Source organism: Pristiophorus japonicus, chromosome 6 (genome assembly GCF_044704955.1).
Source record: "Pristiophorus japonicus isolate sPriJap1 chromosome 6, sPriJap1.hap1, whole genome shotgun sequence".
Classification (NCBI taxonomy): domain Eukaryota; kingdom Metazoa; phylum Chordata; class Chondrichthyes; family Pristiophoridae; genus Pristiophorus; species Pristiophorus japonicus.
In genome coordinates, this window is record NC_091982.1 from 233,473,465 (window position 1) to 233,617,643 (window position 144,179).

At 46.8% G+C, this 144,179-nt stretch overlaps 3 protein-coding genes across 4 annotated transcripts in view; 1 reads left to right on the top strand and 2 right to left on the bottom strand.

The window, feature by feature from the left end:
* The window catches only part of commd2 (COMM domain containing 2), a 15,500-nt gene extending 14,617 nt beyond the window's left edge, over positions 1-883 (bottom strand). Inside the window, exon 1 of the mRNA XM_070883719.1 lies at positions 778-883. Coding sequence (XP_070739820.1) covers positions 778-844 — 67 coding nt within the window. The 5' untranslated portion in view covers positions 845-883. The remainder of the gene's footprint in view (positions 1-777) is intronic.
* Positions 884-4,262: 3,379 nt separating this feature from the next.
* LOC139266268 (protein ANKUB1-like) lies at positions 4,263-65,077 on the bottom strand. The gene is made up of 6 exons (XM_070884098.1): positions 64,988-65,077; positions 64,703-64,846; positions 62,037-62,253; positions 46,031-46,145; positions 42,216-43,107; positions 4,263-4,511 (listed from the first exon to the last, which is right to left on the bottom strand). Exons 1-6 carry the CDS (start codon positions 65,075-65,077, stop codon positions 4,263-4,265), a joined length of 1,707 nt encoding a protein of 568 aa, XP_070740199.1.
* A 51,207-nt stretch (positions 65,078-116,284) lies between these two features.
* rnf13 (ring finger protein 13) overlaps positions 116,285-144,179 on the top strand; it is a 301,732-nt gene continuing 273,837 nt past the window's right edge. For both annotated transcript variants that reach the window (XM_070883720.1, XM_070883721.1), the window contains exon 1: positions 116,285-116,413. The gene's annotated coding sequence lies outside the window, so the exon portion shown is untranslated. The remainder of the gene's footprint in view (positions 116,414-144,179) is intronic.

Consider the following 144,179-nt stretch of genomic DNA (forward strand, 5'->3'; position numbering starts at 1 on the left):
ACTAACCTTTTTCTCTTTACATATCTATAGAAACTTTTGCAATCCGTCTTAATGTTCCCTGCAAGCTTCCTCTCATACTCCATTTTCCCTGCCCTAATCAAACCCTTTGTCCTCCTCTGCTGAGTTCTAAATTTCTCCCAGTCCCCAGGTTCGCTGCTATTTCTGGCCAATTTGTATGCCACTTCCTTGGCTTTAATACTATCCCTGATTTCCCTTGATAGCCACGGTTGAGCCACCTTCCCTTTTTTATTTTTATGCCATGTTTGGTTTATTTTCTCTTATACTACTCCTGTGAAGCCTGGAGGCTGGGTCACTAAATGTATTTGAGGTGGAGATACAGATTTTTGAACGATAGGGGACTCGAGGTTTATGTGGAGCGGGCAGGGAAGTAGACCTAAGGCCATGATCGGATCAGCCATGATCTTATTAAATGGCGGAGCAGGCTCGAGAGGACAAGTGGGCTAATCCTGCTCCTGTTTCTTATGTTATGAAGCGCCTTGGGACATTTTACTGCGTTTTAGGCGCTATAAAAATCCAAGTTGTTGTTGTAAAGGACATTGGGGAACCAGGTTTGAATCTGCAAATTGCACCAAATAATCCTGGACAGACTTTTCTCCAACAACAAGACCCGCTTCACCCCCAGAGACCCAGACTGAGACTGAGCCGAGCCCGGCCCCAGGGCTGGCTGTGTGTGTCTCCCTCTCCCTCTCCCTCTCCCTCTCCCTCTCCGCCTCCGCCTCAGCCTACGGCCTGTGCCGGGGTTTATTTCTCACTGACCCGCAGCGTCCTCCCGCCTCAGGAAGCCCAGGTGCTCCTTGTGCTCTTCCGATAAAACCAGCAGCATCTTGGCTCGGGGGAAGGGCAACACGCGACGGAACCACTTCCGGTCCGCCTCCCCCCAGAGCCCAGGTTAAACCCCGAGCCCGGACAAAGGTTCCGCCCCCGCCCCCAGCGAGGCCAGGCTCCACCGTGTGGCGGAACCCCAGACTGCAGCACCCTCTGGGGCCAGAGCCAATCCAGTGTCTCCCTCACACTGACAGTCAGTGCAAATGGGAACCACTACACTCACTCTTAGCAAAATAATTAAAAAAAACAGTCCTAATTCATCTGGGTTGTGGGTTCAAGTCCCTCTCCAGGGACAAACACATCATCATCGGCGGTCCCTCGAAGCGAGGATGACTTGCTTCCACGCCAAAAAAGGATGAGTTCATAGGTGTTTCAATGAATGACCTAATATTCCAGATCCCGAACTACATCCTGAAGGGTGGAAGATGCCCGTGCATGGATTTTTTTAACGTGTGGTGACCGTTGCACACCAGCCACCACACGGGCTTGACAGAGCTGGGTCTTGGTCCAAAACGGCTGGAGACCAGCTCTGCTGCATGGGCCCAGCGCGCACACATATCACAGTGTGGGCTGGCCCGTGCTGCCCCTGGGCCCTCGGCTCTTCTGGCACTTAAATCTACTCTGATACTCCAATACAGGGCTGAGGGAGTGCGGCACTGTCGGAGGTGCCGTCCTTCGGATGAGGCGCTAAACCGAGGCCCCATCTGCCCTCTCAGGTGGACCCAAAAGATCCCATGGCAGTACTTTGAAGAAGAGCAGGGGAGTTATCCCCGTATCCTGGCTAATAGTTATCCTTCAATCAATATAACAAAAAGAGATTTTCTGGTTATCTGATTATCACATTGTTGTTTGTGGGTGCTTGCTGTGCACAAATTGTCTGCCACGTTTCCCACAATACAACAGTGACTACACTCCGAAAGCAGTTCATTGGCTGTAAAGTGCTTTGAGATGTCTGGTGGTTGTGAAAGGCGCTACAGAAATGCAAGTCTTTCTTTCTTCTATCTGTTCAAATTGGTTTGCAATCAGAGCCACCCAGGGTTAGGGCTGTGACTTGTGACAATTTACTATGTTAAAGGCGCTATATAGATACAAAGGATGGGAAATTGAAGCTGTTTGCACCGACCGTTAAGGCTGGTTTGGAAGGAGAAATGGTGGTCCACTTCCAGCGTGGACGCAGTGGCCGCCATTTTGGGCAGGTCGGCAGCACTGCCATTGCCTGCGCTCACTTCACTTATTTAGAGGAGCCAGATCATGACATCAGCGTGCAACATTGAATTGACGCACAATCTGGTATTTTGGACATCGCCGCTCTAATTAACGCCCTCTCCAAAGCATGCACGGCAGAATGTGTGTGCAGCATTGAATCATAGAAATTTACAGCACGGAAGGAGGCCATTTCGGCCCATCGTGTCCGCGCCGCCCGACCAAGAGCTATCCAGCCAATCTCACTTTCCAGCTCATGGTCCGTAGCCCTGTAGGTTACGGCACTTCAAGTGCGCGTCCAAATGTGGTGAGGATTTCTGCCTCTCCTACCCTTTCAGGCAGTGAGTTCCAGACCCCCACCATCCTCTGGGTGAAGACATTTCCCCTCATATCTCCTCTAAACCTCCTACCAATTACCTTAAATCTATGCCCCCTGGTTGTTGATCCCTCCGCCAAGGGAAACAGGTCCATCCTATCCACACTATCCAGGCCCCTCATAATCTTATACACCTCAATCAGTAATACTTCTTAAAGGGAACATCCAACTTTCAGGTACGTTTAGATTTTTGTTTTTGTACTGATTTCTTTACATTTTATTGGAGTAGTGGCTTGGTGTAATACATTTAAGATGTTAACGAGTGCAAGGAGATCTGCAGGACGTTGGGTGTTCAAGGAAGTCCTGAGGATTCGAGTCGCAGTCTCCCTTGACATGGAGTTGGAGCAAAGGCAGCGAAGGGGACAAGCTGCTTGCAGAGGGAGGAGGAGGAGGAGGAAGTGGAAAAAGCAGAAGGCGAGGAAGCAGAAAGAAGAAAGCAACCCAGACAGGAAGGCACAAGGGTAGGGTTGTGGTGAGGGGAGGGCGGGAAAGCAAGAGTTGTCTGCTTACATGATATGCAATTTATAAATCAGAAGAGGTTGTGGGATGAGGAGGAAGTGAGATGTGAGAAACATAGAAACATAGAAAATAGGTGCAGGAGTAGGCCATTCGGCCCTTCGAACCTGCACCACCATTCAATATGATGATGGCTGATCATTCACCTCAGTACCCCTTTCCTGCTTTCTCTCCATACCCCTTGATCCCTTTAACCGTAAGGGCCATATCGAACTCCCTCTTGAATATATCCAATGAACTGGCATCAACAACTCTCAGCGGCAGGGAATTCCACAGGTTAAGAAGGAGGATAAAGTATGAGGATACCGGCATCTTTATTCTTTCAGCCCCGCCCACTAGCCAAGGGATCAGCCCCACCCCTGTCAGGGGAGTGTGGTGAAGCTAGGAATGTGAGGTGAGCCATCGGGGGCGGGGGTGTGGTGGTGTGCAATGAGCTGTGTATGAGGCTAATGGTGCAGTCGGTAGGAGACGGCTTTTGAAGATGCATTCACTGACCTTGACCACTGGGCTGAGGTCATGACGCTTCTTTGGACACTGGAGCCAGGTCGTGGGGGTGACACTGGTTCCACATCCCTTTCTCTGGAGGGCCTCCTGGTCCCCTGTGGGTAGAGGAACCCTCTTCCAGTGATCACCCCTGCACAAATGTTGATTGCTGCCTGCGAGACCCTGGATGCCCTTTCCCTGACCTGTTGAGCCAGTCACTTAAAAAAAAAGTCATCTGCAGAAGACAGCTCATCTTTAAAAGGTGCTGACTGCCTTTAAGAGGAGCAGGCTAACTTTAAGTAAAACCTGTCAGTAGCACATTCAGTGCTAGGCCATATGCTGCAATGATTACAATTAGCGGACAGCAGAAAGTTGACGTACTGCCTGCGCTTTTTGAACGGATGCGGGCATATATTTCGCATCGCGGTGCCCACGCCCTTATTTTGCGTTATCGAATTTCTAGGTCAAGTTGTTGTTGTTATTGTTGAATTCCTCTCTGGTTGCAAACTAACACATCTACAATGACCCTTTCCTCTCCCAAGGCCTTGAACCTATTGACACCCCCTAAATCTGTAGCAAAGGGGGCATGGCTTAAAATTATAATTTAAAATAGTTGTTGAGCTGTTGCATTGTGATTGGCTTAGCCAGTCACGTGATGTTCACAAGACCAAGGGCGGATTAACCCTGGGGCAGATTAACCACGGGGCGGATTAACCCTGGGGTGGATTAACCACGGGGCGGATTAACCCTGGGGCAGATTAACCACGGGGCGGATTAACCCTGGGGCGGATTAACCCTGGGGTGGATTAACCACGGGGTGGATTAACCACGGGGCGGATTAACCCTGGGGTGGATTAACCACGGGGCGGATTAACCCTGGGGCGGATTCACTGTTACCTCTGGAATCTCCCAAGTATCTAGCCTTGGACTTCTCCTCTTCCTGATCGACATGCTGTGGCTTGGCGACATCATCCGAAGATGTGAGCTCACCCTCCACAGGAATGCTGTCGACATCCAACTCTACCTCGCCATAACCTTCGAGCAGCGGGACTCCGGGGAGCAGCGTCGAGGAGGCCAGCTGGTGCAGCTGCAGCAAGGGCAGAAGGTAAACAAAGAAGTAGAAAGAAATCGAAAGGTGACGTCACAGCCAAGGGGGTAAGTGATTGGCTGGTGATTAGTGAGTAGTTTTTCTTTTTCTTTTCCTTTATAGGTAACCTTTATCATTGTTGTTGCCAAATTAAGTTAATCTAGGGGTTAAGTCATGGCAGGAGAGCTCGGACACGTGTCATGCTCCTCTTGTGCTATGTGGAAACTTAGGGACGCTTCCAGTGTCTCTGACGACTACATGTGCGGGAAGTGTGTCCTGCTCCAGTTCCTGACAGACCGCATTGCGGCACTGGAGCTGCAGGTGGATTCACTCTGGAGCATCCGCGATGCTGAGGATGCGTGAATAGCACGTTTAGTGAGTTGGTCTTACCGCAGGTAAAGGTTACACAGAGAGATAGGGAATGGGAGACCAACAGGAACAGCAGTGGAAGGAAGATAGTGTAATGGTCCCTTGCAGTCAACCACCTCCAAAACAGATACACCATTTTAAGTACTGCTCGAGAGGATGACTCATCAGGGGAGGGCAGCAGGAGCCAAGTCCATGGTACCGTGGGTGGCTCTGCTGCACAGGAGGGCAGGAAAAAGAGTGGGAGAGCTATAGTGATAGGAGATTCAATTGTAAGGGGAATGAATAGACGTTTCTGCGGCCGCAATCGAGACTCCAGGATGACATGTTGGCTCCCTGGTGCAAGGGTCAAGGATGTCTCGGAGCGGTTGCAGGACATTTTGAAGGGGGTGGGTGAACACCAGTTCTCCTGGTGCATATAGGCACCAACGATATAGGTAAAAAACGGGATGAGGTCCTCCAAGGTGAATTTAGGGAGCTAGGAGTTAAATTAAAAAGTAGGACCTCAAAGGTAGTAATCTCAAGATTGCTATCAGTGCCACGTGCTAGTCAGAGTAGGAATCGCAGGGTAGCTCAGTTGAATACGTGGCTTGAGGAGTGGTGCAGAAGGGAGGGATTCAAATTCCTGGGACATTGGAACCGGTTCTGGGGGAGATGGGACCAGTACAAACCGGATGGTCTGCACCTGGGCAGGACCGGAACCAATGTCATAGGGGGAGTGTTTGCTAGTGCTGTTGGGGAGGGGTTAAACTAATATGGCAGGGGGATGGGAATCTATGCAGGGAGACACAGGGAAGTAGAATGGGGTCAGAAGCAAAAGATAGAAAGAAGAAAAGTAAAAGTGGAGGGCAGAGAAATCTAAGGCAAAAATCAAAAACGGCCACATTACAGCAAAATTCTAAAGGGGCAAGGAGTGTTAAAAAGACAAGCCTGAAGGCTCTGTGCCCCAAGGCGAGGAGTATTTGTAATAAGGTGGATGAATTAACTGCACAGGCAGCAACTAATGAGTATGATATAATTGGCATCACAGAGACATGGCTCCAGGGTGACCAAGGCTGGGAACTCAACATCCAGGGGTATTCAACATTCAGGAAGGACAGACAGAAAGGAAAAGGAGGTGGGATAGCGTTGCTGGTTAAAGAGGAAATTAACGCAATAGTAAATAGACATTAGCTTGGATGATGTGGAATCCGTATGGGTGGAGTTGCAGAATACCAAAGGGCAGAAAACACGAGTGGGAGTTGTGTACAGACCACCAAACAGTAGTAGTGAGGTTGGGGACAGCATCAAACAAGAAATTAGGGATGCGTGCAATAAAGGTACAGCAGTTATCATGGGTAACTTTAATCTACATATAGATTGGGCTAACCAAACTGGTAGCAATACAGAGCAGGAGGATTTCCTGTAGTATATTAGGGATGGTTTTCTAGACCAATATGTCAAGGAACCATCTTGAGGGCTAGCCATCCTAGACTGGGTGATGTGTAATGAGAAAGGATTAATTAGCAATCTTGTTGTGCAAGGCCCCTTGGGGAACAGTGACCATAATATGGTAGAATTCTTTATTAAGATGGAGAGTGACACAGTTAATTCAGAGACTAGGGTCCTGAACTTCAAGAAAGGTAACTTCGATGGTATGAGACATGAATTGGCTAGAATGATACTTAAAGGGTTGATGGTGGATAGGCAATGGCAAACATTTAAAGATCACATGGATGAACTTCAACAATTGTACATCCCTGTCTGGCGTAAAAATAAAACATGTAAGGTGGCTCAACCGTGGCTAACAAGAGAAATTAAGGATAGTGTTAAATCCAAGGAAGAGGCATATAAATTGGCCAGAAAAAGCAGCAAACCTGCGGACTGGGAGAAATTTAGAATTCAGCAGAGGAGGACAAACGGTTTAATTAGGAGGGGGAAAATAGCGTATGAGAGGAAGATGCTGGGAACATAAAAACTGACTGCAAAAGCTTCTATAGATATGTGAAGAGAAAAAGATTAATGAAGACAAATGTAGGTCTCTTGCAGTCAGATTCAGGTGAATTTATAATGGGGAACAAAGAAATGGCAGACCAGTTGAACAAATACTTTGGTTCTGTCTTCACGAAAGAAGACACAAATAACCTTCCAGAAATACTAGGGGACTGAGGGTCTAGTGAGAAGGAGGAACTGAAGGAAACCCTTATTAGGCGGGAAATTGTGTTAGGGAAATTGATGGGATTGAAGACCGATAAATCCCCGGGGCCTGATAGTCTGCATCCCAGAGTACTTAAGGAAGTGGCCCTAGAAATAGTGGATGCATTGGCGATCATTTTCCAACAGTCTATCGACTCAGGATCAGTTCCTATGGACTGGAGGGTAGCTAATGTAACACCACTTTTTAAGAAAGGAGGAAGAGAGAAAACGGGTAATTATAGATCGGTTAGCCTGACATCAGTAGTAGGGAAAATGTTGGAATCAATTATTAAAGATGAAATAGCAGCACATTTGGAAAGCAGTGACAGGATCGGTCCAAGTCAACATGGATTTATGAAAGGGAAATCATGCTTGACAAATCTTCTGGAATTTTTTGAGGATGTAACTAATAGAGTGGACAAGGGAGAAGCAGTGGATGTGGTGTATTTGGATTTTCAAAAGGCTTTTGACAAGTCACAAGAGATTGGTGTGCAAAATTAAAGCACATGGTATTGGGGGTAATGTACTGACGTGGATAGAGAACTGGTTGGCAGACAGGAAGCAGAGAGTCGGGATAAATGGGTCCTTTTCAGAATGGTAGGCAGTGACTAGTGGGGTGCCTCAGGGCTCAGTGCTGGGACTCCAGCTCTTTACAATATACATTAATGATTTAGATGAAAGAATTGAGTGTAATATCTCCAAGTTTGCAGATGACACTAAGCTGGGAGGCGGTGTGAGCTATGAGGAGGACGCTAAGAGGCTGCAGGTTGACTTGGACAGGTTAGGTGAGTGGGCAAATGCATGGCAGATGCAGTATAATGTGGATAAATGTGAGGTTATCCACTTTGGGAGCAAAAACACGAAGGCAGAATATTATCTGAATGGCGGCAGATTAGGAAAAAGGGGAGATGCAATGAGACCTGGGTGTCATGGTACATCAGTCATTGAAAGTTGGCATGCAGGTACAGCAGGCGGTGAAGAAGGCAAATGGTATGTTGGCCTTCATAGCTTGGGGATTTGAGTATAAGAATAGGAAGGTCTTACTACAGTTGTACAGGGCCTTGATGAGGCCTCACCTGGAATATTGTGTTAGTTTTGGTCTCCTAATCTGAGGAAGGACGTTCTTGCTGTTGAGGGAGTGCAGCGAAGGTTCACCAGACTGATTCCCGGGTTTGGAGGACTGACATATGAGGAGAGACTGGATCGACTGGGCCTGTATTCACTGGAGTTTAGAAGGATGAGAGGGGATCTCAAAGAAATATATAAGATTCTGACGGGACTGGACAGGTTAGATGCAGGAAGAATGTTCCCGATGTTGGGGAGGTCCAGAACCAGAGGACCCAGTCTAAGGATAAGGGGTAGGCCATTTAGGACCGAGATGAGGAGAAACTTCTTCACTGAGAGAATTGTGAACCTGTGGAATTCTCTACCGCAGAGAGTTGTTGAGGTCAGTTCATTAGATATATTCAAAAGGGAGTTAGATGTGGCCCTTACAGCTAAAGGGATCAAGGCGTATGGAGAGAAAGCAGGAAAGGGGTACTGAGGTGAATGATCAGCCATGATCATATTGAATGGTGGTGCAGGCTCGAAGGGCCGAATGGCCTACTCCTGCACCTATTTTCTATGTTTCTATGTTAACACCTCTCTTGACTCCTCTGGAGCCTGTATCGTCAGACTGCAATTTTCTCCAATTAAACTGCCATCATCTTTGGTCCCTGCTACAAAATCCACACCCTTCCCACCAATTCCAGCCCTTTCCCCATCGTGCCTGTGCCGGCTCTTTGAAAGAGTTATCCGATTAGTCCCACTTGCCTGCTCCTTCCCCAGATCCCTGCAAATTTCTAATTTGCCAGTATATATCCAATTCCCTTTTGAAAATTACTATTGAATCTGCTTCCACCACCCTTTCAGGCAGCACGTTCCAGATCGTAACAACTCACTGTGTAAACAGATTTCTCCTCATCTCCTCTCTGGCTTTTTTGCCATTAGTTTAAAATCTGTGTCTCTGGTTACACACCCTCCTGTCTGCAGAAACTGTTTCTCCTTACTTACTGCATCAAAACCCTCCTCATTTTAAAAACCTCTGTTAAATCTCCTCGTGACCTTCTTTGCTCAAAGGTGAACAATGCCAACCTGTCTTGTCTCTCCACATATCTGAAGTCCCTCACCTGGGAATTCTGCTCAAACATTATCCTTGTCTTTAAGTTAACACCATCTTTCCTGGAAGTGTGTTCGCAGCCATTGTATTCTCTGTGTAATGTATCTAAATGGGCTTTTATACTTACCTGATGTCATAGTTGAGTTTAAGTAGAGTGGACTCTGTGCGTCGCTCTCCCGTTGTACACTTGGCACTAGGAACCAGGTCTTAGGAGGCGTCCGGGGGCTCCGTGTGTAATACTGAGATATGGGCCATCATTATCATAGGCAGTTCCTCGGAATCGAGTAAGACTTGCTTCTACTCTTAAAATGAGTTCTTGGGTAGCTGAACAGTCCAATGCGAGAACCACAGTCCCCGTCACAGGTGGGACAGATAGTCAATGAAGAAGGCGCTTGATTTCTGCATGCTCTTATAGGGGGTGGTCTCGGGGGTCAGGTTCACTTCTGACCTTCTGAGCGGTTCGAATCGCTCCCACTCCCTGGGTTCTAGACTTTGGATTTATTTGGGGATGTGACAAAGTGCAAGAAACAACTGGTTTTGGTGCAAGAAACTTAGATTTTATTAAGATAAAGAAAGTACAATGTCAAAACACACAATCACTAGAATAAGGACACTATCACACTTTCAAAAGGGGTTACAGTAAATAATACACCTCCCACTTCCCAATGCCTAACTCTGACTAGGTTGAACTCCAAAGTAAACAGGGATTATGCTCACCAATTCTTTTATTGTCAGTTAGCGGTGGTTCGCGGTTTCAGGGTTCGCTGGACTCTGTTGGTTCTGCTTGCCGTACCCCGAACGTTGTGGAAAACTTCTTACTACATAGTCTACAGTTGGGTGGTGTCCGCTGATGCGGTAGGGCGCGTATTGGATTTATGGGGTGAGTACCCACTTTCTTCCGTCAGCAGTAGGTTTTAAAGTTCCTTTAGGTAATATTTCATCTGTTGGTAGCTAGGAACAAACTGTTGAATGGAAACTTTCGAGTCTTTGGTACAGCAGGCGGTGAAGAAGGCAAATGGTATGTTGGCCTTCATAGCTAGGAGATTTGAGTATAGGAGCAGGGAGGTCTTACTACAGTTGTACAGGGCCTTAGTGAGGCCTCACCTGGAATATTGTGTTCAGTTTTGGTCTCCTAATCGGAGGAAGGACATTCTTGCTATTCAGGGAGTTCAGCGAAGGTTCACCAGACTGATTCCCAGGATAGCTGGACTGATATATTCTTTACTCAGAGAGTTGTTAACCTGTGGAATTCCCTACCACAGAGAGTTGTTGATGCAAGTTCATTGGATATATTCAAGGGGGAGTTAGATGTGGCCCTTACAGCTAAAGGGATCAAGGTGTATTGGAGAGAAAGCAGGAAAGGGGTACTGAGGGAATGATCAGCCATGATCTTATTGAATGGTGTTGCAGGCTCGAAGGGCCGAATGGTCTACTCCTGCACCTATTTTCTATGTTTCTTGAGGAATTTTATTCTTAGAATTTGTCGATCGCGGTGGTTTCGATGTTACCACGTTGACTGTGGTCAGTTGCTGCCACGATGGCGATGTCCGAAGTTACTGGGAACTGATTTTCTCTGCCTTGAAGATGTTCTTCCTTCATCTTTGTAGCAGAGCAATGTGGCCCAGGAGTGTCGTCGAGGCTGAAGATGTTGATGTTCAGAGGAGCTCCGTAGAAGGCTCTGTAGCCAACTCTCTGGAAGGCTCCTTAAAGCTGCGGTCTCTTTCAACCCATAGAAAAGGGCCCCAGTTATACTTTGGGAGCCGTACTAATCTGCGCACCAAATCGACCCCGATTCTTTGTCTTAATTTTGGTGGGATTAAGATTTCTTTGTCATATTTTGGCGGCTCGTTAATGATAACCTGTCTCAGCTGTGTCGATCTGTCGAATTCGTTTTTGATTTGGGAGATTGAGTTTTGGTATCTACGTTGTCTGCCCAGGCCTGGGTTTTCCATGCAGGCTGGGTGGGCTGCTAACATTATGTATGCGCTGGATGGGTTTCCTGCTAAGAGCGATGGCTGGCTACCTCTGGGTCGATTGTTGCTGTTTTAATGTCTCCTGGGGAGAAGGGTTTTTGAGTTTACACAATTCTCCAGACAATTTGTTTAGCTTCAATACCCCAGACGGTTTCAATACCCAAAGACTGGCTTCTATAGAGGCTAATTGTCCCTCAGTTTTGCAGTCTTTTTCCACACGGACCCAATATGCCTTTTAAAATCCCAAACTTCATTAAAACTCGTAGCTTCTTCCACATGCATTTTAGGATCCCAAGCTTTCTGGCTGATAGTCCCAAATCGAATGTCCTTTCCAATGAGTCCAAACACTGTGGGGGGGTGGGGTTCCACGAACTTTGCAACCTTACACTCTCGGCGATGAGACTCGAGGTGCTCAACTTCCTCCCGGATGTACTTCCTCCACTTAGGGCGGACTTTGGCCAGGGACTCCCAAGTGTCGATGGGGATGTTGCACTTTATCAAGGAGGCTTTGAGGGTGTCCTTGAAATGGTTCCTCTGCCCATCTGGGGCTCGCTTGCCACGTAGGAGTTCAGAGTAGAGCGCTTGCTTCGAGAGTCTTGTGTCGGGCATGCGGACAATGTAGCCCGACCAACTGAGCTGATCGAGTGAGGCCAGTGCTTCGATAATGGGGATGTTGGCCTGATCGAGAACACTGACATTGTTGCGCCTGTCCTCCCAGGAGATTTGCAGGATCTTGCGGAGACATCGTTGGTGGTATTTTTCCAGCAATTTGAGGTGTCTACTGTATATGGTCCACGTCTCTGAGCCATATAGGAGGGCGGGTATCACTACAGCCCTGCAGACCATAAGCTTGGTGCCAGATTTGAGGGTCTAGTCTTCGAACATTCTCTTCCTCAGGCGACCGAAGGTTGCGCTGGTGCACTGGAGGCAGTGTTGGACCTCGTCGTTGATGTCTGCCCTTGCTGATAGTAGGAAACCGAGGTATGGAAAGTGGTCCTCGTTGTCCAGAACTGTGTCATGGATCTTGATGACTGGGGGGCAGTGCTGTGTGGCGGGGTCAGGTTGGTTGAGGACCTTTGTCTTACGGATGTTTAGTGTCAGGCCCATGCTTTCGTACGTCTCGGTGAAGATGTTGACGATGACTTGGAGTTCAGCCTCTGAATGTGCGCAGACGCAAGTGTCGTCCACGTACTGTAGTTCGACATTGCCCCAAAACAGTGACAGCAACAGAAACAATGCCGCAGGAAAATCAACGCCGGAGTATTCGAAGATCCTACTAAGAAAGCCCTATTCAGCCAGCGCTTTGCTACCAACCTGGCGACTCCCAGTGATCCAAAGACGCAGAATATCCACAGTGCCTGGTCTGCCCTCAAGGCCTCCATAATTGGCACCTGTGAAGAGACACTCGGTCACTCGACCAGAAAACACCAAGATTGGTTCGATGAGAATGACCAAGAGATCCAGGAGCTAATATGCCGCAAACGCAAGGCATTCTTGGACTAGAAGCAGTAACACAACTTGAGAGCAAGAAAGCAGCTCTAGAGACGCCTTAAGGCCGAGGTCCAACAGAAAACCCTAGACCTAAAGAACAGAATGTGGGTGGAGAAAGCGCAGGAGATCCAGCAACTATCCGACAACCACAACGTGCAAGGATTCTTCAGCTACAGCCCAAGCACCCAACACCCTACTCCACTGCTTGCCAAGAGGTGCTCATCAAGGACAGAGAGGCAGTCAGTGCCCGCTGGAAGGAGCACTTTGAGGATCTCCTTAACCGAGACTCTTTCTTCGACATGAGTGTCCTCGACTCCATCCCACAGCATGCCACCCGCCACCATCTCAGCACAACCCCAGCCTGGCACGAGGTTGAAAAGGCCATATGACAACTGAAGACCAACAAGGTATCAGGAGCAGATGGAATCCCCGCTGAAGCATTAAACACGGCAGAGAAGCACTACTGGCACGGATCCATGACCTCATCTCTCTTATCGGGAAGGAGAAGATCATGCCAGGAGATCTCGGAGACGCTATAATCGTGACCATCTTCAAGAAAGGTGACAAGTCCGACTGCGTTAACTGCAGAGGAATCTCCCTGCTGTCGACCACCAGGAAAGTCATTCTCCTCAATTGTCTTCTCCCTGTAGCTGAAAAACTCCTCCCAGAGTCGCAATGCTGATTCCGTCCACTAAGGGGCACAATGGAGCAGATACAAGAGAAATGCAGGGAACAGCACCAACCCTTGTCCATGGCCTTCTTTGACCTCACAAAAGCCTTCGACACTGTCAACTGTGAGGGATTAGGGAGCATCCTCCTCCGATTCGATCAAAAGTTTGTCACCATCCTCCGCCTGCTCCAAGATGACATGCAAGCCATGATCCTGACCAACGGATCTATCATAGACCCATTCCACATTCAGACCGGGGTCAAGCAGGGCTGTGTAATTGCGCCAACGCTCTTCTCAATCCTCCTTGCTGCAATGCTCCATCTCACTCTCGGCAAGCTCCCCGTTGGAGTGGAGCTAAGTTACAGGACAAACGGGAATTTGTTCAACCTCCGCCGCCTCCAAGCCAGATCCAAGGTTGTCCCATCCTCCATCATCGAATTACAGTACGTAGACAATGCCTGCATCTGCGCACACTCGGATGCCGAACTCCAAGCCATCGTCAACACCTTCACCGAGGCGTACGAGAGCATGGACCTTACACTAAACATCTGTAAGACAAAGGTCCTCTACCAACATAACCTCACCACACAGCACTGCACCTTGGTTATCAAAATCCACTGCGTGGCCTTGGACAACATGGACCATTTTCCATACCTCAGGAACCTACTGTCAAAAAGTGCAGACATCGACGACGAGGTCCATCACCGCCTCCAGTGTGCCAATACAGCCTTCAGTCACCTGAGAAGAGAGTGTTTGAAGACCATGACCGGCACCAAGCTCATGGTCTACAAAGCATTAGTGATACCCACCCTCCTATATGGCTCAGAGACATGGACTATGTACAGCAGGCACCTCAAACACTGGAGAAGTACCACCAAAGTTGCATCCGCAAAATCGTGCCAATCCATTGGGAGGATAGGCGCACCAATGTCAGTGTTCTTGCTCAGGCCAACATCCCCGGCATCGAAGCACTGACCACGCTCGATCAGCTCTCCTGGATGGGCCACATCGTCCGCATGCCTGACACGAAACTCCCAAAACAAGCGCTCTATTCTGAGCTCCGACAAGCGAGCCCCAGGTGGGCAGAGGAAACGCTTCAAGGACACCCTCAAAGCCTTCATGAAAAAGTGCAACCGGCACCTGGGAATCCCTGCCCCAAGACCGCCCAAAGTGAAGGAAAAGCATTCGGAATGGCGCTGATCATCTCAAGCCTCTTCGCCGAGAGCAAGCCGAAGCCAAGCGTAAAGAGCAGAAGAAGCGTGTGGCAAACCAGACTCCCTACCCATCCGTTCCTCCAACCTACAGTCCTCTGCCCCACCTGTGACAGAGACTGTAGGTCCCGCATTGAACTCTTCAGTCACCAGAGAACTCGCTTTTAGTGTGGAAGCAAGTCATCCTCGACTCTGAGGGAATGCCTAAGAGAAGAGATTTGATTAACTGCCCAGTCCTTAAATTAATTAGCATCATTCGAAGACAAAATGAAATGTGAGAGGTCACCCACAGTACTTGTTAAACCATTGTATTTGCTTCACAATTATTGCAGAACCATTTGCCCTAAAGACAAAGAAAGGTGTTCGAAAGCTTAATTGTTTTGCTGCTTTTCTCCGGTCTTTATAGTTTCACAGATATATACGATAAACTAAACATTCACATTCGTCATCATAGGCAGTCCCTCGGAATCGAGGAAGACTTGCTTCCACTCTTAAAATGAGTCCTTAGGTGGCTGAACATTCCAATACGAGAGCCACAGTCCCTGTCACAGGTGGGACAGATGATCGTTGAGGGAAGGGGTCGGTGGGACAGATTTGCCGCACGCTCTTTCCGCTGCCTGCGCTTGATTTCTGCATGCTCTCGGCAACGAGACTCGAGGTGCTCAGCGCCCTCCCGGATGCACTTCCTCCAATTAGGGCGGTCTATGGCCAGGGACTCCCAGGTGATGGTGGGGATGTTGCACTTTATCAGGGAGGCTTTGAGGGTGTCCTTGTAACGTTTCCTCTGCCCACCTTTGGCTCGTTTGCCGTGAACGAGTTCTGAGTAGAGCGCTTGCTTTGGGAATCTCGTGTCCGGCATGCGGATAATGTGGCCTGCCCAGCGGAGCTGATCAAGCGTGGTCAGTGCTTCAATGCTGGGGATGTTGGTCTGGTCGAGGAAACTAATGTTGGTGCGTCTGTCCTCCCAGGGGATTTGTAGGATCTTGCGGAGACATCGTTGGTGGTATTTCTCCAGCGACTTAAGGTATCTACTGTAAATGATCTATGTCTCTGAGCTATACAGAAGGGCGGGTATTGCTACAGTCCAGTAGACCATGAGCTTGGTAGTAGATTTGGGGCCTGGTCTTCGAATACTCTTTTCCTCAGGCGACCAAATTAATGTCTGCTCTTGTTGATAAGAGGCTCCTGAGGTATGAGAAATGGTCCACGTTGTCCAGGGCCGCGCCGTGGATCTTGACGACTGGAGGGGGGGGGTGGGGGGCGGCAGTGCTGTGCGGCGAGGACAGGCTGGTGGAGGACCTTTGTCTTACAGATGTTTAGCGTAAGGCCTATGCTTTCATACGCCCCAGTAAATACATCGACTATGTCCTGGAGTTCAGCCTCTGTATGTGCACAGACGCAGGCGTCGTCCGCATACTGTAGCTCGACGACAGAGGTTGGGGTGGTCTTGGACCTGGCCTGGAGATGGCGATGGTTAAACTGCTTCCAACTGGTTCTGTAGTTTAGTTCCACTCCAGCGGGGAGCTTGTTGACTGTGAGGTGGAGCATGGCAGCGAGGAAGATTGAGAAGAGGGTTGGAGCGATGACGCAGCCCTGTTTGACCCCGGTCCTGACGTGGATTGGGTCAGTGATGGATCCATTGGTAAGGATCATGGCCTGCATGTCGTCATGGAGCAGGCGGAAGATGGTGATGAACTTTTGGGGGCATCCGAAGCGGAAGAGGATGCTCCATCGACCCTCGCGGTTGACAGTGTCAAAGGCCTTTGTAAGGTCGAAGAAGGCCATGTATAAGGGCTGGTGCTGTTCCCTGCATTTTTCCTGCAGCTGTCGTGCTGCAAAAACCAGCTATCAGTGCGCTATAGTGTGTTCTTTGTGTTGCATCACAAGGCCAGTCATGCTATTGTGCTTTTTATATTTTTGAGGTGAGACTTTTTCTGTAAATACTTCCTTTTTTCCCACCTTGTTCTTTCCATGACAGGCACTGTCATGTATCTTACATTATTATATATAACTGTATCCTAACATGCTATACATGACTGTAATAAGATATGACCTGTAACCACCAGCATACCTTACCACCAGGGGTGCACTTGCAAGAGACAGGTATATAAGGACAGGTCTCAGGCAAGTGCAGCATTCCAGAGCTGTGAAATAAAGGTGCAGGTCCAGACTGACCTTGACTTCACTACATGTCTCGTGTGAATCTGTACTGAGGGGACAGGACTTTACAGTGGCGACGAGTTATGGGATTACAGAATCCACAGAATGGCAAACAACGGATCAGATGAAAAGTACAATGCGGGAGACAATTGGGAGGACTTTATAGAAAGGCTCCAGCAAAGCTTTGTAACCAAAGACTGGTTAGGCGACGAAAAGGCAAACAAGAGAGGAGCCCATCTCTTGACCAGCTGTGGCTCAAAAACATACGCTTTAATGAAGGATCTGTTGGCACCCGAGAAACCAGCAAGCAAGTCGTTTGAAGAATTGAGCACACTGGTAAGAGACCACCTGAAGCTAGCGAGCAGCCTACACATGGCCAGACACAGGTTCTACAACTACAGACGCTGTGTGGGCCAGAGCATACCCGACTTCGTGGCGGAACTTCGGAGGTTGGCTAGTTTATGTGAGTTCTCCGATGAACTGAGGAGAGAAATGCTGAGAGACTTTTTCATTGAAGGAATAGGCCACGCAGGCATATTCCGAAAGCTCATAGAGATCAAGAACCTGACCTTAGAGGCAGCAGCACTGGTTGCACAGACATTCTTGGTAGGGGAAGAAGAAACGAGATTGATTTACAATGCAGGTACGACAACTAACAAAATATCGTAACAAGAAGATCACAGCACTAAACAAGCTGCTACCCCCACACACAGACAAAACCGGGAGAACAGGCTCTCGACAGCAGGCAGAAGCCATCAAGGGCCATTCACACCTCATCAACCCACAATGCGAGCAATCAACTACAAACTGAGAGAAGCTCAAGAGAGATCAGCCAGACACAGCTCATTCTTTGGGAACACTTTGAACAATGGAACAGGTCTATGCTGGAGGTGTGGGGGTGGGCACTTGTCAAGGGGATGTCGATTTCAGCAGGCTGTTTGCAGAAACTGTGAATATATCGGGCATTTGGCCCGCATGTGCAAAAAAACGGCAGCTCGGCTGATATACGAATCGGATGGGTCGGAAAGCGGACCAGAAGATGGTGGGGACAGTACCCGGGACACCGATGTACAGCGGGTCAATACGGTCAATGGCCGCTGCTCCTACAACAGGACACCTCCTATAATGATGAGGGTCCTACTCAACGGTATATCTGTCAACATGGAGCTGGATACGGGAGCGAGTCAATCTCTCATGGGCGCTCAACAATTTGAACAACTGTGGCCGCATAAAAGAGACAGACCAAAACTCACAAGGGTCGACATCAAACTAAGGACCTATACCAAAGAAATCGTACCAGTCCTCGGCAGCGCCACGCTCTCTGTCACATACAAAGGGACAGTGAACCGACTTCCCCTGTGGATTGTTCCCGGAGACCCCCCAGCATTGCTGGGGAGAAGCTGGCTGGCAAAACTAAACTGGAAATGGGATGATGTCCTTGCCATGTCATTAGAGGAATGGACCTCCTGCTCAACAGTTATAAAGCGATTTGAACATCTCTTTCAGCCAGGTGTGGGCACTTTCAAAGGGGCCAAAGTCAAAATCTACATCACACAGGATTCTAGCCCGGTCCATCACAAGGCCAGAGCTATACCCTATGTGATGAGGAAAAAGATTGAACATGAACTAGACAGGCTTCTGCGGGAAGGCATTATATCACCTGTGGAATTTAGCGACTGGACAAGTCCCATCGTCCCAGTCATGAAGCCTGATGGATCTGTACGAATCTGTGGGGACTACAAATCTACCAGAAACAGAGTCTCCCTACAGGACCAGTACCCGCTGCCCAGAGCGGAGGACTTATTTGCCACATTGGCTGGAGGTAAACTTTTCTCAAAATTAGACCTCATATCTGCGTATCTGACGCAAGAATTGACCGAGGAATCCAAGCTACTCACCACCATCAACACACATCGAGGCCTTTTCATGTACAATCGATGCCCATTCGGCATCAGGTCGGCAGCTGCCATATTCCAGCGCAACATGGAGAGTCTGCTCAAGTCCATGACAGGGACGGTTGTATTTCAAGACGACATACTTATCACGGGCAGGGACACCGACCCCCACCTCCGTAATTTGGAGGAAGTACTAAAGCGGTTGGATCGGGTAGGCCTACGAGTCAAGAAATCCAAGTGCCTGTTTCTCGCACCCGAGGTTGAATTTTTGGGCAGAAGGATTGCCGTTGATGGAATCCGCCCAACAGAGTCCAAAACAGAAGCAATTCGCCTGGCATCCAAGCCCCGGAATGTCTCAGAACTGCGCTCCTTTCTCGGGCTACTCAATTACTTTGGGAACTTTATGTAGAACTTAAGCACGCTGCTGGAGCCTCTCCACGTGCTACTCAGGAAGGGGCCCGATTAGTTTTGGGGGGATGCCCAGGAACGCGCCTTCAATAAGGCATGCAACCTTCTGTGTTCCAACAGTGTTTTGACTTTCTTTGACCCAGGTAAAAAGCTAGTTCTCACATGCGATGCGTCTGCGTATGAAGTCAGGTGCGTTTTGCAACATGTCAATAGTGCGGGCAAATTACAACCCATAGCTTATGCCTCCAGGTCACTTTCGCGGGCGGAGCGCAAGTACGGAATGGTAGAGAAGGAGCCCCTCACGCCCCTCCTATCCGAGAGCAAGGCAATAAACGCCAACGCCTCGGCGCGAATTCAACGGTGGGCACTCATGCTGGTGTCCTACGACTATACCATAAGAGACAGACCAGGCACAGACAACTGTGCCGACGCGCTCAGCAGGCTACCCCTGGCGACCACGGAAGGGTCTGACGAACAGGACTGTGAGATAGTCATGGCAATCAATGCCTTTGAGTCCACTGGTTCGCCCAAGACGGATCGCCAAATCAGAGCCTGGACGGCCAGCGACCCCACGTTATCCTTAGTAAAAAGATGTGTCCTAACCGGTGACTGGGCAGAGGCTCGCAATGCCTGCCCTGAGGAATTAAAACCCTTTCACAGGCACATGCATGAGCTATCACTACAAGCAGACTGCCTGATGTGGGGCAGCCGAGTAGTCATGCCTCTGCGAGGCAGAGAGGCATTTGTCCGGGAGCTCCACCGCGAGCACCCGGGGATCGTTCTCATGAAGGCCATAGCCAGATCCCTCGTCTGGTGGCCTGGTATTGACGCGGACTTGGAGCTCTGCATCCGAAGGTGCATCATTTGTGCCCAACTCAGCAATGCCCCCAGGGAGGCTCCAGTGAGCCCCTGGCCCTGGCCTACCAAACCGTGGTCGCAGGTGCACATAGACTATGCGGGCCCATTCATGGGCAAAATGTTCCTCGTAGTTGTAGATGCATTTTCAAAGTGGATCGAATGCACCATTTTAAACTTGAGCACAACCTCCACCACTGTGGAGAGCCTCGCAACCATGTTTGCAACGCATGGAATCCCTGACATAGTGGTCAGTGACAATGGTCCGGCTTCACCATCGCAGAATTCCAAGACTTTATAATTGACCAGGGCATAAATCACGTCAAGACGGCACCGTTCAAGCTGGCCTCCAATGGCCAGGAGGAGAGAGCAGTGCAAATCATTAAACAAGGCATGCTTAAAATCCAAGGTCCCACGCTGCAGGGTCGCCTGTCGCGACTGCTGCTGGCATACAGATCTCATCCACACTCACTGACTGGGATCCCCCCCACGCAACTGTTGATGAAAAGGACTTTAAAAACAAGGCTCTCATTAATCCTCCCAGACATGCACAAAATCATTGAGGCAAAGCTGACTGAGTACCATGACAGAAATTCGAGGGGGAGATGGAATGAGATAGGGGACAAAGTGTTTGTACTAAACTATGGCAGGGGTCCCAAATGGCTTGCAGGGACAGTAATGGGCAAGGAAGGAAAGAGGCTACTGGTAGTACAAATGGACAATGGCAAAACCTGCCGGAGGCATGTAGACCAAGTCAAAAGCAGATTTACCAACAACACTGCGGAACCAGAGGCAGACTACAATGTGGAACTCGCACCACACCTGGTGTACAGACAGAGGGAACAACCTGAGGAAAGGGCAATCCAAACAGACAGCCCAGGCGAGTGAACAACAATCACACCAATCGAAACAGGGAGCCCAGGCGAGATACCAGCAACCGCACCCAAAGAAAAACAGACACCAAAGCAAACAACTGAACCACAACTCAGACGCTCCACGCGAGAGCGTAGACCACCTGAGAGGCTGAACCTATAAAGACAATAAGACCTTGGGGGAGGGTGATGTCATGTATCTTACATTATTATATATAACTGTATCCTAACATGCTGTACATGACTGTAATAAGATATGACCTGTAACCACCAGCACACCTTACCACCAGGGGTACACTTGCAAGAGACAGGTATATAAGGACAGGTCTCAGGCAAGTGCAGCATTCCAGAGTTGTGAAATAAAGGTGCAGGTCCAGAGTGACCTTGACTTCACTACGTGCCTCGTGTGAATCTGTACTAAGGGGACAGGACTTTACAGGCACCATTTGCAGAATATGGGTCCAGTAGTCTGGTGAAGTATGATAGTGAGCTAGCAGCGTGAGATCTAAGGCTAGTTGTGAAATTAAATTCAATAAATCTGGTCATTTGTGGGCTGGAACAAGAAAAATGACCCTGAAATCTGCTGAATTGTCATAAAAATCAAAGTAGCTTCTCTCGTGTTCCTCAGCAAAGGGACCGCCATCAGGTCTGGCCTTCATGTAACTTCAGTCCCGCTCTATGTGGTTGACTCTTAACAGGGCAACTAGCGATGGGCAATAAATACTCATTTGCCAGTTTTGCCCACAAATAATAGAGAAACAAAAATTGACTGTCAGTGAAAACAGTTTGAGATCTCTGCGCTCCTCTAATTCTGGCCTCTTGAGCATCCCTGATTTTAGTCACTCCACCATTAGTAGCCATGTCTTCAGCTGCCAAGGCCCTAAGCTCTGGAATTCCCTCCTGTTGTGGAGTATTAAAAGTATAACACTCGGCACAAAGGTCCGTATATAGAGAAAAGAATTGTTTATTAAAACCTGATTAATCAAGGGAGAACTGGTTGCATCAGTACCCGTACTGAATGCTCTAATCGCCGGTCTTGTGGGACAGGCTGCGCAGTTACATTTAATACAGTCGAAGTACAGTCAAAACGGTGAAACTACACGGGGAAGTGTTCCATTGGTTATTTGCCACCAGTCCCCGCCCACCTGCTACTAATACATTGGTTACTACAGTTTACAGCAATTTCATTGGTTACTACAGTTTACAGCAATTTCATTGGTTACTACAGTACAGTAGTTTCTAATGATTTCATTGGTACATTCAGTTATGGCCAGTGTTACATTTCTGTGAATGTGTTCCCAGGCTAGCTCTCAGACTGTGTCCTTGACAGATCCATCTGGCTATACTCATTTCAAAGGGGCCTTGTTTCTGCTATCTCGAGTGACAGGAACATGGTGACCTCAAGCTCATTATTTCTGTGAGCTGTCTACATAAATCTTGTGTGTGCTCATAGAAGTGTTATCTCCTTAGATAATTTCTCTGGCCTTAGCCTTAACCCTTGTGAGCCCTGTTGTTCTGTGTTTCAGCCTAATTGCTGGAATGTGGGATTCAGCTATTCTACCATGAACGCATTAAACCTTTCTCTCAACATTCTTGCTTTATGTTTTAATTGTACCAAATTACTTATCCACTGATTAAGGTTTTCGCTCCTGCACCTCCTTAAACCTCTCCACCGCTCGTTCCTCCTTTAAGAAGTCCCTTAAAACCTACCTCTTTGACCAAGCTTTTGGTCATCTGCCCTAATGTCGCCTCGGTGTCAAACTGTGTTTGATATTGCACCTGTGAAGCGCCTTGGGAAGTTTTACTACGTTAAAGGCACTATATAAAAATGAGTTATTGTTATTGACTCTATGTAGGGGCAGGAGGTACTCCATGAAGTTTAATGTGGTATTAATACCTAACTACACTGTGCTGCACAATTGTATAACATTCAAATCCAGGCTGCACTTTCAGTGTACTTAAACAGATTCAATAATAAATCATTTAACATTACCCAGCTGTTTCTTCACAGTTTAAAAACAGATTCCACAATTTCATGAGCATGTTTAGACATTTAGGACAGAACTGTGGAGCTGGTGAATTCTAACTCCACCAAAATAAAATCACGGACTATTTCACAGCTCACAAGACGTGAACATTTTTCTTTAATTTTTAATATCTTAAACTGTACTCACCTTTTAAGATGTTGTAATAATTCTTTGCTGCATAAAAAAAATCTCACAAGGTATGAGCATTTTCCTTTATCATTCTAAGATGTTATACTGTATCACCCTTGTGGGCAAATAACGGTTTTATGCACCAGACCAGCCGAAATTTCTGTTGTGTTAGTTGCTCAGAGAATTGTGAACCTGTGGAAATTCACTCAGAGAATTGTGAATCTGTGGAATTCTCTACCACAGAGAGTTGTTGAGGCCAGTTCGTTAGATGTATTCAAAAGGGAGTTAGATGTGGCCTTTACGGCTAAAGGGATCAAGGGGTATGGAGTGAAAGCAGGAATGGGGTACTGAAGTTGCATTTTCAGCCATGATCTTATTGAATGGCGGTGCAGGCTCGAAGGGCCAAATGGCCTACTCCTGCACCTATTTTCTATGTTTCTATGTTTCCCGCTTCATGGTAATTCCCATTTAATCACAATTTGCAAGGTTATCCCAAGTACTTCCAATTAAGTGGATTTCCCCATAGAATTAACCTTTGCGTATAGAGCGGATAACATGCATTCATCCTATTTTTGAAACCACAATTATAAAAGTGGAAGTGTGACTGTTGTTGTTTCCTATGGTGGGAAAAGCCTATAATGGAATGCCTAGTTTGGCTGTCCATTCGATGTCCCAGCTGAGATGCTGAGTGTAGAAATGAGCTGCCACCCACCACAGAGCTCTGTGGGCGGGTCGATGTGACGTGTTCCATGGTCTGGGACTTGTGGTGTCCCTGCACCTTGCTACAAAATCACACGAGGTATGTACTGAAGACACAGTCACTACGTGACCTTAACCTTTATTCCCAGGACCAAGAAGTGATGACCCTGTGTGGGACCTCACTTTAAATACCTGAAAGCCCAGATGAGGAGTGTCTCCCACAAGTTCACCCCCTGTGGTCAAGGTGTGCATTTCTAGGATATGTGTACAGTATGTAGTGGTTACATGAAGGTTACAGTTACATGAAGGTTACAGTTGTGTGATGGTTACATACATGACATCACCTCCCCCCTCACGTCTTTTTGTGTCAAAGGTCAAGTCTTTAAGGTGGTCGACGCTCTCTCGTGGAGCGCCGCAGTTGGGGCTCTGGTGGCTGAGCCTTGGCATGCGTCTCTGTCACCTGAGGTGATTCCGGCCTGTCCGGGCTGGCCGCAGGGACTGTGCATGCTGGTGAATGTCCTTGTTGCTTGTCCACTGGCAGTGGTGTGGGTGACATCTCATGCACTTCCTCAGGTTCCTCAGTGTCTATGCTGAACCTTTTCTTTACTTGGTCCAAATGTTTGCAGCATATCTGCCCATTGTTGAGTCTGACCACTATGACCCTATTCCCCTCTTTGCCAATTACGGTGCCCTCAAGCCACTTGGGTCCCAAAGCATGGTTAAGAACAAATACCGGGTCATCCATTTCTATGCACCTCTCCCTTGAGTTTCGATCATGGCACTCGGTTTGGGACTGGCGCTTGCCTTCATCAATGTCTGCCAGGGTTGGATGAATGAGGGACAGCTGCATTTTAAGCGTGCGTTTCATGAGGAGTTCCGCTGGCGGGACTCCCGTGAGCGAGTGTAGGCGGGACCTATAGACCAGCAGGAGGCGCGATAGGCGGTACTGAAGGGAGGGTCCTTGGATACGGAGCATGCCTTGTTTTATGACTTGGACCACACGTTCCGCCTGGCCATTGGAAGCCGGCTTGAACGGCGCTGTCCGGATATGTTTGATACCATTACCCGACATAAACTCCTGGAATTCATGGCTGGTGAAGCACGGGCCATTGTCGCTGACCAGAATGTCCGGCAAGCTGTGGATCGCGAAACCGTGCGCAGACTCCACTGTCCAGGTCTGAGTCAATTCCCGGCCACCATACATGTGACCAGGCAATAGCCTTCATTAGCACGATGCCAGGGTGCTCGCTGTGGAGTTCCCTGATGGATGTCATGCTCGAGTTTAATATGATGCACTCAATCCATTTCGAGTATGCATCGACAACAATCAGGAACATTTTTCCCATGAACGGGCCTGCGTAGTCTACGTGAATACGTGACCATGGCCTGGTGGACCAGGGCCATGGGCTGAGTGGGGCCTCCCTGGGGGCATTGCCCAGCTGGGTGCACGTCGTGCACCTGCGAACCCAGTGTTCCAGGTCTGAGTCAATTCCCGGCCACCATACATGTGACCGGGCAATAGCCTTCATTAGCACGATGCCAGGGTGCTCGCTGTGGAGTTCCCTGATGAATGCTTCCCTTCCTTTCTGGGGCATGACTACCCGGCTGCCTCATAGCAGACAGTCAGCTTGGATGGAGAGCTCATCCATCCGTCTGTGAAACGGTCTGACCTCCTCGGGGCATGCCCCGTGTGCGGGCGCCCAATCCCCAGTCAGAACACATTTCTTTATCATGGACAGGAGAGGGTCTCTGTTGGTCCAGATTTTGATCTGGTGGGCTATGATAGGGGAGCCTGCAGTGCCAAAAGCCTCAATGGCCATGACTATCTCAGCGCTTTGCTCTGACGCCCCCTCCATGGTGGCCAGAGGGAGCCTGTTGAGCGCGTCAGCGCAATTTTCATTGCCTGGCCGGTGCCGTATGGTGTAGTCAAACGCAGCCAGCGTGAGAGCCCATCGCTGTATGCGAGCTGACGCATTAGCATTGACAGCCTTGCTGTCGGACAGCAAGGATGGTAACGGCTTGTGGTCCGTTTCTAACTCAAACTGTCTACCGAAAAGGCACTCTGGAGACCTGCAATAAAAGACTAAGGTCACACTTTACTTTGAGCTCACAGTGTTCAGTCTGACTCTTTCTCCATACACAACAATGTTAATCTTCATATTGATTGGACAAATCAAATTAGCAAAGGTAGCCTTGAGTAATCATAAAGTATATGCGGGATGGTTTCTTGGAACAATACATCGTGGAACAAACGAGAGAGAAAACTATTTTAGATCTGGTAATGTGTAATGAGTCTGGATTAATTAATGATCTTGTAGTGAAGGATCCTCTTGGAAAGAGTGATCCTAACATAGTAGAATTTCAAATTCAGTTTGAGGATGAGAAAACTAGGTCTCAAACTAGTTGGGGGTAATATATTAGCGTGGATAGAGGATTGGCTAACTAACAGAAAACAGAGAGTCGTGATAAATGGGTCATTTTCAGGTTGGCAAACAGTAACTAGTGGGGTGCCACAGGGATCAGTGCTGGGGCCTCAACTATTTACAATTTATATTAATGACATGGATGAAGGGCCCGAGTTTAATATAGCCAAATTTGCTGATGATACAAAGATAGGTAGAAAAGCAAGTTGTGAGGATGACACAACAAATCTACAAAGGGATATAGATAGGCTTAGTGAATGGGCAAAAAATTGGCAGATGGACTATAATGTGGGAAAATGTGAGGTTATCCACTTTGGTCAGAAAAATAAAAAAGCAAATTATTATTTAAATGGGGAGCGATTACAAAATGCTGTTGTACAGAGGGATCTGGGGGTTCTTGTACATGAAACGCAAAAAGTTAATATGCAGGTACAGCAAGTAATCAGGAAGGCAAATGGAATGCTGGCCTTTATTGCAAAGGGGATAGAGTATAAAAATAGGGAAGTCCTGCTCCAACTGTACAGGGTATTGGTGAGACCACACTTGGAGTACTGCGTACAGTTTTGGTCTCCATATTTAAGGAAGAATATACTTGCATTGGAGGCAGTTCAGAGAAGGTTCACTAGGTTGATTCGTGAGATGATGGGGTTGTCATATGAAGAAAGGTTGAGCAGGTTGGGTCTATACTCCTTGGAGAGGTGATCTTATTGAAACATATAAGATATTGAGGGGGCTCGACAAGGTAGATGCAGAGAGAATGTTTCCCCTCATGCAGGAATCTAGAACTAGGTGACATAGTTTCAGAATAAGGAGGTCGCCCATTTAGAACTGAGATGAGGAGGAATTTCTTCTCTCAGAGGGTCGTGAATCTTTAGAATTCTCTACCCTAGAGAGCTGTGGAGGCTGGGTCATTGAATATATTTAAGGTGGAAATAGACAGATTTTTGAATGATGAGGGAATCAAGGGTTATGGGGAACGGGCAGGGAAGTGGAGCTGAGTCCATGATCAGATCAGCCGTGATCTTATTGAATGGCGGAGCAGGCTCGAGGGGCCGCATGGCCCACTCCTGCTCTTATTTCTTATGTTCTTATGTAACTGTTTAGGGAATTGAGTGATTTAGTGGATTGAAAACTTCCACCTCCAGGATTCAGACTTGTTCCTCTGTAGAGTGAGCTTGGGGTAGTATCAATCCAAATCGTAGGTACATGTGCATAGTCCAAAACTGCCCATAACTGAGATTTCTATACCGCTTCACACTACAGAAAGACTCCTCAAACTACTTTAGGAGACAAGTGGACACAGAGCGAGAGGGAGAAAGAGAAAAACCAGGAAAAGAGAGCTGGGGTGTGGCTAAACAAGAAGGAAGGGGTAATGTGAAGGGATTTCGGGAGGTAATCCCAGAGGGCAGTGTGTAACAGCTAAAAGTGTGGTAGCTGATGGTGGAGTAGAGAGATGGGTTTGTAAGGAGCAGAGGAGTGGATGGTATGTGCAGTTATGTATAGATGGACGAGCTCAATGAGGTAGGAACATAGGAATTCCTGGACCAAAAAAAGACCATGGTCCACCTAATTCGCATTCTATCATCCTGATAGTCGCATGATACAACGATAAAGGAGTGGTTGATTAATTCTAGCAATTGATCTCTAATCAATGAGTCTGCAACAGATTCAAACATGAAGCGAGGAAAGCCCCAATGGTGGGGAGCTTTGGGAAACACATGTTCTCCCAAGCACGTTACATTTACCACATGTCCACATGTCAGGCCTTGAGTACCCATGGGGTAAGGTCCTGGAGGGTTTTGAAAGTGAAGACAAGAATATTAAAATCAATTGGCATGTCAATTTAATTCTCCAAGCCACTCCCTGATCCTACACAGTTCCAACAAAACTCAACATAACATAGAATTATAGAGTTCAATTTCCCCCAGGGATTTGTGCCGTTTTTTTTGAGCAGGCTGCTCTTTTTGGCCTAAATTGAAAAACCACAGCTTCCCCAATCAATTTGCACCAGCGTAACTCATGTTGGTTACGAATTTTTTAGGTCAGTTTTTTTTCAGCCAAAGGAGGCGTAACCAGGCACCGGCGCCAATTCTGGCCATTTAGGAAAGCTGAGAGTTACTCCAGTTCTGATTAGGCCGGCGTATGTGGCCTGTCCTGAAAAACCTTCCCTCGAGTTAAGGAAATTGGCGCAGGCAAGGAAAGCGGTGCAGCAGGTGCCCGGACACACTGAAAGAATTGAAAAACACATAGCAGCAACTTACCTCTAACCCCACCCGAAGACTGTCCGGTCCCATTCTCAGTCCCCGGTTCACAGAGAGAGAGAGAGACAGAATGAAAATCCAGGGACCGAGAATGGGACCAGACCGGCACGCCCTTCGGGCGGGTTGGAGGTAAGTTGGTGCTATGTGTTTTTCAATTCTTTTAATGTGTTGGGAGCTGACTGTATGTTTCACTTTGCAGCCTCAGCTCGCATTGTGTCCCTTATTACCATGGCAGCCCGATCTTCTTGGTGCAGATCAAGGCTCCACCCCCAAAACTAAAGGTCGGGTTACACCAGGCCAAAATGAAGAAATCCAACGGGGAAATTTAGAATATTTTTTTTTTGGCGTACTTAGGCCCCAAAAAATCAGGCGTAACTCTTTAAGTACGCCAAAAAAATGCTTTGGGGAAAATTAAGCCCATAGAAATTTACAGCATTTTCCCGTAACAAATCCACGCTGACTGTCCTTGATTAATCCGTGTAACCTCGAGAAACAGCAGCTCATCTTTCTATTAGGCACTTTACAGCCTTCTGGACTCAGCACTGGTGAATTCAACAATTTCAGGTCATAGTCCCTGTCCCGATTTTTCCAGGCGGCAGCTGTTGATAATTCTGATAAAGGGTGGGATTAAGGGCCTGGTGGGCCAGGGGCAAACCGATCCAAATGGGCCTGTAGTTATCTTTGTTCATGTTCACTACATTACGTATATGATTCTGATTCTGTATGAAAACATAGACCAGTATATTCAACAATGAAAGCGTATATTCTGTATCAAGTAGGTATATATTCTGGTTCTGGTAACATTGCAATACTAGATTCCTATACATATATGCAAATTTTTCTCAATAATATGGGAAATAAAACAGGCTAGTTCATATTCTGTTCTGTATATAGGTACATTAGTGTATATAGGTACTTCTGTATATAATTATAAACAAGTGAATCTAGCCTGTAAAGTATATATCCTGTAGATACTTTACAAGATAACATTGCGAGACTTCCTATATGCGAATTTCTCAATGATGTCTTCCATTTCAATAGTAGCCAACAAGTCATGTTCAGTACACAGAAGTGAAAGGGCATTGAGTCGGATTTGGCCCATCGTTGACCGAATTAGATTTTTCACTCTCTTGAGCACAGAAAACGATCGTTCTCCGCTACAGTTCGTAATCATCAGAGACAGGTACATCCGAAGAGCAATTATGACATTAGGAAATATTACACATAGTCCATTGTTACTGATCAGTCTGCATTTGAAGTTCCTCTTATTGTCTATTCTATTCAGCCTATTTTGGAGGCCTTATTTTTTCCTACATTTATTTGGTGGGCCGGTGTTCTTTGGTGGGCCTGGGGCTGCCGTCCCATCCACCCCAGGGTTAATCCGCCCCTGGGGGTAGGGGGTGTGTTGGCGGGGAAGTGCGACTGTTGAGTGCTGCTTCTGGGAGCTAATATGTTTTAAAAGTGCCTCATTGCCTAGCAGTGACATCCACCACACTCGTGACCACAAGTTTCAGTGAGAAAAAAATTGCAGTTGAAAAAGCATAGGGTCTCGTCCACTTTTACACACTCAATGTGTGGTGTATGTAGGCACATTTAGTAATGACTCCATGAGGCAGGGTATGGTGCTTTGACTGTGCAGACCTGCAGTCTTTTATTAGCAGCTCCTGAGTGCTGGCAACAAGCTGTGTGTTCCTTTTTATACTGGGTTACCTGCCGTGTGCAGGCAACTCCTGGGTCTCCAGCAACAGCACCCTCTAGTGTACCGGTAAGGTGTGTACAGTACAAGAGTACATTCAATGTTGCAAGATAGTGTTAGAGACATTACACAGTGAACAGGCATGCCTACACAACACAATGAATATGCTGAAAGTAAATCCTCTCTCGGCCCGCCCCGAAAGGATCCAGTCACATCTATTATCATTTGTGTTGTTAAAGGCTCAGGGTGGGGCTGCCTGCTTCAGTAGATGGAATTCTGGACGGTCCTTCTGGCCAGATTTCGTGCCATCCTCAGCTGTTGCAGCCAAGGCTTCTCGATAAAGGCGCTGCAAATGAAACACAAGCCTGTTCAGTTCTTCAAGCACATAAAGCAAGAACTTGCATTTATATAGCGCCTTTCATCACCTCAGGACACCCCAAAGCACTTTACAGCCAATGAAGTACTTTTAAGGTGCAGTCACTGTTGTAATGTGGGAAACGCGGCAGCCAATTTGTGCACAGCAAGCTCCCACAAACAGCAACATGGTTAGGGACCAGATCATCTGTTTTTGTGATGTTGATTGAGGGATAAATATTGGCCCCAGGACACCGGGGATAACTCCCCTGCTCTTCTTCAGAATAGTGCGGTGGGATCTTTTACTTCCACCTGAGAGGGCAGATGGGACCTCAGTTTAACGTCTCATCTGAAAGACGGCACCTCCGACACCGCGGCACTCCCTTAGTACTGCACCGGAGTGTCAGCCTGGATTGTGTGCTCAAGTCTCTGCAGTAGAACTTGAACCTTCTGACTCAGAGGCGAGAGTGTTACCACTGAGGCATGCCTGACACCATAAGGGAAATCTGGCTTGCTGTGTTGCTTAGACCATCATTTAGGAGCCACATATTCTATTTTAATGTTAACTTCCCTCCTGGGGGGAAATCAGTAAAGGCAAAATTCAGTCATTAATTTAATCAAGAGAGAAGTGGGTGTTCAATTAATCATAGCAGCCAGTGATGACAATGCGGAAATTTTGATCAGCACCTTGTCACAGGATCACAATATAAGACTGCTCATTATTATTTGAAACCAATTTCCTAAGACATCAGGACATTTTAAATTAATTACTTTTTCTTTTGTTTTAATCATCAGGGAATTCCTTTAAAAAAATTTGTTCCTGGTTGTAAAGTCCTGTCCCCTCAGTACAGATTCACACGAGGCATATAGTAAAGTCAAGGTCACTCTGGACCTGCACCTTTATTTCACAGCTCTGGAATGCTCCACTTGCCTGAGACCTGTCCTTATATACCTGTCTCTTGCAAGTGCACCCCTGGTGGTAAGGTATGCTGGTGGTTACAGGTCATATCTTATTACAGTCATGTATAGCATGTTAGGATACAGTTATATATAATAATGTAAGATACATGACATCATCCTCCCCCAAGGTCTTATTGTCTTTATAGGTTCAGTCTCTCAGGTGGTCTATGCTCTCGCGTGGAGTGTCTGAGTTGTGGTTCAGTTGTTTGCCTTGGTGTCTGTTTTTCTTTGGATGTGGTTGATGGTATCTCGCCTGGGCTGTCTGTTTCGATTGGTGTGATTGTTGTTGACTCGCCTGGGCTGTCTGTTGGGATTGCCCTTTCCTCAGGTTGTTCCCTCTGTCTGTCCACCAGATGTGGTGCGAGTTCCACATTGTAGTCTGCATCTGGTTCCGCAGTGTTGTTGGTAAGTCTGCTTTTGACTTGGTCCACATGCCACCGGCAGGTTTTGCCATTGTCCATTTGTACTACCAGTAGCCTGTTTCCTTCCTTGCCCGTTACTGTCCCTGCAAGCCATTTGGGACCCCTGACATAGTTTAGTACAAACACTTTGTCCCCTATCTCATTCCATCTCCCCTTCGAATTTCTGTCATCGTACTCAGTCAGCTTACGGCGCTTTGCCTCAACGATTTCGTGCATGTCTGGGAGGAATAATGAGAGCCTTGTTTTTAAAGTCCTTTTCATCCACAGTTGCGCAGGGGTGATCCCAGTCAGTGAGTGCAGACGAGATCTGTATGCCAGCAGCAGTCGCGACAGGCGACCCTGCAGCGTGGGACCTTGGATTTTAAGCATGCCTTGTTTAATGATTTGCAATACTCTCTCCGCCTGGCCATTGGAGGCCGGCTTGAACGGTGCCGTCTTGACGTGATTTATGCTGTGGTCAATTATAAAGTCTTGGAATTCTGCGCTGGTGAAGCACGGACCATTGTCACTGACCAATATGTCAGGGATTCCGTGCATTGCAAACATGGTTGCGAGGCTCTCCACAGTGGTGGAGGTTGTGCTCGAGTTTAAAATGGTGCATTCGATCCACTTTGAAAATGCATCTGCAACTACGAGGAACATTTTGCCCATGAATGGGCTCGCATAGTCTACGTGCACCCGCGGCCATGGTTTGGTAGGCCAGGGCCAGAGGCTCAGAGGAGTCTCCCTGGTGGCATTGCTGAGTTGGGCACAAATGGTGCACCTTCGGATGCAGAGCTCCAAGTCCGCGTCAATACCAGGCCACCAGACGTGGGATCTGGCTATGGCCTTCATGAGAACAATCCCCGGGTGCTCGCGGTGGAGCTCCCGGACAAATGACTGTCTGCCTCGCAGAGGCATGACTACTCGGCTGCCCCACATCAGGCAGTCTGCTTGTAGTGATAGCTCATGCATGCGCCTGTGAAAGGGTTTTAATTCCTCGGGGCAGGCATCGCGAGCCTCTGCCCAGTCACCGGTTAGGACACATCTTTTTACTTAGGATAACGCGGGGTCGCTGCCCGTCCAGGCTCTGATTTGGCGAGCCGTCATGGGCGAACCTGTGGACTCAAAGGCATTGATTTCCATGACTATCTCAAAGTCCTGTTCGTCAGACCCTTCCGTGGTCGCCAGGGATAGCCTGCTGAGCGCGTCAGCACAGTTGTCTGTGCCTGGTCTGTGCCTTATGGTATAGTCGTAGGACGCCAGCATGAGTGCCCACCGTTGAATTCGCGTCGAGGTGTTGGCGTTTATTGCCTTGCTCTCGGATAGGAGGGACGTGAGGTGCTTGTGGTCGGTTTCTAACATGAACATGGCCCCGAAATGTATTGGTGCATCTTTATGACACAGTACACGCACACGAGCGCCTCCTTCTCTACCATTCCGTACCCGCGTTCTGCCCGCGAAAGTGACCTGGAGGCATAAGCTATGGGTTGTAATTTGCCCGCACTATTGACATGTTGCAAAACGCACCCGACCCCATACGCTGACGCATCGCAAGTGAGAACTAGCTTTTTACCTGGGTCAAAGAAAGTCAAAACACTGTTGGAACACAGAAGGTTGCGTGCCTTATTGAAGGCGCGTTCCTGGGCGTCCCCCAAAACCAATCGCACCCCTTCCTGAGTAGCATGTGGAGAGGCTCCAGCAGCATGCTTAAATTCTGCATAAAGTTCCCAAAGTAATTGAGTAGCCCGAGAAAGGCGTGCAGTTCTGAGACATTCCGGGGCCTGGGTGCCAGGCAAATTGCTTCTGTTTTGGACTCTGTTGGGCGGATTCCAGCAGCGCCAATCCTTCTGCCCAAAAATTCAACCTCAGGTGCGAGAAACAGGCACTTGGATTTCTTGACTCGTAGGCCTACCCGATCCAACCGCTTTAGTACTTCCTCCAAATTACGGAGATGGGAGTCGGTGTCTCTGCCCGTGATAAGTATGTCGTCTTGAAATACAACCGTCCCCGGGATGGACTTGAGCAGACTCTCCATGTTGCGCTGGAATACGGCAGCTGCCGACCTGATGCCGAATGGGCATCGATTGTACATGAAAAGGCCTCGATGAGTGTTGATGGTGGTGAGTAGCTTGGATTCCTCGGTCATATACGCAGATGTGAGGTCTAATTTTGAGAAAAGTTTACCTCCAGCCAATGTGGCAAATAAGTCCTCCGCTCTGGGCAGCGGGTATAGGTCCTGTCGGGAGACTCTGTTTATGGTAGATTTGTAGTCCCCACAGATTCGTACCGATTCATAGAAACATAGAAACATAGAAAATAGGTGCAGGAGTAGGCCATTCGGCCCTTCTAGCCTGCACCGCCATTCAATGAGTTCATGGCTGAACATTCAACTTCAGTACCCCATTCCTGCTTTCTCGCCATACCCCTTGATCCCCCTAGTAGTAAGGACCTCATCTAACTCCTTTTTGAATATATTTAGTGAATTGGCCTCAACAACTTTCTGTGGTAGAGAATTCCACAGGTTCACCACTCTCTGGGTGAAGAAGTTCCTCCGCATCTCGGTCCTAAATGGCTTACCCCTTATCCTTAGACTGTGACCTCTGGTTCTGGACTTCTTCCTGCATCTAACCTGTCTAACCCCGTCAGAATTTTAAATGTTTCTATGAGGTCCCCTCTCATTCTTCTGAACTCCAGTGAATACAAGCCCAGTTGATCCAGTCTTTCTTGATAGGTCAGTCCAGCCATCCCGGGAATCAGTCTGGTGAACCTTCGCTGCACTTCCTCAATAGTAAGAATGTCCTTCCTCAGGTTAGGAGACCAAAACTGTACACAATCAGGCTTCATGACTGGGACGATGGGACTTGCCCGGTCGCTAAATTCCACAGGTGATATAATGCCTTCCTGCAGAAGCCTGTCTAGTTCATGTTCAATCTTTTCCCTCATCACATAGGGTACAGCTCTGGCCTTGTGATGGACTGGTCTAGCATCCTGTGTGGTGTAGACTTTGACTTTGGCCCCCTTGAAAGTGCCCACACCTGGCTGAAAGAGATGTTCAAATCGCTTTATAACTGTTGAGCAGGAGGTCCGTTCCTCTAATGACATGGCATGGACATCATCCCATTTCCAGCCAGCTTCTCCCCAGCAGTGCTGGGGGGTCTCCGGGGACAATCCACAGGGGAAGTCGGTTCACTGTCCCTTTGTGTGTGACAAAGAGCATGGCGCTGAGAAGGAATGGTATGGTTTCTTTGGTATAGGTCCTTAGTTTGGTGTCGACCCTTGTGAGTTTTGGTCTGTATCTTTTATGCGGCCACAGTTGTTCAAATTGTTGAGCGCCCATGAGAGATTGACTCGCTCCCGTATCCAGCTCCATGTTGACAGATATCCTGCTGAGTAAGACCCTCATCATTATAGGAGGTGTCCTGTTGTAGGCGCAGCGGCCATTGATCGTGTTGACCCGCTGTACATCAGTGTCCCAGGTACTGTCCCCACCATCTTCTGGTTCACTTTCCGACCCATCCGATTCGTATACCAGCCGAGCTGCCGTGTTTTTGCACAAGCGAGCCAAATGCCCTGTATATTCACAATTTCTGAAAACAGCCTGCTGAAATCGACATCTCCTTGACGAGTGCCCACCCCCACACCTCCAGCACAGACCTGTTCCATTGTTCAAAGTGTTCCCAAAGAATGAGCTGCGTCTGGCTGATCTCTCTTGAGCTTCTCTCAGTTTGTAATTGATTGCTCACATTGTGGGTTGATGAGGTGTGAACGGCCGTTTCTGTGGCCCTTGATGGCTTCTGCCTGCTGTCGAGAGCCTGTTCTCCCGGTTTTGTCTGTGTGTGGGGGTAGCAGCGTGTTTAGTGCTGTGAACTTCTTGTTACGATATTTCGTTAGTTGTCGTACCTGCATTGTAAATCAACCTCGTTTCTTCTTCCCCTACCAAGAATGTCTGTGCTACCAGTGCTGCTGCCTCTTAGGTCAGGTTCTTGGTCTCTATGAGCTTTCAGAATATGCCTGCGCGGCCTATTCCTTCAATGAAAAAGTCTCTCAGCATTTCTCTCCTCAGTTCATCGAAGAACTCACATAAACTAGCCAACCTCCGAAGTTCCGCCACGAAGTCGGGTATGCTCTGGCCCACACAGCGTCTGTAGTTGTAGAACCTGTGTCTGGCCATGTGTAAGCTGCTCGCTAGCTTCAGGTGGTCTCTTACCAGTGTGCTCAATTCTTCAAACGACTTGCTTGCTGGTTTCTCGGGTGCCAACAGATCCTTCATTAAAGCGTATGTTTTCGAGCCATAGCTGGTCAAGAAATGGGCTCTTCTCTTGTCTGCCTTATCGTTGCCTAACCAGTCTTTGGTTACAAAGCTTTGCTGGAGCCTTTCTATAAAGTCCTCCCAATTGTCTCCCGCATTGTACTTTTCATCTGATCCTTTGCTCGCCATTCTGTGGATTCTGTAATCCCGTAACTCGTCGCCACTGTAAAGTCCTGTCCCCTCAGTACAGATTCACACGAGGCATGTAGTGAAGTCAAGGTCACTCTGGACCTGCACCTTTATTTCACAGCTCTGGAATGCTGCACCTGCCTGAGACCTGTCCTTATATACCTGTCTCTTGCAAGTGCACCCCTGGTGGTAAGGTATGCTGGTGGTTACAGGTCATATCTTATTACAGTCATGTATAGCATGTTAGAATACAGTTATATATAATAATGTAAGATACATGACACTGGAATGTGGGCGTCACTGAAAAGACCGGCATTTATTGCCCATCCCTAATTGACCTTGAGAAGGTGGTGGTGAGCCGCCTTCTTAATCCACTGCAGTCCATGAGGTGAAGGTGCTCCCACAAGGGAGGGAGGGAGGGAGGGAGTTATAGGATTTTGACCCAGCGACAATGAAGGAACAGCGATATATTTCCAAGTCAGGTTGTGTATAACTTGGAGGTGGTGGTGTTCCCATGTGCCTGCTGCCCTTATTCTTCTAGGTGGTAGAGGTTGTGGATTTGGGAGGTGCTGTTGAACAAGCCTTGGCAAGTTGCTGCAGTGCACCTTGTAGATGGTACACACTGCAGCCACGGTGCGCCAGTGGTGGAGGGAGTGAATATTTAAGGTGGTGGATGGGGTGCCAATCAAGCAGGCTGCTCTGTCCTGGATGGTTTTAAGCATGTTGAGTGTTGTTGGGGCTGCACTTATCCAGGCAAGTGGAGAGTATTCCAACACACTCCTGACTTGTGCCTTGTAGATGGTGGAAAGGCTTTGGGAGTCAAGAAGTAGGTCCCTTGCAGTCAGAATCTGGTGAATTTATAATGGGGAACAAAGAAATGGCAGATCAATTCAACAAATACTTTGGTTCTGTCTTCACTAAGGAAGACACAAATAACCTTCCGGAAATACTAGGGGACCGAGGGTCAAGAGAGAAGGAGGAACTGAAGGAAATCCTTATTAGTCAGGAAATTGTGTTAGGGAAATTGAAACTGATAGTCTGCATCCCAGGAAGTGGCCCTAGAAATAGTGGATGCATTGGTGGTCATTTTCCAACATTCTATAGACTCTGGATCAGTTCCTATGGATTGGAGGGTAGCTAATGTAACACCACTTTTTAAAAAAGGAGGGAGAGAGAAAACAGGGAATTATAGACCGGTTAGCCTGACATCAGTAGTGGGGAAAATGTTGGAATCAATTATTAAAGATGTAATAGCAGCGCATTTGGAAAGCAGTGACAGGATCAGTCCAAGTCAGCATGGATTTATGAAAGGGAAATCATGCTTGACAAATCTTTTCGAATTTTTTGAGGATATAACTAGTAGAGTGGACAAGGGAGAACCAGTGGATGTGGTTTATTTGGACTTTCAAAAGGCTTTTGACAAGGTCCCACACAAGATTGGTGTGCAAAATTAAAGCACATGGTATTGGGGGTAATGTACTGATGTGGATAGAGAACTGGTTGGCAGACAGGAAGCAAAGAGTAGGAATAAATGGGTCCTTCTCAGAATGGCAGGCAGTGACTAGTTGGGTACCGCAAGGTTCAGTGCTGGGACCCCAGCTATTTACAATATACATTAATGATTTAGACAAAGGAATTGAATGTAATATCTCCAAGTTTGCAAATGACACTAAACTGGGTGGCAGTGTGAGCTGTGAGGAGGATGTTAAGAGGCTGCAGAGTGACTTGGATAGATTAGGTGAGTGGGAAAATGCATGGCAGATGCAGTATGATGTAGATAAATGTGAGGTGATCCACTTTGGTGGCAAAAACTGGAAGGCAGAATATTATCTGAATGGTGACAGATTAGGAAAAGGGGAGGTGCAACGAGACCTGGGTGTCATGGTACATCAGTCATTGAAAGTTGGCATGCAGATATAGCAGGTGGTGAAGAAGGCAAATTGCATGTTGGCCTTCATAGCGAGAGAATTTGAGTATAGGAGCAGGGAGGTCTTACTGCAGTTGTACAGGGCCTTGGTGAGGCTACACCTTGAATATTGTATATAGTTTTGGTCTCCTAATCTGAGGAAGGACATTCTTGCTATTGAGGGAGTGCAGCGAAGGTTCACCAGACTGATTCCCAGGATGGCAGGACTGACATATGGAGAAAGACTGGATCGACTAGGCTTATATTCACTGGAATTTAGAAGAATGAGAGGGGATCTCATAGAAACATATAAAATTCTGACAGGATTGGACAGATTAGATGCAGGAAGAATGTTCCCAATGTTGGGGAAGTCCAAAACCAGTGGTCACAGTTAAGCCATTTAGGACCGAGATGAGGAGAAACTTCTTCACTCAGAGAATTGTGAACCTGTGGAATTTTCTCCCACAGAAAGTTGTTGAGGCCAGTTCGTTAGATATATTCAAAAAGGAGTTAGATGTGGCCCTTATGGCTAAAGGGATCAAGGGGTATGGAGAGAAAGCAGGAATGGGGTACTGAAGTTGCATGATCAGTTGAATGGTAGTGCAGGCTCGAAGGGCCGAATGGCCTGCTCCTGCACCTATTTTCTATGTTTCTATGTGACACTCGCCGCAAAATACCCAGCCTCTGACCTGCTCATATTGCCACAGTATTTATGTGGTTGCTCCAGTGAAGTTTCTGGTCAATGTTGACCCCCAGGATGTTGATAGTGGGGAATTCGGTGATGGTAATGCTGCAGGACATACCCAGGGATGTTGATGGAGGCGTCAGGGACATTGATTCTGTGAGTATGGCTATGTCAGGCTGTTGCTTGACTAGTCTGTGGGACAGCTGTCCCAATTTTGGCACAATTCCCCAGATGTTAGTGAGGAAGACTTTGCAGGGTCGACTGGGCTGGGTGTGCCGTTGTTGTGTCCGAAGCCGGTGCCGAGGTCGATGCTGGGTGGTCCATCCGGTATTATTCTTATTATTGTTTTTGTAGCGGTTTGTTACAACTGAGCGGCTCGCTGGGCCATTTCAGAAGGCAGTTAAGAATCAACCACATTGCTGTCGGTCTGGAGTCACATATAGACCAGACCAGGTAAGGACGACAGATTTCCTTCCCTAAAGGGCATTAGTGAACCAGATGGGTTTTTACAACAACCTGGTAGTTTCATGGCCACCATTATGGATAGATTTTATTTCCAGATTTATTTAATTAACTCAATTTAAATTCCATAGCCAAATTTCTTGATTGGCAATCAGAGGAGAAGATCGGTGATCAGGGGCAGATCGGGAATCGGGGGAAGATCGGTAATCGGGGGAAAATCGGGGAAAGATCGGTAATCGGGGAAAGATTGGTCATCGGGGAAAGATCGGGGAAAGATCGGTAATCGGGGAAAGATCGGGAATCGGGGAACGATCAGTAATCGGGGGAAAATCGGGGAAAGATCGGTAATCAGGGGCAGATCGGGAATCGGGGAAAGATCGGTAATCGGGGGAAAATCGGGAATCAGGGGCAGATCGGGAATCGGGGGAAGATCGGTAATCGGGGAAAGATCGGGAATCGGGGGAAGATCGGGAATCGGGGGAAGATCGGCAGTGGGGAGTGGGGAGCAGAGACCTGCGATTGGGAGTGCTGAGGGGAGGCTGGTGATTGAGGCTGGTCGAGACTGAAGGCGTCGTTGAGGGGCCATGAGGAATGCTGAAACAGCCTCCAACCCCTGGGAAACCTTGCAGCAATAGTTAACCAAGTCGGGCACCTAATTGAACTGTAGGAGCCCGATTTACATATGTTAATAAGCGACCCTTCTCTGTACGGCGGAACACTCAGATCCTCCGATATCCGCCACCATTGGTGCGTGCCCATTGGGTCGGGGTCACGTTATATAAGAACATAAGAACTAGGAGCAGGAGTAGGCCATACGGCCCCTCGAGCCTGCTCCTCCATTCAATAAGAACACGGTTGATCTGATCATGGACTCAGCTCCATTTCCCCGCCCGTTCCCCATAACCCCTTATCCCCTTATCTCCTTATTGTTTAAGAAACTTCTATTTCTGTCTTAAATTTATTCAATGTCCCAGCTTCCACAGCTCTCTAAGGCAGCGAATTCCACAGATTTACAACCCTCTGAGAGAAGAAATTTCTCCTCATCTCTGTTTTAAATGGGCGGACCCTTATTCTAAGATCATACCCTCGAGTTCTAGTCTCCTCCATCAGTGGAAACATCCTCTCTGCATCCACCTTGTCAAGCCCTCTCATAATCTTATACGTTTCGATAAGATCACCTCTCATTCTTCTGAATTCCAATGAGTTGAGGCCCAACCTACTCAACCTTTCCTCATAAGTCAACCCCCTCATCCCCGGAATCAACCTAGTGAACCTTCTCTGAACTGCCTCCAAAGCAAGTATATCCTTTCATAAATATGGAAACCAAAACTGCACGCAGTATTCTGCACATTGCACTTTTAATTCCGCCACCAAGCCTCTCTCGCCCATTATGGCGGGAGTTAATATCGAGGCACTGCAGTCTGAAACTTCTTTCCCATTGCAAATGGTGAAACAATAAAAGTAAATGAGTGCCAAAGATAAGTTATTTTCACTGTGTTCTGTGCATTAAAGAGGCCAAAGTTGTTTGCAGCTTGAAGTTTCCTTTTAACTAGACATAAGCAGTGGAGCCCAGCTTCTAGCCATTCCACGAGTGACAGTGAAATACACACCTCCCATTAGGTTTAATGGTTAAGGTCTCTCCCAAATGACAGCCTTAATTTTATTGGTTTTGCATTTTAAAAGCTAATATGAAAGTGATGTGTGTCACATGCAAAATAAATGGAAATCAATAATAGTGCAAGCTTTGTCTCAGCTTGAATCAGTTGGTCGTGCTATCGCCTTGAAATCAAAAGGCCGTGAGCACATACTCCAGTGCAGTACTGAAGCAGTGCTGCAAAGTCAGAGGTAATGTCCATCAAGGCCCTGTCGACTTGTTCCAGTGAGTGTTAAAGATCCCATGGCACTGCTCAAAGAAGTGCAGGAAGTACTTCTGGTGTCAGCCGTGGCTCAGTGGGTAGCACTCTCACGTCTGATTCCAAAGGTTGTGTGTTCAAGACCCACTCCAGAGAGTTAAGCACAAAAGTCTCGGCTGGCACTCCTCTCCAGTACAATGCTGACAGAGTGCCGCACTGTTGGAGGTGCCGTCTTTTGGATAAGATGTTAAACAACCTGCCCTCTCGGATGGATGCAAAAAATCCCAAGGCACTATTTTGAAGAAGAGCAGGGGAGTTATCCCCGGTGTCCTGGCCAATTTTTATCCCTCAGCACATTGCTGTTTGTGGGAGCTTGCTGTGCGCAAATTGGCTGCCGCAGTTCTTACATTACAACAGTGACTACATTCCAAAAGTACTTCATTGGCTATAAAGCAATTTGGGACGTCCTGAGGTCCTGAACATAAGAACATAAGAAATAGGAACAGGAGAAGGCCATACGGCCCCTCGAGCCTGCTCCGCCATTTAATACGACCATGGCTGATCCGATCATGGACTCAGCTCAACTTCCCTGCCCGCCCCCCATAACCCCTTATTGGTTAAGAAACTATCTATCTCAATTTATCTTAAATTTATTCAATGACCCGGCTTCCACAGCTCTCTGAGGCAGCAAATTCCACAGATTTACAACCCTCTGAGAGAAGAAATTCCTCCTCGTCTCAGTTTTAAATGGGCGGCTCCTTATTCTAAGATTATGCCCCCTAGTTCTAGTCTCCCCATCAGTGGAAACATCCTCTCTGCATCCACCTTGTTATGCTCCCTCATAATCTTATACGTTTCGATAAGATCACCTCTCATTCTTCTGAATTCCAATGAGTAGAGGCCCAACCTCCTCAACCTTTCCTCATAAGCCAACCCCCTCATCCTCGGAATCAACCTCGTGAACCTTCTCTGAACTGCCTCCAAAGCAAGTATATCCTTTCGTAAATATGGAAACCAAAACTGCACACAGTATTCTAGGTGCTATATAAGGAGCTATATAAATGGAAATCTTGCTTTCTTAATGATGCAAGTGAGACAGTAAGAAAAGAATAGAAAGAGCATGCAACAAACACAAGATGAGTTTAAAAGGAGATGAATAATACACAACCTTGCCCATGCCAAGCAGTAAATGGCATTCTCTCTTGCTGTTCTCCCATTGTGTTCAGAAAATGATTGCAGCGATGACGTCAGAAGTCCTGTGGCATTTGGCATCGAACAAACAAAGTGAGGCCGCGGGTTTGTGTCGCTGCATATTGGCGGGAGGGGGACTTTGACTTTCCACAGGTTCTGCTTCGGGCTGTCCCTTGCCTTGCGGACCAGGGCTTTGCTTTGACTCCGCTGCTTGTGTTCCACAGCTGGCAGCTTCGGAGCCGGCAAATCTGGGCTCTGCCACCTGGAATCCAGGCGAACCGGCTTCAGCCTCTTAATCGGCACCCGCCAGGTCAACGGCGGCAACGTGGGCTGTGTACCGCTGCCCTCCTTTCCCGCTCCTCTCCGCTTGGGCCTGGACCTCATTTGAATCTCGGTGAATCCGTCCACCACCAAGGTATCCCCCACTCGGGTTGTGTAGGCCGCCGCCTCCCCGCGCCACACCCGCCCGCGGACCTGCCGGAGCCACCGCTTGATCTTCAGGTAGACATGCACCGGGAGGGGCAGCCCTGGGAATGAAAGCACCGACCGTGCCTTTGCGACTAGGTAGGAGATGCAGCCCCAGTGTCCGCGTTGCGCACAGATCCCCAGCGGGGTGTGTCCCTGCGGATTCCTGCACTCCAGGCACAGGACGCTGTGGTTGACCAACACTTTCAGCAAGAGCAGTTGTCCGGCCTCGGCGCTGGCATGAACCGGGCAATGGTCGACGCCGGGGTGATCGGTTTGGCGGCACCACTCTCGGTAAGGGTGAACGCCGACCGGCTGATCCCCTCGTACACCTCGCTTCAGCAGCCAGCCGGCAAGGTCCAGGTGGCCAAAGTGAGCAGCCATGTGCAGAGCCACTCGCTGCTGGAACCTGAAAACATGAAATAGATTTGACAGTGAGGGTGACTTACACTCGCCTTGGCATCAGAAGGTTTTGGGGGTCAAGACCCACACCAGAGACTTGAGCACAAAATCTAGGGTTGCACTCCACTGCAACACCGAGGGAGCGCTGCGCAATGAGTTATCAAGATAGGCTAAACGAGTTGGGACTCTGTACCTTAGAGCAGCGTAGACTAAGCTGATTGAGGTTTATAAGATAATGAAGGGAATAGACAGTGTTTCAGCTGCCAGTTTATTTCAATTAAACTGGTTAGACAGGACCAGGGGTCTCACGTGTAAGTTGTATCAGGCTAGATCGAGGTTAGATATCAGGAGGTGGTTCTTTTCCCAGAGAACAGTAGACCTCTGGACCAAGCTGCCGTTCCATGTGATGGATGCAGACTCACTGAATTCCTTCAAGCAAAAGCTGGATTTGTTTCTGGCTGCGGCAGAGATTAACTCTTACAGAAGGGAGGTACTGCAGGGAATTTAATGGCCAGAGTGATTTCCTGGACTAGTTCTGATCGCCAGGATGGGTCAGAGAGGAATTTCCCAGATTTTTCCCCCCAAAATTAGCCTGGGTTTTTTATCTGTTTTTTTTTGCCCCTCCCAGGAGATCACATGGTTTGGGGTGGGGTGGAGTGTGTGTGTTGTGATACACAAGATATCTCCATTGTGTGGGACAGACTCGATGGATCATAAGAACATAAGAACATAAGAATTAGGAACAGGAGTAGGCCATCTAGCCCCTCGAGCCTGCTCCGCCATTCAAAAAGATCATGGCCGATCTGGCCGTGGACTCAGCTCCACTTACCTGCCCGCTCCCCATAACCCTTAATTCCCTTATTGGTTAAAAATCTATCTATCTGTGATTTGAATACATTCAATGAGCTAGCCTCAACTGCTTCTTGGGCAGAGAATTCCACAGATTCATAACCCTCTGGGAGAAGAAATTCCTTCTCAACTCGATTTTAAATTGTCTCCCCCGTATTTTGAGGCTGTACCCCCTAGTTCTAGTCTCCCCGACCAGTGGAAACAACCTCTCTGCCTCCATCTTGTCTATCCCTTTCATTATTTTAAATGTTTTTATAAGATCATCCTTCTGAACTCCAACAAGTAAAGACCCAGTCTATTCAATCTATCATCATAAGGTAACCCCCTCATCTCCGGAATCAGCCTAGTGAATCGTCTCTGTCCCCCCTCCAAAGCCAGTATATCTTTCCTTAAGTAAGGTGACCAAAACTGCACGCAGTACTCCAGATGCGGCCTCACCAATACCCTATACAGTTGCAGCAGGACCTCCCTGCTTTTGTACTCTATCCCTCTCGCAATGAAGGCCAACATTCCATTCGCCTTCCTGATTACCTGCTGCACCTGCAAACTAACTTTTTGGATTCATGCACAAGGACCCCCAGGTCCCTCTGCATCTCAGCATGTTGTAATTTCTCCCCATTCAAATAATATTCCCTTTTACTGTTTTTTTTCCCAAGGTGGATGACCTCACATTTTCCAACATTGTATTCCATCTGCCAAACCTTAGCCCATTCGCTTAACCTATCTAAATCTCTTTGCAGCCTCTCTGTGTCCTCTACACAACCCGCTTTCCCACTAATCTTTGTGTCATCTGCAAATTTTGTTACACTACTCCCTGTCCCCTCTTCCAGGTCATCTATGTATATTGTACACAGTTGTGGTCCCAGCACCGATCCCTGTGGCACACCACTAACCACTGATTTCCAACCGAAAAGGACCCATTTATCCCAACTCTCTGCTTTCTGTTCGCCAGCCAATTCTCTATCCATGCTAATACATTTCCACTGACTCCGCGTACCTTTGTCTTCTGCAGTAACCTTTTGTGTGGCACCTTATCGAATGCCTTTTGGAAATCTAAATACACCACATCCATCGGTACACCTCTATCCACCATGCTCGTTATATCCTCAAAGAATTCCAGTAAATTAGTTAAACATGATTTCCCCTTCATGGATCAGAGGGTCTTTACCTGTCCGTCATTGTTAGTATGCGCGAAAACCTGCCTGCCCTCTCAGGTGGACGTCAAAGATCGCAGGACATTAATTACTGGATGCTGATGAAGAGCAGGATGACATTTCCCTTCCATAGCCCAGGGGTTCTGATGCTAAGTCGTAGTATCCCAGGCATCAGTCCCACTGAGACTACCTAAAGCCAGCACATACCGGGGGACTGATCTACTGACCTTCCGGGCCGGTACGGCTCAAGTCCTCACTGGGCAGTACATTTAGGAACAAAAGGAGCAGCTTGAATGAAGGCACTTTATTCCAGCACTGTGCTGATGGGGGAATTAAAGTACACTGCTAATTTAGCACACCATTAGCATTCCTGCTGCGGTGTAACCTCCACTTCGCAGCAGTGCTATGTTCATCAAATGTAACCCTGTCTCAACTCCTGCTTAATCAAAGATAGACTTGGAAAAAAAGCCTTGCATTTCTATAGCGCCTTTCACAACCTCTGGACATCCCAAAGCACTTTACAGCCAATGAAGTACTCTTTGAAGTAGAGTCACTGTTGTAATGTGGGAAACGCGGCAGCCAACTTGCGCACAGCAAACTCCCACAAACAGCAATGTGATAATGACCGGATCATCTGTTTTAGTGATGTTGGTTGAGGGATAAATAAATAAAAAGTCAGAATATAGAAACACTGCTGTTTGTGGGATCTTGCTGTGTGCAAATTGGCTGCCACATTTTCCTGCGTTACAACAGTGGCTGCACCTCAGAATATTTAATTAACTGTAAAACGCTTTGGGATGTTCTGAGTTCGATAAAGGCGCTATATAAATGCAAGTTCTTTATTTTTTACTATCATTTTTATACAAGATTCAGAAATCCGCTCCTCCAGCTTCACTTACAGTAAGCAACCCATAATGATGAACATACTTTGCTACACGTTCCTCTTCAGACAGATAGCGCTGGATGATGTGTTTGTGCCCCAGCAGGCATCCTGTCATGAACTCTTTCCATCCATCCCAAATGTCCAGGCGGAGTATGCTTCCTGCCAGAGTAACAAGGTTAAAACAACATCACTGACAATGGTGACAATGGTGGAGCTACTCTCATAGACCCCATTCACATGAAGGTGCTGCATAGTGACTAATGTGCTGTGGACACTGGCAGTGGATCAGCCATCACCGACCCTCTCCGCAATACCCTCCAGAATTCACTTGTGAACATGGCCCTTGCCATCCATGAGCTTATCGTGGGTGATTGCATCGAAATCATGGGCTAGAACCTCCACTTTTTTTGCCTGCTTAACGCCCACAACGCCCATTTTACCGCTGAAATGACATATAATGTCCATATATCACCCATTTTGGCACAAAATGGAAACTGACGGGCATTTTTTGGAAACTTATCACCGAGCGTTACTTTCCCCATGTGCTTAATGGCGAGAAAAAATATTACCGCCCGCCTACTTTTTTTGGGCGGAATTAACAGAGTGGGCGAATTCAACGCCCATAATATCGCCCAGTGTTACTTTCCACACGGAATTAACACCGAGGTTCAATATTAATGCCCGCTCACTGTTTTTTGTCGTAAAGAGCATGTTTACCCAAACTAGCGGCCATGGAGATCGCCCATCGTCAATTTCACCACCTCGCACACATATCGCCCACAATATCGCTCGCTCAAAAAAACGGCCACAAAAAGTGGAACTAACTGGGACGAATCACAGCGTTATGGACACCATGTTGTAGATCACATGAAGTGTCCTTTAAAAGGCTGCTGTGCTTCAACCTCTGCGGAGTTCAGATGTACTCTGCAGGTCATTGGAGTTGATGTGAACATCTCTCAAAACATCTTGACCACACTGTGACCGATTGGAATTGAAGAGGTGTGTTCATCGGGACATTCCTTGTTTGTGAGCAATCGGTGGAAAACAGAGAGCAATTGCAATGGGGCCTGTCCTTTCTCACCTTCTCTTGGTGACCAAATACATGCAGCAGACTGGACATCACTGAAGGAACACTGAACTGCATTATGTGCCCAATGTACGAAGTGACAGACATAAGAACATAAGAATATAAGAATTAGGAACAGGAGTAGGCCATCTAGCCCCTCGAGCCTGCTCCGCCATTCAATAAGATCACGGCTGATCTGGCCGTGGACTCAGCTCCACTTACCCGCCCAGACAGATGAGGAGGACCAGACGTTACACCTCCCTCAAGTACAAGGAGACGCATTCTTACCTCGACTTGCCCGACACCATCTGCCTTCAGAGACTGCGCTTCCACAAAGAAGTTATCACTGAGGTATGCCAGCTGATAAAGGCAGATCTGCAGCCTGCCAGCACCATCAGTACTGCACTTCCGTTGAGGTCAAAGTCACCGCGGCACTGCCGTTCTACACCTCGGGTACTTTTCAGGCCACAGCTGGCGACATTTGCGGACTTTCTCAGCATGCCACACATCGGTGCATTAGACATGTCACTGTAGCCCTGTACACATGCAGGAGGGACTTGATCAACTTCCCTATGACCAGGGAGGCACAGAGTGAGAGGGCTCTAGGATTCCCCAGAATTGCAAACTTCCCCAAGGTGCAGGGAGCAATAGACTGTATGCACGTCGCGATATAGGCACCGTTTCAGGATGCTGAGGTTTATAGGAACCACAAGGGATTCCACTCCCTGAATATCCAGCTGGTTGTCGACCACCAGCAAATTATACTGACAGTGAATGCTCAATTTACGGGCAGCATCCGTGATGCTCACATCCTGCGTGAGAGCACTGTATTTGACTTGTTTAACAATGAGCTGCTTGGGGACAAAGGATATGGCCTCGCCACCCTCCTGCGTGACACCCACACCGAGGCCGAAAGGTGATACAACGAGCAACTCGCACCTCGTGGAGAAAACCATTGGAGTGCTGAAACAGCGCTTTAGATGCCTGGATATACTTGCTTTGGAGGCAGTTCAGAGAAGGTTCACTAGGTTGATTCCGAAGATGAGGGGGTTGACTTATGAGGAAAGGTTGAGTAGGTTGGGCCTCTACTCATTAAATTCAGAAGAATGAGAGGTGAGCTTATCGAAACGTATAAGATTATGAGGGGGCTTGACAAAGTGGATGCAGAGAGAATATTTCCACTGATAGGGGAGACTAGAACTAGAGGGTATGATCTTAGAATAAGGGGCTACCCATTTAAAACAGAGATGAGGAGAAATTTCTTCTCCCAGAGGGTTGTAAATCTGTGGAATTCGCTGCCTCAGAGAGCTGTGGATGCTGGGACATTGAATAAATTTAAGTCAGAAATAGACAGTTTCTTAAACGATAAGGGGTTATGGGGAGCGGGCAGGGAAGTGGAGCTGAGTCCATGTTCAATTCAGCCATGATCTTATTGAATGGCGGAGCAGGCTCGAGGGGCCGTATGGCCTACTCCTGTTCCTATTTCTTATGTTCTTATGTTCTTATGTCCGTTGTACCCCTTAGTGAACAGAATCCGCACTGTGACCCCGTGAGGAGCTCCTCAGCCACAGGGAGAAGACGGTTGAGGAGGATTCTTGCAATGTCTTTGCCAGTGGCCAACAGCAGGGAGATGTCTCTGTAGTTGCCGCAGTCGGACTTGTCCCCTTTTTTGAAGATGGTCACGAACACTGCATCTGTGAATTCTCCCGGCATGCTCTCCTCCTTCCAGATAAGAGAGATGAGATCATGCAATCGTGCCATACTTCAGTGCCTCAGCAGGGATTCCATCCGCTCCTGATGCCTTGTTGTTCTTGAGCTGGCGGATGGCCTTTTCTACCTCGTTCAGGGCTGGTGTTTTGCTGAGATGGTGGCGGGTAGCATGCTGCGGGATGGAGTCGAGGACACTCCTGTCAAAGGCAGAGTTTCGGATAAGGAGATCTTCGAAGCCCTCCTTCCAGTGGGCCCTGACTGCCTCAGTGTTCTTGATGAGTGTCTCCCCATTCTTGGCCAGCAGTGGAGTGGGGCTATGGGTGCTTGGGCCGTAGGTGGGCTTAACTGCGGTGAAGAATCCTTGCACATCATGGTTGTCGGCCAGCTGCTGGATCTCTTGTGCTTTCTCCACCCACAATCTATTCTTTAGGTCGCGGGTTTATTGTTGGACCTCGGCCTTCAGTCACCTTTAGAGCTGCTTTGATGCTCCCGAATTGGGTTACTACTTTAGGTTCAGAAATGCCTTGCCCTTGCGGTTTATTAGCTCCTGAATTTCATGGTCGTTCTCATCAAACTAGTCTTGGTGTTTCCTGGTTGAGTGACTGAGCGTCTCTTCGCAGGCGCTGGTTATGGTGGCCTTGAGGGCAGACCAGGCGCTGAGGGCACTCTGCGTCTTGGGGTCATCGAGGGTCACCAGGTTAACTGGGTCTTTGAGTGCCCCGGCGTTGATTTTTCTGCGGCATTGTTTCTGTCGCCATCGCTTTGGGGCGTCAATGATGGAGCAGATTTGGCGGTGGTCCGTCCAGCATCGGCTTCTGTCATGGCGCGGGTGATGCGCACTTCCTTGTGATCCCTCGCTCGGACATAGTCGAGCAGATGGCAGTGCTTGGAGCGAGGTTGTTGCCACGATGCCTTGTACTTGTCCCTCTGATGGAACAAGGTGTTGGTGATGACAAGGTCGTGTTCTAGGCATTTTGTTAGGAGCACGATACCGCTGGAGTTGGTCTGCCCTACCCCGTCTCTGCTGATCATGCCTCCCCAGAAGGCTGTGTCTTTACCGACTCTGGCGTTGAAGTCGCTGAGGAGGATCAGTTTGTTGCCCGTAGGGGCTCGGGACAGGGAGTGTTCAAGGCTGAAGTAGAATTCCTCTTTGGTCTCATCTGTTGCGTCGAGTGTTGGGGCGTACGCGCTGATAACTGTGGCGCAGTGGCTCCAGGATAGGGTGAGCCGGAGATACGTTCGCTAATCCCGCAGGAGGAGTCTCTGAGGCAGCTGATTCTTGATGGCAAAGCCAACTCCATGGAGGCAGCGTTCTTCTTGTGGTTTACCTTTCCTGAAGAAGGTATAATCTCCACCTTATTCCTTGAGCTGGCCTTCCCCTGCCTTGCTTAGGGCAGCGATGTTGGCGTTGAAGCATGTGAGTTCCCAGGCAACACTGGTGGTGCGACGTCCGGTCTGTCGCTGTTAGGGTTGTCCATGAAGGTCTTGATGTTCCAGCTCCCGAACTTCATTTTGTAGGGTAGAAGATGCCTGTGCGCGAATTCTATTAACGTGGGGTGGCCGTTGCATACCAGCTACCACACGGACTTAGCAGAGCAAGGTCTTGGTCCAGTGGCAAGAGGATCCAGAGACCAGGCTCTGCTGTATGTGCCGAGTTGCCTATGGTGGGATGCGAGTCGTAAGCTCGGCGCTGGGCAGTGCTCTTCGGTGAGTTGGTGAGAGATCCGAGGCTTGGAGAGTGGGGGTGAGACATTTGAGGTCATTCTTCCCTCTCCCAGGTATTAGCTCCTGGCTAATACCTGTGAGGATCCAAGATGGCGGACGAGATGGCAGCTCCCTAGAGAGCTCCCTGAACAAATTTCCCCCTGGCCATCCGCTGCCATCCTTCACTCTTCTCTCCCCCAATCTGCTTCCCCATTGTTTATGCTCCCCCTGGCCCTAATAGTGGGTGGGTGCATTTCCTACCCCTAAAGTGTATCCCTTACCCCTACAACCCATGCTGCAAGGGCAGCTACCTGGGCCCACTGACCAGCCCCAACCTTGCCTGCACCTCACCTTCATCAATGAGCGGCGGATTTACCTTCCAGATCGACCTTCCTGCTACCAAGCCTTTCGCTCCCCACTGGACGCGGCCGACTCAGCTGCTTCACCCGATCCCCGACGGCATCTGCTGAGCCTCCGACCTGCTCCGACCACAGGTTTGGGCCTTGCCTTCCCTCTTTACCCTCACGTCTTGGCCTTCCTCTCTCTGGCGAAACTCTGGCCTCCCCCCGGCCACTGGTCCCACCTAACTGCGGAGCCCCTGGCGAGCACGTGGTGCCTCTCCTCCTTCCACAAAGTGGACCTCTGGCCATCCCAGTCTTGTTAATGGCTTTACTGAATCAATGACGATAATTGTGGTCATTAGTCAATGCTTTCTGTCTGAAGGACACACAGACACAGGGAGCCGAAACTGCCCTCCGCCCAAAATGCGGCGCAGGCGACCCATTTTGAGTGTTTTCACCGCCGCGGTGGTTGAGGTGGGCTCTTGACCGAAATTCCGCTCGTTGGGACGGATTTTCGGCAGGTTTGCGACCGAGTTATCGTCAAGGTTTGACCCTCCGCAGTGAAAACCCGGTCAGCTGGATCCTCGGGTACCTGTTTGCTGTGGCGCTTCCACATACCGCCGAGGAGAGGGGCGCTGACGCGGATTGCGTTTGCATCCGAGTTTCGGCTCTCTCTCGACCCGTACACCGCGCCCAGAATAGCGACAGGTTAAACCTTAAAATTTCATTTTTTTTCAGCGATTCGATAGACAAGGATCTTGTAAAATGTTTTTGGAATTTTTTCCCCCCTCCCTTCGCAAGGCCTCTCTCACAGCGCTCCCGGCCCCGGATTAAAGTTGCCGAAATTTGCGGTTTGCGTGAATAGTCATGCAATGCCTCCTTTGCCTGAAAGTTCGGCCTAAAAATGGTAGCGCAGCGAAAACGGTAATTTTGACGTAAAACTACCGTTTTTGCCGAAAACCCCGCCCTTTGGTTTTTTTTTTTAGACGGACCGGAAGTCGCTCATAATGGGGGCATAAGTAGGGCGGTGAGTACAACAGAGGGGCGGAGGTTGGAGGGTGGGGGGGGGGTGGGTGTAGTGACTGTCGCTGTCAGTCACTGTCAGTCATCACGGAGCCGCTTCACCACGGCTCTCCTCTTCACTTAAAGGGGAGAGCCTGCGCGATTTCTAAACTTCGATCCGCTGGGCCACTCGGGAGGGTTTCGGCCAGGCCTGCGGAGTGGGTGCCAGGCTGCCTGTTGGTGGCCCGGCCGAACCTGGGAGCATAATTGTCGGCTCGACATAGCAGTTGGACGAAGAAAAACCTGGCGGCGGCGGAAGTGCGCCCTCCCCTTTAATGGGAGCCACACCACCATTGCAGAAGGCCACAATCTCGCTGCACGGCCAGGAAAAAGCAGGTTTTGGCACCACCCGACGGGAGGAAGATTTTCACAGCGGGATTTCGCCGTTGGGGAGGGGGCGGGAAGATTGGCGGTGCGCACTGTGTTGATGCAATTAGCACGGATCGACAGCAGTGGGGGGAGGGGGAGAGGGTCATCGCCGGGATACTGTAGGAGCGGAATTATGATAATGGCCATTACACGAAAGGTCGGTGGTAATTGCACCCCGCAGCGTGGCTGCCGCTTTCCGGTGTTAAGAGGCCGTAAGGAAAGAGGCAATTTTGGCCCCACGATCTTTAAGGCCAGCCTTGGTAATGGCCTTACGGAGTTGAGGATTGCAGTTGTAGTTGGCAAAGGCCAAGGAAGATGGGACCAGGTCATGAGATTGGAGCACGATAATTCAGTCATCAACTGAACAGGCAAAGCTCCAGACAGCCATCCTTGAGATTAGGATCATGGAATGTGACGATTGGGTATTGAAGAAGGGTAACTTTGAGACCCCTCACCACTCGGAGAAGACGACTTCGAGGAAGACAGAAGAAAGGGTGACCAGCCGAGCATCCCATGTCAGCGCACTCCGTCGTCCTTGGTTATACCGGAAATAAAGCCTGTGTTCTAACCAAGTCATTACTGTCCAAGCTTGTTCAATGAACTCTGTGTGTGTTTAAATAAACTGTTCTGGCTTTCTAAAGCGAGTACCCTTGTCATTACCATTTATGCCAGTCGAGTCTAAGTAAATGAGGGCAGTTAAAACTGCCTACACCATCTCAGTTCATCATGCTCTCTCTCCTCTGAGTTCACTACTCTCCTATCCTCCCTTAATCTCTCCCTCCATGTGAAGTCTCCCACCCATATTCATGGCCACCCCCTTGACCTTACCATCTCTCATGGCCTCGCTACTCCCATCGTATCAATTGCAGATAAAGCCATCTTTGACCACTTCCTCGTATCGCTCTCCACTCACATCCCCCTTCCCCCACCCAGCCCTACTTCCTTCTGTTTTCGCCCCTGGATAAAAACTCTCTCCCGACTCTCTTACAACTGCAGTTACGAAATCCCAAAAGCCTTTAGGCCTCCATTCACCACGATATTTCTGCAGCCACCGATCTGCTCATCCCCACCCTCACCACCACTTTTGTTACCCCAGTCCCTATTAAAACCATTGCTTTCTCTCTCACCCTGGCTGTTCCCCCTGATACGGCTCACACCTTCACTCCCTTAAGTCCAAAGGATGCAGACTTGAATGGATATGGCAGACAATTGGTTTAGCCATTCACCGCCAGATCTGGCTGAACCACATAAAGCATAATCGGGTCCTGCTCTCATCTGCCAAAGTTGTTAACTCTTCCAGAATCATTCTGGAATGCAAAGATAAACCCCGCCTTCTATTCTCTACTGATAGAAACATAGAAACATAGAAAATAGGTGCAGGAGTAGGCCATTCGGCCCTTCTAGCCTGCACCGCCATTCAATGAGTTCATGGCTGAACATTCAACTTCAGTACCCCATTCCTGCTTTCTCGCCATACCCCTTGATCCCCCTAGTAGTAAGGACCTCATCTAACTCCTTTTTGAATATATTTAGTGAATTGGCCTCAATAACTTTCTGTGGTAGAGAATTCCACAGGTTCACCACTCTCTGGGTGAAGAAGTTCCTCCGCATCTCGGTCCTAAATGGCTTACCCCTTATCCTTAGACTGTGACCTCTGGTTCTGGACTTCCCCAACATTGGGAACATTCTTCCTGCATCTAACCTGTCTAACCCCGTCAGAATTTTATATGTTTCTATGAGGTCCCCTCTCATTCTTCTGAACTCCAGTGAATACAAACCCAGTTGATCCAGTCTTTCTTGATAGGTCAGTCCCGCCATCCCGGGAATCAGTCTGGTGAACCTTCGCTGCACTCCCTCAATAGCAAGAATGTCCTTCCTCAGGTTAGGAGACCAAAACTGTACACAATACTCCAGGTGTGGCCTCACCAATGCCCTGTACAACTGTAGCAACACCTCCCTGCCCCTGTACTCAAATCCCCTTGCTATGAAGGCCAACATGCCATTTGCTTTCTTAACCGCCTGCTGCACCTGCATGCCAACCTTCAATGACTGATGTACCATGACACCCAGGTCTCTTTGCACCTCCCCTTTTCCTAATCTGTCACCATTCAGATAATAGTCTGTCTCTCTGTTTTTACCACCAAAGTGGATAACCTCACATTTATCCACATTATACTTCATCTGCCATGCATTTGCCCACTCACCTAACCTATCCAAGTCACTCTGCAGCCTCACAGCATCCTCCTCGCAGCTCACACTGCCACCCAACTTAGTATCATCCGCAAATTTGGAGATACTACATTTAATCCCCTCATCTAAATCATTAATGTACAGTGTAAACAGCTGGGGCCCCAGCACAGAACCTTGCGGTACCCCACTAGTCACTGCCTGCCATTCTGAAAAGTACCCATTTACTCCTACTCTTTGCTTCCTGTCTGACAACCAGTTCTCAATCCATGTCAGTACACTACCCCCAATCCCATGTGCTCTAACTTTGCACATCAATCTCTTGTGTGGGACCTTGTCGAACGCCTTCTGAAAGTCCAAATATACCACATCAACTGGTTCTCCCTTATCCACTCTACTGGAAACATCCTCAAAAAATTCCAGAAGATTTGTCAAGCATGATTTCCCTTTCACAAATCCATGCTGACTTGGACCTATCATGTCACCTCTTTCCAAATGCACTGCTATGACATCCTTAATAATTGATTCCATCATTTTACCCACTACCGATGTCAGGCTGACCGGTCTATAATTCCCTGTTTTCTCTCTCCTTCCTTTTTTAAAAAGTGGGGTTACATTGGCTACCCTCCACTCCATAGGAACTGATCCAGAGTCTATGGAATGTTGTAAAATGACTGTCAACGCATCCACTATTTCCAAGGCCACCTCCTTAAGTACTCTGGGATGCAGTCCATCAGGCCCTGGGGATTTATCGGCCTTCAATCCCATCAATTTCCCCAACACAATTTCCCGGCTAATAAGGATTTCCCTCAGTTCCTCCTCCTTACTAGACCCCCCGACCCCTTTTATAACCGGAAGGTTGTTCGTGTCCTCCTTCGTGAATACCGAACCAAAGTACTTGTTCAATTGGTCCGCCATTTCTTTGTTCCCCGTTATGACTTCCCCTGATTCTGACTGCAGAGGACCTACGTTTGTCTTTACTAACCTTTTTCTCTTTACATATCTATAGAAACTTTTGCTATCCGTCTTAATGTTCCCTGCAAGCTTCTTCTCATACTCCATTTTCCCTGCCCTAATCAAACCCTTTGTCCTCCTCTGCTGAGTTCTAAATTTCTCCCAGTCCCCAGGTTCGCTGCTATTTCTGGCCAATTTGTATGCCACTTCCTTGGCTTTAATACTATCCCTGATTTCCCTTGATAGCCACGGTTGAGCCACCTTCCCTTTTTTATTTTTATGCCAGACAGGAATGTACAATTGTTGTAGTTCATCCATGCGGTCTCTAAATGTCTGCCATTGCCCATCCACAGTCAACCCCTTAAGTATCATTCGCCAATCCATCCCAGCCAATTCACGCCTCATACCTTCAAAGTTAGCCTTCTTTAAGTTCTGGACCATGGTCTCTGAATTAACTGTTTCATTCTCCATCCCAATGCAGAATTCCATCATATTATGGTCACTCTTCCCCAAGGGGCCTCGCACAACGAGATTGCTAATTAATCCTCTCTCATTACATAACACCCAGTCTAAGATGGCCTCCCCCCTAGTTGGTTCCTCGACATATTGGTCTAAAACACCATCCCTTATGCACTCCAAAAAATCCTCCTCCACCGTATTGCTTCCAGTTTGGTTAGCCCAATCTATGTGCATATTAAAGTCACCCATTATAACTGCTGCACCTTTATTGCACGCACCCCTAATTTCCTGTTTGATGCCCTCCCCAACATCACTACTACTGTTTGGAGGTCTGTACACAACTCCCACTAACGTTTTTTGCCCTTTGGTGTTCTGCAGCTCTACCCATATAGATTCCACATCATCCAAGCTAATGTCCTTCCTAACTATTGCCTTAATCTCCTCCTTAACCAGCAATGCTACCCCACCTCCTTTTCCTTTTATTCTATCCTTCCTGAATGTTGAATACCCCTGGATGTTGAGTTCCCAGCCCTGATCATCCTGGAGCCACGTCTCCGTAATCGCAATCACATCATATTTGTTAACATCTATTTGCACAGTTAATTCATCCACCTTATTGCGGATACTCCTTGCATTAAGACACAAAGCCTTTAGGCTTGTTTTTTTAACACCCTCTGTCCTTTTAGAATTTTGCTGTACAATGGCCCTTTTTGTTCTTTGCCTTGGGTTTCTCTGCCCTCCACTTTTCCTCATCTCCTTTCTGTCTTTTGTTTTTGCCTCCTTTTTGTTTCCTTCTATCTCCCTGCATTGGTTCCCATCCCCCTGCCATATTAGTTTAACTCCTCCCCAACAGCACTAGCAAACACTCCCCCGAGGACATTGGTTCCGATTCTGCCCAGGTGCAGACCGTCCGGATTGTACTGGTCCCACCTCCCCCAGAACCGGTTCCAATGCCCCAGGAATTTGAATCCCTCCCTGCTGCACCATTGCTCAAGCCACGTATTCATCTGAGCTATCCTGCGATTCCTACTCTGACTAGCACGTGGCACTGGTAGCAATCCCGAGATTACTACTTTTGAGGTCCTACTTTTTAATTTAGCTCCTAGCTCCTTAAATTCATTTCGTAGGAACTCATCCCTTTTTTTACCTATGTCATTGGTACCAACGTGCACCACGACAACTGGCTGTTCTCCCTCCCTTTTTAGAATGTCCTGCACCCGCTCCGAGACATCCTTGACCCTTGCACCAGGGAGGCAACATACCATCCTGGAGTCTCGGTTGCGGCCGCAGAAACACCTATCTATTCCCCTTACAATTGAATCCCCTATCACTATCGCTCGCCCACTCTTTTTCCTGCCCTCCTGTGCAACAGAGCCAGCCACGGTGCCATGAACTTGGCTGCTGCTGCCCGCTCCTGATGAGTCATCCCCCTCAACAGCACTCAAAGCAGTGTATCTGTTTTGCAGTGGGATGACCACAGGGGACCCCTGCACTACCTTCCTTGCACTACTCTTCCTGCTGGTCTTCCATTCCCTCGCTGGCTGTGGACCCTTCTCCTGCGGTAAGACCAACTCGCTACACGTGATACTCACGTCATTCTCAGCATCGTGGATGCTCCAGAGTGAATCCACCTTCAGCTCCAACTCCGCAACGCGGACCGTCAGTAGCCGGAGGTGGACACACTTCCCGCACATGTAGTCGTCAGGGACACTGGTGTTGTCCCCGTGTTCCCACATGGTACAGGAGGAGCATATCACGTGACCGAGCTGTCCTGCCATGACTTAACCCTTAGGTACACTTAAATTGGCGACAACAATGTTAAAAGTTACTGACTAATAAAGAAAAAGAAAAACTACTCACCAATCAGCAGCCAATCACTTACCACGTTGGCTGTGACGTCACCTTTTGATTTCTTTCTACTTCTTTTTTGACTTCTCTCAGCTGGAGCTGCACAAGTCACGCCTCTCTCGACTCCCGCCTCTCTCGACGCTCCCCGGACTGCTGAGCCTTTTATAGGCCGCTGCCTCTCTCGACTCCCGCCTCTCTCGACTCTCCCCGGACTGCTGAGCCTTTTATAGGCCGCTGCCTCTCTCGACTCCCGCCTCTCTCGACTCTCCCCGGACTGCTGAGCCTTTTATAGGCCGCTGCCTCTCTCCACTCCCGCCTCTCTCGACTCTCCCCGGACTGCTGAGCCTTTTATAGGCCGCTGCCTCTCTCAACTCCCGCCTCTCTCGACTCTCCCCGGACTGCTGAGCCTTTTATAGGCCGCTGCCTCTCTCGACTCCCGCCTCTCTCGACGCTCCCCGGACTGCTGAGCCTTTTATAGGCCGCTGCCTCTCTCGCCTCCCGCGTCTCTCAACTCTCCGGACTGCTGAGCCTTTTATAGGCCGCTGCCTCTCTCGACTCCCGCCTCTCTCGACTCTCCCCGGACTGCTGAGCCTTTTATAGGCCGCTGCCTCTCTCGACTCCCCGGACTGCTGATCCTTTTATAGGCCGCTGCCTCTCTCGACTCCCGCCTCTCTCCATAACCGTCTTCTTAAACCTCTCTCTGTTGCCTCCTCCACCTTTACCTCTGACAATAAGTGTGAGGAGCTCATGGACTTCTTTGTCTCTAAGATTGAGAACATCCGTTCAGCTGCCTCTGCCACTTCCGTTCCTTTCCCTAGCCCACCGGGACAAACTTCCTCTAATGCTTCCCCCCTGTACTAGGCCTGAACTCACATTTTCCCCAGTTTCTCTCCGATCTCTCCTCATGACCTCTCCATGCTCATCTTGTCCATGAGACGCACTTCCTGCTCCCGCGACTCTATTCCCACCAAACTGCTGACCCTGGCTCTTCCTTTTCATTATTAATGGTTCGCTCTCCTCAGGTACTGGCCCCCTCTCTCTCAAATCTGCCATCATCACCCGTCTTCTCAAAAAACTAACCCTTGACCCCACTGTGCTACCACCCCATCCTTTCCAAAGTCCTTGAACGTGTTGTCGCCTCCCAAATCCATGACCATCTTTCCCACAACTCCATGTTTGAATCCCTCCAATCCGGTTTCCGCCCCTGCCACAGTACTGAAATGGCTCTCATTAAAGTCGCAAATGACATCCTAGGTAAACTACCCCTCCTCGTCCTTCTTCACCTGTCTGCAGCCTTTGACATGGTTGACCACTCCATCCTCCTCCAACGCCTCTCCACCGTGGTCCAGCAGGGAGGGACTGCACTCGTCTGGTTCCATTCTTATCTTGCTAATCGTAGCCAGAGAATCACTTGCAATGGCTTCTCTTCCCACTCCCACACCGTTACCTCTGGTGTCCCCCAAGGATCTATCCTTGGCCCCTCTTATTTCTCACATACATGCTGCCTCTTGGCAACATCATAAAAAACCAGAGTGTCCATAGTCTCTAACTTGTCAGACTGCTTGCCCGACATCCAGTACTGGATGAGCGGAAAATTTCTCAATTAAATATTGGGAAGACCATTGTTTTCAGTCCCTGCCACAAACTCCATTCCCTAGCCACTGACTCCATCCCTCTCCCTAACATCTGTCTGAGGTTGAACCTCACTGTTCGCAACCTTGGTGTCACATTTGATCCTTTAATGAGCTCCTGAACATTTTTCCGCGGCATCTCTAAGACCACCTATTTCCACCTCTGTAACAGTACCCGTCTACGCCTCTGCCTCAGCTCATCTGCTGCTGAAGCCCTCATCCATGCCTTTGTTTCCTCTAGAGTTGACTATTCCAACGCACTCCTGGCTGGCCTCCCAAGTTCTACCCTACGTAAACTTTAGGTCATCCAAAACATGGCTGCCCGTGTCCTAACTCGCACCAAGTCCTGCTCACCCATCACCCCTGTGCTCGCTGACCTACATTGGCTCCCAGCTAAGCAACGCTCGATTTCAAAATTCTTATCTTTGATTTCAAATCCCTCTATGGCCTCGCCCCTCCCTATCTCTGTAATCTCCTCCAGCCCCACTACCACCACTTCCCCGCCCCCCACGGATATATCTGCTCTCCTCTAATTTTGCCCTCTTGAGCATCCCTGATTATAATTGCTCAACCATTGGTGGCCGTGTCTTCAGCTGCCATGAGTCTATGTGCTGGAATTCCCTCCCAAACCTCTCTGTCTCTCTATCTCTCCTTTAAGACGCTCCTTAAAATCTATCTCTTTGACCAAGCTTTTGGTCATCTAAATAATTTGTTGTTGATTTCTGAGATGTCCAATGGAATTTCACTGCAGTGAAGCACTCTTAACGCTGTATAAGTTTGTTTCTTAGTTCATATCCAATGTTATCATCAGGTTTTAATTGCAATATGCTACTGGGAAACAAATCACATTTGATTCATTATTTAATGTTGCTTGATACTTCGTATTAATGAATTTAAATTGCTCCCACTTATACCACCACCACTGACAGATCGGCAACGACCAGTATTTCATGCAAGAAAGCTCAAATTACTCTCCAGACACAATCCAAGTTCGGAAGGGCAAAATTTATCATTATGCTGCTGATCGATTTGCAGAGTTAAAGTGGGCATTGTGCAAAAAATTCATACTCCCAATCTGTTTCAGTGAAATCCAGGTGATGACATGATTCACTGCAGGGCTCAAAGGCAGAAATCTGTAAGGAGGTACCACCTGAACCATTAAGTTATTTCTTTTCACAAAATATAGGAGCTGGAGTTGGAGAAAACTCAAATGAGCTACAACAATCTGTCGCGGAGGGAGAAAGTGAAATATTGTTCCTGTGCTGCAACATTAAAAGTAACAAAAAGTCAGATCCTAACCTTGTGCTAACTTGGCAGCATGCTTGTCTCTTGCATTAGAAGGTTGTGGGTTCAAAGCTGCACTATGACTTGAGCACGTAATCTAGGCTGAGACTTCAGTGCAAGACTGAGGCTTTGCTGCATTTTCAAGCAGGCCCTGTCTTTACACTCACTATTTGAAAAAGACCAGTGTCTTCGTCAACATACTTCCCTCAACCAAAAACAGGTCATCCGATTATTCATAGGATTAAACAGGATATACAACACCGAGACAGGCCATTCGGCCCAACCAGTCCATGCCGGCGTTTATGCTCCACTCGAGCCTCCTCCCGTCTTTCCTCATCTAAATCTATCGGCACAACCCTCTATTCCCTTCTCCCTCATATGCATGTTTAACCTCCCCTTAAATGCATCGATACTATTCTCTTCAACCACGCCCTGTGGTAGCGAGTTCCACATTCTCACCACTCTCTGGGTAAAGAAGTTTCTTCTGAATTCCCATTGGATTTCTTGGTGACTATCTTATATTGATGGCCTCTAGGTATACTCTTCCCCAATAGTATCCACTCTATCAAAAGCTTGCATAATTTTAAAGGCCTCTATTAGGTCATCCCTCAGCTTTCTTTTTTCAAAAGAAAAGAGACCCAGCCTGTTCATCCTTTCTTGTATCATCCTTGTAAATCTTCTCTGCACCCTCTCCAGTGCCTCTATATCCTTTTTATAATATGGCGACCAGAACTGTACGCAGTACTCCAAGTGTGGTCTAACCAAGGTTCGACACAGGTTTAGCATAACTTCCCTACTTTTCTGTTTGTATGATCCTGTGTATGTAAATTGGCTGCTGCACCTGCCTACATATCGACAGTTTCTTCACTTCAAAAAGTAATCCAATGGTTGTAAAGTGCTTTGGGGTGCCCTGACGACATTTCTGGGCATTATATAAATGAAAGTTCTTTCAATCTTCTCGATCATATGCCACCAATTTGATCACCCTCACTTGCTGCCCGTGTCATGACTACCTTTGATGCCTTATGTTATGTCTGTAATGCACTTATGAATGACTCCACGAGGCAATGTGTTGTACTCAAACTGTAGTGACCTTGGTCCTTTATTCGTAACTCCAGAGTGAGGCACAAGCATGGTGGGCAGCCTTTTATACTGGGCCCTGCACACCTATGCAGGTGAGCCTCAGGTCTTCCACCACAGTGCCCTCTGGTGGACAGCCTCTGCCACAGGGGCAGGAAACCCCAGTCTCCACCAGTTGCACTCTCCAGTGGTGCCAGCATAATGTATACACAGTGTAAACCTTATTGATAGTACATCAGGTAACAAGTCTCCATCTTATGCAACTGTACAGTGACTACACAGAGAGTATATCTATAGTCTGCATATATAACACCTTGTATCAATATATTTAAACCTCATCTTGTACGACTCTTACCTATGACTAGTTGGTAGTCATCCATTTTGTTGCAATTGTACAGTTCTGTCCCCCCTCGAGTGCTTAGACGGAAAGTACTAACAGGAAGTCCAGATTTCAGTGATACCAAACTCTTGAGTTCAGCTACAGTCGCAGTTAAGAACTGGGGTTTCTCCATGATGGGAACTGTTTGCCTTGTTAGGGCATTAAAGACATATAGAACTGGTTTGTCCTCCTCCTAGATTGGGGAAAGTTGTATTTCTTTTAGACAATATATTCTTCAACAGGAGAATAAATATATTTAGAGCAGTGCTCACACTGAGTTTTTCTTTCATTTACATATTCATTCCAATACACTTTTAATTCTGATAAACATTGGAGTGATTTGGCCAGAATGGAATGCTGGAGTCAATGGCCCCAAGTTTCCACATGATTTGCTCCTGATTTTTAGGAGCAACTGGTGGAGAACGGAGTATCTTAGAAATCGGAATTCTCCACATTTAAGTTTTCTGCAGTTCTAGTCAGGTAGAACAGTTTCACTTTTGAACAGAATTTTTTTTTCAAAAGGGGGCGTGTCCGGCCACTGACGCCTGATTTGAAAGTTTCCACAGTGAAAACGTACTCCAAACTAACTTAGAATGGAGCAAGTGAAGATTTTTGTAGGCTTGAAAAAACCTTGTTTACACATTAAAAAATCAGGCGCAGGTTACAAATTAGGCGTCGGGAACGAGGTGGGGGGGGGAGGGGGGGGAAGGGAAGTCATTAAATTCTACAATAAATCCTTAGTTATACTTATATAAATATTATATAAATAAATCCAACCTGAATAAAAATTTATAAGCAATGAAAAGATTAAATAAACCATGTTCCTACCTGTGTGAAAGTGCTTCAGGCAGGTCTTTCAGGCAGCGGTTTGCCATCGGGACCGACCGACGGCAGGGGGAGGGAGGGAGAAAGCTGCAAGAAGCCTCAGTACTTGAAGCAGCCGTTTGCAGGGGGAGAAAGCTGCAAGAAACCTCAGTGCTGATCATGGAAGGGCAATGTGGTTTTATTAAAAAATGTTAAAAATTGAACAGCTACAAAGAATTTGAATAGTCTCAAACAAGTGCATGTGTCCCGTTTATCACAGTCTATCTTTAATTACAGAATGCACTCCCTCACCCTCACACACAGAAGTATCAAGAAAATTAAAATGCAAGCCTTTGCAAGGGTTCAATAAACAAATGTTCACTTTTTCTGCAGCACTTTTTAAAATGGCCGAGTGCCAATGTTTACTTCAGACTGCGCGTGCGCGAACGCTCCAACACGCACGCGCAGGGTTGCCGGCACGAAAAAAACTCATTTAAATTGTATCCGCGCCCTCCTACTTACAAAATCGGCGCGAGTGGTAGGCTCCGCCCCCTGTGCGCCGCGCCAAGCAGACATCGAGCTGCAAAGCGCTCGAGAATAGCGCGTTTTTTTTCAGGCGCCGTTTTCGGCGTGAAAAACGGGTGCCCAGCTCGGAGGGACGCCTGTTTTGCCGCGTGTGGAAACTTGGGGCCAATATTTCTAGAAATTCGGTAGATTAAAACCAACCAATTCATATAACTTTGAAACACAACTCTCAGAATTTAAGATTTAAAATATAAACAACAATAAAAAAGAAACAAAACAAAAACTGGGAGAAAACTAGACTTGACTCCAATCAGATCTGGCAAACAGTTTGCTGTATATCAAGAGCTATATATCGTAAGCATTCACATAACTAAATAGGGAAACAGCAGCTATGAAAGCATTAAGCCTATGAGGGTGGTTAAGAAGGCATACTGGGTACATTCCTTTATTAGCCAGGGCATAGAATACAAGAACTGTTTAAAACACTAGTTAGGCCACAGCTAGAGTACTGCGGCGGTTCTGGTCACCATGTTACAGGAAATATGTGATTGCACTAGAGAGGGTACAGAGGAGATTTACGAGGAGGTTGCCTGGACTGGAGAATTTTAGCTATGAGCAAAGATTGGATAGGCTGGGGTTATTTTCTTTGGAACAAAAGAGGCTGAGGGGAGACTTAATTGAGGTGTATAAAATTATGAGGGGCCTAGATAGAGTGAATAGGACGGACCTATTTCCCTTAGCAGAGGGGTCAACAACCAGGGGGCATAAATTTAAAGTAATTGGGAGAGAGGTTTAGAGGAGCATAGAGGAGAACTTTTTTCACCCAGAGGGTGGTGGGAGTCTGGAACTCACTGCCTGAAAGGGTGGTAAAGGCAGAAACCCTCATCACATTTTAAATAGTACTTGGATGTGCACTTGAAGTGCTGTAACCTACAGGGCTACGGACCGAGAGCTGGAAAGTGGAATTAGGCTGGATAGCTCTTTTTTGGTCAGCACAGACACGATGGGCCGAATGGCCTTCCTTCTGTGCCATAAATTTCTATGATTCTATTGTATGATTGGGAGTTGGCCTGGCTGGGGGTGGGGGGGGCAGGGGGAGGTGGTGGAGGGGGGCAGGTGAAGCGGAGAGTACGGCCGGGGAAGGATGAGTGTTGGGGTGGACTTTCTTTTGACCAGCCAGAAACACTGGCTTTTCGACCTTGTAGACTTTCTGGCGCTCAGTCTTACTACTGGTGTGACTGCACCTTCTTCCACAGTGGGTACTGAGAGCACGGCCGAACAGTAGCACTTTGCACAGCTCTTTTAGCTTTTACCTTGAGGAGGCATTTGAGAGTTGAACAGGAAGTTATTCCCACATCAGCGAGCACCCAGTTATCTTCCAACACTGCCCCTGCGTAAACCAGCTCTAAATATCGACGTCCCTGTTTGTCATCCAACAGGGAGAGGCAAAAATGATGCTAAAAAAAAAGAGGGGGTAAGAAAAAGTTTTTAAAATGGCATAAGTAGTGAACATTAGCACAACATGTACTGTCCCTTGAAAGTGCGGCTACTGAGTGTCGCTAAACTTCTTTCTCAATAGCTGGACCTGGCTCTCTTACCTTTATCATCAGTTTTACAGATAAGACTGTCTGCTCCTGTAAAATGTCAAAAGGTTCGCAAAAGGTCTCGAAAGCAATGAAGATCCTCATATTTTCTGCAGCACTTTCACTCATTCAGATCGATTACACACAGACCCACAGAATCTTATCGGCCGAGGCCATTTACATACAGATACATGTAGATAAGCAGTGCACATAATTAGCGCTCAGACTGGCAATGCATTTGAAGGTCAGGCTAGAAATTCACAGACCCCAGCAACATTACTGGTGGACAAGGTTGTGAGCACTAGGATTGTGACTATTCTTGTGTTCCATAGGGTTTTGAGCAAACATTACCGCCCTCCTTTCATCACCGTGACAAACGGCTGATTAAGGGCATGTGGGAACTTGCTTTACAATTTGCAAATAGAGGTCCTGTGTGCAGAAACTTCACAAAAGAGTCACTGTCAGATATCAGATCAATGATGAACTGAGTAAGAATCAAACTTGACACAATGTAAGCACAAGTTATTAATTATTCTGCAGAGTGTACATAGCATCAGTGATAAAATAGACATTACACTAAAAAGTATGCACCAATTCAGTCTGACGCAGCATATCCAGGCATTGTGCGATGGAATTGTAAGGGTGGGCCTATAAAGGCAAGAACAGCAACAACAATTTGCATTAAGATTGCACTTTTAATGTCGTAAAACAACCCAAGGAGCTGAGGAACGTAAAATGCAGAATAAGTTAACTTTTCTTTCAAGTTGTCTATCTTAGTTGGACTATCATTGAAGAGATGGCAATCAAAATCTGGCATTTATCCACAGGGAGGGAAATAACAATCAAAAGTAAATCAATGGACACGTCAGTGCTAGGTCACTTTTGTACAGCTTAAGATGCCTAGTTACAGTATCTACTGCCACACTGCTGTTTGTGGAAACTTGCTGTATGCAAATTGGCTGCCCCATTTCCTACATTACAACAGTGACGACACTTCATTGGCTGTAAAGTAAATGAAACACTTCCTTCCTTCCGGTCTCCCTCCTTCCTCATTCCCTCACTCCCTTCCTTCCCTCCTCTCCCCTTTCCCCCTCCTCTCTGCTCCCCTCCCCTTTCCCCCCTCCTCTCTGCTCCCCTCCTCTTTCCCCCTCCTTTCTCCTCCTCCCCTTTCCCCCTCCCCTCCCGTTCCCTTTCTCCCTGCCACTCCCCTCCCCTTTCCCCCCTCCACTCCCCTTCCTTCCTCATAACTCTTTTGTATGCAATAACTGTTAGACTGAGTACTGTTTAACTCCAAGAGGTATGACCTTGGCTCTGTATTATTAAGGCCCAAAGTGACTAATATACAAAATGGCTGGCCTTTTATACTTGGGCTGCACACACGTGCGTGCAGCCCAATGGTCTCCAACAGTGATGCCATCTAGTGGCTAGAGATTCCAAAAGTACATACATGACAATAACTGAATTGTTTTTAACTTTCATCTCTTTGCAAAGTTAATTCTTCTAATGTTTAATCCTATTTACAGCATTGAGTATAATGAGCCAACTGATGTAAAATTAAATTTAAGAATTTTCTAGGCAACTTGTTAGACCACCGAGAAACTTTTAAAACTTTTTATCGTTAGCAAATAACTACTATCCCAATACTACGGCTATCCTACTGATGACAATGTCACTCATGAGGCCTACGAATGGTTGGTGTGGGAAATGGAGAAACACTACAGTGGTGAAGTAGAAAATGCTCTTCTGAGTTTTGGCTGAGATGTTGTGGGGCAGAGGGAGCTTTACTTTGCACCTATCTGTGTTCTACCACAGGATTACAAGATAAATATGGATAAATACAGTTGAACCTCTCTTATCCGGCACCCTCGAGACCCGCCCTATGCCGGACAAGAGAATTTGCTGGACGACAGGAGGACACACCGACCCGCGACATACCAGGTCCTGATGTCAGCGCTCCTGCCCCTGACCACCTCCGCCACGCTCCGGCTCCAAAACTCCCGCCACGCTCGTTCTCCACGCTGCTTTATTGAACGTTGCCTCACAAGGTGGCGTCCTGACCCTAAAGCTGGATTTGTGCATGTGCTGCGCGGTATTTAGTATCGATTCACCCACTGCTGACAACGCTGCTGACAATGCTGTTGACAACGACGTTCTGCAGAAGCCTACGGCGCAGCATTTCGGGCCCAGCGACCGTTTGGGGGTGTAGGGAGGGGGAGGAGCGCCGGAGAGAGGAGGAAAGGTTTAAAGAACAGAAAGCATCTGCCGCATTAAACGTCGACAAAGTGTAATACTGACAGCACTGCTGTCAACGACGTGGCCACGTTCTGCACATGCGCCCCCTGTCGGGGCCGGGATTGATGCCGGACAAGGGAGGTTGTCGAATAAAGGAGTGCCGGTTTTGAGAGGTTCAACCTGTATTGGCTCCCAGTCTGGTAATGCCTCAATTTTAAAATGATCATCCTTGTGCTCAAATCTCTCCATGGCTTCACCCCTCCTAATCTCTGTACCCTCCTCCAGTCCAACAACCCTCCGAGATCTCTACGCTCCTCCAATTGCGCATCCCCGATTTTAATCGCCCCACCATTGGCGGCCGTGCCTTCAGTTGCCTAGATCCTAAGCTCTGGAATTCCCTCCCTAAACTTCTCCGCCTCGCTACCTCTCCTCCTTTGTCACTCCTTAAAACCTACCTCTTTGGGCAAGCTTTTGGTCACCTGTCCTAATATCTTGTTATGTGGCTCAGTGTCAAATGTTGTCTGATAATGCTCCTTTGAAGCGCCTTGGGACGTTTTACTACTTCAAAGGTGCTATATGTTATGTATGTAAACCTCACCAATGTGTAAGACTTGTCGCCAGGGGGCACACCTGTGGGAGACCTAAGGGTCACCTGTGCACCCTGGGGCAAGCAGGTATAAAAGGTGATTCACCATGCTGCTTCCCCACTCTGGCGTTACAATAAAGAGACCAAAGTCACAACAGTTTGAGCTTAAGATGTACCGTCTTGTGGAGTTATTCTAAACTTAACACTATATAAATGCAAGCTTTTGTTGAAGAAGGCTATCCAGTCCATCTTAGATCATCCAACAGCCCTCCCATTGTGGCAGGCAATTGTTTCTTAAATGATTCCATCCTTTTCACCATTTGCCAGTCTGAACACAAAATACAGTCTCTGCACTAGATGGCACAGTCTTGGCATTGGCTGTATCAGCCTCTGGGAAAGAACGCGTTCCTGCTGCTTTAAGTAAAAGCAGTTTGAGGAGAAAGAGCCAAACCCCAGTGTAGTGGAGAGCAACAAAGAGTATCATCATCTTTCTATACTGGGGCATTTGTCCCCATCGCTCCTTGAGTTTGAGCTAGTTACAACTAGTGCAGTGGCACTACGATGAGGATTACAAAGCTTGCTATGCAATAACTAGGAAAAACAGCCTTTAAGAACGATTACTTAATCCTCTTGACAGTTTCAAGCTTTCTGTACGTTAGTGAATTAGCAAATGAAATGGGCAAATTCTGAATGGGTCAATAATGCAGTTAAAAGTGAACCTAGAAATTCTTAACACATAGGGTTGTGAGCCTGCAGAGCACACTGCAGCAAAAGGCCGTAGATGCAGAATTGATTGAGTTCCCTGGTTGAGAAGTCTAGAACAAGGGGTCACAGTCTCAGGATACGGGGTAGGAAATTTAGGACCGAGATGAAGAGAAATGTTTTCACTCAGAGGGTGGTGAACCTGTGGAATTCTCTACGATAGGAGGCTGTGGAGGCCTAGTCACTGAATATATTTAAGAGGGAAATATATAGATTTCTAGACACAAAAGGCATCAAGGGGTATGGGGAAAAAGCAGGAATATGGTGTTGAGATAGAGGATCAGCCATGATCATATTGAATGGCGGTGCAGACTTGAAGGGCCGAATGGCCTACTCCTGCACTTATTTTATTTCTGTTGTTTGTTTCTAAATGATTTTGAACGATAAGGGAGTCAAGGGTTATGGGGAGTACGCAGGGAAGTGTTGAGGCCAAGATCAGATCAGCCATGATCTTATTGAATGGCAGAGCAGGCTCAAGGGGCCAAATGGCCTACTCCTGCTCCTATTTCTTCTGTTCTTAAAACTAGATTATGATGAGTAAAAATAAGAAAGAACTTACATTTATATAGCACTGGTCACAATCTCAAAATGTCCCAAAGTGCTTTACAGCCAATTAAGAATTTTTTGACGTGTAGTCACTGTTGTAATGCAAGAATGCCGAAAAAATCTGAAGAAAAGTAATCCCTGTACACCAAGAAAAAAATATCATTTGTGCTGACACCTACAACAGGGCTCACATCTATTGTACCGGGAACAAAACCAGGTGCCAAGCTAAGAAAAGGTATGTTCAAAGTTTCTAGAGTTAGACAACCTCCCCTCACTAAGTAAGGCTAATGTACCACTTATTTTCCCTCCTCCCCGGATAAGTACATGTATTGTGACAATGCCCCCCACATAGTCTCCCCATTCCTGTCCTCCACCCCTATCTCCCCCTACACCTCTCCCCCATTCCACTCCATCTGTCCCCTCTCCCGTTCTTCTCCCTCTCTTATCCCCTCTCATCTTTCAGATGAGATAGAAACATAGAAACATAGAAACTAGGTGCAGGAGTAGGCCATTCGGCCCTTCGAGCCTGCACCGCCATTCAATATGACCATGGCCGATCATTCACCTCAGTACCCCTTTCCTGCCTTCTTTCCATATCTCTTGATCTCTTTAGCCGTAAGGGCCATATCTAACTCCCTCTTGAATATATCTAACGAACTGGCCTCAACAACTCTCTGCGGTAGAGAATTCCACAGGTTAACAACTTTCCGAGTGAAGAAGGTTCTCCTCATCGCGGTCCTAAATGGCTTACCCCTTATCCTTAGACTGTGACCCCTGGTTCTGGACTTCCTCAGTATTAGGAACATTCCTCCTACCTCTAACCTGTCCAATCCTGTCAAAATTTTATATGTTTCTATGAGATCACCTCTCATTCTTCTAAACCCCAGTGAATATAGGCCCAGTCAATCCAACCTCTTCTCATATGTCAGTCCTGCCATCCCGGAATCAGTCCGGTGAACCTTCGGTGCACTCCCTCAATAGCAAGAACGTCCTTCATTAGATTAGGAGACCAAAACTGAACACAATATTCCAGGTGAGGCCTCACCAAGGCCCTGTACAATTGCAGTAAGACCTCCCTGCTCCTATACTTAAATCTCCAACCTATGAAGGCCAACAGGCCATGGGCCTTCTTCACCACCTGCTGTACCTGCATGCCAACTTTCAATGACTGATGTACCATGACACCCAGGTCTTGTTGCACCTCCCCTTTTCCTAATCTGTCACCATTCAGATAATATTCTGCCTTCCTGTTTTTTCCACCAAAGTGGATAACCTCACATTTATCCACATTATACTGCATCTGCCATGATTTTGCCCACTTATCTAACCAGTCCAAGTCACCCTGCAGCCTCTTAGCATCCTGTTCACAGCTCACACCGCCACCCAGCTTAGTGTCATCTGCAAACTTGGAGATATTACATTCAATTCCTTCATCTAAATCATTGATGTATATTGTAAATAGCTGGGGTCCCAGCACTGAACCCTGCGACACCCCACTAGTCACTGCATGCCATTCTGAAAAGGACCTGTTTATCCCGACTCTCTGCTTCCTATCTGCCAACCAGTTCTCTATCCATGTCAATACATTATCCCCAATACCATGTGCTTTAATTTTGCACACTAATCTCTTGTGTGGGACCTTATCAAAAGCTTTTTGAAAGTACACCACACCACTGGTTCTCCCGTGTCCACTCTGCTAGTTACATCCTCAAAAAATTCGAGAAGATTTATCAAGCATGATTTCCCTTTCATAAATCCTGCTGACTTGGACCGATCCTGTCACTGCTTTCCAAATGCGCTGCCATTACGTCTTTAATAATTGATTCTAACATTTTCCCCACTACGATGTCAGGCTAACCAGTCGATAATTCCCCGTTTTCTCTCTCCCTCCTTTTTTAAAAAGTGGCATTACATTAGCTACCCTCCAGTCCATGGGAACTGATCCAGAGTTGATAGACTATTGGAAAATGATCACCGATGCATCCACTATTTCGAGGGCCATTTCCTTAAGTACTCTGGGATGCAGACTATCAGGCCCTGGGGATTTATCGGGCTTCAATCTCATCAATTTCCCTAACACAATTTCCTGACTAATAAGGATTTCCTTCAGTCCCTCCTTCTCGCTAGATCCTCGGTCGAGCAGCGTCGAGGAGGTGCGTGGAGAGGCGTGAGTTCCGGGGTCGGCGAGAGGCCTATAAAGGCCCAACAGGCAGCAGTCGGGAGCAGCGTCGAGGAGGTGCGTGGAGAGGCTTACCGGTGCAGCTACAGGGAGAAGGCAAAAAAGAAGTAGAAAGAAACAGAAAGGTGACGTCACAGCCAAGGGGGTAAGTGATTGGCTGGTGATTGGTGAGTAGTTTTTCTTTTTTCTCTTCTATAACAGTGAGTAAACTTTAGCATTGTTGTTGCTTATCAAAGGGTTAAGTCATGGCAGGACAGCTCGGTCACGTGTTATGCTCCTCCTGTACCATGTGGGAACTCAGGGACGACACCAGTGTTCCTGACGACTACGTGTGTGGGAAGTGTATCCGCCTCCAGCTCCTGATGGACCGCGTTGCGGAGTTGGAGCTGAGGGTAGATTCACTCTGGAGCATCCACGATGCTGAGAATGATGTGAGTAGCACGTGTAGCGAGTTGGTCGTACCGCAGGTAAAGGGTCCACAGCCAGATAGGGAATGGAAGACTAGCAGGAAGAGCAGTGCAAGGAAGGTAGTGCAGGGGTCCCCTGTGGTCATCCCCCTGCAAAACAGATACACTGCTTTGGGTACTGTTGGGGGGGGATGACTCATCAGGGGAGGGCAGCAGCAGCCAAGTTCATGGCACCATGGCTGGCTCTGTTGCACAGGAGGGCAGGAAAAAGAGTGGGAGAGCGATAGTGATAGGGGATTCAATTATAAGGGGAATAGATAGGCGTTTCTGCGGCCGCAACCGAGACTCCAGGATGGTATGTTGCCTCCCTGGTGCAAGGGTCAAGGATGTCTCGGAGCGGTGCAGGACATTCTAAAAAGGGAGGGAGAACAGCCAGTTGTCGTGGTGCACATTGGTACCAACAACATAGGTAAAAAAAGGGATGAGGTCCTACGAAACGAATTTAAGGAGCTAGGAGCTAAATTAAAAAGTAGGACCTCAAAAGTAGTAATCTCGGGATTATTACCAGTGCCATGTGCTAGTCAGAGTAGGAATCACAGGATAGCGCAGATGAATACGTGGCTTGAGCAGTGGTGCAGCAGGGAGGGATTCAAATTCCTGGGGCATTGGAACCGGTTCTGGGGGAGGTGGGACCAGTACAAACCGGACGGTCTGCACCTGGGCAGGACCGGAACCAATGTCCTAGGGGGAGTGTTTGCTAGTGCTGTTGGGGAGGAGTTAAACTAATATAGCAGGGGGATGGGAACCAATGCAGGGAGACAGAGGAAAACAAAAAGGAGACAAAAGCAAAAGACAGAAAGGAGATGAGGAAAAGTGGAGGGCAGAGAAACCCAAGGCAAAGAACAAAAAGGGCCACTGTACAGCAAAATTCTAAAAGGACAAAGGGTGTTAAAAAAACAAGCCTGAAGGCTTTGTGTCTTAATGCAAGGAGTATCCGTAATAAGGTGGATGAATTAACTGTGCAAATAGATGTTAACAAATATGATGTGATTGGGATTACAGAGACGTGGCTCCAGGATGATCAGGGCTGGGAACTCAACATCCAGGGGTATTCAACATTCAGGAAGGATAGAATAAAAGGAAAAGGACGTGAGGTAGCATTGCTGGTTAAGGAGGAGATTAATGCAATAGTTAGGAAGGACATTAGCTTGGATGATGTGGAATCTATATGATAGAGCTGCAGAACACCAAAGGGCAAAAAACGTTAGTGGGAGTTGTGTACAGACCTCCAAACAGTAGTAGTGATGTTGGGGAGGGCATCAAACAGGAAATTAGGGGTGCATGCAATAAAGGTGCAGCAGTTATAATGGGTGACTTTAATATGCACATAGATTGGGCTAACCAAACTGGAAGCAATACGGTGGAGGAGGATTTCCTGGAGTGCATAAGGGATGGTTTTCTAGACCAATATGTCAAGGAATTGTGTAATGTGTAATGAGAGAGGATTAATTAGCAATCTCGTTGTGCGAGGCCCCTTGGGGAAGAGTGACCATAATATGGTGGAATTCTGCATTAGGATGGAGAATGAAACAGTTAATTCAGAGACCATGGTCCAGAACTTAAAGAAGGGTAACTTTGAAGGTATGAGGCGTGAATTGGCTAGGATAGATTGGCGAATGATACTTAAGGGGTTGACTGTGGATGGGCAATGGCAGACATTTAGAGACCGCATGGATGAACTACAACAATTGTACATTCCTGTCTGGCGTAAAAATAAAAAAGGGAAGGTGGCTCAACCGTGGCTATCAAGGGAAATCAGGGATAGTATTAAAGCCAAGGAAGTGGCATACAAATTGGCCAGAAATAGCAGCGAACCCGGGGACTGGGAGAAATTTAGAACTCAGCAGAGGAGGACAAAGAGTTTGATTAGGGCAGGGAAAATGGAGTACGAGAAGAAGCTTGCAGTGAACATTAAGACGGATTGCAAAAATTTCTATAGATATGTAAAGAGAAAAAGGTTAGTGAAGACAAACATAGGTCCCCTGCAGTCAGAATCAGGGGAAGTCATAACTGGGAACAAAGAAATGGCAGACCAATTGAACAAGTACTTTGGTTCGGTATTCACTAAGGAGGACACAAACAACCTTCCGGATATAAAAGGGGTCAGAGGGTCTAGTAAGAAGGAGGAACTGAGGGAAATCCTTATTAGTCAGGAAATTGTGTTGGGGAAATTGATGGGATTGAAGGCCGATAAATCCCCAGGGCCTGATGGTCTGCATCCCAGAGTACTTAAGGAGGTGGCCTTGGAAATAGCGGATGCATTGACAGTCATTTTCCAACATTCCATTGACTCTGGATCAGTTCCTATGGAGTGGAGGGTAGCCAATGTAACCCCACTTTTTAAAAAAAGGAGAGAGAAAACAGGGAATTATAGACCGGTCAGCCTGACATCGGTAGTGGGTAAAATGATGGAATCAATTATTAAGGATGTCATAGCAGCGCATTTGGAAAGAGGTGACATGATAGGTCTAAGTCAGCATGGATTTGTGAAAGGGAAATCATGCTTGACAAATCTTCTGGAATTTTTTGAGGATGTTTCCAGTAGAGTGGACAAAGGAGAACCAGTTGATGTGGTATATTTGGACTTTCAGAAGGCTTTCGACAAGGTCCCACACAAGAGATTAATGTGCAAAGTTAAAGCACATGGGATTGGGGGTAGTGTGCTGACGTGGATTGAGAACTGGTTGTCAGACAGGAAGCAAAGAGTAGGAGTAAATGGGCACTTTTCAGAATGGCAGGCAGTGGGGTACCGCAAGGTTCTGTGCTGGGGCCCCAGCTGTTTACACTGTACATTAATGATTTAGACGAGGGGATTAAATGTAGTATCTCCAAATTTGCGGATGACACTAAGTTGGGTGGCAGTGTGAGCTGCGAGGAGGATGCTATGAGGCTGCAGAGTGATTTGGATAGGTTAGGTGAGTGGGCAAATGCACGGCAGATGAAGTATAATGTGGATAAATGTGAGGTTATCCACTTTGGTGGTAAAAACTGAGAGACAGACTATTATCTGAATGGTGACAGATTAGGAAAAGGGGAGGTGCAACGAGACCTGGGTGTCATGGTGCATCAGTCATTGAAGGTTGGCATGCAGGTGCAGCAGGCGGTTAAGAAAGCAAATGGCATGTTGGCCTTCATAGCGAGGGGATTTGAGTACAGGGGCAGGGAGGTGTTGCTACAGTTGTACAGGGCCTTGGTGAGGCCACACCTGGAGTATTGTGTACAGTTTTGGTCTCCTAACCTGAGGAAGGACATTCTTGCTATTGAGGGAGTGCAGCGAAGGTTCACCAGACTGCTTCCCGGGATGGCGGGACTGACCTATCAAGAAAGATTGGATCAACTGGACTTGTATTCACTGGAGTTCAGAAGAATGAGAGGGGACCTCATAGAAACATTTAAAATTCTGATGGGTTTCGACAGGTTAGATGGAGGAAGAATGTTCCCAATGTTAGGGAAGTTCAGAACCAGGGGTCACAGTCTAAGGATAAGGGGTGAGCCATTTAGGACCGAGATGAGGAGAAACTTCTTCACCCAGAGAGTGGTGAACCTGTGGAATTCTCTACCACAGAAAGTTGTTGAGGCCAATTCACTAAATATATTCAAAAAGGAGTTAGATGAAGTCCTTACTACTAGGGGGATCAAGGGGTATGGCGAGAAAGCAGGAATGGGGTACTGAAGTTGCATGTTCAGCCATGAACTCATTGAATGGCGGTGCAGGCTAGAAGGGCCGAATGGCCTACTCCTGCATCTATTTTCTATGTTTCTATGTTTCTATGGTCCTCAAGTATTTCTGGAAGATTATTTGTGTTTTCCTTCATGAAGACAGAACCAAAGTATTTGTTCAATTGGTCTGCCATTTCTTTGCTCCCCATTATAAATTCACCTGATTCTGACTGCAAGGGATCTACGTTTGTCTTCACTAATCTTTTTCTCTTCACATATCTATAGAAGCTTTTGCAGTCAGTTTTTATGTTCCCAGCAAGCTTTCTCTCATATTCTATTTTCCTCCTCCTAATTAAACCCTTTGTCCTCCTGTGCTGAATTCTAAATTTCTCCCAGTCCTCAGGTTTGCTGCTTTTTCTGGCCAATTTATATGCCTCTTCCTTGGATTTAACACTTTCCTTAATTTCCTTTGTTAGCCACAGTTAAGCCACGTTCCCCATTTTAATTTTACTCCAGACAGGGATGTACAATTGTTGAAGTTCATCCATGTGATCTTTAAATGTTTGCCATTGCCTATCCACCGTCAACTCTTTAAGTATCATTCTCCAGTCTATTCTAGCCAATTCACGTCTCATACCATCGAAGTTACCTTTCCTTAAGTTCAGGACCCTAGTCTCTGAATTAACTGTGTCACTCTCCATCTTAATAAAGAATTCCACCATATAATGGTCACTTTTCCCCAAGGGGCCTCGCACAACAAGATTGCTAATTAGTCTTTCCTCATTGCACATCACCCAGTCTAGGATGGCCAGCCCTCTAGTTGGTTCCTCGACATATTGGTCTCGAAAACCATCCTGAATACACTCCAGGAAATCCTCCTCCACCATGTTGCTACCAGTTTGGTTAGCACTATCTATATGTAGATTAAAGTTGCCTGTGATGACTGCTGTACCTTTATTGCATGCATCCCTAATTTCTTGTTTGATGCTGTCCCCAACCTCACTACTACTGTTTGGTGGTCTGTACACAACTCCCACTAGCGTTTTCTGCCCTTTGGTATTTCGCAGCTCTACCCATACAGATTCCACATTATCCAAGCTAATGTCCTTCCTTACTATTGAATTAATTTCCTCTTTAACCAGCAACGCTATCCCACCTCCTTTTCCTTTCTGTCTATCCTTCCTGTTAGCGTTAGTGTTTTCTCAGAAGAATCACTCAACACTCAGAGTCGGTTCCAATGCCGTCGCGGCCTTTATTAACGCTTAGCGGGGAGGAAGTCTCAGGACTGTATCCAGGCTTCTCTCCACAGAACAAAGGGTTACATGCACTTTTATATGTTTCACAACAGTTACAAACAGTTTACTACAGTTACACAGCCCATCACGGCTGGACACAAGCCAATCACAACGATTATAGATTACATATAGGTTCTTTTAACCCAATAGAATTCCCCTGGTGCCTCAGGAACCATATGTTCGGTTATTGTCAGTTCGGGCTGATTGATGACTTTGTTACAGGGGATAGGTTCTCTCCCTATTTCTTTCTTCTTGGAGAAATAATTGGTTTATAACCTTGTTTACAGGAGATGGGTTCCCTTCTTATCTCTTTCTTCCTGGGGAATTAATTGGTTTATGACCTTGTTTACCGGAGATGGGTTCTCTCCTCATTATTCTTATCCTGCATCCAAGGCATTTCTATAGTGGGCCTCACAGGGTTATTGCTCGGTCATTGAACATTCAACAATTCACAGCTTGACTACCTGATTTCCCATCATGCCTGGGCAGCCATTTTATGTCTGGCCACTTTAAACTTATATGCGTTTAGATATATCTAGCAGGTGCCTAATGCCTAGTGTTCTGGTATATTCTAAAGGTGCCTACCTCCTACAACACTTCCTAATTGTTGAATACCCCTGGATGTTGAGTTCCCAGCCTTGGTCACCCTGGAGCCATGTCTCCGTAATCCCAATTATATCATATTCGTTAATAGCTGCCTGCGCAGTTAATTCATCCACCTTATTACGAATACTCCTCGCATTGAGGCACAGAGCCTTCAGGCTTGTCTTTTTAACACACTTTGTCCCTTTAGACTTTTGCTGTAATATAGCCCTTTTTGATTTTTGCCTTGAGTTTCTCTGCCCTCCACTTTTACTTTTCTTCTTTCTATCTTTTGCTTCTGCCCCCATTTTACTTCCCTGTGTCTCCCTGCATAGGTTCCCATCCCCCTGCCACATTAGTTTAACCCCTCCCCAACAGCACTAGCAAACACTTCCCCAAGGACATTGGTTCCGGTCTTGCCCAGGTGCAGACCATCCGGTTTGTACTGGTCCCACCTCCCCCAGAACAGGTTCCAATGTCCCAGGAATTTGAATCCCTCCCTCCTGCACCACTCCTCAAGCCACGGAGTCTTCCTAGCTATCCTGCTATTTCTACTCTGACTAGCACATGGCACTGGTAGCAATCCTGAGATTACTACCTTTGAGGTCCTACTTTTTAATTTAGCTCCTAGCTCCCTAAATTCAGCTTCTATGACCTCATCCCGTTTTTTACCTATATCGTTCAGATGTTAAACCGAGGCCCCGTCTGCCCTCTCAAGTGGACGTAAAAGATCCCATGGCATTATTTTGAAGAAGAGCAGGGGAGTTATCCCCGGTGTCCTGGACAATATTTATCCCTCAATCAGCATAACTAAAAAAAAGATTATCTGGTCATTATAACATTGCTATTTGTGGGAGCTTGCTTGTGCGCAAATTGACTGTCGCGTTTCCTACGTGACATCAGTGAGAACACTTCAAAAAAGTACTTCATTGGCTGTACTGCGCTTTGAGACGTCAGATGGCCGTGAAAGGCGCTATATAAATCCAAGATTTTCTTTTCTTTCTCTCCCTTTCCCTGATATATGTGTTGGTGATGGATAGGATTTGAAGCTCAGTTCTGGGTCGAACAGGATCCTTCCCTCACATCATGTTTTCCTATTTAATCATGCAGCTAATGCTGTCCCTGACAATGTAATGGAATGTCCCCCCCCTTTTCATTGGGGGACAACATTTGTTATTGCCATGAGCCTTAAACCAAAGGAAACTGATGTCAGTCTCCGACAGCTAGACAAGCCAAATCAAACAATCCCTCCGAAGAAAAATAAACTTGGTAGTCTGATTGGATGAGAATCTGCCTAATGAGTAAGTGCAGTTTGAGTCGCTATGGTAGCTTGGTTAGTCGCCTGGCTATAGCATAATGTGAAATTCGATATTAGCAAGAGACTGAGTAAAGTTCATGACCAACACTTGTACATTGCACTGACGTTTTAATAAAGGCTTTCAACAATTTCGTTAAGAATGCAATAATGAAATGACACACAAATGTAAAATATTCATGAATGCAAGACGCTGTATGCGAGAAAGGAATACTGCTAAAGGAAATGAATGGCTACTGGTGAATTGGCAGATGTCCATTCTCAAGGCGTGACCCCCAGCAGATCCAAGGTAAAACAGCAAACACAGATTGCAATCAGGCTTAGTTATCCGTCACACACATAATGGCTCTTCTTCTCCCCATTGTCATTTCTGCCCACATTTCTGATGTGAAAACTTGATAAATGGCAGTAAAATAGAATCTCCCTTATAGTTCTGTGCATTTAAAATAAACAAAAAAGACTTGCATTTATAGAGCGCGTATCAAACCCTCAGGACATTCCAACGCACTTCACAGTCAACAAATTAATTGTGGAGTGTGGTTACTGCTGTTTTGTGGGCAAACATGGCAGCCAATTTGCACAAAGGACCCAGAAACAGTGTTGAGACCAATGATCAGTTATTCTGCTGCTGGTGGAGGAATGCATGTTGGCCAGGAAACCAGGAGAACTCCCTACTCTTCTTCAAATAATGCCATGGGAACATTCACATCCACAAGAGCACGGTTTTGTTTAATGCCTCATCTAAAAGTTGGCATCACCAGCACTGCACCGCAGTATCAGTCTAAATTATGGACTTCGCTCCAGGAAGAAGGCTTGAACCCACGTTCAATAGAAATAAAAGTCGGGAGAGATGTAAATTGGGCTGCTGATTACAGTTTTATACTAACCCACAACGGACATGATTTTTGCAGTGAAACAGCTGCAGGAAAGATGCAGGGAACAGCACCAGCCCTTATACATGGCCTTTTTCCATCTTACAAAGGCCTTTGACACTGTCAACCGCAAGGATCTATGGAGCATCCTCCTCCATTTCGGATGCCCCCAAAAGTTCGTCAACATCCTCTGCCTGCTCCACGACGACATGCAGGCCGTGATCCTTACCAACGGATCCTCTACAGACCCAATTGTCTGGACCGGGGTCAAATAGGGCTGCATCATCGCCCCAACCCTCTTCTCAATCTTCCTCGCTGCCATGCTCCACCTCACAGTCAACAAGCTCCCCGCTGGAGTGCACTAAACTACAGAACCAGTGGGAACCTGTTCAACCTTCGCCATCTCCAGGTCAGGTCCAAGACCACCCCAACCTCCTTCTTTGAACTACAGTACGCGGATGACGACTGCGTCTGCGCACTTACAGAAGCTGAACTCCAGGACATAGTCGACGTATTTACTGAGGCATTCGAAAACATGGGCTTTACGCTAAACATCCGTAAGACAAAGGTCCTCCAACAGCCTGTCCTCGCCGTGCAGCACTGCCCCCCAGTCATCAAGATCCACGGCGCGGCCCTGGACAACATGGATCATTTCCCATACCTTGGGAGCCTCTTATCAACAAGAGCAGACATTGATGACGAGATTCAAAACCGCCTCCAATGCACCAGTGCAGCCTTCGATCGCCTGAGGCAAAGAGTGTTCTAAGACCAGGCCCTCAAATCTGCCACAAAGCTCATGGTCTACAGGGCCATAGTAATACCTGCCTTCCTGTATGGCTCAGAGACATGGACCATGTACAGTAGTATAGGCCCAACCTGCTCAACCTTTCTTCATAAGTCAACCCCCTCATCTCAGGAATCAACCTCGTGAACCTTCTCTGAACTGCCTCCAATGCAAGTATATCCTTCCTTAAATACGGAGACCAAAACTGTACGCAGTACTCTAGATGTGGCCTCATCAATACCCTGTACCTGTACAGTTGAAGCAGAACTTCTCTGCTTTTATACTCCTTTCCCCTTGCAATAAAGGCCAACATTTCATTTGCTTTCCTGATTACTTGCAGTACCTGCATACTTGTTGAACAGAAGTTTCTCTCTTTCTCTTCTACCATCTAAGACTTTTAGGATATCATTTTTTTTACTTCTTCATTTCCATGAAATAAGCTAAAAAACACATGCTGGCTGATTTGCATTCCCATTGTTGAACATGCTGAAAATAAAAACAGAAAAAGTTGGAGGTACACAGTAGGCCAGTCAGCGACTAAAGACAAAAGCTGGGTTATGAAATTGTGGGTATGTAACCTTGAGAGATTGAGTAGATTGGGTTTATATTCTCTGGAGTTTAGAAGAATGAAAGATGATCTCATTGAAACATGGATTTTCGGCTTTTAGGATTTCGGAGCAGTAATGGTGGTGAGGTGGTCCTGATACCGCCTGGAAAAAGTTTGCGCCTCAGTCTGCAAAATTGAGCAGCTGGGCCCTGAGTGTGGGGCGGAGTGCTAAGGGAGGCATTACTCACCTCTCTTACGGCGCTAGGCCGGCTGAGCATGGGAAAATCCCGAGCTAAACAGCCGGCCTAGCGCCCTGAGAGAGGCCTTTGGAGAAAAAAAACCTGAAAAAAACCCACCAAAAACATTCCCAATACATAACTCATGCCACCACAACATAAGTCGCAAAAAAAACAATCGCACTTACCTGGGGTCGACATTACTTTATCTCATTGCAGCCGCTACAGCTCGGACCGCCAGCTTTTACAGACGGTCTCAGCAGGGGGCGCTACGCAGCGCTACGGGTCGAGCGGGAGCCAAAAATCGATCCGGTGTCGCAACAACGGGTGTTGCATACCTGCTCGCCTCTCCCAGGCGGTAATGCTCCGCGCCCCGCCGAAACCGGCCCCGGAAACCCCGGCGGGGCGCTGGAAGCTGGTCGCCCGCCCAGAGGAGCTCACCGCCGCCTTTGTCGCCCCTCTGGGGTGAAAATAGAAGCGGCCAGGAGCCAAAAATCCAGTCCGCAGGATTCTGTGAGGGGTTGACAAAAACAACTTGTATTTATATAGTGCCTTCAACATAGTAAAATAGCCCAAGACATTTCACAGGAATATTATAAGAATATTATGACCACATCGCTCTTATCTGGAAAGAGGAGAGCATGCCAGGGGATCTTAGAGATGCTGTAGTCGTGACCATCTTCAAGAATGGTGACAAGCCCGATTGCGATAATTCCAGAGAAGTTTCCCTGTTGTCTGCCACAGGGAAAGTCATTGCAAGAATCCTCCTCAATCGCCTTCTCCCAGTGGCTGAAGAGCTCCTCCCAGAGTCGCAATGCAGATTCCGCCCACTAAGGGGCACAATGGACATGATCTTCACCACGTGACAAATCCAAGAAAAATATAGGGAGCAGCATCAACCTCTGTACATGGCTTTCTTTAACCTCACAAAGGCTTTCGACTCTGTCAACTGTGAGGGATTAAAGAGTGTCCTTCTCAAATTCAGCTGCCCTCAAAGATTTGTTACCATCCTCCGCTTGTTTCACGATGACATGCAAGCCGTGATCCTGACCAACAGATCCACCACAGACCCAATACATATGCAGACCGGTGTCAAGCAAGGTTGTGTCATCGTACCAACGCTCTTCTCAATCTTCCTTGCTACAATACTCCATCTCACCTGCAACAAGCTCCCCGCTGGAGTGGAGCTAATCTACAGGACAAATGGGAAATTGTCCAACCTTCGTTGCCTCTAGTCCAGATCCAAGGTCGTTCCAACTTCTGTCATTGAAAGCAGACGATGCTTGGTTTGCGCACAGCCGGAGGTCGAACTCCAAACCACCGAAGCATATGAGAGTCTGGGCATAACATTAAACATCTGTAAGACAAAGGTCCTCTACCAACCTGTCCCCACCACACAGTACTGCACCCCGATTATCAAGATCCATGATGAGGCCTTGGACAATGTTGACCACTTTCCATACCTTGGGAACCTACTGTCAACAAGGACAGACATCGATGATGAAGTCCAACACTGCCTTCAGTGTGCCAGTGCAGCCTTTGGTCGCCTGAGGAAGAGAATGTTCAAAGACCAGGATCACAAACCCGGCACCAAGCTCATGGTCTACAGAGCATAAGTGACACCTGCCCTCCTATATGCCTCAGAACATGGACTATGTACAGCAGGCACTTCAAAGCACTGGGGAAGTACCACCAACGCTGTTGAAAAGTCCTGTCCCCTCAGTACAGATTCACACGAGGCATGTAGTAAAGTCAAGGTCCCGGGCTGGACCTGCACCTTTATTTCACAGCTCTGGAATGCTGCACTTGCCCGAGACCTGAACTTATATACCTGTCTCTTGCAAGTGCACCCCTGGTGGTAAGGTATGCTGGTGGTTACAGGTCATATCTTATTACAGTCATGTATAGCATGTTAGGATACAGTTATATATTATTATGTAATATACATGACATCACCCTCCCCCAAGGTCTTATTGTCTATATAGGTTCAGTCTCTCAGGTGGTCTACGCTCTCGCGTGGAGCGTCTGAGTTGTGGTTCAGTTGTTTGCCTTGGTGTCTGTTTTTCTTTGGGTGTGGTTGCTGGTATCTCACCTGGGCTGTCTGTTTCGATTAATGTGACTGTTGTTGACTCGCCTGGGCTGTCAGTTGGGATTGCCCTTTCCTCAGGTTGTTCCCTCTGTCTGTACACCAGGTGTGGTGCGAGTTCCACATTGTAGTCTGCCTCTGGTTCCGCAGTGCTGTTGGTAAATCTGCTTTTGACTTGGTCCACATGCCTCCGGCAGGTTTTGCCATTGTCCATTTGTACTACCAGTAGCCTGTTTCCTTTCTTGCCCATTACTGTCCCTGCAAGCCATTTGGGACCCCTGCCATAGTTTAGTACAAACACTTTGTCCCCTATCTCATTCCATCTCCCCCTCGAATTTCTGTCATGGTACTCAGTCAGCTTACGGTGCTTTGCCTCAACAATTTTGTGCATGTCTGGGAGGATTAATGAGAGCCTTGTTTTTAAAGTCCTTTTCATCAACAGTTGCGTGGGGGGGATCCCAGTCAGTGAGTGCGGACAAGATCTGTATGCCAGCAGCAGTCGCGATAGGCGACCCTGCAGCGTGGGACCTTGGATTTTAAGCATGCCTTGTTCAATGATTTGCACTGCTCTCTCCACCTGGCCGTTGGAGGCCGGCTTGAACGGTGCCGTCTTGACGTGTTTTATGACGTGGTCAATTATAAAGTCTTGGAATTCTGCGCTGGTGAAGCACGGACCATTGTCACTGACCAATATGTCAGGGATTCCGTGCGTTGCAAACATGGTTGCGAGGCTCTCCACAGTGGTGGAGGTTGTGCTCGAGTTTAAAATGGTGCATTCGATCCACTTTGAAAATGGATCTACAACTACGAGGAATATTTTGCCCATGAATGGGCCTGCATGGTCTACGTGCACCCATGACCACGGTTTGGTAGGCCAGAGCCAGGGGCTCAGTGGAGCCTCCCTGGGTTCATTGCTGAGTTGGGCACAAATGGTGCACCTTCGGATGCAGAGCTCCAAGTCCGCGTCAATACTAGGCCACCAGACGTGGGATCTGGTTATGGCCGTCATGAGAATGATCCCCGGGTGCTCGCGGTGGAGTTCCCGGACAAATGCCTCTCTGCCTCGCAGAGGCATGACTACTCGGCTGCCCCACATCAGGCAGTCTGCTTGTAGTGATAGCTCATGCATGTGCCTGTGAAAGTGTTTTAATTCCTCGGGGCAGGCATCGCGAGCCTCTGCCCAGTCACCGGTTAGGACACATCTTTTTACTTAGGATAATGTGGGGTCGCTAGCCGTCCAGGCTCTGATTTGGCGAGCCGTCATGGGCGAACCTGTGGACTCAAAGGCATTGATTGCCATGACTATCTCACAATCCTGTTCGTCAGACCCTTCCGTGGTCGCCAGGGGTAGCCTGCTGAGCGCTTCGGCACAGTTGTCTGTGCCTTATGGTATAGTCGTAGGACGCCAGCATGAGTGTCCACCGTTGAATTCGCGCCGAGGCGTTGGCGTTTATTGCCTTGGTCTCGGATAGGAGGGACGTGAGGGGCTTGTGGTCGGTTTCTAACACGAACTTGGCCCCGAAAAGGTATTGGTGCATCTTTTTGAAATCGTACAGGCACGTGAGCGCCTCCTTCTCTACCATTCCGTACCCGCGCTCTGCCCGCGAAAGTGACCTGGAGGCATAAGCTATGGTTGTAATTTGCCCGCACTATTGACATGTTGCAAAACGCACCCGACCCCATACGCTGACGCATCGCATGTGAGAACTAGCTTTTTATCTGGGTCAAAGAAAGTCAAAAACTGTTGGAACACAGTAGGTTGCGTGCCTTATTGAAGGCGCGTTCCTGGGCGTCCCCCCAAAACCAATCGCACCCCTTCCTGAGTAGCACGTGGAGAGGCTCCAGCAGCGTGCTTAAATTCTGCATAAAATTCCCAAAGTAATTGAGTAGCCCGAGAAAGGAGCGCAGTTCTGAGACATTCTGGGGCCTGGGTGTCAGGCGAATTGCTTCTGTTTTGGACTCTGTTGGGCGGATTCCATCAGCGGCAATCCTCCTGCCCAAAAATTCAACCTCAGGTGCGAGAAACAGGCACTTGGATTTCTTGACTCGTAGGCCTACCTGATCCAATCGTTTTAGTACTTCCTCCAAATTACGGAGATGGGAGTTGGTGTCCCTGCCCGTGATAAGTATGTCATCTTGAAATACAACCGTCCCCGGGATGGACTTCAGCAAACTCTCCATGTTGCGCTGGAATATGGAAGCTGCCGACCTGATGCCGAATGGGCATCGATTGTACATGAAAAAGCCTCGATGTGTGTTGATGGTGGTGAGTAGCTTGGATTCCTCGGTCAATTCTTGCGTCATATACGCAGATGTGAGGTCTAATTTTGAGAAAAGTTTACCTCCAGCCAATGTGGCAAATAAGTCCTCCGCTCTGGGCAGCGGGTACTGGTCCTGTAGGGAGACTCTGTTTATGGTAGATTTGTAGTCCCCACAGATTCGTACGAATCCATCAGGCTTCATGACTGGGACGATGGGACTTGCCCAGTCGCTAAATTCCACAGGTGATATAATGCCTTCCTGCAGAAGCCTGTCTAGTTCGTGTTCAATCTTTTCCCTCATCACATAGGGTACAGCTCTGGCCTTGTGATGGACTGGTCTAGCATCCTGTATGATGTAGATTTTGACTTTGGCCCCTTTGAAAGTGCCCACATCTGGCTGAAAGAGATGTTGAGCAGGAGGTCCGTTCCTCTAATGACATGGCATGGACATCATCCCATTTCCAGCCAGCTTCTCCCCAGCAGTGCTGGGGGGTCTCCGGGGACAATCCACAGGGGAAGTCGGTTCACTGTCCCTTTGTGTGTGACAGAGAGCATGGCGTTGCTGAGGACTAGTACGATTTCTTTGGTATAGGACCTTAGTTTTGTGTCGACCCTTGTGAGTTTTGGTCTGTCTCTTTTATGCGGCCACAGTTTTTCAAATTGTTGACCGCCCATGAGAGATTGACTCGCTCCCGTATCCAGCTCCATGTTGACAGATATCCTGTTGAGTAGGACCCTCATCATTATAGGAGGCGTCCTGTTGTAGGAGCAGCGGCCATTGATCATGTTGACCCGCTGTACATCGGTGTCCCGGGTACTGTCCCCACCATCTTCTGGTCCGCTTTCCGACCCATCCGATTGGTATACCAGCCGAGCTGCCGTTTTTTTGCACATGCGGGCCAAATGCCCTGTATATTCACAATTTCTGCAAACAGCCTGCTGAAATCGACATCCTCTTGATGAGTGCCCACCCCCACACCTCCAGCACAGACCTGTTCCATTGTTCAAAGTGTTTCCAAAGAATGAGCTGCGTCTGGCTGATCTCTCTTGAGCTTCTCTCAGTTTGTAGTTGATTGCTCGCATTGTGGGTTGATGAGGTGTGAACGGCCGTTCCTGTGGCCCTTGATGGCTTCTGCCTGCTGTCGAGAGCCTGTTCTCCCGGTTTTGTCTGTGTGTGGGGGTAGCAGCTTGTTTAGTGCTGTGAATATCTTCTTCCGATATTTTGTTAGTTGTCGTACCTGCATTGTAAATCAACCTCGTTTCTTCTTCCCTTATCAAGAATGTCTGTGCAACCAGTGCTGCTGTCTCTAAGGTCAGGTTCTTGGTCTCTATGAGCTTTCAGAATATGCCTGCGTGGCCTATTCCTTCAATGAAAAAGTCTCTCAGCATTTCTCTCCTCAGTTCATCGGAGAACTCACATAAACTAGCCAACCTCCGAAGTTCCGCCACGAAGTCGGATATGCTCTGGCCCACTCAGCGTCTGTAGTTGTAGAACCTGTGTCTGGCCATGTGTAGGCTGCTCACTGGCTTCAAGTGGTCTCTTGCCAGTGTGCTCAATTCTTCAAACGACTTGCTTGCTGGTTTCTCGGGTGCCAACAGATCCTTCATTAAAGCGTATGTTTTCGAGCCACAGCTGGTCAAGAGATGGGCTCTTCTCTTGTCTGCCTTATCGTCGCCTAACCAGTCTTTGGTTACAAAGCTTTGCTGGAGCCTTTCTATAAAGTCCTCCCAATTGTCTCCCGCATTGTACTTTTCATCTGATCCGTCGTTCGCCATTCTGTGGATTCTGTAATCCCATAACTCGTCGCCACTGTAAAGTCCTGTCCCCTCAGTACAGATTCACACGAGGCATGTAGTGAAGTCAAGGTCCCACGCTGGACCTGCACCTTTATTTCACAGCTCTGGAATGCTGCACTTGCCTGAGAGCTGTCCTTATATACCTGTCTCTTGCAAGTGCACCCCTGGTGGTAAGGTCTGCTGGTGGTTACAGGTCATATCTTATTACAGTCATGTATAGCAGGTTAGGATACAGTTATATATAATAATGTAAGATACATGACAGCTGCCTCCACAAAATCCTACAAATCCATTGGCAGAATAGGCGCACAACGTCAGTGTTCTCGCTCAGGCCAACACCCCAGCATCAAAGCATTGACCACGCTCGACCAGCTTTGATGGACGGTCCACATTGTCTGCATGCCCGACACTAGACTCCCAAAACAAGCGCTCTACTCCGAGTTCTGACACGGCAAGCGCGTCCCAGGAGGGCAGAGAAAATGCTTCAAGGACACCCTCAAATCCTCCTTGAAAAAGTGCAACATCCCCTTGGGAATTCCTGGCCCAAGACCGCTTAAAGTGGAGGAGAAGGATCTGGGAGTCTCTTCGTTGGGAGCACACGGAAGCTAAGCACAAACAGCGGAAGGAGCTCACGACAAACCAAGCACCCCACCCACCCGTCCCTCCAACCACCATCTGCCCCACCTGTGACAGAGACTGTAGTTCCCGCATTGGTCTCATCAGTTACCTGAGAACTCATCTTAGTGTGGAAGCAAGTCATCCTCGACTCCAGGGGACTGCCTAAAAAGAAGATAAGACAAAAATTTGACACGGAGCCACATAAGGAGATATTAGGGGAAAGGACCAAAAGCTTGAAAACATAGAAACATAGAAAATAGGTGCAGGAGTAGGTCATTCGTCCTTTCGAGCCTGCACCACCATTCAATAAGATCATAGCTGATCATTCACCTCAGTACCCCTTTCCTGCTTTCTCTCCATACCCCTTGATCCCTTTAGCCGTCAGGGCCATATCTAACTCCCTCTTGAATATATCCAATGAACTGGCATCAACAACTCTCTGCGGTAGGGAATTCCACAAATTAATAATTCTCTGAGTGAAGAAGTTTCTCCTCATCTCAGTCCTAAATGGCTTACCCCTTATCCTTAGACTATGTCCCCTGGTTCTGGACTTCCCCAACATCGGGAACATTTTACCTGCATCTTACCTGTCCAGTCCCATCAGAATTTTATATGTTTCTATGAGATCCCCTCTCATCCTTCTAAACTCCAGTGAATATAAGCCTAGTCTATCCAGTCTTTCTTCATATGTCAGTCCTGCCATCCCAGGAATCAGTCTGGTGAACCTTCGCTGCACACCCTCAATAGCAAGAATGTCCTTCCTCAGATTAGGAGACCAAAACTTACACAATATTCAAGGTGTGGTCTCACCAAGGCCCTGTACAACTGCAGCAAGACCTCCCTGCTCCTATGCTCAAATCCTCTCACTATGAAAGCCAACATGCCATTTGCCTTCTTCACCACCCGCTGTACCTGCATGCCAACTTTCAATGACTGATGAAGGAATTTCTTCTCCCACAGGGTTGTGAATCTGTGGAATTCTCTGCCCAAGGAAGCAGTTGAGGCTAGCTCATTGAATGTATTCAAGTCACAGATAGATAGATTTTTAATCAATAAGGGAATTAAGGGTTACGGGGAGCAGGCGGGTAAGTGGAGCTGAGTCCACGGTCAGATCAGCCATGATCTTGTTGAATGGCGGAGCAGGCTCGAGGGGCTAGATGGCCTACTCATGTTCCTAATTCTTATGTTCTTATTATGTTGATGTACCATGACAACCAGGTCTCGTTGCACCTCCCCTTTTCCTAATCTGTCACCATTCAGATAATATTCTGCCTTCCTGATTTTGCCACCAAAGTGGATAACCTCACACTTATCTACATTATACTGCATCTGCCATGCACTTGCCCACTCACCTAACCTGTCCAAGTCACCCTGCAACCTTTTAGCCTCTTAGCATTCTCCTCACAGCTCACACTGCCACCTAGCTAAGTGTCATCTGCAAACTTTGAGATATTACATTCAATTCCTTTATCTAAATCATTAATGTATATTGTAAATAGCTGGGGTCCCAGCACTGAACCTTCAGGTACTCCATTAGTCACTCCCTGCCATTCTGAAAAGGACCCGTTTATTCCTACTCTCTGCTTCCTGTCTGCCAACCAGTTCTCGATCCACGTCAATACATTACCCCCAATGCCATGTGCTTTAATTTTGCACACTAATCTTTTGTGTGGGATTTTGTCAAAAGCCTTTTGAAAGTCTAAATACACCACATCCCATGTCCACTCTACTAGTTACATCCTCAAAAAATTCTAGAAGATTTATCAAGCATGATTTCCCTTTCATAAATCCATGCTGACTTGGACCAATCCTGTCACTGCTTTCCAAATGTGCTGCTATTTCATCTTTAATAATTGATTCCAACATTTTCCCCACTACTGATGTCACACTAACCGATCTACGGGCCCATGTTTCGGACCGCGCCTAGAACGGCGCAGCCCCGACCTGGACGCCCATTTTTCGCGCCACAAAGTGCACCTAAAAAAAACTTACAGATTCTCCGGCTCCCTGCAGGTCCTCTTGAGTTGGGCGCAGCGCAGCACGAGCTGTAGGGGGCGGAGCTAGGACCCTGCGCTGAAAACAGTGCCGGGACCTCTGCACATGCGCGCTACAGTGGGCGCGCATGTGCAGTAGCTCCAGGTGCCCAAAACTGTGTGGGAGGGGCCCGAAGCACGCAGCCCCTAGCCCTGGCCGAATGGCCTCACTGGGGCTGCGTGCATAAGGCTGCCTCCCACGCCCAGCTCCTGCTTCCTCCTGACCCGACTTGACAACCGCTTATCCCCACCCCGCCCCCGACCGGACCCAACCCGAGCTCCCTCCCTCCCCCCCCTAACTGAACCAACCCGACTTCCCTCCTCCCACCCCCGACCCGACCCATGCTCCCGACCTCCCCCCCCCCACCCTCCCCGGACCCGGCCCGACCCGACCCGCGCACCCGACCCCGGACCCTGGACCCGACCCGACCCAACGCCACCTACCTGTAAATCTGGTGCTGGGGTCGGGCCCTGCCCGAAGTCTTGGGCCCAGCCGGGCCTGGCCCGTTCAGCCTCGCTCCCCCTTTTCCTTTCTCCACCCACCCCTTCGCCTTTCCCCCCTTCTCCTTTCCCCACCTTCTCCTTTCCCCCATCTCCTTTCCTCCCATCTCCTTTCCCCCCTTCTCCTTTCCCCCCTTCTCCTTTCCCCCCTTCTCCTTTCCCCTCCATCATCTTTCCCCCCTTCTCCTTTCCCCTTTCTCCTTTCCCCTCCATCTTCTTTCCCCCCCTTCTCCTTTCCCCCCTTCTCCTTTCCCCTTCATCTCCTTTCCCCCCCTTCTCCTTTCACCCCCTTCTCCTTTCCCCCCTTCTCCTTTCCCTCCTTCTCCTCTCCCCCCTTTCCCCTTCTCCTCTCCCCCCTTTCCCCTTCTCCTCTCCCCCTTTCCCCTTCTCCTCTCCCCCCTTTCCCCTTCTCCTCCCCTTCCCCTCCTCCTCCTCCCCCCTTCCCCTCCTCCTCCTCCCCCCCTTCCCCTTCCCTCCTCCCCTTCTCCTCCCCCCTCCCCTTCTCCTCCCCCCCTCCCCCTCTCCTCCCCCCTTCCCCTTCTCCTTCCCCCCTTCCCCTTCTCCTCCCCCTTCCCCTTCTCCTCCCCCCTTCCCCTTCTCCTCCCCTTCTCCCCCTTTTCCCCCTTCCCTCCCCTTCTCCCATTCCTTCCCCCTTCTCCCCCTCCCCCTCTGCCTCCCTCCCTCCCCTCCCCCTCTCTCCCTCTACCCCCCTCCTCCCCCTCCCCTCGCTGTCAGAAATACAGACACTGACAGACAGAGAGTGAGAGACACACACAGACAGACAGACAGACAGAGAGATAGAGACACTGACAGAGACACACTGGGGGGCATCCCAGTACGCTGATGGAGAGCTCCCGGTGCTGCAGTCGGTAAGTAGAAAATGTTTTATTTATTGATTTAAAAAAAAATTATTTCTTATTAATTTTTTTTGATTGATTTATTGGTTGATTTATTGACGTTTTTTTCATTTATTATTGATGATGGCTCTTTATTTGTAGAACTGAAGTGTTTAATGTTTGTAAACCTCCCTTTAAACCCCCCCCCCCCCATTCCCCATGCCTGATTTGTAACCTACGCCTGATTTTCTAAAGTGTAGACAAGGTTTTTTCGAGCGTACAAAAATCTTCACTTACTCCATTCTAAGTTAGTTTGGAGTAAGTTTTCACTGCCGAAACTTTGAAAACAGGCATAAGTGGCCGGACACGCCCCCTTTTGAAAAAAAAATTCTGTTCCAAAGTGAAACTGTTCTAACTGACTAGAACTGGAGCAAACTAAATGCCGAGAATTTGAATTTCTAAGATACTCCGTTCTACACCAGTTGCTCCAAAAAATCAGGAGCAACTGAGGCCGAAACTTGGGCCCTAAAATTCCCTGTTTTCTCTCTCCCTCCTTTTTTAAAAAGTGGGGTTACATTAGCTACCCTCCAATCCATAGGAACTGATCTAGAGTCTATAGAATGTTGGAAAACGACCACTAATGCATCCACTATTTCTAGGGCCACTTCCCTAAGTACAATGGGATGTAGACTATCAGGCCCTGAGGATTTATCGGCCTTCAATCCCATCAATTTCCCTAACACAATTTCCTGACTAATAAGGATTTCCTTCAGTTCCTCCTTCTCGCTCGACCCTCGGTCCCCTAGTATTTCCGGAAGGTTATTTGTGTCTTCCTTCGTGAAGACAGAACCAAAGTATTTGCCTAATTGGTCTGCCCTTTCTTTGTTCCCCATTATGAATTCACCTAATTCTGACTGCAAGGGACCTACATTTGTCTCCACTAATCTTTTTCTCTTCACATATCTATAGAAGCTTTTGCAGTCAGTTTTTATGTTCCCTGCAAGCTTACCCTCATACTCTATTTTACCTCCCTAATTAAACCCTTTGTCCTCCTGTGCTGAATTCTAAATTTCTCCCAGTCCTCAGGGTTGCTGCTTTTTCTGTCCAATTTATTTGCCTCTTCCTTGGATTTAACACGATCCTTAATTTCACTTGTTAGCCACGGTTGAGCCACCTTCCCCGTTTTATTTTTACTCCAGACAGGGATGTACAATTGTTGAAGTTCATCCATGTGATCTTTAAATGTCTGCCATTGCCCATCCACCGTCAACCCTTTAAGTATCATTCGCCAGTCTATTCTAGCCAATTCACGTCTTATACCATCGAAGTTACCTTTCCTTAAGTTCAGGACCCTAGTCTCTGAATTAACTGCGTCACTCTCCATTTAAAAAAGAAGGTCCTGTATTTTCTACAAGTTTGACTTAAATGATTAAGTCCGTGTGAAATTGAAATGTGAGAACTTGGTTTGGGCTCATTGGCTCTGATGACTCAGCTGCGGATTGGCCGGTTTATGAGCAAAACCACCAGGAAAGTCCCAGCAGTCGTCCCTGCTCCATCCTGAATTTGTTTCTGTCTCCCAGGGGAAAATAAAAGTAAATCTGTATATTTGTACATTATTGTTTTTTTGAAACTTATGTGATTTTTCAATATTCTGCAATTTTTTAAAAACAAAATCAGATTTTAAAAATTATTTCAGGATTGATTCTGTATTTTTCTCATTTTCCTAGCAATTTTTCCAATTTGTGGGACTTATTGATATTTTTCCTTTTGTTTTTTTTTCTGACTGGGTGCACATTTCATGTTAATACAGAGAGGGAGAGGAGCAGATTCACCTTTTTCCTGGTGGCTCATTGGGTGAGTGTGCCATAACGAGATAATGTACATCGCCCTCTAGCTTGGAGGTAGCAATATACTGTATAGCGCCCTCTAGCTAGGAGGTATAGGGAGTTCATCAGTGGCAGGTCAGGGCCATAAAAGGAGCGGCGAGAGGCAGCCATGGGCAGCGTGGCGGCGTACCACTGCAAGGTACAGCGCGAGCTGGTGCAGGAGGGCGACGGCAGTGAAGAGGGTCATCATCAAGATCTAGGTCAGTGATTGGAGCGTGGGCAGGTACAGCAGGAGCGGCGAGGTCGGGGAAAAGGAGCGGCGAGAGACTGTAGATCGGGACCTGGGAGAGGCGAGAGTTAGGGGCCAGAAGAGGCGAGGGCCCAGGGGCAGCACGAGCTAGCCCACACTGTGATATGTGTGTGCACCAGACCTGTGCAGCAGAGCTAGTCTCCAGTCGTCTTGATTAATCCTTGCCACTGGACCAAGATCTAGCTCTGTCAAACCTGTGTGGTGGCTGATGTGCAACGCCCACCACACGTTAAAAAAATCCATACACAGGTACCTTCCACCCTGTACGATGTAGTTCAGGACCTGGAATATTTGGTCCTTCATTGAAACACCTGTGAACTCATCCTTTTTTGGCATGGAAGCAAGTCATCCTCGTTTTGAGGGACTGCCTATGAATGAATGATAGGGAGCTGTATTGAGAGGGTCTGTGAAGGAACACCAGCTTAAGCTCCACATGGCTGACTGAGCTCTCCCAAATAAATAGAGTTAAATACACAGTGTCAGAAGCGGAGACTTCTGACCTTTCGTCGAACGCAACTACGACCGAACTATTGGAACTGTACGACTTTTTCGAGCCGATCGAAATCGATGTTAAGCAGTGCAGTGCAGAGCATGCTTCCTACACATTGCGCCTGGATCCGTGCAGGGCGATAAATAGTCACAAGCTTGTAAGAGGCATTAGTAAAGTAAATTTAAAATGGCATAAATTATTGTAGATCCTCGATTAAAAAAGTATTTCTACAAATACATGGCTACAATGTTTTACTATTAGACTTGTTCTAGTCCTCTGGGTTTTTGAACTATATACATGTATGTGACAAACTCAAAGTCCTAATCTATAGCGAGCTATCATAACCACCACGGTGTCAACTCCCGCACTTATTTCCCTCCCACCTCCATTGCAGGTGACCGGCGATTTGAAAGTCAACTGGGAAACATTCAAACAGCTGTGGGACAGCTATGAAATTATCACGAATATTGTGGAAAAACCAGTTAGAGTTAGAGTTGCAACATATTTCACTGCCATTGTCAACGATGCCATAGATATCCACAATAACCTTCCCTAAAAATCAGAGGAAGACAAGCAGGAAATTGAGATTATTTTGAAGCTCTGTGAAGAGCAGTGTAAAGGTAAAGCCAACACCATCAATGAACAGTACCAGTTTAACAACTGTGTACAAGGGGACGAGCGGTTTGACAGATATCTCATGAAAGTGAGAGAGCTAGCATCGTCATGTGATTTCGGCAATTTGAGGGATGATTTCATCAGAGACCGCATAGTCTGGAATATCTCATAACACTCTGCGTAAGGGGCTGTTGCAAGAATCAAGCCTAACACTCGATAAATGTGTGATGCTCTGTAAAGCTACAGAGGCCACAGTTGCGCAAATGAAATCCACGAAGCTCACTAAAACAGACTGAAGATGTCAAAGCTGTCAGACAGAAACCCTGACCCACAAAGAAAGAATTCACAGACAAAGAGTTAATGAGCAAGTGCAGATATTGTAACAAAAGACTTGAGCTTCAAAAACTAAATGCCCAGCATATGGGAAGAGCTGCACAAGTTGTAGCAAACTAAACCACTTTTCTCAAAAGTGCAGCGTGGATCAAGGCAGAAGTCTACACATAACCCTAAATATAAGGGCAAGCCAAAAGTTCATGCACCATACAAAGAGAGTTATGATTCTGATTTTGAAGTCATGACTGTAAAGATGCTTGGTAAAGTTGATCGCACAATTAAGGACAAAGCTGATAGAAAGTATCCTAACAAGATTATGGCTACATTCTCCATTAAAGGTCAAATGATAAAAATGTAAATAGATTGTGGGGCCATATGCAATGTGCTACTTCTTAGATACTTACCTAAAGGCTTAAAGATAAAAGACAACCATGCAACCATTCCAGTGGTAGGGACTTGTAATGCGCCACTGGAAAATAAAAAGAACAAGCAAAAGTACGTTGTGCCTTTTGTGATCATTGAGGCCAAAGTGCACCACTGATTGGCTCACGCACTGCTCAACAGCCACAACTGATAAAAGTGCATCAGAATATCGCGGTGGTAAATGAATCAGGCGAACCGTAAACTACGAACATGGCATACATCTCATTAGCGCCAAAACTGATGTCAACAATGCGTATCCGGATGTGTTTAAGGGACTTGGACACATGCCAGGGACAGTTCACCCCGAACTTAATGAATCAGCGACACCATCTGTAATGCCACCCAGACGGGTGCCAATAGCGATCAAACAAGCGCTAAAAGAGGAACTCGATCGTTTGCAAAATCGACAAATCATCATGAAAGTTGTTGAACCGATGGACTGGGTATCCAGTCTAGTGACTATATAAAAACCAAATGGAAAGTTACGAGTATGTATCGACCCTCAACATCCGAACAATGCCCTGAAACATGGACACTATCCACTTCCTGTGATCGATGACATCTTGCCACAGATGTCAAATGTAAAGGTTTTCACTGAAGCAGACTGCAAGGAGGGTTTCTTGTAATGTGAACTAGCTACAGAGTCCTTCTACCTCACAACCTTCCAGACTCCATGGGGACGATATCGATATAATAGAATGCCTTTTGGCATCAGTCCTGCATTGGAAATCTTCCAGCAGAAGCTAGAGCAGAACCTCGAGGATCTAGCTGGAGTCTACAAGATTGCAGATGATATCTTAATCACTGGACACGGTAAGACACTTAGGGCCCAAGTTTCGGCCTCAGTTGCTCCTGATTTTTTGGAGCAACTGGTGTAGAACGGAGTATCTTAGAAATTCAAATTCTCGGCATTTAGTTTGCTCCAGTTCTAGTCAGTTAGAACAGTTTCACTTTGGAACAGAATTTTTTTTTCAAAAGGGGGCGTGTCCGGCCACTTACGCCTGTTTTCAAAGTTTCGGCAGTGAAAACTTACTCCAAACTAACTTAGAATGGAGTAAGTGAAGATTTTTGTACGCTCGAAAAAACCTTGTCTACAATTTAGAAAATCAGGCGTAGGTTACAAATCAGGCGTAGGGAATGGGGGGGTGGGGGGGTTTAAAGGGAAGTTTACAAACATTAAACACTTCAGTTTTACAAATAAAGAGCCATCATTTAATAATAAATGATAAAAACATCAATAAATCAACCAATAAATCAATCAAAAAAAATTTATAAGAAATCATTTTTTTTTTTAAATATCAAGAAATAAAACATTTTCTACTTACCGACTGCAGCACCGGGAGCCCTCCAACAGCATGCTGGGATGCCCCCCCCCCCCCTACACCCCCAGTGTGTCTCTGTCAGTGTCTCTATCTCTCTGTCTGTCTGTCTGTCTGTGTCTCTCACTCTCTGTCTGTCAGTGTCTGTGTTTCTGACAGCGAGGGGAGGGGGAGGAGGGGGGGTAGAGGGAGAGAGAGGGGGCAGGTTGAGGGGAGGGAGGAAGGCAGAGGGGGAGGGAGGGAAGAGGGGGATGGGGAGAAGGGGGAGGGAAGGGGAGAAGGGGGAAAGGAAAGGAGAAGGGGAGGGGAAAGAGAGGAGGGGGAAAGGAGAAGGGGGGAAATGAGAGGGGGGGAAAGGATAAGGGGGGAAAGGAGAAGTGGGGAAAGGAGAAGGGGGGAAAAGGAGAAGGGGGGAAAGGAGAAGGGGGCAAGGAGAGGGGGGGAAAGAGAGGGGGGAAAGGAGAGGGGGGGAAAGCAGAAGGGGGGGGAAAGGAGAAGGGGTTGGGGGAAAGGAGAAGGGGGAGGGAGGCTGAACGGGCCGGGCCCGGCCGGGCCCAAAACTTCGGGTAGGGCCCGTCCCCAGCACTAGATTTACAGGTAGGTGGCGTTGGGTCGGGTCGGGTCCGGGGTCCGGGATCAGGAGCACGGGTCGGGTCGGCGGAAGTGCGGGTTGGATCGGGGGGCCGGAGGGAGGTCGGGTCGGGTCGGGTCGGGGGGGGGAGGAGGGAGGTCGGGTTGGTTCGGGTAGGGGGGGTTGGGGAGGGAGGGAGCGCAGATCGGGTCGGGTCGGTTCGGTTTGGGTCGGGGGGGGCGGGGGGGAAAGCGCGGGTCGGGTCCAGTCCGGGGGGTCGGGTCGGGTCCGGTCTGGGGGCGGGGTGTGGGGGTGGGGGGGAAGCAGTAGTCGGGTCGGTGACGGGGTCGGGTCCGGTCTGGGGAGGAAGCGGGAGTCGAGTCGAGTCGGGTGGAAGCAGGAGCTGAGCGTGAGTGGCAGCCTTATGCACACAGCCCCAGTGAGGCCATTCGGCCAGGGCTAGGGTCTGCGTGCTTCGGGCCCCTCCCACACAGTTTTGGGCACCTGGAGCTACTGCACATGCGCGCCCACTGTAGCGCGCTTGTGCAGAGGTCCCGGCACTGTTTTCAGCGCAGGGACCTAGCTCCGCCCCCCCACAGCTCGTGCTGCGCTGCGCCTGACTCCAGAGGACCAGCAGGGAGCCGGAGAATCTGTAAGTTTTTTTTAGGCGCACTTTGTGGCGCGAAAAACGGGTGTCCAGGTCGGGGCTGCGCCGTTCTAGGCGCGGCCCGAAACTTGGGCCCTTAAAGAGGCCAATCACGATCATGATGCAAACTTACGCAAATTCACGCAGAGATGCAGACAGCGAAACATCAAAGTTAACTTCAATAAGTTCGAATACAAGAGCTCCCAAGTGAAATACATGGGACACATACTGTCTAGTGATGGACTCAAAGCCGACACTAGCAAACTGGTCGCAATCAATGAATTGCAGAAACCGCAGGATGTCGCAGGTATACAATGAGTTGTCGGCATGACAAAATACTTTGCAAAATTCTTGCCAGATCTTTCAGACCTCAGCGAGCCTCTGCGATGGCTTACTCATAAAGACACTTTCTGGCAATGGGCTGAAGAACAAGACAAAGCGTTTGAAGCTATCAAAGAACTTGTGACAGATTCTCCGGTGCTCAGGTACTTTGACCACAAACTTGCAACTGATGGTCAAGGAGATGCTTCAAGCAAGGGCCTTGGGCTCGTCCTTCTGCAATAGGGACAACCATACGTGAGCCGAGCGATCACTCCTGCAGAAACGCGATACTCTCAAATCGAAAAGGAGCTGCTTGTTCAAGTCTTTGGAATGGAACAAAACCATCAATATGTATACGGTCACAAGATCACACTATGGACAGACCAAAAGCCTTTGGTTGCTATACGACGCAAGCTTCCCTCACCCTTTCCCTCAATGACTATCTGTCCCACCTGTGACAGAGACTGTGGTTCTCGTATTGGACTGTTCAGCCACCTAAGAACTCATTTTAAGAGTGGAAGCAAGTCTTCCTCGATTCCAAGGGACTGCCTATGATGATGATGATATCTCAGCACCCAAGTGATTACAACGTCTGCTCATTCGGCTCAACCAATATGACGTTGAAATAAAGTATCAACACTCTCTACGCGGATTCCTTGAAAATGTGGAGAGATCGGCGACAGTATTTGCAATGGAATGCATCCACATGGTGGATTTTCTCCCACTCTCCAAACAAGGACTGACTACCATACAATGTGCAATTGCAAACGACTCCACATTACAACTGATCATACAACAAATCACAACGGGGTGGCTAGAAACGACGCATGAATGCCTGCCTGAAATGCATGCATACTTCAAAGTTTGTGACGAACTCACAACACAGGATAGCATAGTCTTCAAAGGCTATCACTGTGTCTTACCAAGAAACCCCGAGATCCGACATTCGTCAGTGACTTCATGCTGCTCCCACTGGCGTCGAGAGCACTCTTCGACGTGCCAGAGAATCTGTTTACTGGCCAGGACTGAACAGTGACATAAAAGACTATGTTTCAAAGTGTGAAACATGCAACACCTATCAATTGAACCAACCAAAAGAACCATTGATAAGTCACAACCTTCCTCAGAGACCGTGGGAAAAGATTGGTTGTGACGTATTCACACTCGATGGCAAAGACTACTTATGCACAGTGGACTACTACTCAGATTATTTCAAGATAGACAATCTACATAAAAAGAAAGATGCCACTGACATCATCAAACACCTCAAGAAACATTTCTCTAACCATGGTATTCCACACAAGGTTCAATCCGACAATGGACTGCCCTTCAACTCACGACAGTTCACAAAATTTGCCACAAAATATAGATTCGATCTCGCAATAAGCTCACTAGAATATCCACAAAGCAACAGAAACGTTGAAAACGCAGTTAAGCTCACAAAGTAGTTAACCAAGAAGACAAAGAAAGACCGTGGTGACTTCTACATGAACCTCCTCATCTGGCAAAACACACCAACTGAAGGCCTTGATAGTTCACCAGCACAACGCCTGCTCGGTCACTGCACAAAGACAAACATCCCAATCGCAAATTAACTACTCGAAACAAGAATCATACACGACGTCATCGTCAACAAAGAAAGGAACCATGCCAAACAAGCACACTACTCCAACAGAGGCGCTGCAGCACTTCTTACACTGCAGGAAGGAGACACAGTGAGACTCAAACAAACGCGAGACAGCAAAGAGTGGCAAAAAGCTCAGGCTCAGAAACAAGTCGGCATTCGATCATATCAGGTCATTACAGAAGATGGCCGTGAGTATCGCAGAAATAGGAAACATCTGAGAAAGAGCGCTGAAACATTGATCGAAACTCCAGAGATCTCAGCAACACCCAAACACAATCCACTAACAACACAGCCAACTAACACGTCAAACAGCACTTCAAAGACAACACGTGAAAACAGGGATATGTTGCCTAATATTTCCCCTCAGAGCACTGATAAAGAGAGTAAAGTGATCAGTGCAAAGAACACCACTGAAACAACCAGTTTGAGGCGAAGCAACAGAATCTGCACAACACCAAAATACCTGGAGCACTATGTACAGAAATAAGGAATCATGGACACTGGACACTTGGGTAACAAATTAATAAGACAAGAGTTTTGTTGTTGTTTGTTAAATTGTAGTTATTTAATATATTCATTCATAAGAAGTTAACTACCCATTTATATTGAAGCTAATTTTAATTCATTTTTGTTTCTTATGAAAGGAAAGATGTAATGAGATAATGTATAGCGCCCTCTAGCTAGGAGGTATCGACATATGAAGAAAGACTGGATCGACTAAGCTTATATTCATTGGAATTTAGAAGAATGAGAGGGGATCTAATAGAAACATATAAAATTCTGACGGAATTGGACAGGTTAGATGCAGGAAGAATGTTGGGGAAGTCCAGAACCAGGGGTCACAGTCCAAGGATAAGGGGTAAGCCATTTAGGATCGAGATGAGGAGAAACTTCTTCACTCAGAGAATTGGGAGCCTGTGGAATTCTCTACCACAGTAAGTTGTTGAGGCTAGTTCGTTAGATATATTCAAAAGGGAGTTACGGCTAAATGGATCAAGGTGTATGAAGAGAAAGCAGGAATGGGGTACTGAAGTTGCATGATCAGCCATGATCATATTGAATGGTGGTGCAGGCTCGAAGGGCCAAATGACCTACTCCTGCACCTATTTTCTATGTTTCTATATTTCTATGATATACTGTATAGCACCCTCTAGCTAGGAGGTATAGGGAGCTGTATTGAAAGGGTCTGTGAAGGAATGCTATCTTAAGCTCCACATGGCTGACTGAGATCTCCCAAATAAAGTGAGTTAAGTTGAACTAAAGAGATTATAAAATACATGTGTGTGTTGGAATTCTGCTGAATTAAATAAACTAAGAAGGCACCAGGGTTTGCCTTAGAAGTCTCTTTTTTATTGGAAAGGCAAACTAAATTTAGCAGGTATGTATTTAATTAATTTTCATCTTCCAGTTTCATTTTCATTTCCAACAAAATAAGTCCAGATGTTCTCAAATCCAGAGGTTTGTCTCTGACGTACTGTGAGTGATCAAAACTGAAACGATTTCAGTGAAAATTCAAACATATTTCTGCATGTATCTGGTCCTTTGTATTTGATTTTGTTTTGGTTTTTAAATATTCCAGTAATTTTGTTACAAAGAAATAAAAACTGCAGGGCTACAGGGAAATGGTGGGGCAGTGGGACAAGCTGAAGAAAGAGAGAAACAAATACTGGATTAATATAGCGCCTTTCACAACCACCGGACGTCTCAAAGCGCTTTATAGCTTGTGAAGTACTTTTGGAGTGTAGTCACTGTTGTAATGTGGGAAACGCAGCAGCCAATTTGTGCACAGCAAGCTACCACAAACAGTAATGTGAAAATGACCAGATAAACTGTTTTTGTTATGTTGATTGAGGGATAAATATTGGCCAGGGCACTGGAGATAAATTCCCTGTTCTTACATAGAAACATAGAAACATAGAAAATAAGTGCAGGAGTAGGCCATTCAGCCCTTCTAGCCTGCACCGCCATTCAATGAGTTCATGGCTGAACATGAAACTTCAGTACCCCCTTCCTGCTTTCTCGCCATAACCCTTGATCCCCCGAGTAGTAAGGACTTCATCTAACTCCCTTTTGAATATATTTAGTGAATTGGCCTCAACTACTTTCTGTGGTAGAGAATTCCACAGGTTCACCACTCTCTGGGTGAAGAAGTTTCTCCTCATCTCGGTCCTAAATGGCTTACCCCTTATCCTTAGACTGTGACCCCTGGTTCTGGACTTCCCCAATAGTGCCATGGGATCTTTTACGTCCACTTGAGAGAGCAGACAGGGCCTCGGTTTAAAGAAAGAAGTGTTCTTCCAGAGAGCTGGCACGGGCTCGACGGGCCAAATGACCACCTTCTGTGCTGTAATTATTCTATGATTCTATGATTCTTTTCATGTTCCAGGGAATATTTCAGTTTTGTTTGAACAGTAAATGTATATGCAGACTATGAATGTATTCTCTGTGTAGTCACTGTGTGGTTGTATAAAATGGAGACTTGTTTACCTGATGTACCACCAATAAGGTTTACACTGTGTATATATACATGCTGGCACCACTAGAGGGTGCAACTGGTGGAGAGCAGGGGTTTCCTATCCCTGGTGGCAGCATCCAGTATAAAAGGCTGCACACCATGCTTGTGCCTCACTCTGGAGTTTGAAATAAAGGACCAGTTTGAGTATTGCCTCGTGGAGTCATTCATAAGTACACTACAGACATAATAACTGGCGACGAGAATACGGACTTTCACGTGATTATGGCTACCTTTGGCACACTAAAAGGGGGTGATGATTGGGATGCTTTCACAGAAAGGCTCGAGCTATATTTTGTGGCAAACAACCTGGCAGGGGAGACGGACGCATCGGTGGAGAAGCGCAAGGCTATACTGTTGACCAGTTGCGGGCCCGAGGTCTACCACCTTGTCAGGGACTTACTGGCACTCATGAAAGTCAAGGATAAGACATACGATGAACTGACTGAACTAATTCGCGACCAATTAAAACCAAAAGAGAGCATCCTCACGGCCAGGCACAGATTCTACACTCGCCGCAGACCTGAGAGCCAGGAGATTGCAAAATATGCTGTCGACCTCAGGAGACTTGCGGCACCATGTGCTTTTGGTATGCACCAGAACGAAGCATTACGAGACATATTCGTTATCAGAATTGGCCAAGAGGGCCTCCTTCACAAGCTATTATCTGCCGACACCACAGTCAACCTGCAAAAGGCCATCAGCATCAGTCAGGTGTTCAAGACCTCGACCTGCAGCACCAAGCAAATTATTCATCCTGTGGACTCAAACCCGGCAAGTACTTTACACAGAATGGTGCCTTTCACAGACAAGACTGTAAAACGTGGCTCTGCCCAGGGCAGAGAGCACAGACCTCAGGGTTCCAGAACTCACAGTCCGCCGAGGGGTGCTAATCGAGTAGTACCATGCTGGAGTTGCGGAGGAAACCATAGGGCTCACCAGTTTCGGTTTGCTGAAAACGTATGCAAACCCTGTAACACGAAGGGCCACCTCCAGCGTACGTGTAAAAGAAATACGACTCACCATCTAGCAGAGGAATCGGTAGATGACTTTGCATCCAGTGGGGAGTATGACGAGAGGCAGCTCAGCCCCAAGAAGAAGTGTATGGAGTGTATACCTGCACCACTGATTGTCCTCCAGTGAAGATGGAAGTCGAGATAAACGGCATTACAGTCTTCATGGAAGTGGAGCCAATCAGTGATGAGCTAGGATGCGTTTGAGAGGCTATGGAACTAAAAACGACCCAAGCTGGTTCCAGTACAGGAAAAGTTGTGCACCTACACCGAGGAGCTGATCCCAGTCCTTGGTAGTGTGGATGTAAGTGTAATCCATAATGGCGTGGTGCACAAGTTACCTCTGTGGATTGTTGCAGGTGATGGTCCAACGCTACTCGGAAGAAGGTGGATGGGAAAGATCCAGTGGAAGTGGGAAAACCTCTTCACTCCAGCAGTCGATGTTCTCCATGGCCAGAGGCAGAGCAAAACCTCACCTTCTCTTGGGCCAGGTACCAGAGAACAGACCAGCGCAGCACCTGAGGCACAGACCGTCCATCAGGACTGCGTGACAATGATCTGACTGGAACAACCTAAAAGGAACTTCCCGGCTCCAGTGGCAGGACTCCTGGGGAAGAAGGTCGAATTCACAGGTACTCTTCCAGCTTTTGTGGCAGAATCGCGGGAGAGAAGGATCAAGACAGTCAACCTCGAGGACAGAGGCAAGATGGCATCCCTGCTGGAGCGAGGTGCAGCGTGGCTGAAAAAAAAGATGGCGCGGCAATACCACGAGGTGCAACGCTGAGGGACCAACACATGGTGTCTAACAAAGGACCTGATTGGGGTAAAGCCAGCAGGGTTCTCTTAAAAGAGACCTGCAACCAACTGAACTTAAAGAGACATTGGATGCATGGCAATCAATGTAACAAACTAATTAAGATTGTGAACAAAATGTTGTTGCGAATTGTTGGTACTATTCCTAATGTAAAGATCAAAATATTGTTGCGAGATGTCGGGAATAGAGTCTCCCCAAAAGCAGCAAGCGAGCGACCTCAGGAGGGTGAAGCCACTGATCCTGATACCCGACCCCGGATGTATCCCACGCTGCAGGCACTCGATGGCACTATTCGCCATGGACCTGGAAATGAAAATGGCGCCAATGCGCACAGTCGGCCGCTGTTGCCCACCACTCGGCTGGAGACCCAGTCGCTACCTCGGCCATGTCCAGAAGCGAAAGGTCAGAACCAATGAGTTCCCCAAATGGGACGTGGAACAGCCAGGTTCCCAACACTGTTAGAGAGCAGGCAGAAGACTCTGCAGCCCTCAAACGAGGACAGGGAGACCACATACATCTGTGGCTCTGCCCACCACTAGGCAATGGCAAGGGCCCTGAGTCCTGGCTAGGTGAGCGAACCAAGCCCACCCCGCTAGCAGGGTGTGCAGCGCCGCCATTAGACAACTAGGACCCCGTCTGGTTGCTCTGGAACTAGCGTCCTCACATGACTGAACCATAAATACAATCTACCCAATCCTGGCGTACGACCGTAAAATGTAACGAATGTAAATCACTGAACCAAGGTGTCACGATACAAACTGTAAAAATGTTTCTTCTTCCTTTCTTTGTACTTGCACTATGTCTGATCCTGTATGTTAATATAATGGGCTAGCTGCCTGATCTCGCTGTGGGGGAGAGGGTGGGGGGGGGGGGGAAATGAATGTATGAATGCATGGTAGATAGAGGTGTACCAATGGATGTGGTGTATTTGGATTTCCAAAAGGCATTTGATAAGGTGCCACACAAAAAGTTACTGCAGAAGATAAAGGTACGCGGAGTCAAAGGAAATGTATTAGCATGGATAGAGAATTGGCTAACTAACAGAAAGCAGAGAGTCGGGATAAATGGGTCCTTTTTGGGTTGGAAATCGGTGGTTAGTGGTGTGCCACAGGGATCGGTGCTGGGACCACAACTGTTTACAATATAGATGGCCTGGAAGAGGGGACAGAGTATAGTGTAACAAAATTTGCAGATGACACAAAGATTAGTGGGAAAGCGGGTTGTGTAGAGGACACAGAGAGGCTGCAAAGAGATTTAGATAGGTTAAGCGAATGGGCTAAGGTTTGGCAGATGGAATACAATGTCGGAAAATGTGAGGTCATCCACCTTGGAAAAAAAAACAGTAAAAGGGAATATTATTTGAATGTGGAGAAATTACAACATGCTGCGGTGCAGAGGGACCTGGGGGTCCTTGTGCATGAATCCCAAAAAGTTAGTTTGCAGGTGCAACAGGTAATCAGGAAGGCGAATGGAATGTTGGCCTTCATTGCGAGACGGATGGAGTACAAAAGCAGGGAGGTCCTGCTGCAACTGTACAGGGTATTGGTGAGGCCGCACCTGGAGTACTGCATGCAGTTTTGGTCACCTTACTTAAGGAAGAATATACTAGCTTTGGAGGGGGTGCAGAGACGATTCACTAGGCTGATTCCGGAGATGAGAGGGTTACCTTATGATGATAGATTGAGTAGACTGGGTCTTTACTCATTGGAGTTCAGAAGGATGAGGGGTGATCTTATAGAAACATTTAAAATAATGAAAGGGATAGACAAGATAGAGGCAGAGAGGTTGTTTCCACTGGTCGGGAGACTAGAACTAGGGGGCACAGCCTCAAAATACAGGGGAGCCAATTTAAAACCGAGTTGAGAAGGAATTTCTTCTCCCAGAGGGTTGTGAATCTGTGGAATTCTCTGCCTAAGGAAGTTGAGGCTAGCTCATTGAATGTATTCAAATCACAGATAGATAGATTTTTAACCAATAAGGGAATTAAGGGTTATGGGGAGCGGGTGGGTAAGTGTAGCTGAGTCCACGGCCAGATCAGCCATGATCTTGTTGAATGGCGGAGCAGGCTCGAGGTGCTAGATGGCCTACTCCTGCTCCTAATTCTTAAGTTCTTATGTTCTTATGTAACCATGGATACACACATGGATCACACCCAGAACCCTCTGGAACCTCCACTGCATCATCGAACCATCCAACCACTACCCAACATTGTGGCAAAAGGACTTGGGGGTTAACAGGGAGAGAGCCAAGCCAAGGCACAGCCAAGGTGCAAGGGTTATTGGCACTTAAATCTGGGGCGAGCTAAGCCAGAGCACATAGTGCAAAGATAATTGGCACAAAGGACTTGGGGTGAGTGATGTTGCATATGCAGACTATGGATGTACTCTATGTGTAATCACTGTATGGTTGCATAAGATAGAGATTTGTTTACCTGATGGACCATCAATAAGGTTTACACTATGTATATACATACTGGCACCACTAGAGGGTGCAACTGGTGGAGACTGGGGGTTTCCTGTCCTGGTAGCTGGGCCCAGTATAAAAGCCTGCACAACATGCTTCTGTCTCACTCTGGAGTTTGGAATAAAGGACCAAGGTCACTACAGTTTGACATTTGCTCGTGGAGTCATTCATAAGTACACTGCAGACATAACATTATTTAGTTAAAAAATTATAATTTTGCTAAAAGTGGCTAAAGTAAATATTGGTCCCCTAGAGGATGAGACTGGGGAATTAATAATGGAGAACAGGGAAATGGCAGAGACATTGAACAAATATTTTGTATCGATCTTCATGGTAGAAGACACTAAAAACATCCCAATAGTGGATAATAAAGGTGCTATACGGAGGGAGGAACTTAATACAATGAAGTAGTACTTGGTAAAATAATGGGACTAAAGGTGGACAAGTCCCCTGGACCTGATGGCTTACATCTTAAAAGAAATGGCTGCAGAAATAGTGGATGCACTGGTTGCAATCTACCAAAATTCCCTGGATTCTGGGGTGGACCCAGCAGATTGGAAAACTGCAAATTTAACGCCCCTATTTAAAAAAGGAGCAGACAAAAAGCAGGAAACTATAGACCAGTTAGCCTAACATCTGTTGTTGGGAAAATGCTGGAGTCCATTATTAAGGAAACAGTAGTGGGACATTTGGAAAAGCATAATTCAATTAAGCAGAGTCAGCATGGATTTATGAAAGGGAAATCATGTTTGACAAATTTGCTGGAGTTCTTTGAGGATGAAACGTGTAGGGTGAATAAAGGGGAACCAGAGGATGTGGTGTATTTGGATTTCCAGAATGCATTCGATAAGGTGCCACATAAAAGTTTACTGCACAAGATAAAAGTTCACGGGGTTGGGGTAATATATTAGCATGGATAGAGGATTGCTAACCAACAGAAAACAGAGAGCCCTGATAAATGGGTCATTTTCCGGTTGGCAAACAGTGACTAGTGGGGTGTCGAGAGATCAGTGCTGGGTCCTCAACTATTTACAATCTATATTAATGATTTGGATGAAGGGACCGAGTGTAATGTAGCCAAGTTTGCTATGATACAAAGATGGATAGGAAAGCAAATTGTGAGGAGGACACAAAAAATCTGCAAAGGGATACATACAAGCTGAGTGAGTGGGTAAAAATTTGGTAGATAGAAACATAGAAACATAGAAACATAGAAAATAGGTGCAGGAGCAGGCCATTCAGCCCTTCTAGCCTGCACCGCCATTCAATGAGTTCATGGCTGAACATGAAACTTCAGTACCCCCTTCCTGCTTTCTCGCCATAACCCTTGATCCCCCGAGTAGTAAGGACTTCATCTAACTCCCTTTTGAATATATTTAGTGAATTGGCCTCAACTACTTTCTGTGGTAGAGAATTCCACAGGTTCACCACTCTCTGGGTGAAGAAGTTTCTCCTCATCTCGGTCCTAAATGGCTTACCCCTTATCCTCAGACTGTGACCCCTGGTTCTGGACTTCCCCAACATTGGGAACATTCTTTCTGCATCTAACCTGTCTAAACCCGTCAGAATTTTAAACGTTTCCATGAGGTCCCCTCTCATTCTTCTGAACTCCAGTGAATACAAGATGGAGTGTAATGTGGGAAAATGTGAGGTTATCCACTTTGTTAGAAGAAATAGAAAGCAAATTATAATTTAAATGGAGAAAAATTGCAAAGTGCTGCAGTACAGAAAGACCTGGGGGGTCCTTGTATATGAAACACAAAAAGTTAGTATGCAGGTACAGCAAGTAATCAGGAAGGCAAATGGAATGTTGGCCTTTATTGCAAGGGGGATGGAGTATAAAAGCAGAGAAGTCCTGCTACAACGGTACAGGGTATTGCTGAGGCCACACCTAGAGTACTGCGTACAGTTTTGGTCTCCGTATTTAAGGAAGGATATACTTGCATTGGAGGATGTTCAGAGAAGGTTCACTAGGTTGATTCCGGAGATGAGGGGGTTGACTTATGAAGATAGGTTGAGTAGGTTGGGCCTATACATATTGGAGTTCAGAAGAATGAGCGGTGATTTTATCAAAACATATAGGATAATGAGGGGGCTCGATAAGGTGGTTGCAGAGAGGATATTTCCACTCATAGGGGAAACTAAAACTAGGGGATATAGAATAAGGGGCCGCCCATTTAAAACTGAGATGAGGAGGAATTTCTTCTCTCAGAGGGTTGTAAATCTGTGGAATTCTCTGCCCCATAGAGCTGTGGAGGCTGGGTCATTGAATATATTTAAGGCGGAGGTAGACAGATTTTTGAGTGATAAGGGAATAAAGGGTTATGGGGAATGGGCAGGGAAGTGGAGCTGAGTCCATGATTGGATCAGGCATGATCTAATTGAATGGCGGAGTAGGCTCGAGGGATCAAATGGCCTACTCCTGCTCCTATTTCTTACATTCTTATGTAATTGTCTTCAATTTCTTATGTCATGCAGTGTCACTGTCTCTTTTTGATTTGCTGTAATTTTTTTAATAAATTAGGCTTTTTTTAAATTTCAGAGGAGGAATCTGTGGCTCTCTTTACCATATCTCTCTGCTGTAAGGATCCTGAGGGCCGAGGGATTCCTGTGGGAAAGTGGAATTGCGTCTCCACCCTTGGGGATGGGGTGGGGAAGTTGGGCTTTAAAAGCAACACATAGAAATATCTTCAAAGCGAGAGAGAGAAAAAGAAATAGGGGAGAGAAGGTCGAGAGAAAGAAAGGAGAGAAAAAGAGGGAGAGAAAGAAGGAGAGAACAGAGTGAAAGAGGAGTGAGAGTCGCAGTAGCAGCTGGTGAACTTTCGGACTGGTGAAGCATATTCTATGCATGCTTAACCAAGTCAGCTAGATAGAGTGAGATTGGAGTCGGTGTAGGCCAAACTGCGAAGGGTGGCCAGGCTTTCTTTCCTAATGGGCATTAGTGAACCAGTTGATATTTTAAAATAATCCATCAGCTTTCATTTTATTTATGCTGTCGGCTCATAAATTAAAAGCTTTATCGCTTGTGCATCCCTGATTATAATCACTCAACCATTGGCGGCAATGCTTTCTCTTGCATAGACTCTGAGCTCTAGAATTCCCTCCGTAAACCTCTGTCTCTCGATCCTCCTTTAAGACGCTTCTTAAAACCTACCTCTTTGACCAAGTCTGCCCTAATATCTCCTTATGTGGCTCAGTGTCTTACAATACTCTTAGCGACTTGGGAAGTTTTACTACTTTAAAGGCACTATATAAGTACAATTTTTTGTTGTTATTGGATTAAATTCCACAACTTGCCTTGGGGGGCGGTGGGGGGGGTGGTATTGTGAACTCATGATCTCTGGGTTACTAATCCAGCACCATAACCATTTAAACTTTGCTTTGCTCCAATTACAGCCCGCAGCTAGTATTGAAGCAGAAATGGCATAAAATTGTCTTTTTGAGGTAATTTCAAACCAAATGGGAGTAGAATAGACAGTTCCAATTGAAGAGCTAGCATTGGCACTGGCATGATGGACCAAATGGCCTCTTTCTATGTGGTAACATTTATTATTTTGTGGCTCTGCAACTTCAAGGCTGAGTAATATCACAGTTTGCATTGAGGTAAAACATAACTCTTCGACCAAGCTTTTGGTCACCTGCGCTAACTGCTACTTATGCGGCTCAGTGCCAAATTGTTTTATCTCATAATATTCCTATGAAGCGCCTTGGGATGTTTCACTGCATTAAAGGCGCTATAGAAATATACGTTGTGGTTGTTGCTGCTGCTGTGAGGCTGAAGCTGTTTTGTAGGGTTGCAAAATGTGCAGAACTGCTTGTTATAGAGTCCCAGATATTTTTCAAATTGCAAATGAATTTGTACAGAACCCTACATCTACCAAGGACTTAAAAGTGACTCTAGTAAATTTTGCTACACTTGAGTCTTCACCCTATTTTTTTTGTGCGTTGGGGAAGATCTTGGGACTTTCTCTCCTTTTTTGTTCTGCCAATCAGATCCCACGGTATTATTTTGAAGTAGAGCAGGGGAGTTGATATGACCTTACTATACAGTATAAATGCACACGAGGCCCATACTTGAGAGAAGGTCACTCTGTGACCAGTTACCTTTATTACCAAGACCTCAAGTGATGAAGGTGGGTGGAGCTTCCCCTTTTATACCTGAAAGTTCAGGTTAGGAGTGTCTCCCACAAGTTCACACCCTTGTGGTCAATGTTCTCAAGGTGTACAACTTAGGTCCGCTTATACATGGGTTACAATGATAGTTGAATACATGACAGGAGTTATCCTCGGTGTCCAGACCCAATATTTATCCCTCAATCAACATCACCAAAAAACAAATTATCTGGTCTTTATCACATTGCTGTTTGGGGGAGCTTGTTGTGCACAAATGGCTGGTGCATATCCTACATTACAAGTGACTGTACTTGAAAAATACTTCATTGGCTCTAAAGCACTTTGGGACATCCTGAGGTTGTGAGTGGCACTTTATATATGTGGAATCCCATTCCTCCCTTTGTTCCTGTCTAAAAGTAGAGATCTTGTGTCAGATACACTTGCATTCAACACACCTGGAGGAAGGGCAGAGAAGACCAATAAGACAACAACAACAACTTGTATTTATATAGTGCCTTTAACATTATAAAACATCCCAAGGCCCTTCACAGGAGTATTATAAGACAAAAAATTTGACACCAAGCCATATAAGGAGAAATTAGGACAGAAGACCAAAAGCTTGATCAAAGAGGTAGGATTTAAGGAGCGTCCTAAATGAGCAAAGAGAGATAGGGGGGCGGAGAGGTTCAGGGAGGGAATTCCAGAACTTGGGGCCCAGGCAGCTGAAAACACGGCCACCAATGGTGGAGTGATTAAAATCAGGGATGTGAAGAGACCAGAACTGGAGGAGTGCAGATATCTCGAGGGGTTGTGGGGCTGGAGAAGATTACAGAGACTACAGAGTTAGGGAGGGGCGAGGCCGTGAAGGGATTTGAAAACAAGGTTGAGAATTTTGAAATCAAGGCATTGCTTAACCGGAAGCCAATGTAGATCAGCGAGCACAGGGGGTGATGGGTGAATGGGACTTGGTACGAGTTTTGGATGACCTCAAGTTTACGTAGGGTAGAACATGGGAGGCTAGCCATGAGTGTGTTGCAATAGTCAAGTTCAGAGGTAACGAAGGCATGGATGAGTGTTTCAGAAGTAGATGAGCTGAGGCAGGGGTGGAGATGGGCAATGTTATGGAGATGGAAATAGGAGATCTTAGTTGCCGCGAATATGTGGTCGGAAGCTCATTTCAGGGTCAAATATGGCACCAAGGTTGTGAACAGTTTGGTTAGAAACATAGAAAATAGGTGCAGGAGTAGGCCATTCGGCTCTTCGAGCCTGCACCACCATTCAATATGATCATGGTTGATCATGCAACTTCAGTACCCCATTCCTGCTTTCTCTTCATACCCCTTGATCCCTTTAGCCGTAAGGGCTATATCTAACTCCCTTTTGAATATATATAACTAACTGGCCTCAACAAATTTCTGTGGTAGAGAATTCCACAGGTTCGCAATTCTCTGAGTGAAGAAGTTTCTCCTCATCTCGGTCCGAAATGGCTTACCCCTTATCCTTAGACTGTGACCCCTGGTTCTGGATTTCCCCAACATCGGGAACATTCTTCCTGCATCTAACCTGTCCAATCCCGTCAGAATTTTTTATGTTTTTATGAGATCCCCTCTCATCCTTCTAAATTCCAGTGAATATAAGCTTAGTCGATCCAGTCTTTCTTCATATGTCAGTCCTGCCATCCCTGGAATCAGTCTGGTGAATCTTCGCTGCACTCCCTCAATAGCAAGAATGTCCTTCCTCAGATTATGAGACCAAAACTGAACACAATATTCAAGGTGTGGCCTCACCAAGGCTCTGTACAACTGCAATAAGATCTCCCTGCTCCTATACTCAAATCCTCTCGCTATGAAGGCCAACATACCATTTGCCTTCTTCACCACCTGCAGTACCTGCATGCCAACTTTCAATGGCTGATATACCATGACACCCAGGTCTCGTTGCACCTCCCCTTTTCCTAATCTGTCACCATTCAGATAGTATTCTGCCTTCCTGTTTTTGCCACCAAAATGGATAACCTCACATTTATCTACATTATACTGCATCTGCCACGCATTTGCCCACTCACCTAACCTGTCCAAGTCACCCTGCAGCCTCTTAGCATCCTCCTCACAGCTCACACTGTCACCCAGCTTAGTGTCATCTGCAAACTTGGAGATAGTACATTCAATTCCTTTGTCCAAATCATTAATGTATATTGTAAATAGTTGGGGTCCCAGCACTGAACCTTGCGGTACCCCACTAGTCACTGCATGCCAATCTGAAAAGGACCTGTTTATTCACACTCTTTGCTTCCTGTCTGCCAACCAGTTCTCTATCCATGTCAATACACGCCAGCCTCAAAGAGGAGTTGGGGAGAGGGATGGAGTCAGTGGCTCGGGAATGGAGTTTATGGCGGGGACCAAAAACAATGGCTTTGAACTTCCCAGTATTTAATTGGAGGGAATTTTTGCTCATCCAGAACTGGATGTCAGACAAGCAGCCTGACAATTTACAGACTGTGGAGAGGTCGAGAGAAGTGGTAGTGAGTTAGAGCTGGGTGTTATCAGCGTACATGTGGAAACTGATGCTGTGTTTTTGGATGATGTTGCCAAGGGACAACATGTAGATGAGAAATAGGAGGGGCCAAGGACAGATCCTTGGGGGACACCAGAGGTAATGGTGCAGGAGCGGGAAGAGAAGCTGTTGCAGGCGATTCTCTGCCTACAATTAGATAGATAAGAATGGAACCAGGCGAGTGCAGTCCTACCCAGCTGGACGACAGTGGAGGAGGATGGAGTTGTCAACCGTGTCAAAGGGTGCAGACAGGTCAGGAAGGATGAGGAGGGATAGTTTGAGGATGAGGAGGGACCGTTGTCACAGTCATAAAGGATGTCCTTTGTGACTTTGATGAGAGCCGTTTCGCTACTGTGGCAGGGGCGGAAACCTAATTGGCGGGATTCAAACATGGAGTTGCGGGAAAGATGGCCATGGATTTGGAAGGTGATAACACGTTCAAGGACTTGGGAGAGGAACAGGAGGTTGGAGATGGACAGAGGGGTCAAGGGTTGCCTTTTTGAGAGGGGTAATGACAGCAGATTTGAGGGAGAGGAGTGCCTGAGGGGAGACACTGAGTAATGAGAAAAGTCTGGAGAAACTTGGACTTTTCAGTCATTGTGAACCAATGCATATCAGTTTGGTTCTGTTATTAGCAATCTTGCTTTTAAGTCGTATGTTTAAGCTCCACCCCAGGGCAAAATCTTCTCATCTTAGACAGTCCCCCAGAGTCGAGGATAACTTGCTTCCACACTAAAATGGGTTCTAAGGTGACGGATGAGATCAATGCGGGATCTACAGTTTCTGTCACAGGTGGGGCAGATGGTGGTTGGAGGGACGGGTGGATGTGTGTTGATTTGTCATATGCTCCTTCCGCTGTTTGTACATGGCTTCCGTGTGCTCCTGGCGAAGACTCGAGGTGTTCGGTGCCTTCTCAGAAGCTTCTCTCCCACTTTGAGCGGTCTTGGGTCAGGGATTCCTAAGAGTCGGTGGGAATGATGCATTATTTCAAGGAGGCTTTGAGGGTGTCCTTGAAGCAATTTTCTGCCCTCCTGGGACTCGCCTGCCGTGACGTAGCTTGGAGTAGAGGGCTTGTTTCGGGAGTCTAACATCGGGCATGCAGTGCCTCGATGCTGGCCTGACATTGGTGCGCCTATTCTGCAAATGAATTTGCGGAGGCAACGTTGGTGGTACTTCTCCAGTGCTTTGAGGTGCCTATTGTACATAGTCCATGTCTCTGAAGCATATCATCATCATAGGCAGTCCCTCGGAATTGAGGAAGACTTGCTTCCACTCCTGAAGTGAGTTCTTTGGTGGCTGAACAGTCCAATATGAGAGCCACAGACCCTGTCACAAGTGGGACAGACATTCGTCGAGGGAAGGGGTGCGTGGGACTGATTTGCCGCACGCTCCTTCCGCTGCCTGCGCTTGACCTCTTCACGCTCTCAGAGTTGAGACTCGAGGTGCTCAGCACCCTCCCAGATGCACTTCCTCCACTTAGGGCAGTCTTCGGCCAGGGACTCCCAGGTGTCGGTGGTGGTCGCACTTTATCGGGAAGGCGTTGAGAATGTCCCTGTAACGTTTCCGCTGCCCACCTTTGGCTCGTTTGCTGTGAAGGAGCTCCCAGTAGAGCATTTGCTTAGGGAGTCACGTGTCTGGCATGCGGACTATGTGGCCTGCCCAGCGAAGCTGATCGAGTGTGGTCAGTGCTTCAATGCTGGGGATGTTAGCCTGGGTGAGGACACTGATGTTGGTGCGCCTGTCCTCCCAGGAGATTTGTACATAGGAGGGCGGGTATCACTACTGCTCTGCAGATCATGAGCTTGGTGCCGAAGGCTGCACTGACACACTAAAGGTGGTGTTGGACATCATCATCGATGTCTGCCCTTGATGATAGAGAGTAGGCTCCCAAAATAGGCTTACACTTACTCCAATATTGAGGGAATGCTGAATTGTTGGAGGGGCATTCATATCTATTGGAAGCTCTCCCTTCCTGGGTCAATGTTTGCTTTGCCATTTTCAATGTGAAGCACTGTGTGATTTTTTGGGATGTTAAAAGTGGTATACTTAGCTCCTGACAACACAGGCTTGTGCTCTTATCCATATAGTTCAACAGGCACTCACAGGCCCCTGCTACCTCACCTAAGTGGCCATTTTTTATACTTAATTTTTCGTTGGCTATTCAACTGGAGGGTACTACATCGTGGGCCGCCCCAACCTGTGTGAGAACACCACCGCAGGTCGAGGCTATAAATAGAGCTGGAGCGCCGGGCCCTGGAACATCTTGGCGGAGGTGTGGCGAATGAGTGTACGGGGTCCAGAAGAGGTGAGGGCCCAGGGGCAGCACGGGCCAGCCCACACTGCGATATGTGTGTGTACTAGGTCTGTGCAGCAGAGCAGGTCTCCAGTCGTCTTGGTTAACCCTTGCCACTGGACCAAGACCTAGCTCTGTCAAGCCCGTGTGGTGGCTGGGGTGCAACGGTCACCACACGTTAAAAAAATTCACGCACAGGCACCTTCCACCCCCTCAACTGGAGTTCAGGACTGGAACATCGGGCCCTTCATTGAAACATCTGTGAACTCTTGTGGAAGCAAGTCATCCTCGTTCGAGGGACCGCCTATGATGATGATGATGCAAATTGTAGTTGTTGTTAAGTAAGTTTCAGGAGGTTATTCAGATAAGGAGTGATTAACAGATGGGACAGATGTGGCCAGCACAGTGGAAGCAAAAAGAAAGACTGGAATCATTGCAAAGTGGTGGAGTGTTTCCAGATGGAGGACTGAACGCGCTTGCTGATCCATTTCACCATCTGCAGCTCCGGGCCGTGCACCACCCTGAGGTGGAGGACGGTGCCTCCCGTGTCCACTCCAGCTGTGTGTGGCGGACCAATGGCAAGAGGACGGGCTGGGGTCTCAACCAATTCGATGTCACCCTGAGAAACGGGGCGGGGCCGACTTCACAGGTGATTGACAGATTTGCGCGGGCACTGGGCGGGGTCTGGAGAATCAACCAATCCGATGTCACCCTGAGAAATGGGGCGGGGCAGCCTCTCCCCACCGGGTGATTGACAGGGGCGCGCGCGAGCGCTGGACAGGGGGGGTGGATAAAGGGCGGGGTTTTGAGAATCAACCAATCCGATGTCAGGGTGGGGAACAGGGCGGGGCGGCCGCCCCCGGGTGATTGACAGATGCGCTGGGCGGGCGGAGGCAGTGCGGTTTCTCTGGTGACGCGGTGTCCCCTCCACCCTCATGTGGCCTGCTCCGCCGTCTGTTTATTATTTACAGTGCCGCGCCGGCGCCCACAGCTTGTATTGACAGGTAAGGCAAGGGGGAGTGGGAGAGAGGGAGCCAGGGCGGGTGCCGATATTTTCCCCTGGAGTTGGTGGTGGGTGAGCCTCGAGCCCATCGCTTTCCTCACGGGCCGCCTGAGCCCTCTCCTTGGGCCGCTTGACCGCCCCCTCCCCTCCTCGAGCCCCTTGACCACCCCCTCCTCTCCTCGAGCCCCTTGATCACCCCCTCCTCTCCTCGAGCCCCTTGATCACCCCCTCCTCGAGCCCCTTGACCACCTCCTCCTCGAGCCCCTTGACCAACCCCTCCTCGAGCCCCTTGACTCCCTCCTCCTTGGGCCGCTTGACCCCCCCCCCCCCCTCCTCGAGCCGCTTGACCAAATCAGCAACATTGGGGCAGAAACCTATCCAACCTCCCAGTCTTGCTGGAAGTGTTGGCTGTTTATTGTTTGGGTAGTGGCGGGAGGCTGGCCTGGCCTGTGGCCCTTCCTCCTCCTGCGCAGTCGTTTTTATAAACTTTTTGGGGTGGGGGCAGTTTTAGCTGACTCCTTTAGACCGTGGCTCGGATTCATTGAAAGGCCGAACACGGCATTTCTCCCCTTCCTCCTCAGCGATTGAGAGCCTTTTCTTTCTTGTGTAACACTTGTCATGTTTATAGAAACAATTCTTTGTCATTTGCATATGTTTATAAAATATCAGTGGCCACAATGCGTGTTTTGTTTGTGTGCATGTTAAATATTTGTTCCTCGACGTTTGTTGGTTTGGATTTGCTGTGTTTGAAATATATCGAAGACGAAGCTAATTGAAATACGACGCCCAAAATACTTGTGGTTTAAAAAAATCAGATCTTGTGCTGGGCCGCAGTACTACTAAAATTACAGTCAAATGGCATGCTGTACAGTTATGGAGTATCTCATCCCACAGGTCTGCTAAATGAGAATGAATGCTGTCAGAATATTACTGTTTCTCAAAGCCAAAATGTGTCTTCACATTTCTTTACTATACCCAAACCTTGTGTCTGTAAACAAACCAAACAAAATTCAAAACGTGTTAAGTGCTGTAGCTTAATGACTAGTGAGTGATTCAGTGATGGTGAAACTTCAATGTTGTCAAACTTTTTTAGAGAAAGAAAGCGGTGAAATCTTTTCTTATTTCTCAGGTTGACTATAACTGCCTCTCAGGTTGACCACAACTGTGTTTCGTCCTGTGGTCAGGTTCGTGGCTGCAGTAGCAATGCTTGTTCATTTCTTTCCTCACTCCCTCCTCTGTTCAGACCAGCTTAGCTTCAGCAGACACAGCTAACTGTATTTCCACCCTCTCACTTGTTATCCAGATTGGATCCCTTAAGTGTAGTTCTACCCACCTTCCGATTGTCAGATCAGCTACATTATGCTTAGTTACCTTTGTCCAAGCAGAGAAGTCCAGCGTGCTAATGTTTGAAACAGAAAGCAAAAAAAAATGAAAATACTCAACAGGTGAGTCAGCATCTGTAGAGCAGACAGCTGAGCTTATGTTCTTTCCACAGATGCTGACTGATGTGTTCATCAGAACTGGCATTCTTGCATGTCTGCCCCTGGTTACAGCAACAGTTGCCTCTTGACCTGAGCACGTAACAATTGGGAAGTATTAAGATGTTTTAAAATTTAAAAACTGTAACTCTTTAGTGATGTTGCAATCTGTGTGGTAGGGGGAGGTGTGAGGGAATATTAAATCATAAAATGGCACAAATGGAATACGCTGATGATAAACTGTTTAGAAAGAAATAGTGCCATTCACGACCTCGGGACATACCAAAGAGCTTTACAGCCAATGAAGTACATTTGGAGTTTTGATGTGGGGAAACATGGTAGCCAATTTGTGCACTGCAAAATCTCTCAGCAATGACCAGATTCGATTGGACAGATTATCTGTTTTAATGATGTTGGAGAAATATTGGCCAGGACACAGAATACCCCTGCCCCTCTTCGAATGGTGTCTGGTTTGATTAACTGGAGGGGATATTTAAAGTTGCTTTGTTACTATGATTAACTCTGTTTACCTAAACACTCCTAATTAAGTCATAAAATCCTAGATCCTTAAATAGATATGTGTGTCTGTGCCAATAACTTTTTTAAATAAAGTCATCAATGTGTCTGAGAAATGTTAAAGATTCAAGGAAGGGACAGAAGGGACATTGCTTCCAGCATGAATTATATAACTTGCTTTGATGTTTTGTAAACATAGTAAAAAAACTTGAATGATAGATACATCATAGAAGAAGACGATTGTGGCTGTGTCAGCTCTCTGATAGCTTCCAATTAGTCCCACTCCCCTGCTCTTTCCCCATAACCCTAAAAATGTTTCCTTTTTAACTACATATCCAATTTCCTTTTGAAAGTTACTATTGAATCTGCTTTCCGATTCTTTCAGACAATGCATCCCATCTCCCCTTGCTTTTTTGGCAATGATCTTGGATCTAGGCTGGTACAGCGCTGTTGACTTTTGGCTAGCATTATATACCAAAGTCCAGACTACCCCCTCAGGTGGATGTAAAAGATCCCATGGCACCATTTGAAGAGTAGCAGGGGAGTTCTCCTGGTCTCTTATTTGAATGGCGACAGATTAGGAAAAGGGGAGGTGCAATGAGACCTGGGTGTCATGGTGCATCAGTCATTGAAGGTTGGCATACAGGTGCAACAGGCGGTGAAGAAGGCAAATGGCTTGTTGGCCTTCATAGCTAGGGGATTTGAGTATAGGAGCAGGGAGGTCTTGCTGCAGCTGTACAGGGCCTTGGTGAGGCCTCACCTGGAATATTATGTTCAGTTTTGGTCTCCTACTCTGAGAAAGGACATTCTTGCTATTGAGGGAGTGCAGCGAAGGTTCACCAGACTGATTCCTGGGATGGCAAGACTGACATATGAGGAGTGACTGGATCGACTAGGCTTATATTCACTGGAATTTAGAAGAATGAGAGGGGATCTCATAGAAACATATAACATTTTGACGGGACTGGACAGGTTAGATGCAGGAAAAATGTTCCCGATGTTGGGGAAGTCCAGAACCAGGGGTCACAGTCTTAGGATAAGGGGTAAGCCATTTAGGACCGAGATGAGGAGAAACTTCTTCACTCAGTTGTTAACATGTGGAATTCTCTTCCGCAGAGTGTTGTTGATGCCAGTTCGTTAGATATATTCAGTAGAGAGTTGGTTATGGCTAAAGGGATCAAGGGGTATGGAGAGAAAGTAGGAAAGGGGTACTGAGGTGAAGGATCAGCCATGATCATCTTGAATGGTGGTGCAGGCTCAAAGGGCTGAATGGCCTACCCCTGCACCTATTTTCTATGTCTCCTGGCCAACGTTTACCCTGAATGCAATACCACTAAAAACACATTTTCTGGTCATTTATCTCATTGCGATGTAAATATTGGCTTTTGCATCTACCTAAATCATCATCGTCAAAGGCAGTCCCTCGAAATCAAGGAAGACTTTTTTCCACTGTAAAAGTGAGTTCTCAGGTGACTCTACAGTCCAATACGGGAATTACAGTCTCTGTCACATGTGGGACAGACAGTCGTTGAAGGAAAGGGTGGGTGGGGAGTCTGGTTTGCCGCACGCTCTTTCTGCCGCCTGCACTTGCTTTCTGCATGCTCTCGGCGACGAGACATGAGGTGCTCAGCACCCTCCCGGGTGTTGTTCTTCCACTTAGGGCGGTCTACCTACATTACAGCAGTGATTACATTTAAAGTACTTTGTTGGTTGTGAAGCACTTTAGGACATTCTGAGGCTGTGAAAGGTGCTGTATAAATGCAAGTTAATTTATTTATTAATAGATTATTGGTTACAAAAGAGCTGTGATTAGCTGTTCCCTTCCAGTCTTTTTCCTTGGAAGATGAGCTTATTGTGTAAGTTGAGACTGTGTATAAATTTGAACTCTAGCAAGTTGTCAATCTTAGACACAAATGACATCTTTTGTGACTGTGACAAAGGCAAACTATCCCTTCCTAAACCCCTCTACCTCTCTTCTCCAAGATGCTCCTTAAAACATACCTCTTTGACCAAGCTTTTGATGATACAAAGATGGGTGGGAAAGCAAATTCTGAGGAGGACACAAAAAATCTACAAAGGGATATATACAGGCTAAGTGGGCAAAAATTTGGCAGAGGGAGTAAATGTGAGGGTATCCACTTTGGCAGAAGAAATAGAAAGCAGATTATAATTTAAATGGAGAAAAATTGCAAAGTGTTGCAGTACAGAGGGACCTGGGGGTCCTTGTGCATGAAACACAAAAAGTTAGTATGCAGGTACAGCAAGTAATCAGGAAGGCAAATGGAATGTTGGCCTTTATTGCAAGGGGGATAGAGTATAAAAGCAGAGAAGTCCTGCTACAATTGTACAGGATATTGGTGAGGCCACACCTGGAGTACTGCATACAGTTTTGGTCTCCGTATTTAAGAAAGGATATACTTGCATTGGAGGCTGTTCCAAGAAGGTTCACTAGGTTGATTCCGGAGATGAGGAGGTTGACTTATGAAGATAGGTTGGGCCTCTACTCATTGGAGTTCAAAAGAATGAGAGGTGATCTTATCGAAAACATATAAGACAATGAGGGGGCTCGACAAGGTGGATGCAGAGAGGATATTTCCACTCATAGCGGAAACTAAAACTAGGGGATATAGTCTCAGAATAAGAGGCTGACCATTTAAAACTGAGATGAGGAGGAATTTCTTCTCCGAGGGTTGTAAATCTATGGAATAGTCTGCCCCAGAGAGCTGTGGAGGCTGGGTCATTGAATATATTGAAGGTGGAGATAGACAGATTTTTGAGCGATAAGTGAATAAAGGATTATGGGGAGTGGGCAGGGAAGTAGAGCTGAGTCCATGATCAGATCAGCCGTGATCTTATTAAATGGTGGAGCAGGCTCGAGGAGCTGGTGGCCTAGTCCTGCACCTATTTCTTACGTTCTTGTGTTCTTATGTAAGCTTTTGGTCACCTGTGCTAATTTCTACTTATGTGGCTCGGTGTCAATTTTTAAAAATCTCATAATGCTCCTGAGAAGCGTCTTGGGACGTTTCACTACGCTAAACGTACGATGTTAATGCAAATTGTTGTAATCTTAGACACAGCCAGTGGTTCAGTGGGTAGAACGCTCTTCTCAGTCAGAAGGTTGTGGGTTCAAGTCCAACTCAGACCCGAGTACAAAAATCTAGGCTGGCACTCCAGTACAGCACTGAGGCAGTGTTGGAGGTGCCGTCTTTCGGATGAGACGCTAAACCGAGGACCTGTCTGCTCTCAAGTGGACGTAGAAGATCCCATAGTACTATTTCGAAGAAGAGCAGGGGAGTTATCCCTGGTGTTCTGGCCAATTTATTAACCCTCAATCAACATAACAAAAAACAGATTATCTGGTCATTATCACATTGCTGTTTGTGGGAGCTTGCTGTGTTCAAATTGGCTGCTGCGTTTCCTACATTACAACAGTGACTACACTCCAAAAGTACTTAATTGGCTGTAAAGCGTTTTGAGACATCCGGTGGTCGTGAAAGGCGCTATGTAAATCCAAGTCTCTTCTTTCTTTTGTATAACACCAGAAGTGTGCGGAGTATAACTTCAGTTGGAGTGATTGGGTCATAATTAGTGACAGTTTACATATTTTATTTTTATTTACTTCATAATGCAGCAATTTATATTTGTGATGCCTTAAATGTGAGCTGTTTTGAGGTAGATATAGGTAACTAATCTTTTAATAAGAGCTGTGATTATCTGTTCTCGGACAATTCTCTCTTGAAGGTTATCAGCCGTGATGTTCTGTTGCGCAGGAAAATTAACACTTGTGTAAGGTGGGTAAGAGCAGGTTGATGCTCGTGGGAGTTCAGGCTAACACTACCTACTGTTAAGTTAGACGCAAAGTGAGGACTGTGCAGGCAATGCTCAGTGTTTGGCGTGTGATATGTGGACCATGATGAATCATAGCAACATAAGAACAGGAGTAGGCCATTTAGCCGTTCGAGCCTGTTCTGCCATTCAGTGAGATCATGGCTGATCTGTGACCTAACTCCATATACACGCCTTTTCCCCATATCTCTTAATACCTTTGGTTAACTTAAAGGTGAGAGACTAGTAAATGTTGGTATAGGGTATTCAGAGGGATTTGGGTGTCCTTGTACACGAATCACAAAGTTAACATGCAGGTACAGCAAGCAATTAGGCAGGCATATAATATTTTAGCCTTCATTGGAATGGACTAAAGGGATCAAGGGGTATGGAGAGAAAGCAGGAAAGGGGTATTGAGGTGAATGATCAGCCATGATCTTATTGAATGGTGGTGCAGGCTCGAAGGGCCAAATGGCCTACTCCTGCATCTATGTTTCTATGTGCGGTTATATATACAGATGCAGCGTAGAGAATCTGGAGTTCCGGGACAATCGGTGGGAGGGTCGTCCAGAATCCTGACCTCGGGCCTCGCCTCGCCCCGCCCACCTCATCGCCGCTACCTTTACCTCTGGACCTTCTCACTGGCCCGCCCGGCGACCTTCTCGGCGGGGCTTCGCCCGCCTGGCAACAACCTCCTCGGCAGGGCCGGATGGCCCCAACAGCTCCTTGGCGGGAATCTACCCCCCTCCATTTCTGATGTTCCGAAATCCGGAAATACCCGAACTTGGGCTCGGGTGCTTCATGATTCGCGACGTCGGAAAGCAAATCGAAAGCCCGGAATCCGGAACGATCTTGGTCTCGAGGGTTCCGGATTTTAGGCGCTGCACCTGTATAGGGCCTTTATGAGACCACACCTGGAGTACTGTTTTGGTCTCCTTACCTAAGGAAGGATATACTTGCCTTAGGGGGGGGTACTTCAAAGGTTCACTTGACTGATTCCTGGGATGAGGGGTTGGTCTTGAGAGATTGCAGAGAATGGGCCTATATTCTCTGTCGTTTAGAAGAAAGAGAGGCGATCTCATTGAAACATATAAAATTCTTAGGCTTGATAGGGTAGATGCTGAGAGGCTGTTTTCCCCTGGCTGGAGAGAATAGAACTAGGGGTCATAGTCTCAGGATAAGGGGTCGGAGATGAGGAGAAATTTCTTCACTCATAAGATTGTGAATCTTTGAGCATCCACAGCCCTTTGAGGTTGAGAATTCCAATCAGTATATTCAATTCTCAGTTTGTTAGTATTTTGGGGGCACAAAGGGAGTTCAGGGATATGGGGATCGGGTGAGAAAGTGGAGTTAATGTAGAAGTTCAGCCATGATCTTGTTGAAATGGAGGAGTAGGCTCGAAGGGCCCTATGGCCTATTCCTGCTCCTAGTCCTTGTGTTCTATCGATCTCAGATTTAAAATTTACAAATGCAGTTTGCAGAGGAGTTCCCAACTTCAACCTCCTGTTGTGTGTAAAAGTGTTTCTGAACTTCACTCCTGAAAGATCTGGCTCTTGAGGCTATGTCCCCTAGTTCTGGACTCCCTAACCAGCAGGAATAGTTTCTCTCTTATGTACCCTGTAAGTTCCTCTGTGTATCCAAGAGTAGTACATTTGCACCAAGTGTCTTCATTGTGTCTCTGGAGCAGAGGAGCTCTGTGAGAGCAAAAATTCATCACGCTCGGTAGCATCAGAAAGGATGACGGGGATTTCTGGATCGTGTTGTCCAGTTTATTGTCACCCAAAAGACAATGCTAGACAGTACAGGAGGTGGGGATCATCATTTTTCGGTGTAGCAGAGGGAAATGGGACTCGAGTGAGTGGAACCCCTGCGTTACTTGAACTATCCCAATACCTATAAAATGTTGGACAAGTATGAGGTTGTCGTGAGTCTAGATGACAGTTTTTGCAATGGATGACTGAGAGCTCTGAATGGATGTTGCCTCCTTGGTGCCAGGATGAAGAATGTTGGGGAATGGGTGTGAGAGCAACCAAAGGTTGTGGTTCATATTGAAACCACTGACGTACATAGAAGTATGTTTGAGATCTTGAAAGGCAGTGTAAAAAAAAATTAGACACAATACCTCCAAAGGTGGTAATCTCTGGATTGCTTCCTGTGCCATCTGCAGGATCTGGCTTAAATTAACTGGGCAGTAATATTAAACAGTTTGACAAATCAATGTTTTTCAAATCTGAGATGCACAGTGTGAAAAATAAATATATTCTTAAGGTGTAGAGTGGATAAATAAAAAAAAATTAAAATGAAACTGAAACTGAAAAGGAAGATAGTTGATCAAGTTAGGGCTACCAATGCTAAAGATATTCATGAGGAATTTATATAGTGCGAAGGTGAAGAAAATTAAATAGGAATATGAAAAGACTAGCAGATGATATATAAAAAGGAAATAGGGCTTTTATAAGCATGTTTAACAAAAAAGTTAAGGTAGGATGAAGGAGGGAATCTACTTGTGTAGGATAAAGATATGGTCGAGGTATATTAAATAAATATCGTATCTTTTTTTACAAATGAGGATGAACAATTAATTTGAGGTAACTTGGAAAGGAAATTGGTTCTGAAAAACTCGGTCAGTGGTATGCTCTGGATGGCATGCCGCTCGCCTGTTGAAAGAAATTATAGAGGAGATAGATGAGGCTCTGCCAAAAGTTTTAAATCCTCTGTAAATATGCAAATTGTCACAAGACTGGAGAGTAACTGTTGTAACATCCTTGTTCATGAAGTTGCTGCTGTAACACCCTTGTTCATGATCAGAGCAGAATACAAAAGCAAAATACTGTCGATGTTGGAAATAAAAACAGAAAATGCTGGAAATAGTCGGCAGGTCAGGCAGCATCTGTGCAGAGAGAAACAGTGTTAACGTTTCAGGTTGATGACCGTTTGTCAGAACAGGAGCAGAGTCATCCATCATAGGCAGTCTCTCGGAATCGAGGAAGACTTGCTTCCACTCTTAACATGAGTCCTTAGGTGGCTAAACAGTCCAATACGAGAACCACAGTCCCTGTCGTAGGTGGGACAGATAGTCGTTGTGGGAAGGGGTGGGTGGGACTGTTTTGCTGCACGATCTTTCTGCTGCTTGCACTTGTTTTCTGCATGCTCTTGCGGATGAGACTCGAGGTGCTCAGCGCCCTCCCGTATACACTTCCTCCACTTAGGGTGGTCTCTGGCCAGGGACTCTCAAGTGTCAGTGGGAATGTTGCACTTAGGGAGACTTTGAGGGTGCCTTTGTAACGTTTCCTCTGCCCACCTTTGGCTCGTTTGCCGCATGGCCGCCTTCGACCTTACAAAGGCTTTTGACACTGTCAACTGCGAGGGTATATGGAGCGTCCTTCTCCGTTTCGGATGCCTCCAAAAGTTCATCAACATCCTCCGCCTGCTCCATGACGACATGCAGGCCGTGATCCTTACCAGCGGGTCCATTACAGACCCAATCCAAGTCCAGACCGGCGTCAAACAGGGCTGCATCATCGCCCTGACCCTTTTCTCAATCTTTCTTGCTGCCATGCTCCACCTCACAGTCAGTAAGCTCCCCGCTGGAGTGGAATTAAACTACAAAACCAGTGGGAACCTGTTCAACCTTCATTGTTTCCACGCCAGGTCCAAGACCACCCCAACCTCTGTCGTCGAGCTACAGTACGCGGCTGTGCCTGCGTCTGCGCACATACAGGAGCAGAGTAACCTGGTTAACTCTGACCAGTCAGTTGTGGGTAGACTCTTGTAATCTATGACTTCAGATAAAATTAGTATCACTTAAAGAAATGCAAGGGTTAATGAAGGATAGCCACCTTGGATTTGTTAAAGGCGAGTCAAATTGACAAATTTGTTTTTTGTAATGACTGATTAGATTGCTAAATGGAATGAAGTCGCTGTAGTATACATGGATTTTCAGAAGGCATACAATAAAGTGTATCACAAGATGCATGTTTGAAACGTTCAAGTGTGTAGTATTGGAGGAAATACAGTAGCTTGGATAAAAAGTCGGTTGTGGACATAAAACAGTTATGGTAAGTGGGTGTTGTTCAGATTGGCGAAGGGTTGGAAGTGGTGTACAAAGCATTAGGTGCTGGGTCCATTTTTTGGTTTATATAGATGACTTGGATTTGTGGAGAAAACAATCTTGAAATTTGCTTGACAAAATAAAAGTAGGAGTTTTGGCAAAACAGTGAAGGGTAAAATACTACAGGAAGACTTGCCTTCTTTCCAATTATGAACAACAATTTCATTTTTTTTTCTAGGTTATTGATATTTACCATCGACTCTCTTCCTTCTGTAGGTCCTTGCATGCTATGTGTATTCCTTGTGATGTGTGTCACAGTATACATTGTGTGAAAATATCCCAAGATGAGTAGGCTGTTGTCTTATTGCGTCCTCCGTATGAGCAAGGTCTCCACCTGATGCCTCTCATTTGGGAATGGTCAGTAATGCTAGAAGTCGTGAATCACTGGTCTGAACCCTATTCCTACTGTTTCTATGGTTTAGTGTGTTAGTATCCTAGTCCATTGTGCCATCACAATTATTGTTTGCTTTAAAATATCCTTTAGATTTGTATTAGTGAAATAAAATCCATGTTTTAAATCATCTTTCTAATTTTTGACATTTTTAGTCCAGAATCTCCCTATAATAAATATTTTAAAATTATTTTATACTTTTATGACCCATAAGTCTCTCATGACCTTCATCCATCTTGGTTTTTTTTCAAACTCCATGAAGGTTCTTTTCTTCTCTTTCCCCCCCCCCCCCCCCCCCCCCCAAAGTGGTCACCACCTCTGTCAGCCAACTGGAAGTTTATGGTGGTACTTCTATGAACTCGCACAAGATCCAGCGTGCTGACTTAGTTTAGTGATCAGATCACATTATGGGGTAGGGTTTCCCAAAAATTCACAAGATAAATTTAAAAGGAGCATGCATCCCGAGAGCTCACTTCAGTTTTAAAAAAAAATAATAAAATCACTCAAGGATGAAGAAGGCAATGAAAAGCAGATAATGGGATATTTAAAAAAAAAATAACTTGCATTTATATAGTGTCGTTCACATCCTCTGAATATCCTGAGGTGCTTCACAGCCAATTAAGTATATTTGAAGTGTGGTCAGTGTTATGTGTCCGCACACAGCAAGGTCTCAAACAGCAGTGAGCTGAAAAACCAGTTAATCTGTTTTGGTGGTGTTGGTTGAGAGATGAATGTTGGCCAGATATTGAGTACCTTGGGATCTTTTACTGTCCAACTGAACAAGCAAAATGGTTCTTGGTTTAACGTCTCCTTCAAAAGACCAGCTCCAGCTCTGCAGCACTTCCTCAATACTGCACTAAAGTGTCAACCTAGGTTATGTGCTCAAGTCCTGTAATGGGACTTGAGGCAAAAGTACTACCATTTGAGCCAGGTTGACACTTGCAATATGTGGCAACAGGTAGAGCATAAAGCAATACCTCTAGCACACTGGGTGATCTAATTTATCCATCTGATGTAGCCTCTCGGGGAAAGAATAAAAGCTTTCAGGTGAGTAAACTGAAAACTGGCATTGAATAGTTTGTGTCCTGTAGGAAAGCAGTTTTATTTTTGAATATTTATTGCAATTCCTAGCTCTACAGAAGCAGTTACTTTAATGCTCTTCTGGTTGACGACCCTCCATAATATTTTATCCAAAACTGCTACCCGTATCTGTATTCTGCACCAAGTCTTGCTTGCCCATCATCTCTTCCCCCTCCCCCCCCGCCCTCTCTCCCCTCCCCTCTTCTTGCTGGTACTCAACACCTCAAATTTAAAATTCTCATCCTTTTGTTTAAATCCCTCAATAGACTGCCCCACTTTATCCCTGAAACCTCCTCCAGTCCTACAACCCCCTGAACTCTCAGTTCCTCTGACTCTGACCTTTTGTGCACCCATCCTTTTGCTGTACCAATAGTGGCTGTGCTTTAGCTGTCTGAGTCATATTCTCTGGAAGTCCCTCATTCTCACTGCCTCTCCACCTCCTTCTATCTTTTAACTACTCCTACCAAGCTTTTTAATCTTGCTTCCCCCCCCCCCCCCCCCCCCACGCACACACACCTCTGAAGTGGGATGTTTTTCTATGCTAAAATTAATGCAAATTGATATAAAAATCAAGTCTGTATCTAAAATATGATTAGTCACACAATATAAAACATTTTGACACACTGTCTGCTTCATTAACCTGCTGAAGCCTTTCATGTTCTTATGGGAGATTACTCATTGGCATATCCCTCCTTTTCTTTCTTCAGTGCTCCTTTTAATTAGCATATGTTTCATGTACTTCGTTTCATTTAATCTTCATTGATTTAAAAAAAAACTGGATTTTGTGTATAAACCCATCATTTCTCTACGCACTTCCAAAGGAAACCATAGTTGTTCAAAATTGGACCCATGGAGTAGAAATGTATATTATTTTGATGCAACCATCAGTTGGATACAAGCTGACTTTTAACACCTGCGTTACTCTTTTGCTTCCTGGATCTCCAGTTAATGTGAGGGACCCAGACTGATCCCTCCACACTCCGCATGGGAGGCCTCTCACTGTTGGGTCATGATGGGATAGGGGCGCTGAGAGTTGATATACCCGATATTTAGAGATGAAGATGTCTATAATGAGTGAGCAAGCCTGTTCAAAGATCAAGGAGGGATATGCCAATGAGTAATCTCTCAAAGAACATGAAAGGCTTCAGCAGATTCATGAAGCAGACGGTGTCAAAATGTGTTATATTGTATTGTGACTAATCAAATAAAAAACCAATCTGTATCTAAAATATATCAATTTGCATTAATATAGTACCTTTAGATCAATCTTTTCCGGAATAATTTAAAGTGTTAACTGCTCCCCAAAGAAAGGATTACATTATTTTTTATTTATCTTTTGAATATCATTTTATCATTAATGATTTCCAATGGTGACCTAATATGAAGAGATATATCACCCAGGATTTATTCTAGAACAGCTCTCCCTATTTATTGAAAGATGAACCATTGGTAATGGCAGTTCCTTTATGGTTGGCATCTGTATCACATCTCTCGTATCTCTGCTGCAGTTGTCTGCTTCAGTGGTCCAATGTTTTACATCTATTTCTGTGATTTATAGTTGTTGTGCTTTTCTCTCCCCACTGTGTTCTCCTGAAGTGTGATATTTCCCCACTCCTCCCCGTTGTGGGCCCACTGATAGCTAACACAAAATTCTTTGCCATCCTGAATTGATGCCTGCATAACTGATCTGTCCTGTGTAAATAGGTGTTATTTTTCATGTTCTAAGCCAGGTAAAGAGGAAAGGGATGTAGGGAAATGATTACAATATCCCAATTTACATGCACAAGAAACAATCTTGCCAGAAATTTCTGCTACTAGAAAGGATTACGGAGGACACACTCGCTGGCCAAATTGCACAGATCCAACTTAACATGTCATAACATTGGCTGTAATTTTATGAATTTTTAAATTGTTTTCAGCAGTCCAAAACGATTACTTCTAAAAATGATGACACTCCATGTATGTCAGCCTGTTGGATATTGACATTTCTGATTTCACCCGGTGGATTTTCTGACCACAAAGCTAAATACGGATTAGGGAAGTGATTTGGCCTACTGAGCTAATCCTTCCACAGAACCTGATTCCCTCCCCACACCCCCAATCACAGACTCGAGTTTTTTTTTGCCTCTATTAACTTGCCCAGATGACCATTCCAAGTATTGATCACTGCTTATTTGAAGAAGTTCTTCCTGACATAGATGCTGAATTTGTTTATTACCAATTTGTTCCTAGGGCTAGTTCCTGCATTCTTCACTTAACTTAAAATTTTGCTTGGGGTGAGGAGAGGAGAGGAGAGGTCGTCGATTTCACTTGGTATCTTATACTTTTAACAAGGTCCCCTTCTCTTTCAGCTCCATTCAAGTTGAGGAGTATAATCTTTTCTACCTGTAACTTGGTTCTCTGACACGAGGGTTTTTCTTTGTGACTCTTTTGTGCCCTGCTTCCAGGGCGGTGATGGTTTTGGGGTCTTGTTGACCAGAACTGAATACAGAATTCAAGGCGTGGCTTTACCAGAGTGCGATAGAGCTTTCAGCATGACTGTCTCAGACATGCATTCTGTTGATTTGGTATGATTGTGGAACATTCTGTTTGCTTTGTCGATTGCTGCTGTATCATGGTTGAACGTGGTCCGTTTTGTCTACTATCATTACCAGATCTCTTTCATGTCTTCGCCCAGCCAGTTTGAGAGTATTTATTGTCTCTTGTTTAATTCCCGCTTTGCACTTACTAAATTTTATCTGCTATAGTTCTACTGATTTACAAATACTGTCTAGGTAACCTCTAACTGTTTGGCTGTAGTGTCAGACTTGTTGCTAGTTTTATATCCTCTACAAATTTGACCAACTAGCTTTGCTATCAATCCCCTGACTAGTACCCACTGCTTCCTTTTTTTAAAAAGAAAGACAAACTTGGATTTATATAGCGCATTTCACAACCATCGGACATCTCAAAGCACTTTAAGCCAATTAAGTACTCTTGGAGTATAGGCACTGTTGTAATGTAGGAAACATGGCAGCCAATTTGCGCACAAGCAAGCTCCCATAAACAGCAAGGTGATAATGACCAGATAATCTGTTTTTGTTATATTAATTGAGGGATAAATATTGGCCAGGACACGGGATAACTCCCCAGCTCCTCTTCGTTACAGTGCCATGGGATCTTTATTCCACGAGAGCAGACAGGCCCTCTAATTAATGTCTCATCTGAAAGACGGCACCTCTGACAATGCAGCATTCCCTCAGCACTGCATTGGAGTGTTGGCCTAGATTTTTTTTTTGTGCTCAAGATCCCACAACCTTCTGACTCCGAGGTGACAGTGATACCCATTGTGGCACTGGCTGACACAACCTCACAGCTGACGCAGCCAACATTAAAGACAGCATCTTATCCGCTTCGGGATATTCCGAAGATACCCATTGCCATAAGCTTGTGGAGCAGCCCTATCAAACGGTTTCTGGAAGTGTAGGGCTTTCCACAGCCGCTTGGGATGTAACTTTCTCAAAAGTCAATTTACGTGATGGCCCTTTTGTAATACAGTACTTTAAATAAAAAATTACCAGCCTTGTTTTCAGTGTAGTTTAGTTGAGATGATTTATAATGGAATTCCAGAGTGAGTCGAGAACTGCTTTCCACTTTATAACTATTGATTTTTGCTGTGGTAATGCTCACCAGGACTGTGCATAAATGCTATGCCGTTGGAAATTTGAATCTCAATGCTATAATGGAAGTGCACACTGTTAGTCACGTAGGTGGCAAAAAGACTTTTTGGATACAGTACATAGAAAGTAGGTGCAGGAGTAGGCCATTCAGCCTTTCAAGCCTGCACCACCATTCAATAAGATCATGGCTGATCATTCACCTCAGTACCCCTTTTCCATACCCCCTTGACCTCTTTAGCAGTAAGGGCCATATCTAACGCCTTGAATATATCCAACGAACTGGCATCAACAACTCTCTGCGGTAGAGAATTCCACAGGTTAACAACTCTTGAGTGAAGATGTTTCTCCTCATCTCGGTCCTAAATGGCTTATCCCTTACCCTTAGACTGTGACCCCTGGTTCTGGACTAATCCCAACATCAGGAACATTCTTCCTGCATCTAACCTGTCCAGTCCCGTCAGAATTTTATGTTTCTATGCGATTCCCTCTCATCCTTCTAAACTCCAGTGAATACAGGCCCAGTCGATCCAGTGTCGTCTCATATGTCAGTCCTGCCATCCCTGGAATCAGTCTGGTGAACCTTTGCTGCACTCCCTCAATAGCAAGAATGTTCTTCCTCAGATTAGGAGACCAAATCTGAACACACTATTCCAGGTGAGGCCTCACTAAGGCCCTGTACAACTGCAGTAAGACCTTCCTGCTCCTATACTCAAATCCCTGAGCTATGAAGGCCAAAATGCCATTTGCCTCCTTCATCGTCTGCTGTACCTGCATGCCAACTTTCAATGACTGATGTACCATGACACCCAGGTCTCGTTGCACCTCCCCTTTTCCTAATCTGCTGCCATTCAGATAATCTGCCTTTGTGTTTTTGCCACCATAAGGCATCCTGTCTAATCTTTTGCTTAAACTTCTAGTAACTAGTGGGGTGCCATAGGTATCGGTGCTGGGGCCTCAACTACTTACAATCTATATTAATGACTTGGATGAAGGGATGTAGCCAAGTTTGCTGATGATACAAAGATGGGTGGAAAAGCAAATTGTGAGGAGGACACAAGAAATCTGCAAAGGGATATAGGCAGGCTAAGTGAGTGGGAAAACATTTGGCAGATGGAGTATAATGTGGGAGAATGTGAGATTGTCCACTTTGGCAGAAAAAATAGAAAAGCAAATTTATAGTTTAAATGAAGAAAAATTGCAAAGTGCTGCAGTACAGAGGGACCTGGGGGTTCTGATGCAATAAACACAAAAAGTTAGTATGCAGGTACAGCAAGTAATCAGGAAGGCAAATGGAATGTTGGCCTTTATTGCGAGGGGGATGGAGTATAAAAGCAGAGAAGTCCTGCTTCAATGGTACAGGGTTATTGGTGAGGCCACACCTAGAGTTCTGTGTACAGTTTTGGTCTCCTTTATTTAAGGAAGGATATACTTGCATTAGAGGCTGTTCAGAGAAGGTTCACTAGGTTGATTCCAGAGATGAGGGGGTTTGACTTATGAAGATGGGTTGAGCCTATACTCATTGGAGTTCAGAAGAATGAGAGGCGATCTTATCGAAACATATAAGATAATGAGGGGGCTCGACAAGGTGGATGCAGAGAGGATATTTTCACTTAGAGGGGAACTAAAACTAGGGGGCATAGTCTCAGAATAAGGGATCGCCCATTTAAAGCTGAAATGAGGAGGAATTTCTTCTGAAAATCTGTGGAATTCTGTGCTCCAGAGAACTGAGGAGTTTGGGTCATTGAATGTATTTAAGGCAGAGGTAGAGAGATTTTGGAGTGATGAGGGAATAAAGGATTATGGGGAGCGGGCAGGGAAGTGGAGCTGAGCCCTTGATCAGATCAGCCATGATCTTATTAAATGGCAGAGCAGGCTCGAGGGGCCAAATGGCCTACTCCTGTTCCTATTTCTTATGTTATGTTCTTAAAGATTTCTGGAAATCAGTCCATTTCAATATAAAGGAGAAAACTGTAACTTCTATAACACAAGGTTTATGTGTTGGTGTGCAGCATTTATTTAACAGATGGGCCCAGTGTCATAAGCTACTTGTTACTATGATTCAGTCTTTCTAGTTCACAAGATAAATATTGTACCTAACATGTTTGTTGTTTATGTAACGAGTTTAACACAAGCACGAAAAATGCTGATCGAGGAGCAGTATGGTGGCACAGCATGTTAGATCCCAAAGGAGCTGTTGAAGTGTAGTTACTGTTGTAACGTTGGAAACACAGCAGCCAATTTGCGCACAGCAAGCTCCCACATATAGCGGTGTGATAATGATCTATCTGTAAGCTGCAAGTGACTGATCTCAGCAATGTCATTATAGGGTGATCCTGAGGCTAAAACCCCTTGGTAAGGAAGGAAGGAAATAGAATTCGAGCGAAATGCTCTCTAACTTCTTCTGTTTGAGAGCCCTTGGTGAAGATCATCTGTTTCCTCAATTACAGAGTACAAAAGTAGAGAAAGTAATCAATTTTTATTTAAATAAAACAGATGAATTTCCCAGCAAAGTACTTCAGAGTGGGTGAGTGAGTGATATCTAACATGTCAGCTCATAGTATGATTAGGCTTTTATTAATATAGACCCTGGTTATTTTTTACACTGTTTAAAGTCTATAATGTTCAATACTGTAAGTAAGAATTCTGCACAATACTTTGAAGCTGTATACGGTTAGATTACAAATACTAAAGTGCCGCAGCTATGAATTTGATGGATAGACCAACATTTGTCCTTTGAGAAGGGTTGGCTTTTTTGTGTCCACTCAATTGATTTGCTATATAGCCTGTGTGCAATGAAACAGGCTTTGAACATCACCATCATCAGGCAGTCCCTCGGAATCGAGGAAGACTTGCTTCCACTCTTAAAATGATTCCTTAGGTGGCTTAACAGTCCAATACGAGAGCCACAGTCCCCGTCACAGTTGGGGCAGATAGTCGTTGAGGGTAAGGGAGGGTGGGACAGATTTGCCGCAAGCTCTTTCCGCTGCCTGCGCTTGATTTCTGCATGCTCTCGGCAGTGAGACTCTGGATGCTTTGCGTGCTCCCAGATGCACTTCCTTCACTTAGGGCGGTCTTTGGCCAGGTGTCGTTGGGGATGTTGCACTTTATCAGGGAAGCTTTGAGGGTGTCCTTGTAACATTTCCTCTGCCCACCTTTGGCTCGTTTGCCGTGAAGGAGTTCGGAGTAGAGCGCTTGCTTTGGGAGTCTCGTGTCTGGCATGTGGACAATGTGGTCTGTCCAGCGGAGCTGATCAAGTGTGGTCAGTGCTTCAATGCTAGAGATGTTGGCCTGGTCGAGGACACTAATGTTGGTGCATCTGTCCTCCCAGGGGATTTGTAGGATCTTGTGGAGACATCGTTGGTGGTATTTCTCCAACTTGAGGTGTCTACTGTACATGGTCCATGTCTCTGAGCCATACAGGAGGGCGGGTATTACTACAGCCCTGTAGACCACGAGCTTGGTGGCAGATTTGAGGGCCTCGAACACACTTCCTCAGGAGGCCGAAGGCGCATAGGAGCCGGCCAACTGGCCCCTTGAGCCTGCTCCTCCATTTAATAAGATCACGGCTGATCTGATCATGGACCCAGCTCCACTTCCCTGCCTGCTCCCCATAACCCTTTATTCCCTTATCGCTCAAAAATCTGTCTATATCCGCTTTAAATATATGCAATGACCCAGCCCCCACAGCTCTCTGGGGTAGAGAATTCCATAGATTTATAACCCTCAGAAGAAATTCCTCATCTCAGTTTTAAATGGGCGGTCCCTTATACTATGGGCTCAATTTTCCGGAAAGCTGTTTTTTGGCGTACTTGAAAAGTTACGCCCGTTTGTTTGGGGGCCCAACTATGCCCAAAAAGATCATCCAAGTTTCCCCGTTTGAATTGTTGATTTTGGCACCGCCTAGCCTGACCTTTAGCTTTGGGGGTGGAGCCTAAGATCTGTGCCAAAAAGATCGGGTTGCCAGGAACACACTGCGGGCTGAGGCTGGAAAGTGGCACATACAATAGTCAGCTCACGGCAACCTACACAAGTGCCTTGCACATTGCAGCAACTTACCACCATTAAATTATTGAAGTGTTTATGACAAAAGTCTATCCCGACTCTCTGTTTTCTGTTAGCATGGATAGAGGATTGACTAACTAATATATTACTCCCAACCATGTGAACTTTTATCTTGTGGCACCTTATCGAATGCCTTCTGGAAATCCAAATACACCACAGCCAATGGTTTCCCTTATTCGCCTGCTTGTTACATCCTCAAAGAACTCCAGCAAATTTATCAAACATGATTTCCCTTTCATAAAACCATGCTGACTTTGCTTGATTGAATTATGCTTTTCCAAATGTCCCGCTACTGCTTCTTTAATAATGTTTCCAGCATTTTCCCAACGGCAGATATTAGGCTAACTGGTCTATAGTTTCCTGCTTTCTGTCTGCCTCCTTTTTTTAAAATAGGGTGCATTATTCTTCAAGCTATTTCTTTATTGGAGCAAATAATAGCCATTGTAATTTTTTATTCGTTCATGGGATTGGGCGTCGCTGGCAAGGCCAGCACTTATTGCACATCCCTAATTGCCCTTGAGAAGTTGGTAGTGAGCTGCTTCCTTGAACTGCTGCAGTCCGTGTGGTGAAAGGAGGGAGTTCCAGAATTTTGACCCAGCGGCGATATATTTCCAAGTTAGGATGTTGTGATTTGGGAGGGGAACGTGGAGGTGATGGTGCTCCCATGCATCTGCTGCTCTTGTCCTTCTAGAGAGGTAGAGGTTACTGGTTTGGGAGGTGCTGCCAAAGAAGCCTAGCAAGTTGCTGCAGTGCATCTTGTAGATGGTACAGACTGCAGCCACGGTGCGTTGGTGGTGGAAGCAGTGAATGTTTAAGGTGTTGGATGGGTTACCAATCAAGTGGGCTGCTTTGTCTAGGCTGGTGTTGAGCATGTGTTGTTGGAACTGCTCTCATCCAGGCAAGTGGAGAGTATTCCATCACACTCCTGACTTATCGCTTGTAGATGGTGGAACGGCTTTGGGGAATCGGGAGGTGAGACACTTGCCGCAGAATATCCAGCCTCTGACCTGCCCTTGTTGCCACAGTATTTACGTGGCTGCTCCAGTTAAGTTTCTGGTCAGTGGTGACTCCCAGGATGTTGATGTGAGGGATTCGACGATGGTAATGCTGTTGAATGTCAAGGGGCTGTGGTTAGACTCTCGCTTGTTGGAGATAGTCATTGCTTGGCACTTGGGTGGTGCGAATATTACCACTTTTTAGCACAAGCCTGAATGGAGTGCTACAATATCTGAGCAGTTGCAAATGGCACTGAACACTATGCAGTCATCAGCAAACATCCCCGCTTCTGACCTCCTGATGGAGCGAAAGTCATTGATGAAGCAGCTGAAGATGGTTGGGCCTAGGACACTGTCCTGAGGAACTCCTGTAGTGATGTCCTTGGGCTGTGACCTCCATCCACCACAACTATCTTCCTTTGTGCTAGTTATGACTCCAGCTAGTGGTGAGTTTTCCCCCCTGATTTCCATTGACTTCAGTTTTACTAGGGCTCCTTGATGCCACACTCTGTCAAATGCTGCCTTGATGTCAAGGGCAGTCACACTCGCGTCACCTCTGGAATTCAGTTCTTTTGTCAATATTTGCATCACGGCTGTAACGAGGTCTGGAGCCGAGTGGTCCTGGCAGAACTCAAAGTGGCATCAGTGAGCAGGTTATTGGTGTGTACGTGCAACTTGATGGCACTGTTGACGACACCTTCCATCACTTTACCGATTGAGAGTAGACTGATGGGGTGGTAATTGGCTGGATTGGATTTGTTTTGCTTCTTGTGGACAGGACATACCTGGACAGTTTTCCACATTGTTGGGTAGATGCCAGTGTTGTAGCTGTACTGGAACAGTTTGGCTAGAGGCGCGGCTCGTTCTGGAGTTTTCAGCGTGACAGCTGGGATGTTGGGGCCCATAGCCGTTGCTGTATCCAGTGCGCTCAACCGTTTCTTGATATCGCGTGAAGTGAATCGAATTGGCTGAAGACTGGCTTCTATGATGGTGGAGACCTACCGGAAGATGCTGATTATGGACCATCCACTCGGCACTTCTGGCTGAAGATGGTTGCAAATGCTTCAGCCTTGTCTTTTGCACTCGAGTTGGGCTCTGCCATCATTGAGGATGGGGATATTCATGGAGCGTCCTCCTCCCATTAGTTGTTTAATGATGCACCACCATCCACGACTGGATGTGGCAGAACTGCAGAACTTTGATCTGATCTGTTGATTATGGGATTGCTTAGGCCTGGCTATGGCTTGTTGCTTCTGCTTTTTTATCATGCATGTAGTCCTGTGTTGCAGCTTCCCCAGGTTGGTACCTAATTTTTTGGACAGCCTGGTGCTGCTCCTGGCGAGTTCTTCTATACTGCTCATTGAATCTGGGTTGGTTCCCCTGGCATTATGGTAATGGTAGAGTGAGGGATCTGCCGGGCCATGAGGTTACAGATTGTGGTGGAATACAATTCTGCTGCTGCTGATGGCCCACAACGCCTCATAGATGCCCAGTTTTGAGCTGCTCGATCTATTGAGTCTATTCCATTTAGCATGGAACACTATGCCAAACAACACTATGGAGGGTATCCTCAGTGTGAAGACGGGACTTCATCTCCACAATGACTGTGCGGTTATCACTGCTACCAGTGTTGTCATGGACAGATGCATCTGCAACAGGTAGATTGGTGAGGTCGAATAAGTTTTTCTCTAGTGTTGGTGTTCTCACCACGCAGGCCCAGTCTGGCAGCTTTCACCTTCAGGACTCTGCCAGATCGTTCAGTAGTGATGCTACCGAATCACTCTTGACGATGGACATTGAAGTCCCCCACCCAGAGTACATTCTGTGCTCTTGCTACTCTGTGCTTCTTCCATGTGATTAATATGGAGGGATTCATCAGATGAGGAAGGGCCGTAAGTGGTAATCAGCATGAGGTTTTCTTGCCCATACTTGACCTGAAGCCATGAGACTTCATGGGGTCCGGAGTCAATGTTGAGGGCTCCCAGGGCCACACTCTCCCAAATGTATACCACTGTGCCGCCAGCTGAGATGTTGTCTGGGCCCATAGCCTGTCCTGCCGGTGGGATGGTGATTGAGGAGTCTGGGACAATTGGCTGAAATTTTCTGAGTATGAATGTCGGGCTGTTGCTTGACTAGTTTGTGGAACAACTCTCCCAATTTTGGCACAATTCCCCAGATGTTGGTGAGGAGGACTGTGGGGTCAACTCGGCTGGGTTTGCCGTTGTCATGTCCGTAGCCGGTGCCAACGTTGATGCCAAGTGGTCAGTCCGGTTTTATTCTTCTTGGACCGAAAATTGCGGTCGGAGGCTTCCTTCATATGAACGCATCCAACCCGAAAAAATTCTACAAAACTACGTCTGAAACCGTCATTCGATGCACAGCGTGCGGGAATTTGTCTTCCACGTACGGACGTCTATGTTGCAATCGTGGGCCTGGAGTAGGTAGTACTCTCATTGATAATGGGAACTCCCGTTTGTACGAGTTCCCATTATCAATGACAATAACCCCATAAAACAAGAAACACAGCACAATAAATGTAAAAAAAACACCTCACATATTTAAAATGAATTGAAATTAAATGTTTTAGAAAAAAAACAATTGGGAAATTTTTTAAATGTGTTTTAATAGGGTTAAAAATGAACTTGTCTTAATGGACAGCATTTTTAACAATAAGAACATAAATAGGAACAGGAGTAGGCCATACGGCCCCTTGAGCCTGCTCCGCTATTCAGTAAGATCATGGCTGATCTGATCATAGACTCAGCTCCACTTCCCTGACCACTCCCCATAATCCCTTATCCCCTTATCGTTTAAGAAACTGTCTATTTCTGTCTTAAATTTATTCAATGTCCCAGCTTCCACAGCTCTGAGGCAGCGAATTCCACAGATTTGCAAACCTCAAGAGAAGAATTTCTCCTCATCTGTTTTAAATGGGCGGCCCCTTATTCTAAGATCATGCCCTCTAGTTCTAGTCTTCCCCATCAGTGGAAACATCCTCTCTGCGCCCAATTTGTCAAGCCCCCTCATAATCTTACACGTTTCGATAAGCTCACCTCATTCTTCTGAATTCCAATGAGTAGAGGCCCAACCTACTCAACCTTTCCTCATAAGTCAACCCCCTCATCTTTGGAATCAACCTAGTGAACCTTCTCTGAACTGCCTCCAAAGCAAGTATATCCTTTCGTAAATATGGAAACCAAAACTGCACGCAGTATTCCAGGTGTGGCCTCACTAATACCCTGAATAGCTGTAGCAAGACGTCCCTGCTTTTATACTCCATCCCCTTTGTTATATAGGCCAAGATACCATTGGCCTTCCTGATCACTTGCTGTACCTGCATACTATCCTTTTGTGTTTCATGCACCTTTTATGTGGCACCTTGTCCAAATACACCACATCCACTGGTTCCCCTTTATCCGCCTGTTCGTTACATCCTCAAAGAACTTCAGCAAGTTTGTCAAACATGACTTCCCCTTCATAAATTCGTGCTGACTCTGCCTGACCGAATTTTGCTTTTCCAAATTTCCTGCTACTGCTTCTTTAATAATGGACTCCAACATTTTCCCAACCACAGATGTTAAGCTAACTGGTCTATAGTTTGCTGCTTTTTGTCTGCCTCCTTTTTTTTTTTAAATAGGGGTGTTGCATTTGCAGTTTTCCAATCTGCTGGGACCTCCCCAGAAATCAGGGAATTTTGGTAAATTACAACCAATGCATCCACTATCCCTGCTGCTACTTCTCAAGATCCTAGGATGCAAACTATCAGGTCCGGGGGATTTATCTGCCTTTAGTCCCATTATCTTACTGAGTATCACCTCCTTCATGATTGTGATTGTGTTAAGTTCCTCCCTTTTCCTATGTTTTAAATGTGTTACGCAAACTATGTTTGCTTTTACCAGGCGTAAAAGTTTGAAGGGCTTTCGCTGGGCAAGTGTTGGGCAATAATCCAATTTCTGTCGTGGATGTCCTTCCTGCGGGGATGCGTCGAATCTGTCTGAAGAAATTTTGACAGATCGGAAAAGCTGGTTTTTGGCGCACACGCATTGTGCCCCGAGAACCGGCTTTTGCGAGGCCTCACTTTGCACTTCGTACGCACCCGGCGAGGCCACAATTTTCGGCCCATAGTTTCTCGTAGCGGTTTGTTATAACTGAGTGGTGTACTAGGTCATTTCAGAGGGCAGTTAGTCAATCTCAATGCTGCAAGCGTGAAGAAGTCAAGTGCAGGCAGCGGAAGGCACCTGAATGTCTGTCCCACCTGTGACAGGTTCTGTGGCTCTCGTGTTGGACTTTTCAGCCACCAAAGAACTCACTTTAGTAGTGGAAGCAAGTCTTCCTCGATTCTGAGGGACTGCCTACGATGATGATGAGGGTCTGGATTCACATGTAGGCCAGACCATCCGTAAGGACAGCAAATTTCCTTCCCTAAAGGACGTTGGTGAACCAGATGGGTTTTTACAACAATCCGATAGTTTCATGGTCGTCTTTACTGACATTAAGTTTTTAAATCCAGATTTATTTAATTAATTGAATTTAAATTCCCCAGCTTCCATGATGGGATTTGAACTTGAGTCTCTGGATCATTAGTCCAGAAACATTACCATTATGCGACCGTTAAATAAAATTAAAAGTCTATCTTGAACTGCCCAGCGTGGGATCTAGGTACACAGACCAGGAAGATTAAAAGCTTAATGTGTGGTCTATACAGAGTTTATCCCAGCCGGGGCAGTGGCAGATAATCAAGTTGTCCATAACCCCCTCTCTCCTCTTCTACTTCCTTCCCTCCCAGGGCTGGCTTAGGATCTGGAGGGGAAACAGTTAGCCGCAGTCCCTATCCTGGTTGCTAACCAGTGATGCTTGTTTGGAAAATGTGTGTCTGCGTGTTGCAGATGAGGTCAGGACTGGCACTGGATCTGATTTCTCCATGGTTGAACTGCTTGCCAGTGCTTGCTGTCTAGATTTCACGGATGGCTACTTGGGCAAAGCACCAGAAGGCTGCTGGTGCTCCTGTAGCTAAAGCCATGTCCCATGACGGGAAGCAGAAGCTGTTCTCGAATGCTTCATGCCGCAACAGAAAGGGTCATTGCCTTCGAGAACTTCTTAACTTGACATGAAGTAGATCTTCTGTTGCTTGCTGATGCAGAAGCAGCCCCTCTCATTCTCTACTAAACCTTCTCGGCCAATTGCCCTCCATGATATTGCACTTCTATTTGCTTGCTGAGTAGCTCTCTTGCTCTGTGTTTGATGTGCATGCCCCACCAAGTCCCTTGCAATCTCTCTCATCTGCGGGGCCCCTTCGGGAAGAGTGACCATAACATGGTAGAATTCTTTATTAAGATGGAGAGTGACACAGCTAATTCAGAAACTAGGGTCCTGAACTTAAGGAAAGGTAACTTCGATGGTTTGAGGTGTGAATTAGCTAGAATAGACTGGCAAATGATTCTTAAAGGGTTGATGGTGGATAGGCAATGGCAGATATTTATAGATTACATGGATGAACTTCAGCAATTGTACATCCCTGTCTGGAGTAAAAATAAAACTGGGAAGGTGGCTCAACCGTGGTTAACAAGGAAAATTAAGGATAGTGTTAAATCCAAGGAAGTGGCATATAAATTGGCCAGAAAAAGCAACAAACCTGAGGACTGGGAGAAATTTAGAATTCAACAGAGGAGGACAAAGGGTTTAATTAGGAGGGGGAAAATAGAGCATGAGAGAAAGCTTGCTGGGAACATAAAAACTGACTGCAAAAGCTTCTATAGATATGTGAAGAGAAAAAGATTAATAAACACAAATGTAGGTCCCTTGCAGTCAGAATCAGGTGAATTTATAATGGGGAACAAAGAAATGGCAGACCAATTGAACAAATACTTTGGTTCTGTCTTCATGAAGGAAGACACAAATAATCTTCCGGAAGTACTAGGGGACCGAGGGTCTAGTGAGAAGGAGGAACTGCAGGATATCCTTTATTAGGTGGTAAATTGTGTTAAGGAAATTGATGGGATTTTTAACATAGAAAATAGGTGCAGGAGAAGGCAATTCGACCCTTCGAGCCTGCACCGCCATTCAATAAGATCATGGCTGATCATTCCTTCAGTACCCATTTTCTGCTTTCTCTCCATACCCCTTGATCCCCTTGACCGTAACGGCCATATCTAACTCCCTCATGAATATATCCAATGAACTGGCATCAACAACTCTCTGCGGCAGGGAATTCCACAGGTCAACAACTCTGAGTGAAGAAGTTTCTCCTCATCTCAGTCCTAAATGGCCTACCCCTTATCCTAAGACTATGTCCCCTGGTTCTGGACTTCCCCAACATAGAGAACATTCTTCCTGCATCGACCCTGTCCAGTCCCATCAGAATCTTATATGTTTCTATGAGATCCCCTCTCATCCTTCTAAACTCCAGTGAATAAAGGCCCAGTTGATCAGTCTCTCCTCATATGTCAGTCCTGCCACCCCGGGAATCAGTCTGGTGAACCTTTGCTGCACTCACTCAATAGCAAGGACGTCCTTCCTCAGACTAGGAGACCAAAACTGAACACAATATTCCAGGTGAGACCTCACTAAGGCCCTGTACAACTGCAGTAAGAGCTCCCTGTGCCTATATTCAAATTCCCTAGCTATGAAGGCCAACATACCATTTGCCTTCTTTACCACCTGCGTACCCATTTTCAGTGACTGATGAACCATGACACCCAGGTCTTGTTGCACCTCCCCTTTTTTTAGTCTGCCGCCATTCAGATAATATTCTGCCTTCATGTTTTTGCCCCCAAAATGGAGGCTGATAAATCCCTAGGGCCTGATAGTCTGCATCGCAGAGTACTTAAGGATGTGGCGCTAGAAATAGTGGATGCATTGGTGATCATTTTTCAACAGTCTATCGACTCTGGATCAGCTGCTATGGACTGGAGGGTACCTAACGTAACACCACTTTTTAAAAAGGGAAGTAGAGAGAAAGTGGGTAATTATGGACCAGTTAGCCTGACATCAGTAGTGGGGAAAATGTTGGAATCAATTTTTAAGGATGAAATAGCAGCGCATTTGGAAAGCAGTGACTGGATCGGTCCAAGTCAGCGTGGATTTATGAAGGGAAAATCATGCTTGAGAAATCTTATGGAATTTTTTGAGGATGTAACTAGTAGAGTGGACAAGGGAGAACCAGTGGATGTGGTGTATTTGGAATTTCAAAAGGTTTTTGACAAGGTCTCACACAAGAGATTGGTGTGTAAAATCAAAACACATGGTATTGGGGGTAGTATATTGACGTGGATTGAGAACTGGTTGGCAGACAGGAAGCAGAGAGTCAGGATAAACGGGTCCTTTTCAGAATGGCAGGCAGTGACTAGTGGAGTGCCGCAGGGCCCAGCACTGGGACCCCAGCTCTTTATAATATACATCAATGATTTGGATGAGGGAATTGAATGTAATGTCTCCAAGTTTGCAGATGACACTAAACTGGGTGGCTGTGTGAGCTATGAGGGGGACGCTAGGAGGTTGCAGGGTGTCTTGGACAGGTTAGGTGAATGGGCAAATGCATGGCAGATGCAGCATAATGTGGATAAATGAGGTTATCCACTTTGGGAGCAAAAACGCGAAGACAGAATATTACCTGAATGGCGGCAGATTAGGAAAAGAGGAGATGCAACGAGA

Bases quoted from the DNA above. Each gene is read 5' to 3' on its own strand.
- LOC139266268 (XM_070884098.1), bottom strand. From the start codon at position 65,077: ATGAGGATCTTCATTGCTTTCGAGACCTTTTGCGAACCTTTTGACATT. The intron at 46,146-62,036 runs GTAAGAGTCGTA...TTACTCTGGCAG, and splicing joins TGACTACCAACTAGTCATAG to GAAGCATACTCCGCCTGGAC. The intron at 4,512-42,215 runs GCAAGGTTGTGT...CCCTTGCTGCAG, and splicing joins CCATTTACTGCTTGGCATGG to CTGCACCAGCTGGCCTCCTC.